A 144,179-nucleotide genomic window follows, 5' to 3' on the forward strand; every position below is an offset into this window, starting at 1 on the left:
CTATTTTAACTTATGATTCATAAAATAATTCTCTATAACTTTTATACTAACAATAGCCTAAAATCACAACCATGAAAACTCCATTAAAATCAATAAATTGTAATGTAGTAGAAGTACATGTACCTTGGCCTAATGCCAAGTTTTGCAATGATGAAAATCTTATACAATAATGACTTAATAATGCTTATGATGTAGGTTGGATTGGGCTATTTTGTCCATGTGTTTTATTTGGCCAAAATGTTGAAGCATTGAGAGAAGAAATTCCTTGGAAAAATGCATGTGTTTGTCATGCTATGTGTGTAGAAGGTGGCATGGCTCTTGCAGCAACAATAGCACTTTTCAATGGTATTGATCCTCAAACATCATTTCTCATTGTTGAAGGTTTATTCTTTACATGGTGGATGTGTGGTATTTACACTGGTTTGTTTAGACAAGCTCTACAGAAGAAGTATCATCTCAAGGTGATTTTATTTCCTTCTAGTTCGGATCGTAATTACTATATTCTCTTATTAACCTTACGTATCATGTAGTCAAATTGTCGTATTCCAAACTCACCTTACAAATATCTTGTAACGATAATATAAAAAGTGACAAATAGCATACCCAAATGTATTGCTCACGTTCCTAGTAATTAGGGTTGGAAATGAGTCAAACTAAGTTGAATCAAAGTTCAGTTCGATAATGATTGGTTTGGCTCGAAACTCAACTCGAGTTCGACACGAGTTATTTTTTTAGCTCGAGTTCGGCTCAATTAAAATTCACGAACAATTCAGCTCAATTTAAATTGGTTCATTTGGACAACTTAAATAATTAATTAGTTTTTAAAAAATACTCCAAAATGTAACATTGTTTATATATATATATATATATATATGATAACAATAAATATAAAAAATAATGCATCAATCATAATAAACATAAACATTAGTTTATATATAGGGAATGAAGTATCTCCCTGTATAAGGAGATAAATTATCTCATTCTGCTAGTGAAATCATGACATGTGTCATGTTTAATCATTTTCTATAAAAATATTTTTAAAAATAAACAAAATAGCACCCATGTCACATTTTTACTGGGCTAGAGGAGATAAATTATCTCATGATATGAAGAGATACATTATATATATATCGAGTCGGCCCATGAACCTAACAAGTCGAACTGTATCTCACTCAAGTTTGACTCGTTTATTTCACGAGCTCAATTTTCAGCTCAAGTTTTGGCTCATTTGGTTCATGAACCAAGTTTATTGAGCTAAATAACAAATCAAATTTCGAACGAATACCGAATTGGTTCGGTTCATTGCCGGACCCTACTAGTAACTATTGGTTGGACTCATTCTATTTCCCTAGAGCAAGGTTGTGCTACTAAAATGATTTTGAACGTGAAATGGAATACACATACACACTAGTTTATAGTTGCAGTACTTCATCACTATTGAAGAAGAATAAAATGTTGCAGGAATACGTTTAGCTTCTATTAACATCATTTTAAAATCTTACAAGGTAGTTCACATGGTGTTGTAACTTTTTTAAGGTTGATAAATGAGGCTATGTTAAAAAAAGTGTATTGATGCCAACAATCAATTTTAGTGTTTGTCAAACTTTGGAAAGAGTGACATTTTCTAAAACAAACTACTGTTGAAAAATCCTAATATTAGGACCGGGAGCCTCGAACCACCGGGTAGTTCCATTGTTACGTGGATATGAGAATAGTGAAGAATCACAAGTAAAACACCACGTCTTGAACCAAAACCTTGAGGCATTAGTTCCATGAGTCTTTCCTTCTTATAAACTCTTTCACTCCTCCCCGTGTATCCAATGTGGGACTACACTTGAATAAACCAAAAGATCCAATAATTTTCCCTGGCCATGGCTATAACTTGAAATTCTGTCCAAAACTCCCATTCATTGGTCTACCTTGCAAAATTTAAAGAATTTTCATAGTTTTATGCTTGATACTTGTTTATTGATTCAGAATTGCGGTGTGACACCGTATCATTATGATGTGAGTGCAATAGATTGCAATATAACTACATCAGACTGTATTTGGGCTATATTAGACTGCATTGGGTCGCATTAGACCACATCAATATTAAAAATATTTTTATACTTGCAAGGCCGCAAACCCCATCGCAATAACAACAAAACACAACCGCAAGTACAACCTCGATTTAAATCACTAATCATAACATACAACATATGACTTATATTTTATGTTTGGTGTAACCCTAAACGAACTAAAAAGTATAATATTTTGGAACAAAAGAGAATAGGAATACATATTGTTTAATTTTGTTCTATTCTATATCCACACACCAATTGCTACCTCATGGTGGAAACTAAATCCTCTCGATACTGAAGGGTCAAGTATTGAAAGAGATTACGACACGTGACTTTAAACGAGTTTTAACGATCTAAGACCCTGTTGGAAAGGATCCGAACCCCTCATGGTACTATTAATGAGTCATTTTGTTAGTTGATTTTCAGGACTCACCATGTGATCCTTGCATGGTTCATTGCTGCTTGCATTGGTGTGCCATATGCCAGGAACATAGGGAGATGAAGAACCATCTATCTGATGATGCTTCCATTGAATCAACCATTGTTAATCCTCCACCAGTTCAAGAGATGATGAACTCTAGTGAGAACAATGAGTCTGCACAAAGTGATGAACATAACAATTTGCAGATCCAACCTGTTTAAAAACATGCATTGATTGTATATAAGAATCATATTCATATATAATAATGTTCTTCATCTTTTCTTACTTTTCTTTGGTATATATAAAGATGAAAATAAATTGCAAATTTTATATTCTTCAATGAGTTTAAAATTCATGCACTGATAGTATAGTGTAAAGTTTTTTACACTGTCGGTCAATTATCCACTATTGATTTCTATTACTTTTGTTTAAGAGTCAATGGTAGTTAACAAATCAATAATGGATTATTGCTAACATTGTAAAAAAATATTCTTACACTGTCATTATACACATATTAAATCCTTTTTTAGATTCTTGTGTGCCTCATATTATAGTGTAACATGAGTTAGGCATTTCTAGTGTAGAGTCCAGTAATGGGAAAATGAAGATAAAATATAATTTCTTTATTTTAAATTTTTGAAGGATACAATTATATAATAATAAAAAAGTGTATATACTAGTAGTGTAAGAGTTTTATAGACTGTCAATACATCGTTCACCATTCATTCTCAGTCATCATAGACTCTTAAAACAATACAAATGAGTAGTGAATAATGTATTGATTGTATATAAATTTTTACACTGACATTTAAATATTATAATCTTATATAATTTAATTAAGGGTAAATTGTACTTTACACCCTTCATTTTTGAATCACTACAAATTAGACTTCAAGGTTAAAGTATATACGAAAGAGGCATGAAGTTCGCACTTTTAAGTTAACTAGAATGGCGACAAATATTTAAGTTTTATGTATTTTATTTTGGTGAATCAGAATATATATTTTTTGTATTGAATATATTTTATATTTTACTTTATATATTATATTTTTTTGTCTTTATTTTAATTGTAAAATGAATGTGAAAGAATGATTAATATGTTTGTGGGGGTTACATATGATTATTTAGTTTTTTTAGAAATTAAAATATTAACGGCAAAATAGAAAATAAAAAATTACACAATTTACATTATATTTTCTCTTTATATATAATATAGATAATTCATGGTCAATAGTGATCGATCATTAATCCTGTAATGTATATTAATTTCTCAAACAATTTGTTAACAAAACAATTATGCAACTTTGTAATCTTGTAAGTGATTGTATAAACACTTGTTATCATATAATGATATCAAGTTTAAGGAAACAAATCATTTTTTTTGGTTTTCTACTGTCTTTGCACTGAATGCAATCCTGCCAAGTCGGGAACATCCATAGGTATATGAGACTAACTCTTCCAACAAGTATTTTTCCGTCCACAATACTCGAACTCGAAATAATGCTTAAAAAAATGAAACATATATATATCACTTGAACCAACACTCATTGGTTAAGGAAACAAATCATATGATAATACTTTTTGTCTACTTTACTGCTTTTTTTTGTTTAACTACGAAAATATATTTTAGTATCTATTTACCCTAGGGAAGAATTATACTTCCTAAGAATATGGAGTATAGTTAGAAAAAATGGAGTCTAAAGAAATCCATCTTATATGAGTTGTTTTGGAAGCATTTATTTTGTTAGATTGTTGTATAAAAAAAATTGTATAATATGTTTCTATGATAATATTATGGTTGTGGTAACCTTTATCACTGTATTACCATGCAATTACATATAATATAACAACAAATTACAATGATATAACTATGTCGAACTATACTATATTTATATTAGATTGTAATTAGTTGAATTAGATCGTATCAAATTATTCCACAAAGTAATTCACATGTCACAAGTAAGTGAACCACTTCCATAATTTAAATTACTTAGTATTATCCGCAATTTTTCATGCATGTAATAAAAACCTTAAAATCAAGGGATAAGCAACTAGATTATTTTGAAGTGGGATGACACAACTTAGCTAATACATGGATTTTTGTATTATTAAAGCTTGTCAAACATCATGGTTGTTAAGGTGTTAGAGTATCCATAGTGGTGAAAAAATTCAGTTGATAGTCAAATAAGAACGTTATTCTTCCAATTTTATTATCGGACAAGAAATGCTCTTGTGCTTATTTTACAACAGTAAACAAAATATGCATTGTTCTTATAGTTTCTTTAGCATTAAAAATGTAAAAAATTGTTAGAAGAGAGAATAAATCAATATTGAATAAAATAAAGTAAAAGTGAAAAACAAGATATAAAATGTGGGGTCCATTTAAGAATGGAAATAGAGTTGCACAATTAGAACTGATTTTGGCTTGAGTTACTTAAGTTGTTAGAATGTGTAAACAAATATAAAATTATCAGTAAAACTCATTTAAAAACAAAAAAATGGTTGTACCATTGTGGATGCCCTTACATGGTTGTAAACATGGATAAGAAGATTAAGAATGTGGCAATTATAGGCTTACTTGTGGCTTAAGAGTTAGTGTTGGCTATATATGAATAAAAATTGTGGCTTTATTTACAGCTTTTTCTTCACAACTTTTAAAGTTTTTTTGTCTTCACATTCATAATTGAGGGGACAAAGTTCTGCAAAAGGAAAAAAGGCATTACATAAGAGTGAGATCCACCACTATCACAAAGATGAATGATTTCAGGACCTAAATTACTTTCACAAGTTTGGTTATACAACTTTGGAGACTCTCCTTATTTGGAACTATGACCACAAGTTAGATTCACTTTCATGGAACATCTTATGCTTTGTCTCATCTTTTTTTATAAAAAGATATATTATCGTAAATTATGTTGTAAAATATGTTTCATATTAATCACGTTGAAGTAAAAATAGAAAGATAAAGAATTTTTAATTTTTTAGTTAACATAATATATTTTCATTGACTCAAGACATGATTTTAAATACGATTTGAGACATGATTTAGAATTTGACTATTTTTTTCTTCCAACTTTCTAGTATTTATGATGTCACCTATTATTCCCTCTTTCCTCCTTAAGAATGATGGGATGTTTGTGGTTTCCTCCTTAAGAATGATGGGATGTTTGTGGTTGATCTCAAGTATAGTTTTTCCTACTAGTGCTTATTCTTCATTGATTATATGCTTAAAAACTTTTTTCATGTCACTTATCATTATCTTTAGCTTTCAAAGCATCTTTGAATAGATAATCTTACATCACTAAGAAAATACTCTTCAAATGTAATTTGTTGAAGTTAGACAAAATGAACATATTTGTACTTTGTTTTTTTATTTATTTTAAGTTGGTTTTTAAGTTATTATTGTTTTAAATAAGTATTATTTTTTTGTAAGTTAGTTCTATATAAATTATTTTTTCTTTAATTTTGTAACTTAAACTTACTTTTTCCATTTCTTAATGTACATAGAAAAACCTTAACAAATAAACCACCCACCATTTTTTACATAAACCAAAACCTTAAGAAATAAACCAACTATCTATTTTTTACACCTACAAAAATCCTCTAATTTATATATATTACACTCAGACCCTGCATGAAAAATAAGTGTGATATTTTAAACAAAAAATGTGATAAGTTAATTTAGTTAAACAAAATATAATATATTGTCGAAATGAGTCCGAATAGTATATGAATCAATACATTTTCATAATTTTTTATTCGTTATAATATAATATAAGAGTGATTTAAACAATATCTCCTTAGAATTATTATGTATTTTGTAATGAACCAAACATAATAAAAATGTATTCACACATATACTATTTGGATTTGTCTCCATGATATATCATATTTTGTTTAATTTAATTACACTTATCATCATTTTTATTTAAAATATCACACTTATTTATCATACATGAATAATCAGTGTAATATATATAAATTAGAGGGTGTTTGTAGGTGTAAAAAATGGAAGGGTGATTTGTATAATTTCACTAAAACTCACGAAAACCTTTCCTAGGTTTTTTTGCGCCTTTGGAAAAGAATTAATCTCATTTAAGATAATGTGGTTATCCCAATGTTATTAAAACCGGTTCAACAATGAATTAAATATTGATCAGTCTGAATCTCTCATCTAATCAGTTTTGCATCAAAATTGGGATGACTCAGTTTGAATCGATTGGTTTAAGCCCAAACCAGTGACTCAGGTGGTCGAACCAGCCAAGGCGATCAAAAAATTATTTGTCAAAAAAAGAACCAAAATGACGACATATTGAGATATAAAAGCAAGTGCTTTCAACTTATTTGTCGTTATGTTTGTCATTTGTTAACTTATAATCTTAGCAAAATTTTATTTTCTTATTACTTATCTGTGCACTTTCCTTGAGGTTAAAGTATAAAAATTATGTTGTTCCAGTATTCTATCAGGACAAACTGTATGTTGTTGTTTCAAGAGTGTAAAACAAAAAGGGATTAAAGATATTGATACATGATAAGTTATAAGGATAATAAACCACTAAAAACAACAACAAATGACGTTTATAAAGAAGTTTTCCAAAATCTGTAACAAATACTCTACAACTTACATTACATTATGTTTTCAGATATTTATTTCTAACTGATACATTATTTTTTTTAAATAACAGATTCAATATTATCTCGTTATACAATATCAATCAAATACAAACAAACCAATTTTTAAAAGTTAATCTTTAATCACATTGTTATTAATAAATTTTCTTATTATTCCTTAACTAAATTAGAGCAATATATATTATCACATGTGCTAATACACAAATCTTCCACCAATTTCTTGAGGAAACAAAGTATAGATTTGTGTTTAAAAGTACAAGATTTAAATTTCAATGCTTTAAATACATATTTTCAGTGAAAATTTCAGTTTTCATTCCTTAACAAATATCTAAAGGCACCATTGACCATTCTCCTTAAAACATGTCATTACCGTGACAAATTTGAATGTGAGAAATGGTCAAGTGGCCATGCTCATAACATCAAATTCAAATTATAAGTTGGCAAAGTTTCTTTAAAAATGATTAATTAATGAGACTAATATCTATGCATTGTTAGTATAAATATTTATATATTGTCAGTACATCATCCATAATTCATTTGTATTAATTTTTTTGAAAAGTTAATAATAATTAAATATAAATTATGTAATGACAATATAAAAACTTTCATATATCATGTTCCTCAATATCAAACATTTGATAATTCTTTGGCATGTGCAAATCCTAGGTAACACACATGATCTATCCAAATGATTTCAAACTTAAAATACTAGGTCCACACCTAAAAATTTTCCTCCAAAATCTACATACTCAGTGAGAAAAGTGAGAAATGAGAATGGGGTCCCATTATTATCTCAATTCCTAGCCACATCCCTTCTATCTTTTATATGTCTCATTAAAAGAAACAAAACCCTCCTATGTCTCAATTTTCCAACTTGGTTGAGTTTTTGTCTATTTGTATCACGTGTGAAATGTTTAAACTACTGAGACTTATAGTCAGAAGCCCATCAAAATTGGAGTTATGTATCCAGATTTGTTGGAGTTGTTGTTTGGCAGTAAGGAAAATTAATAGCTTAACTTCGAGTTGGGTTTCTCGGCAGTACTAAAAAGTTCAATTTTCGGCTCAAATTATGACATGTGGTATGAAAAAAATTAAAGAACCAGATTATTTTTTAAATTAAATTTAAAAATCAATACATTGGTCCCTCCCCTCACATTTCCTTAATGAGGAATTCAGTATAGGTGAGAAACCTATCTCCTTAATTTCCATGCAAATAAAAAGATTAAAAAAAAAACAACTTTGTTACTCACCATGTTACCCTAAAGCTAGAGGTACCTTTCCTACTGCTCTAGTGGGCTCTTCACTATGCTGGGCCATGGCTTCACCCTGAGGAATCTAACTTTTACTCACGGTGGGGTCCAGCATATTTAGTACCTCCAATTATTGTGAATGAGTTGGGATGGGGAAAATTTTGACCACCTAATTATCATTGTAGTATAGGTTTTAAATTATTTATGAAAGTAGTGCAACTCTTAGAGGAATCGTGGATGTCATTTATGAGTTCGGGGAAGTCGTGGACTAGTAATGCGACTCCTAGGGAAGTCGTGCATTACAAGCACGATCCTAAGGAAGTCGTGTTTCCCATGCACGAGTTCCACTTTTTTAGAAGTCGTGTTCCTTAAACACGATTTTCATTGGTGAACCATGGACCTCTAGGTGATCATATAAACTATGAACTACTAGACTAGAGAGTATCTTTGTTATTAATTTATAATGGAAATCATGTTTAAGGAACACGACTTCTAAAAAAGTGGAACTCGTGCATGGGAAGTACAACTTCTCTGAGGAATCACATTGCTGGTCCACGAATTCCCTGAACTTGTGGATGACATCCACAATTCCTCTAAAAGTTGCTTTACTTCCATAAATAATTTAAAACCTACACTACAATGATAATTAGATAGTCAAACTATACCACATGCATAAATTTTATGTTGGGATGGGTTAAACTCATTTCTTATTCCTTTCTATATTAATTGAGTTAAACTTTGGATCAGAACTTCTTCCTAGACCCAAAGAAAAATTGATATGTATAGGTCTAATTAGGACCGAACAAGAATATGTACTGTTTGGTCTGAGACAAAGTTGAAAATTATAAAATTATAGATGCTTTTGGTAAAAATTGTCAAGACTAAATATAACCTTGAAAATTAAGCAAGTGCATCGAGATTAATGTCATTTTACATGAGAATGTTTGTTGACATGCATAATATATAACAACCAAATAAGAAATGATTATCATAAAATGAAATATAGTATTTCAACACAACGATATAGATGGAACAATAACAAGAAAGAGCTAGAATTCATGGGAATATTACTATTCTAGTGGAGGAATATGACGTGAAGAATGAGCTCATAGAACTTTACAGAGTGTAGGACGAGTTGAGATGGGTGTGGGTTTTCTTACTTGTCCCTAAATGATGAAAAAGTCAAATTTTAGATTTATATATATCTATTTGAGAATAAAGTATCTCCTATTATAAGGAGATAAGTTATTTATTTCCGCCAATAAAATTATGACATGTGTCATACTTAATCATGTGCCAATACAATTTATTGCACATATTTGGATGCTCTACTTATGTACATGCACCTATTGATAAACAATATAAACTTGATCCCAATTCAAAGAGATATATCTTCATATGATATACAAAGGTGTTAAAATGTTCAAGTTCTTGGGTCCAGATGGATTATCACATGATGAAGGAGATGAAGTCTTTACATAAGAACTAAACTTGTGAGCTTGTCTCATTTCCCCTAGATAAGCGTGCATCAGGGTGCAAGTGGGTGTGCAAGAAGAAACCAACAATATCATAAAAAGAAGAAGGGATAAATTTAAACTCATCTTGTAGCAAAAAGGTATCCACAAATAGAAGGGGATGAGGTACAATGATATTTTCATCCCAATGGTGAGATACATTTATATTAGGATACTACTTGTCTTTGTAGCCAAATGGGATATGCACTTAGAACATGTGGATGTGAAGATTGTCTTTCTCCATAGTAAATTATAGGAGAAAATTTACATGACATCGCCAGAATTGCTTAGTGCATCTGGTTAAAGTTACTTGATTTGCAAGTTAAAGAAGTCTCTATACAAGTTGAAGCATTTTCCTATATAGTGTTATATGTGGTTTGACACTTATACGTTGAAGCTTGGTTACAAGCATTGTGAGTAATGTTATGTTTATGTGAGAAGTCTTTATGACTGCTCTTTTATTTTTATGCTACTTTATGTTAAAAATTTGTTGATTGATGCTAATCTTTTAAGTGGTATAAATTAGTTGATAGCCATGTTGATTACTGAGTTTAACATGAAAGATTTAGGGGCAACTAAAAAGGTTTTCGGGATGGAGATTCACATGGACAAAGGAGCTAGAAAGCTATGGATTTCCCAACAAGGCTATCTTGAGAAGATTATAGATAGATTTGATATGAGAAATGCTAAACTAGTGAGTACTCTATTTGCAAATCACTTGAAGTTTTCCCTGGACCAAAATCCAAAGATGGATGAAGAGATACATGTCAAAGGTTCAATATGTTAGCGCAGTTGGTTGCTTGATTTATGTTATGGTTTGCACTTAACCAAACTTGTCACTGTGAGTTAGGCAAGTGAACAAGTACATGTCGAAATTGGGGAAGCAACATTGGGTACAATCAAGTGGGTTTTTAGAAATTTGAAGGGGACTACAAGACTCGATATCATGTTTGACAACCAATAGAGTAAGCTTTGATTTTTGGTTATGTTGATTCTACATATGGAACTTAGATGATAGAAAGTCCATAATTGAGGTTGTCTTCACCCTTTCTAGTATATCAATTATATAAAAATCATGATAGTCATAAGATTGTCTGATAGTGAGGATGAAAGCCTTAAAAAATGAAGTGCATGAGGTTGTGGGCTCGAGTCTCACCAACAACAAAAACTGAGTTATAAGGTGGTTTAATGGTTAGAGCGAAGGAGGTTGAAGGTTTGAGTCTCACCGCCTACAACAAAAATACTAACATACTAACAATTGCTGATAACAAAATTATATGAAGATCATCAGTTCAGTCTATTGTTATTGTGTCCCACAACTAAATCAGAGTATATGACATCTGGCGAAGCTTATAAGGAAACCTTGTGGCTTATAGGGCTAATAAATGCATAAGGCATTGAACAAAATGAGTTTTTTTGAATTTTGATACTAATGTGCTATCTTCTTGACAAATAACTAGATGATCATGCTACGACCATATTGATGTGATATTTCATGAAATCAAAGGTTTGATGACTTGTTGGTGGATTTTATTGCATAAGGTTCACCCTTCAAAAAAGTGCAGTTGATATATTAACCAAATTGATTATCATAAGCAAGTATAGACATGCTTGAGCTTGTTGAACATTCATTGATGCTAGACCATGGAGAGTCCAAAATCTAACCACAAAAGAAGATTGAAAATATTCGCAAAGGTGGAGTTTATTGTTCAAGTGACTCATTCAAGTGGACCTTACATTTTTTCATAAGACAACAACTCAATTTATAAGTTTTAAGGTGATACAAATAAGTTTGGGTAGGAGGTTATTATATATTTATATATATTATCTAAACCTAATGATATAGAGCAACAACACATAAATATAAATCATTATTCTCTAATATGTAACGGTAGATACTCAATGCTTCCAATAACATAAAATGATCAAATCATGTTAACAAATTTTTTTGTGTTATTATTTCTTTTCCATATTCTCTTTAATCTTTAATATTTGATTGATGAATTGTTTGGCTATATTTATATACACACCACGTAATCTCTATTGTTTTTGCCTTTTATTACGTGAGACTCCTCAGACCCGCTTGTGTCTTATCAATCCCCTCTCTCTATCTTGCTTTTGTTATGTAATCGTACTATTCTGTCATGTCATCATTTACATAGATTACTTGTCTTTAACGACGTCTCATTATTTGTTATAAGTCGATCATATATTAATACATAGTTAAAATAAAAAATTTAAAGTAAAAATAATAAAATGGAACACTCTAATTAACTGAGTTATGAAGTGAAACATCGTTTAAAATACGTGATCGCCAATCGCTTTCTCTTACATACATATTGCAACTTTGGCATTGGACTTAAACAAAGAAAGAAACCTGTGAAACCCTTCTCATCTATTCCCTTTCCTTTTTCCCCATTCTAATCCACTTTAGTTCAGTTACAATCCTCAAACTAACCATATCATAATCATTTCATCAACCTAGCTACATCATAGGGTTCAGTATAGTTGCAATATTATTACTAATGAAGTAATAATATATTTGTTATAAATAGTAAAGTTGCAATATTTGACACTGTTTTTTCATCCACTTTATATATACCTTGGAAGAGAGAAAGAGAAATAAACCAAAAAAAGAGAGAGAGAGAGAAAAACATGGATTTAAGAGGAAACATGTTTTGTCTAGGTAAAAGAGATCAAAATGGTAACAATAACAGTAACAGCTATGGTTGGGATTCATTTGAAATCACCACTTCTACTAGTTCAAACCTCATCAACGCATTCAACACCACTGCGGAGGAGAACTCCGCCGTCAACAGCCACGAGGCAGGTCTAGCCAACGCTCTCATGTTTCTTCCACAACCCCACTACAACAACAACAACAACAGCAACGGCCGTGTAAACCATAACCACCACCACCACCGCCACCAGCCGCAACTGTATGGCGGAGATGGGTTGCACGTGGACCCACACCTCATGTGCTTGAAGCTTGGGAAGAGGCATTACTTTGAGGACACTAGTGGTGCTGCTTCCACTGTTGGTGTCTTAGCCTCTGCAGATAAGAGAGGAAAAGGTGGTGGTGGTGGCGGCGGTGGTGGGTTGAAGACGGCGTCGTCGCTTCCGAGATGTCAGGTTGAGGAATGCCACGTGGCGTTGTTGAACGCGAAGGATTATCACCGGAGGCATAAGGTTTGTGAGATGCATTCGAAGGCACCCAAAGTTATGGTGTTAGGGTTAGAGCAGAGATTCTGTCAGCAGTGTAGTAGGTGATTCATTCTATCATTTTTCTCATTTTTATCGACAAATATTAGTATTTATTGTGGTCGAAACTCGAACTCACCATCAAACCAAATTATTACTTCATTTTTTTAATTTGTTATGGGTAAGACTCGAATTCATGATCTTCTTCATTGCATTCCTAGAATCTTTCACAATAAGCATGGCACCACCTTATTATTCTCATTTCTATGTGTTCTTTGCTTAATTGATAAATCAAAAAGAGTTTATAAGAGGAGCTTTGGTTTGTGAAATTTATTATCAGAATAGCAGAAGTTATTACATGATTAATGTTGTCAATTAAATATTTACATTAATAATTTAATATTAACGAGTTCATTTTATATGAATGGCTTAGAAGTGGTTAATAAGATTAGTTCCAATAAATTGTAAGAAAAATAATTAATTATTAAATTTATAATTTAAATATGTATTTGTTCGACCAATTATAAACAGTAACATATGGTGGGGTGACACACTTTTTAAGATAACATATGTTCTCCTTAGAGATGGCAACATGGGTATTGCCCGCAGGCGTGTCTGCATAGCTCGTATTTTTTTGCGGGCAGGGCATGCAAATTTTGTCCGTTTGCCCGTTTTGCCCTGTCCATTTCGCCTGCAGGCATTTCCATTGGGCAATATGGGCGGCCTGCGGGCAGCCCACAAACAATATTTAAGGAAAAATTAAGAAAATTTTCAAGATAAAATGTTCTCTTGTTGTCGAAATGTAATGATTTATGGTAAAATAAGGTGTAAAGATTTGATGTAAAATTAATTGAGAAAAGTTTTGGATTATGAACCCTATGAATCTCTTGAATCAAAGTTTTGTTTCCTCATAAAATTAAAACTTCAGAAGTTTTGGTTTAAAAATATGTCAAATCTTCTTCTTCCTAATTTGTAATTTTTTGTTGTTGAATAATTAAGCATACATCTAATTAGTTTTTCCTCCTTCTAATTTTTCGTATCCTAAAAACTAGAGAAAGTGAGAAACTGTACGTTTATAAATTAAATCACCATGCCCTAGTTCCAATGTAATAACATGACTTATCATAGTGGTCCCAGAGATACCAAACATGGAAATGTCATACATTAATTTTCACTTTTGAGTTTAAAATTTATGCACTAACAATATAAACGTTTTTTATACTGTCAGCATATCATCCACCGTTGATTTATATTACTTTTGTTTAAAAGTCAATAGTGGTTAACAAATCAATGATGAATGATTTATTGATAGTGTAAAAATATTAAATCCTTCAAGTTTTAGTCATGTGAAACATGTCATTTTCATGTGATAATTGTTTCAAATTTGAGAGGAAGTTGGAAGGAAAATTTTGCACTGATGAAAAGTTTGAGGATTATTGTTTATTTTCTTAAAGATAAAATTTTATTAAAAGATAGAAAACCAATGATACAATGCATCTACAAAACCACACAATTATTTTCTCAAAGTCTAATAACTGAATTAGATATGATGTCAATGTTAATGATAAATTGAAGTCCCAATTTTTTAATATCTTTTAATTAGATGTTTACTTAATGTTTTTGGACTTACTTACTTACTTCATCTATTTCATATTACAAGATTTTTTTTAACTATGTTATAAGGACCAAAGAAGCTAGGTATTTATTTTTCTTTATTTTTAAAAAGATATTATAACATTGTAATTTTAACATCTTAATTCTTCATGAAAAAATTACAAATTTATTGTTTCTCATTAATGGGCAAAGGACAAATAAGATAAAATAGTCAATAAATATTGTATATAACATACCTTAGAAAAAATATATAAATATAACCATGGTGAAATAGAGTATTTGAGATTGTTAAATTATGAATATGATTGTGAGGATTGGATTTTATATATAGGTTTCATGTGGTGTCAGAGTTTGATGATTCAAAGAGGAGTTGCAGAAGAAGATTGGTAGGTCACAATGAGAGAAGAAGAAAGAACTCACATGATTCTATTGCAAGGAATAATACTTTAGAAGGTAAACAATATTGATTAATTCTTGCAAATCATTAATAACTTTTGCATAAGGTATATATTGAAATTTTATACTAGCTGTATTTTTTTATAGTTCGTTTTTATGCATTGTTTGCTTTGTGCTGATGATTTTCTAAACACATGAATGTTAATTACTCAACCATTTTTTATAAGTGTGATCTTATCTGAAGATTAAAGGATATATGCAATTCACTTTTTAAGTGATCATGTGATTTTTAGCTAATTTTAATCTTAGCAATCAACTTATGTGTGTATGATTCTTACTTATTTTTGTGACAATTTTTATATAAGAAAATTTCTTCTAATACAAATATATATATTTAAAAATATATTTATATTAACATTCTATATATAATGTTAATATAGGGATAGTATAGATTATATACATTAAATTTTGAATACAAATCAATTTTAAAATCTTATTTCTTTTTATATATGTTAGTATATTAATAGTCATCAATTAATATTAATATATTATATATTATATATAATTTCGCCAGTATGCGGTTTAATTAATAAACCATCTGTTGAACCGCTATACCACTATATTAGTACCCTAACCAGTTTGATGACTAATATAATATTAATAATACTGATATATAAATATTTTCCTCAAGAGACCTCTATCAATCCTGAGACATTAAGTAAATCCTAATAGATTACAAATACTATTTGCACTTTGATGAAAACATAAAGAACATAGTAACAATACATAACCTAATTTCTTAATCACCAATTATGATAAAGGGGCCTTAACATTTGTAAAATTTATATATTGTTAGTGATAACACATGCTAATCACATGACTTTATCTAATGGTTTGATTTTTTAGAAAAGTCGGCGGACCATATCTGCTGTCCTACAAAGTGTATCACTTCATGTGCCAATTGCTTGTGATTGGTTAAAAAAATATATTTAAATTAAAATTTCAATAATTAATTATTTTTCTGACCAATCATAAACAGTAGTATATTTCATCACGAATTCGTTATTCCTAAACCTCTGATATGAACTTAAATATAAGATAGCTATTATGTTAATCATTTGGTGCCCCACCTTCATATCTTATGAGTAATAAAGATGTGCACTTCAGATTATATTACATCATGTTTTCCCATAACAGGAGAGGATCATGATCAGTTACTAATACTTTTTCATTGATAATTTTGCATGGTTGTGCTTGAATAATAATTATATGCTTGTGCTTGTAGTTATTCACATTTCACAGAAACTACTCTATAATTTTATAGGATCTTAAATCTATCATTTTCACAATATAAAGTATGGGAAAAAAAACTATTAGTGGGAACTCACCCTAATCAATGCCTCTAGTTTCATGGTAGAAAGAATGATTTTCTCCTTCATTTTTTGTCCTTATCAGTTCTCTAATGGTTGAGAACAGTTTTCTTTTCTGATATTTTTTATCAGAAAGCAACAAAATTTATTAACCATAATGATAGTAAAATGTGAACAATAGTGGTAACGAGAGGAGTAACCTAACATTTCCCTTCCACATAAGCTTACCGGACCAGACGAAGGATTCTTTGTCCCATAACTAAAGGGTATCTTTTGGTCAACAACAACCATAAAGAAGTTGGTCTCTAGCTTATAAACTCTCCCACTCCTTCCTCATATTCAATGTGAGATTTCAAACTTGAATAAACCGAACACATTCTAACTATTAGACCATCTTATGATTTTGTTTTTAAATTTTGTTATGGGTGAGACTCGAATCCTCAACCTCCTTCATTCCATTCCTTAAACTTTTCACCCTAACCATCATACTATCACCCTCTGATGAATTCGTAAGCTCCTAGTGATATATTAGGGGCGAGGTAGTATTCCATGCCATTCATTACTTTTTATATTATTATGATTACAAAGACTTCTTTTATAAGAAACCTAATACATGTAGCCGAATCGAGGATGTGTACTACTCTATGTTAATTTGATGTTTTATTAGTGGGTGCATATAACCTAGTACAATATTTATGATATGTAGGGTGTGCTTTCTCTCTTCTGTCATCTAGGAGTGACTCTTCACATTCTCCTGCTGATATCTCTATAAGATGCAGTAGCAGTGCAGCATTATGTGAATTAATAGCAGAAAACCGTGCTGCATTCATGGCTAAACAGTTTGTTCCTGAAAGAGAAAAGCATTTACACCACCATGAGTATAATTCTTTCCCACAAAAGATGTTTCACCAATAATGGTTTCTTATGGAATATGGCCATAAAGTTAGTGGAACAAGAATTGAGAGTGTAGATAGTTTTTATGGAATGTTTAGTTTGCGAGTCGGTTTTTGGAGAGAAGAAAAGTGCGTGAGAAGACTTTGAAATCATGTAATATCTATGTAAGATGATTCTCAAGCCTTCTATTTTCATTCATTTCCCTCTAAAAATCAACTCGCGAAAAAGGGAGGGTATTGTTTGTCTCAAGTTTTCAATTATTTTATGGAATTAATATTTGTAAATTGACAATGTAAGTGTTTTTACACTCAAATCGTCCACCATTCATATGTTAACTATTATTGATTCTTAAACAAAAGTAATATAAATCAATGGTGGATGATGTGCTGATAATGTAAAAAACTTTACACTGAAAGTGCATAGATTTTACACTAATAGTGGCCAAGTATTTGTGCATTGTTTTTCTTTTTTGAATTCATGTTCAAATACTTCAAAATTGTATTGAATAATTGGGTTTACTAATATGTTTGTTTTGTATTATACAACTTACTCTCTCAAGTTAAAACCCAATATAAATGCAAAGAATAGAGAAAGCACTTTGAGGTAGTACTATGTTGTATTTTTTCATCCATGTTCTAACTCTCATTAATGGATCATTTCATTGGTGAAGTAATTCAATCCATAAAAGACTGAGATTTGAGACCTTTATCATTGCTTGAGAGTGTGATACTTATGGTTGCAAACAATTTCTTGAAAATATGAGGAACTCATAAAGCAAACGAGTATGGATCATCCCCATTAATGGAGAGACAAGTCATTGAAAAACCAAAGAAAATTTAATATGTAATGACATATTTATCCTTTTAAGTATAATAAAATAACATATTTGTCATTCAAAATACAAGTAGATTGAAATATTTGTCTCTCCATTAATGGAGAGGATACTATTCTAAAGCAACATGGATAGGAGTATATATATTTACATTTTTTATCTTGAATGTGGATGATATTTTGCTTATAAGCAGCAATATAGCTAGAGATTAAGAAACTAAGATATTTTCTCTACTCAAGAGTGTTATGATTAGAAATTTTTTGGTGAAGTGGAGTTTTGTATCAATATCTATCTAGATTTGTGTTGATTGTTTGCAGGAAAATATTGTGTTATCACAAAAGAGCTATATCGAAAAGGTACTGTAAATTTTTGCATGCAATGTTGTAGACCCTATAACACCCATTTCTTAAGGATACAATATTAATCTCAAGCAATATCCCAAAAATATATGAAGTCTAAGTTTATGCAATATATACCTTAGGATTTGATAGTAGGGAGTATTATGTATACGCAAATCTTTACCCTACTTTAGCAATTCAGGTAGAAAATATTGGATTGTAAAAGAAAAAAGGTCATTAGATATTTATATAACTTGAAAGACCTTATTATCATATGTAGGATCTCAAACCAACTTAAGATCATAGGAAATTCTAATTCTCAATTCTATCCTTTCTACAAGAGTTCTTTTGAAGCAAATCATATAAAATTGTCGCCATAATATCTTTCCTATAGAAAAGGTTTCTCCTCCATCATACCTTCCACGTCCATTGCTCATTAGTCCAAAAATAACATCCAGCCACTAGAGCCTTGTTATCCGAAACCAACTGAAATAATATTGGGAACATCTCTTTTAGATTATGTTACCCAAACCAACTATAATCCCAAAAAGAGCTTGTCTTACATCTCCTAATTCTCTCCAAATATTTGTCTCAAACCAACCACAATTCAGCTTTCGAGAAGATCTCACGATTCCAAAATCTCTCCACCATCTTAAAGAAGAGTTTGATTCTGTTACAAGAGTTCCAGAACCATATTTTGAGTTTACCACCTTAACCCAAAGAAAGTCAATCTCTTCCATTCTTCTCTATTTCCATTTACCCAAAAGCAAATCATTGAACCAAGACAAGTCCTTCACACCAAAACTACCAAAAGTTGTAGGCTTACACACCTCAGACCAAGACCTACCCATGCTATTTCTTTACCACCACCTTCTTCCCCCAGAAAAGTTCTTTGTAAACTGGTAAGTTTCAAAATAACTTTCTTTGGAGCTCCGTAGAGAGATAATAAATAAGTTGGAATGTTTGACAGCACCGAGTTAGGAATAACTAATCTCCCACCAAAGGAAATATGTTTACTCTTATAAGACGTAAGTCTTTTAGCCACTATATCAATTACATCTTTTCAAGTATCATACCTTATAGGATTAGCCTCAACCAGAATTCTCACATAGATGAAAGGAATAATGCATATCTTAGAGGATAAAAAGGTTGTTGTTGCATTCAAGAAAGAATATGAGACTTTAATCCCAAACAAAGAGCTTTTCTGGAAAATTACCTTCAAACTATAAACTAATTCAAAGCACTGTATGATCACTATTACACATATTAAGACATATAAATCTACATAGTTAATTGTATACTAATTATTGTTATCAAGTATATGACGTGATGGAAATAACCTAACTTAGTGAAATGATCCTAGTCATCTAATTAATTATATAAGTGATGTCTAATATGTGTAGAAATTAAATTTGATGGACTAATTATTATTTAGTGGATAGACCTAATTAGTTTTGACCCAATAAGGTTTTAACCATGGGTTGTATTGGCAACGGGCGTGGGCTGGTGCTGCTGATAGTATTTTCCCGTGCCCAAACTCGCAATATTTGCGGATACTCGTGTGAGTAACAGGTGTTTACAGATACCCACAGGTTTTTAATTTTAATTATATATTTATATAATTTGTAATAATTAATATATAAAAATAATTATTACATGAATAATATGATATTTATATGATAAATTTATGATCAGAGTTAAATATGTGTAATTTATTATGAAATAATAATAAAGTATGTGATATATAATCTTAAAATAATAATAAATATATATAAAAATTTAACTAAAAATTAAATATATAATTTTGCGAGTACCAGCAGAGCGGGTATCACATAACTCGCTCCCACCCATGAGCTATTATTATGGGTATCCGTTGCGGATATTTCTACGGGTCTCCGTTTTTTGCCATCCCAATGCATAATTGATACACTTTTTCTTTTTGAAACCGTAAAAGATAAATGCATTAAAAAACCCCTTTTTTCTCAAACGGTGATAAAACGTTGGATTAATCCTTCATCTCTTCCATTAGATTTAGATATGTTTCCGCTCTTATCTTCTTTTCCATTCTATTTTAGGCTTCAAATGGTTAGTATTTTTTTCATTGGAGAAATTGGTTGAAGTCTTACTCTAACTTCTGATAAGAAAACAATTCTTACTCTAACTTAAAAACAAAGATTAAATTTAATTGTAGAGCTAGGTTAGCACGGGAGCACAATTTTGTCTCACACTTTGTGTCACATGAGTTTGTGATTGGTCAGAAAAATACTTAATAATTAAATTTTAACTTATACCAATCACAAGCTCATTACATATGAAATGACACAAAGTATGGGACATCAAATGTGTCGATTAGCACGGCCAGTGGCGTAATTTAATATTAGCTTTATTATTTAGGTATGAGCCATATTAGCAAACAAGTTACGCTTAGATTTTCACCCATGTTTTTATAACAACTTTTGTAAGTTATGACAATAACCTATTTATTTATCATATATATAATAAAGAACTTATGATATGCATTTGGTTTATAAATTATATATGGGTTTTTGAGGGTTTTTATAATCGTTATCCCAAGGACAATGTTGAACATTTTAATTTTCTAAGATTAACTTTACATTTTGGTTGGGAGTCGTAAGGTGGTCTGATGATGAAGATGAAGTCTCACCCATAACAAAATACTAATATATTAACAATTGTCGATAAAAAAATACTAACCTTAACTTAGTTCCATGCATTTCCACCTCTAATTATGATTATGCAAACAGTTTTCCATGCTATTCCAAGTCTTGATAATAGAGTTCTTGAACCCTTAGATAATGATACACAAAGATTATTATAAAGAATAAGAAAGAGGTGAATTAACCAAAAGTTGTATTTGCAACATCATTCAAACTGGGCTAGTAGTTCTGGTTTTCTTGATCTTGCTGCTGAGTTTTTCTTCTGCGACGATTATGATCTGCTAGTCTTTTTCTACAGCTACGTTTTCCATTATCAAACTCTGAAAGAAGATGGAACCTGCAATTCATTTAAATTAAATTAACATATTTTCAGAAATAATTAGTTTCTTTGGTAAAAAAATATTATCATGCGCAATTCTATTATCGAAAAATCTCATAAGTAACTTCATATTGCAAACAAATAATAGAACTTTATTCACTTTTGTTAATCCATTTACTTGCTCATTTTACACATGCAATATTAATAATATGTTTATAATAAGGATATCACTATTGAAGACTTAATTTTATACAACTAAAATCATCAACACATGGCAGTACTAGTACGTTAACAGAAGAAAGTGAATAGAAGAAGATTTTGGTGTTTGAGGACGCCAATAACCTATTTATTGATAACTGATCTAAGAACAAGAGTTGTCCAGATTGAATAAAAACAAACTTTATAACAAATTATAATTAGGGTGATGAATTTTGAAAGAACAAAAATATGTTCTCTTAACATGAAGATGTTCTGTATAATTATTTATTTCATGCAGAACAAAAAAATCTAAATTTATTCTCAAAGGTTTCAAAATTTAACATAAACTTAAAATCCATGCAGACTATTTATATTTTTAAAAACATGGTTTTATGTAGTTGAAAATCTTGATAGAGAAAATTGGCTGTTCATTTTAATTGATCTTGAATCTTAGAAAAGAATCAAAAGAGATACATACTCTTTAATGTAAAAACTTCTTTAGAAAATAATGAAGGAAACTCAGAATATGTGTTATGTAAACCAATCACCCTTTTGGACATTGTGAAATTTCCCAAGAAATAAATAAATAAATGATGGAAAGTTGGAATTTTAATATATTAAGAGTGAACATTTTAGTTTTCTAACAATCATCCTATGTAAGAAAATGCCAACTATAAAAAGAATAAACCAGTGAAGGAAAATGGTGATTGTGGTCGTGGTTAAGGTTATGAAAATTATAGTTGATGCAGTTGCAATTGTGGTAATCGCAATTATCGTGAAAACTTTGAAACTGGGCAACAACTGTGTAGTTTAAAACACCGGAAACATTAAGATTCGAGTGCAACCTGCTGCACTGTTGGCAAAACCGCTGAGTCAAACCGGCAGCTATGACGGTGGCGGCTTTGGAGTGAAACTCACACACCTTATGGCGGCGGTGGTAGTGTTTTGCATCGGAGAGGTCAGCATTGCAGCCCTGCGCCTGGCACCGCGGCGAGTTAGACATCGATGATGAAGTGGTTAAACCCGGTTCAACTAGATTAGGTCGGTGGTGAACCGGGTTCACAAAATCATTGGAGGAAGAAGGAAAGTATGTTTTTCTACCTAGGTCGAGCCCGAGCCCGGTCGAACCTGAGAAGCGCATGGGCCAATAAACATTGTCGGACTCAGACGCTGTAATTCGCCCGGACTCGGGCTCGGGCTCATAGTTGGTGTGGTTGAGAGGTGGGAATTGGTTAAAGGAGAGCATGGATGGTGGTACGGTTGAGAAAGAAGGTGAGGACGCGCTATGGAAGGCGCGTGGATGAAAGAAAGGGTGATTTTGTTGTTGGTTGAAGTTGAAGAGGTGGTAGTGAGAGAAATTGGTGGTGGTCAATGTGGGACTAGAGAATTGGTTAGGTTCATGTAGAAAAGTGTAGTTTTGATCCAATGTTTGGTGGTGGTTTTGGTCGGGTTTTGTGGTGGCGCCGCCTTCATTTCCGGTGAGCATTGTTGTTGTTGTTGATGGGGTATCCCATTCATACTCCAACATTTCTCTCTATATTATGATATGGAAGCTAAAGTGAGAGTAAGTGAAGAGAAAGAAAACTAAGAGCAAAGTTTATTTATGGTTTGTGTTGGTTTTTGTGTTGTATTGAAGAGTTCAAATCAAGTATATATGGCAGTGTGAAAGTCAGTGAAAGAAGTGAGATTCGGTTTTAAATATACAAAACCCTAATGGATGTGTGTTATAATTCTAAACATGTTACTTAACCATGTATTAAATTGGATCAATGTTTTGTCTCGTACAATTTGTATCATTTCATGTATCATGAGTTATGTTCGGTTAGAAAAAATATTTAATAATTTAACTTTTAATTTAAATAAATTTTTCAATCAATCACAACTACATGAAATGACGCATATTACGAGACAATTGGTGTTCACCTTATTACATAACAAACATATTCTCTATCAAACTTGATTTTGTTTTTTATTTTAAAGAAAAATATATTATCTAATTATAAATAAAAATATAAAAGTGATATATAATGTCATTTTTATTTTTGAAATATTTTTTCTCTCTATTAGTAAAAAGAATATTTGTTCTCCTAAAAGTTGAATCTTGTGTTCTCTTTCTTTCTCTCAACAACTAAAAGTTGTTAACTTAATTATTGTAATTGTAGGGTAGTTGAGTTGTGATAAAACAACTTGGGTAAAAAGTAGGGACTGAATTTATTTGGAGAATCTTAATCCATGAACCAAATTAAATAAACTAGAGTTAAATTGATCTCCTTATATTTAACAAGCTGAAATAGAGTTAAGTATATCTCTATTATTAGTTAGAAATGAAATTAATTGATTATATATTTAGATGCATGCATTTTATAATTACCACATATATTACCTTAATATTATATTAAAATTTTAAATTTTAAAAATCGTTATAAAGTCATCATATATAATTGTCATTCAAAATGATGAGTTACATAAATATGTGTTATTCAACTCACTTACAAGTTCTTGGACTCTAATTTGAATTAACTAAGCTTAGAATATTATTTGTGTTGAACCCAACTCAACTTAACTTAATCCTTATTAAATTAAGATAAATAAATTGATTGAAACTTGACCCGATACGATTTATTTTCACCCAACACGATTTTAAAGTTTTTAATCTCCAACTAAGTTTGAGTTAATAAATAATTTTCAATAAACTCAATTTAAATTCTTATAAAATTTGGTGGAGCAATACTTACTTTTACCCTAGTCAAAGGTGCAGAGAACAATAACGTTTAATTAGAATTATTTGATATTTTGTTGTTATGTTGGGATACATTGCATTGAATATACCATCAGTGGATAAGGCATGCATAGCAGGATATCATGTCACTGTCGGAATGAACCTAATATGGATACGTCAGTAATAAGTATCGTTTTTGGGAATTGAATCATCGATCATAAAATTCAATGAAACCTTACACCATTAGATTAACACTGTGTTGGTTTACGAGAAAATGAGTAGGAATTCAATTATTATTGTAAGATTTTTTTTAAAAATTAAAGTGTGTGCTTGAACGGTTATTCAAGGCATAAAATTAATGCAATTTATCCTTACTTGCAAAGTTTTTTCAATAGATGTTGTAGATATTAAACATCTAACATTATGTCTATCGAACTCAATTATATTATTGTGTTGGATCTTGTTACCAATTACCACTGATGATGAAATCTTGTTTATATATAATTTATAAGATAATACCCGAATAAATGTTCTCAGATTTGTGACACTTATCCTAACTCCAATGAGCCGCATATTCAACTCACGGAAATTTGGTGTTTATTTTTTCATAAAAAATACTGATAACAAGATATTAATAAGTCAGAATCAAATTGTTCAGGTTTGTTCATTACCTCACCCGAAATGTTGATCAGATCATTATTTTGAACTTGAATGTGATTCTAGATCTGAAGCTAACTCGACTCTAAATATTAACCGAGTCAGGCTATGAAACCAAACCTGATTCTAGACTAGATTAAATATAATGCATACATATTTTAGATAAAGTCTTCTAAATATTATTTAATATTATAATTTTACATATAAAATGATAAGTATATATATTGTGTGATTGAAAATTAGGGAGTCAATGACATTTTGACTAAATAAATGTCATTACTATGTACATAATTGAAAAAGGATACATACATGATGAGTGAGTAACTATGAGATAAGTTCGGACTGAGTCATACTTATCTCTTACCTAACCCTAAATATTGACTGGATCTAAATTTTAAACCTGAACATTGACCAATGAGATCCAATCATGATTGGGCAAAGCTGGTAATGGATAGAGTCAAATCCTGCTCACTCATACTACCGACACTACTTTTAAGTTTTGACCCCATGGAAAATATATTATTTTCATACAAAATATTACAATCTCACAGTATGCTTAACTTATTCCTTATTTTTTTTCAAACTTTCTCGCAATATCATATTATTTAAAGCAACATAAACAATATATTACTCCAACTCAATAATTACCCCTACCAACTCAATAAGTTGATCTCACAACTTACCTATATTTTACTTTTTTTTTCTCTTACTTTTTAAGGACCCGGTCCTTTTGAATCAGACAAGAGTTGTGTGTAAAAATAAAGAAAATAAAAATAAAATAATACTTGTATTATTAATTATAAGAACATATTTTTATCCTTATAACTTAAAACATTAACTAACATGGATGAAAAATCCAATATATCTCACTCTGTGTAATTGAGAAACTAAATAGCTAGCTATTTTTATAGGACACAAAAATATACAATGCAAGTTAGTTTTTTTGTGTAGTTATCAATAAGCATATACTAAAAAAATTAATTTCAAGAAAACAACTTAATTTATATGATTGAAGTGATATATGTATATATGAAGGTGGGATAGGTGAAAAAGTTGAAAGTAATAAAATATTTAAAATGTAATATATATGACATCCTACCACTGACACATGCACTTATTGTGATAATAACAATAATCATAGCTGCATTGCCTGCTTCACTAGCTACATTTATAGGTCTCTTCACTTTGTCTCAGTGCCACAAAGATAGACAAAATTATGTAGAATCAGTGTTCAGTACCACCGGTAATCTCACATATATATATAAATAAAGTATTAAAATATAAAACTTTATTTAATAATAATCTATTTATAAGTGAGACACGTTTTTTTATAGTGTAAGAAAATTAAGGGAATATATTATTGCTCAAGAAATAAAAACTATGAAAGAGGTGGAGGGGTGATAAATCTAAGAAGGGTAAATCTCATGGGGAGGACATTAAATTTTTGGACCCACAGTTTCTGTTTTTGGGTTTGTCTACTTTGATCAATGAGCCTGGCCAGAAGATCGACATGATTAATCAATTCATATGTAGATACGTCGATTTTGTGATTGCTTTAAAGTGCGTAAGATCCACTAGCCTATTATGGTTAGTTTGAGAGTTGGATTTTGGAGAGAAATAGAAGACTTATGAGCAATGAAATATACTTGTAAAATGACTCTCAAGCCTTCTATTTCCCTTCATTCTCTTCAGTCCAACTCTCGGACTAATCCTTCAGATTTTCTAAAAGTGAGAATTGATGTATTTTGTTATTTGTTTTTTGCATGGAATGACCAAGTCAAGTGTTGGAAGCCGGGCCAGGTGTAGCCTCAATATGGAAGTGTTTCAATGAGTATCTGAAAACATATTATGATGTTCAAGTTAGTATATGAAGATATGTATGTAGAGAGAATAAGGTATAAGAAAAAATATTAAGTGTTAATTTCCTTATGAGATATATTTTCTATTTATAGAAGAGAATGACATGAAATATTTGCTGATATATATTGTAATTGAATGGGTAGAGTGTCCCATCATGTCGGCCTCCTTCAGACAAGAGGGGATTACTTTCTCCATGTTGGGCGACATATGGCATGTCATATCTAACTAGAGTGATCATCTTGTCGACTTTTCTAGTTGTTATAGGTGTATATTAAGACATGTTCTAGTTGCATGGCAGGAGGTGGTATAGATTTAGATGACATGTTCAGCTCTATAGCAGGAGTCTACGCTATACAAGTAGTGTGTCAACTGTTAACTAAAGTTTTTGATCTCGCATATTGTTGACTAGGCCTTGTCTAATCAACTTTGTCTTTCACCTAGCTTGATCGGCTATCCAGACATAATTAGCAGTTCCATGAATCGTATCTTCTACGCTCGGTATTTGACCATGACCCCAGTGAATTTGGCTGCTCACATGTCAACTATGATGAAATAATATAAGACGTAATGATGGGAAAAAAATTCTAAAAATAATTTATTTTATTAAGATAATTAATCGACTTGGTTCACCTTTTAATTTCTCAAAACAAAATGGTCATAATAAAGCCTTCAGTCAATTAAACAATGCACTTTTCTTGGAAAACATAAACATTAGATACTAAATGAAAAGAAACTTACTCATATAACCAATTATTTGTTGTACAATTTAATTATCCAGTAGTTTAAACATGTATCAAACACAAAGTCATAGATTTCACATGTCTTATCTTTGAAAATATCGGAGAGATATAACATATTGGTTATGTAGAGACAGATAGCATATAACAAAAAAACATTAGACATGTTATTATACAATGAAATACATGTTCAGATAATCTATAAGGAATATAGATATATCTTCTACTTGACCATAGTATTCTTTCTAGGATGTTCTGGAAAATAGTTTATGAAACATTATCTTATACTTTTTTAGCTTTGATTTTATTTTAGTCAAGGGCTTTCTTGAGTAGTGCTACTCATCATGTACTTATATCTCATTTTTTATCGTGGTTGTTAATATATTATTATTTTTATTATGGGCGAGACTCTATCATCAAATCACCTTATAACTTCTTTTTTGTTGATGGTGAGACTCGAATTCACAACCTCCTACACTCCATTTATTACGTCATCCCCTTTCACCATCATATCTCACTAGAATCTTCATCATGAAGAGAGTATGAAACTTATAGAAATTGAGATGTGAAGTATTATATAGATGAAATGGTATTTGTTGAAATCTCTACGACCAAGTGATATACATTAACCTAACTCTAGAAATAATTTTACATCTATATCATTCACATCAATCATTCTTTTCTTTTATGCATTCTTTAATATAGTTGACTCATGACATCTTCAACTGATATTGAAGAGGTAAAACGGATCATCCAAACTAAGATTAATGTAATTAAATAGAAAAATTATAAATAAAAAATTATATTACTCAATATAATTTGATTGGATGAATATTGAGAGGGACATAGTTTTTGGGACAGCTGGTCTAAATTCCTTTTCATATAAGGTCGCTTCATTAAAGAACTCCGATCAAGTTGAAATTTTGTGTTTGAGCTTTGAGCAATACAAGTACATATAGTATATAGAAAAAAAAACTTACATTTAGTTAGGTTTTTTTTTGTAATACCAAAAGGACCCTCTCAACAAGTGTTGCTCATATGAATTGAGTCATTAACCTTTTAGTCTTTTTGAAAATTCAGTAAGACCTTATAACACTAGATCAACATCTTGTTGGTACATTTAGTTAGGATTTAACAGTGATAAATAACTTGGTTTTGCAAATTCTTTTGTAAATTGTTGCAAAAGAAAGAGAGAAACGATAACTATTTATTAACACACCTTATGTTGTAAATGACTTGCGATAATTAAATATGACACCGAAAATATATTATTGGATGAGTCATGACTAAATCGCTATTTTTAAAACATTTCGTAGTACTACTCAAAATGTGTAAACATACTGTCAATCACACAATCCTCAGAATTAAACAACACAGTTCTCTATTTTGAATTCTTACTACACATTAAGAATCGATCTCGAATGTGCCCACATTTTGACTTCTATTGCTAATTCTGACTACGAGTGTTACTTCTTGAAATTTCTATAATTTGGATATTAGTGTCAATTCTAGTACCACGTAGAAAGAAATAGGGAGAAGGGAGTCGGAAATGCTTTGACAGAAAGGGAGGGAAGAAAAGTTAAGAAATACTCTCAACTGATGTGATTTTTCTGAATAGGTACGTGGAGAACCTCAACGACCATGTCAATCCAACAACCTAGAAAAAATATCTTATCTCAAGATCTCACGGGCAAGATGCTATCAATGATCACATTGACCGTATATTCCTCTCTTATCTCAAAGTTGGCAACGACCATGTTGACTTGGTCAACACTTGTGCCAATTGTGTATGGATATGGTCAACACATCCCAAAAAATATATTGAGCCCAAGCCCAACCCGAGCCGACTGGAGGTAATGGATATGGTGGTGCGCACACTCGGTAGGGGTTTTGGTTGTTTGTGTCCTCACGCACCATCAAACCCTTGTCCCCTTGGGGCACACTCCTAAAAGTGTACTAAAGGCTTATAAACACTCTTAAAGTGTTTCCGTCATCTTGTATGAGATATATGTTTTTTTATTTCATATCCAAAAATCCTCATAATTCTAACACTTTATTATATTCTTGAAAGCATGATAGATTTATTTACTATTTAGTATATAATGTGATATAAAATATAAGCTTAGAATATAATAATCATATATAAAGTCATAATATATTTTATTAACTTATAATATCATGCCTTATGCAACATGACAAATAAGCCCTAAGTTTACACAAATGAAAAGATCAAATAATAGAGATTCTATAATTCTTTGGGACTTTTTTTTTTGTAAATCGTAAATAAACAAATAATGCTAGGTTTTATGGGTGAGAATGTGAGGAAAAAAACAATATTTTTAAAAGTCAGTAAAAAGAAAAGAAACAAAATTTTCCTAGAAGTAGAGCATAATTTTCGAAAAAATTGAACATTGTTAAATATGGGTGTATCAATACTATATATAAAGCCAAAACTTGAAATAACTAGCACCACAATTCTGTTTTCCTATTTTGCCTTAATATTTTTTATTTAAAGTAAAACCATATAATCAGATAATTATAATTAATATATCTTATTTTAAGTTATATATTATAATAAATATAAAAATGATAACATAAAGTACATCTAATAAAAAATATTCTTTATATCATAAAAAATATTCTTTATACCCTTATGTTTATTATGATAAGACGAATTTACCCTTCAAACTTAAGGGAAAATTGCACTTGCCTCGAGCCTGACCCACACCACACGTGTTTCATTTTTTCTGGTTTTTCAGATGTTATCAACAGCCAATTCTCTAAACTTCACTCATTTGGACAATGATCTATTGAACCTAAGCCTTTCCTAAAGTCTGTATCAAAATTCAAAACAATCACAATATATCATATTAGTTAAAAAATTTAAATATTAATAATTTTATTTATTTTTTAGTTCAATATAATTGGTTTGAGACATGTTTATTAGATGTTCGAGCATTGAAGTTAATTTCACGAAACCCACATGAAATTCAAAACCATTCAAATTCAATCAACACTCCACTCATGGCTCCAACAACAACACTTTTCTTATCCAATCCCTTCAAATCTCAATTCCCTATCACCACCACACGCTACTCTCACCCAACCTTCACCTACTCCTCCGTCACCGCCCAATCCCATTCCGCCAAACACCACCTCCTCACCCTCATCTCCGACCAAAACCGCGGCATCAAGACTCAATCCAACCCTCAGAAGCGAGCTTCAATTATCGACGCCATCGACGCCGTGGCCGCCGTGGGAGCTGGCTCTGTCACCACCGGCGATTCTCTCTCAGGCACGTGGAGGTTGTTATGGACAACGGAGAAGGAACAGCTTTTTATTGTTGAGAAGGCTTATTTGTTTGGTACTAGTGCTGGTGATGTGTTGCAAGTGATTGATGTTGAGAATAAGACTCTCAATAATGTTATCACTTTTCCTCCGTATGGAGTTTTCTTTGTTCGTTCTGGCATTGAGATTGCTTCGCCTCAGAGAGTCAATTTCAGGTTAATAATAATTCATTCTGCTTTTTTTAGTAATACTTAGGTAGTACTTGATTATAAACTAATGTCTTAAGAGTCAGCTCAATTAGCAGATATGAGTGTTTTAAATCGAGTTTGCGGTCATAATTGTAGTTACTGCAATTGCAATCGTTACGTCAATTGTGATGCACATTGTGGTTGTTTCCTTTTGTGATTAAAAAAATATGTTTGAATTGGATGCAGTCTGATGCATTAAGATGTGATCTGATGTGATAATGCGGTCTAAATGTGGTTTGATGTGTTTGTGCTGCTTAATGCGGTCACATTTAGTGATTTGGTATCACACCACAATTTCAGTAGGACGCGGTTGTGGCGGCCACGACAACTGCAATATTGCGGCTGCGTAACTTGATGGTGTCCGTAATTCTAATCACTGATCATGACATAATGTCAGCAATGTTTAAATTGTACTTTGCAATCGCAATTTAGTCGTAATATTGCGATTTTGGGTTTCTCTATAACAGTATCACGATCATAATTGTGACACAGCATAACCTCAACTGCAATTTAAAACACTTAGTGTGAGCATGTTGGATTATGGGTAACTACTTATTACAAAATAATGTCTCCTAGAGAGTACTAAGTACTTGATTATAAAAAATAATGTTTCCAAGAGAGTGCTATTCTGCAAGTACTTGATTATAAAATAATATCTCCAAGAGAGTTAGCTCAATTAGCAGAGGTACGGGATATACAGTGTGAGCAATTGGGTTCAACCAGAGTCCCCGATACCTACCCAATTCTTACTCTCGGTCAAAAACTGTCTACAAGAAAAGAATGACTACCTTTGTTGTTACTCTTCTTTGAAGGAAAATGCTAGATAAGTAGATTTAGTTTTTTTATAGAGTTCTGGGTAGAGTGAGTTGTCATGACACATGTTAATTGATTCTTGGATGGATAAGTGATCTTGTCTCTTTATATTACGTTATAATTATGTTATAATGCTATAGATACTTTCAGTTTAGGTGAATTTAGTCAAGTTTGTAGTTCATATTTTTATGAATGCATAGCATTATTATTACTAACGTTTAAAATGATAGTGTAAAGATTTTCATATTGAAAATAGATCAAAAGCATACTCAATTTTACACTGTTTTTTCCTTTACTTTTTGGGGTTGGCATCACATTCTTCACTTAAAATGTGGAACTCTGTGTATATCAGTGAAGCAAAATTAAATTCATATCTTCACACTAGAAATATTTATATATACTCGTGAAGACTAATATTTGTTGTTTTAGATTTACTAGTGCTGTATTACGTGGGAAGAACTGGGAAATACCGCTGCCACCATTTGGACAGGGTTGGTAAGTACTTTAAATGTACAATATAATTGAAGTAAAATGTAGTTAGTTATTTGGTTATGTTCATGTTATATATTCCCATATGGTAGCATTGCTTGCTGGTCAACCATTCAAGTGTTCATATAAATATTTACCCATTTTATTTATAATGGTGGCTATATTTATATAGAAGAACTACATGGATGCTCTTTTCTTTGCATGTTTTGTTATTTAGTTGTTGATATCTGATCACTTCTTAAGAATATAAAATGAACCTTAATGGTGAAGGCAACCTAGACCTTGCAATGGTAAAATGAGGCCTTGGTAACTTAAGAGGAAGGTTTAGGGTAAATCCTAAGTCACTAAGGCCTTGATTCCCAAAGATGGATTTGCAGTTTGCTAAGGAAAAATACCCATACGTGACATTAAAGTCACTAAGGCCACATATGGGAAAAATACTCAGACGTGAGCCTAGGGAAGATTAAGTAATATACAAATGATATAGAAACGATGTGATGATAATGTGTTACATGAGACACACTCAATAGTCCTATGTAAACTAACCCTAGAATCATAATTCTAATTAACAAGGTCTCCTAATCCTAAAGAAATACAGAAACAAATAACTTATTAAGGAAAAGACAAAATCCCTAAGTTTAAGTTGAGACATCATTTTCCATTTTCCCCTTACTGTTGAGCTAGCATTGATTAAGAGCCAAACTAACAAGCCAGAGGAAATTTGAGCACATATAGAGATTGGTCTGATGGTGTGATTGCTGACCAGAAGTCCCGCCAAGTGGAACAGACAGTTACTTCTGGAAATATGACACTGTAGGAGAGGTGATTAATCTGAAGTCTAGATTTTTGGGAACTTGGAAGCTAGTAATGGTTCTGCAATACCACTTTGATATGATGTTGAATTTTAATGAGATCAATTAATATTAATTTGTGATGATTATGTAATAGAAAACACAAATCTAACACTCCTATCTAAGTATCTATACTAATAGTAGACTCCTAGTCCTAGTTAAATTAAATATGGAACAAATAAGGGAGTAAAAGTAGGAAATAAATTTTGAGTTCATCTATTGTACTCAGAACTAAGATTTAATAAAGTAATTATGAGATACTTTTCATATCTTCTAACAGGCTATGCAAGGATTCAGTTAGTTATATGGTTTACTCATTGCTGAATATCTTTTTCTGTTCCTTAACTGTTGGTCACTTTTGTTAGAGAGCTTTGATAACAATAAGTTGGAGAGATATATGAATTTATGCTTTCTTGGAATATGAGACAGGGAAGAGTGAATATTGTCATAAAAGAGGCATCAGTAACAAGAAAATAATCTTGACAAAGAAGGAAGGGTTAGAGGAAGAGCAAGTCTGGAAGAGAAATGTTGCATACATCCTATTGAAGTTTCCATGACAGGTCAATCTGTTTAGGATAAGAAGAAAAGGGTTTGTGGAAGAAGTTGGTGTAACTTGTGTGCATGTGTTGTAATAAATTTTCTATCAGAGATTATTTTTTGTGCCTAAAGCCATGTTTGTTCCCAGTGTATCACCTGCCGTAGTGTTTTGCAACTGACTTGGTTCACCCTACTTTTATGTCTTTCACTAATCTAGGAAACTTACATGATGGCTATACTTTGGCATGTATATTCTCCTTTCTATATTAGTTCAGATGATTTTATCTGGCTTCCATTTTTTATAGAAAAGTGAATATCTTCTTTCTTAGCTTTGTGATTTTATTACTCTGCTGCCTTTTCTTTTCAATTTTTGTAATCCTGTACTTGCATCCTGTTTCTGTAGGTTTGAGACTGTGTACCTCGATGATGACCTTCGAGTTGCAAAGGATATCCGTGGAGATTATTTAGTTGTAGATCGTGCTTCGTACAGGTGGAAAGAATGAGTGGAATCTTCATTTTCGTTGTATGTGCATATCCATTAAAGGTTACTTCTAATTTAACTCCCTATTGTTTTAATTCTGTTTGCGTGCTTTATTAGTTTATAACAAGATCTTGTGATTCTTTGAATTTGAAGTATGTATTGGTTAATCTACAATACTTTGATCTTAACATGCTCATAAAATATGATGCAGACAGCCCGTTTTTTACTTTTAGAGATATAATAAACCTATTTATATGCTTCCCTCTAACATGCTAAGCGGTTGGAGAGTTGGTTGATGATATAGTATTAGAGCCTATATGACAAAGTAGTCATGATTCAAGAGTTGAAGTGTTGTAAATTAGGTTTGTGCATTGCCCAGATTTCAATCCCAAGGGACTCTTATATGAGGTGGAGCATGTTACAGATAAAATAAAGCCCACTAATGTTTAAGTTGTTGGTACTTGGTAGAGTTGGATCATGAAGTTAAGTTTGAGGAAGGACAAAATTATAATCTACATCTGTTTAACAGAACATAGAAATGACAAAATTGATTTATTTTTTTAAAAACAAATACTCAATTTTTTACTAGGCGAAGTTTTTGACGGGGTGTGGGACGGGCAAATTGTGCGACTGTCAGGGTTTGAATGCATTTGCTCTCACTTTATGTCTTGTAGCTTTACAAACAGAACTGACTCTTGGGGGACAATTAAGTGCTCAATTAATTTAGTTTTTCGAAGTTCATTTGTTTACATCTAGGTTCACTATTCATGTATCTACCAAGTTAAATTTATCCTTGATTTTGAGATATTTGGATATCATCTGATTTGTAGTGCCTTATTTAATATCAATTTCGTTAGTTGATTATAATCCCTAAACTTTAGGGATTGCTTATGCTATCATTGTGTATATAAACGTTACCAATCATTCATGAAATACAAGTCAATTCATACTTTCACATTCAAGTTGTTATCAGAATGTTTCTGAGTCCAGGAAACCTAGTTTATCAAATTGGACGCTGTTCAGAGGCTGACCAATTTTGCGGCGTTACCAGGTGTTCAAGTTGACACCACCATTTGGTTCAGATGTCGCTGATCTGTCCAAGCCCTGAATCACCCTAGCCATTGTCGATATGACATGCCCACACATCCTCATATTTTGGTTGGAGTTTGCCGTCGCATGGGGCCCACTATGGTTTGTTTGTCTCTTCATTCGCTTCAGTTTCAAGGTTTGGCAAGTTGGTCCAAGTTTTGAGCAGGTTTTATCCTTGCTTTTGGTTTCTTTCCTGTTTGGGTTCACTCTTTTTGTGTTGTTTGGTTCTGCGTCTGCCAGTGCTGTTCAATCTATCTATTGATCTTACCCCTGGTTTGGTGGACTGTTTCTTTTGTCATGGCTAAATCACGCAGTCATTGTGACGAGGAAACCCTAAGGCTGCTACATCTTCTGTCAATGCAAAAAAGGAGTATCTTCAGCTTAAAGTAGCCCAACATGTGTCATCCTTAGCCGTTGTCTCTCTAATACCTTGTCTGTCGAATTTTGGATTTTGAATTCTGGTGCTTCTGATCACATAGGCGGTAATTGTTCTCTTTTATCGAAACTATCACCTCCTGAAAACACCACACCAAATCCAAATCATCCAATGTACAAGTCACTGCAGTTGGCCAAGCCTCACCACTTCCATCCTTTTCCATAACGTCAGCTTTGTTTATGCATGGTTGTCCTGTTAGTTTAATTTCTATCTGTCAATTGACTCGCTCATTAAATTGCACTATAATCTTTAGCTCTGATATCACATTACGGTTCTATCCCAAAATCAATTGATATCGGATTAGAACCCAACTAATTGGTTCTCTATCAAGAGCCAGAAAGAGCCCTTTGCCTATTCCGGCAAACATCTGTGGAGGAGGGTGTTGCCCACATTGCCTGCCTCATTCTCCATGGTAACCAGTTAGGCTATTTCTCCCATTGTTAATTGTTCTTCAGATGGTTGACCTAGAAGATATTCCTTTGAAGGTTAGCTTAAATGAGTCAAATATGGAGAACTATTTTGTGGTGTAGAAAGATTTATAGGAGAGAATTTAGTAGGAGAACATATTATTACTCTATATATAATTAATTAAGTATCTCATCATTTGATAGATAAAGAACTAATTATTTCCAAGTATATGATTATATTTACTAATCAATATTGTTCTTAAGAATTACGTCGGAAAGAGATTACGTGTCTTGCTGTAGTTAATAGCAAATCCATTAAAGTAATTCAGGTTAAGTTCAAGTCTCTTTTCCGTGCTTCTCTCTTGTCTACATCGTTTGGTTTTTCATTGTGAGTTTTTCTTCACATGTTGTTTGTTGGTCTTGTGTTAGTGTAACTTAGCTTACACTATTGTTCATAAGAAGAAAAATAAAATAAATGTTTTGAACGAAATATTGATTTTTTTTTAACATTGTCATCAATATCATTTATACCAGTTTCAATTAAATGAATCATTTCTCTTGCGTTAGCATTTCCTGGTTTCTGCATAGATATTCTACTTTCATCTAAAGCATTAGAACTATTATTTCATAGAGTAATACTTATTGAGGAAGCTTCTTTGCATATTATTCCTTCTCAATAATGAGAGAAACATCCATCTCTATGTTCCCCTTATGTTATCTCTTCCAGCCTTCTACTTTCAAATTTGTGTTTTTGAACATTGTAACATTGGGAAACAACCTCTTCGTTTGTCAGGTAAGGTTGCATACATCCACTTTCCCTGATCTCTACTACGGGGGAGTCGGGCCGCCCTTTTTTAATACTATGACCCCTTAACTTTGTAAATATATTTTGTATTCCCAAATTCCTAAATAGAGAAATTGTGATGTTTTGTCTTTTGAACTCCAAATGATGCAACCATACAAGCACCCTACCATTTTGATGACCGGTACTAGTATTAGTATATACTGGTCTATTATGTTTTATTGTTTATGAGCCATGTCATGATTTGGTTTGTAACTATGGTATTATATTGGTTACATGAATCAACGAGTGTTGGTTCAAGTGGTACATGCTTGATTCCCCATAAGCAAGAACCTAGACTCCTAGTCCTAGTTAAATTAAATATGGAACAAATAAGGGAGTAAAAGTAGGAAATAAATTTTGAGTTCATCTATTGTACTCAGAACTAAGATTTAATAAAGTAATTATGAGATACTTTTCATATCTTCTAACAGGCTATGCAAGGATTCAGTTAGTTATATGGTTTACTCATTGCTGAATATCTTTTTCTGTTCCTTAACTGTTGGTCACTTTTGTTAGAGAGCTTTGATAACAATAAGTTGGAGAGATATATGAATTTATGCTTTCTTGGAATATGAGACAGGGAAGAGTGAATATTGTCATAAAAGAGGCATCAGTAACAAGAAAATAATCTTGACAAAGAAGGAAGGGTTAGAGGAAGAGCAAGTCTGGAAGAGAAATGTTGCATACATCCTATTGAAGTTTCCATGACAGGTCAATCTGTTTAGGATAAGAAGAAAAGGGTTTGTGGAAGAAGTTGGTGTAACTTGTGTGCATGTGTTGTAATAAATTTTCTATCAGAGATTATTTTTTGTGCCTAAAGCCATGTTTGTTCCCAGTGTATCACCTGCCGTAGTGTTTTGCAACTGACTTGGTTCACCCTACTTTTATGTCTTTCACTAATCTAGGAAACTTACATGATGGCTATACTTTGGCATGTATATTCTCCTTTCTATATTAGTTCAGATGATTTTATCTGGCTTCCATTTTTTATAGAAAAGTGAATATCTTCTTTCTTAGCTTTGTGATTTTATTACTCTGCTGCCTTTTCTTTTCAATTTTTGTAATCCTGTACTTGCATCCTGTTTCTGTAGGTTTGAGACTGTGTACCTCGATGATGACCTTCGAGTTGCAAAGGATATCCGTGGAGATTATTTAGTTGTAGATCGTGCTTCGTACAGGTGGAAAGAATGAGTGGAATCTTCATTTTCGTTGTATGTGCATATCCATTAAAGGTTACTTCTAATTTAACTCCCTATTGTTTTAATTCTGTTTGCGTGCTTTATTAGTTTATAACAAGATCTTGTGATTCTTTGAATTTGAAGTATGTATTGGTTAATCTACAATACTTTGATCTTAACATGCTCATAAAATATGATGCAGACAGCCCGTTTTTTACTTTTAGAGATATAATAAACCTATTTATATGCTTCCCTCTAACATGCTAAGCGGTTGGAGAGTTGGTTGATGATATAGTATTAGAGCCTATATGACAAAGTAGTCATGATTCAAGAGTTGAAGTGTTGTAAATTAGGTTTGTGCATTGCCCAGATTTCAATCCCAAGGGACTCTTATATGAGGTGGAGCATGTTACAGATAAAATAAAGCCCACTAATGTTTAAGTTGTTGGTACTTGGTAGAGTTGGATCATGAAGTTAAGTTTGAGGAAGGACAAAATTATAATCTACATCTGTTTAACAGAACATAGAAATGACAAAATTGATTTATTTTTTTAAAAACAAATACTCAATTTTTTACTAGGCGAAGTTTTTGACGGGGTGTGGGACGGGCAAATTGTGCGACTGTCAGGGTTTGAATGCATTTGCTCTCACTTTATGTCTTGTAGCTTTACAAACAGAACTGACTCTTGGGGGACAATTAAGTGCTCAATTAATTTAGTTTTTCGAAGTTCATTTGTTTACATCTAGGTTCACTATTCATGTATCTACCAAGTTAAATTTATCCTTGATTTTGAGATATTTGGATATCATCTGATTTGTAGTGCCTTATTTAATATCAATTTCGTTAGTTGATTATAATCCCTAAACTTTAGGGATTGCTTATGCTATCATTGTGTATATAAACGTTACCAATCATTCATGAAATACAAGTCAATTCATACTTTCACATTCAAGTTGTTATCAGAATGTTTCTGAGTCCAGGAAACCTAGTTTATCAAATTGGACGCTGTTCAGAGGCTGACCAATTTTGCGGCGTTACCAGGTGTTCAAGTTGACACCACCATTTGGTTCAGATGTCGCTGATCTGTCCAAGCCCTGAATCACCCTAGCCATTGTCGATATGACATGCCCACACATCCTCATATTTTGGTTGGAGTTTGCCGTCGCATGGGGCCCACTATGGTTTGTTTGTCTCTTCATTCGCTTCAGTTTCAAGGTTTGGCAAGTTGGTCCAAGTTTTGAGCAGGTTTTATCCTTGCTTTTGGTTTCTTTCCTGTTTGGGTTCACTCTTTTTGTGTTGTTTGGTTCTGCGTCTGCCAGTGCTGTTCAATCTATCTATTGATCTTACCCCTGGTTTGGTGGACTGTTTCTTTTGTCATGGCTAAATCACGCAGTCATTGTGACGAGGAAACCCTAAGGCTGCTACATCTTCTGTCAATGCAAAAAAGGAGTATCTTCAGCTTAAAGTAGCCCAACATGTGTCATCCTTAGCCGTTGTCTCTCTAATACCTTGTCTGTCGAATTTTGGATTTTGAATTCTGGTGCTTCTGATCACATAGGCGGTAATTGTTCTCTTTTATCGAAACTATCACCTCCTGAAAACACCACACCAAATCCAAATCATCCAATGTACAAGTCACTGCAGTTGGCCAAGCCTCACCACTTCCATCCTTTTCCATAACGTCAGCTTTGTTTATGCATGGTTGTCCTGTTAGTTTAATTTCTATCTGTCAATTGACTCGCTCATTAAATTGCACTATAATCTTTAGCTCTGATATCACATTACGGTTCTATCCCAAAATCAATTGATATCGGATTAGAACCCAACTAATTGGTTCTCTATCAAGAGCCAGAAAGAGCCCTTTGCCTATTCCGGCAAACATCTGTGGAGGAGGGTGTTGCCCACATTGCCTGCCTCATTCTCCATGGTAACCAGTTAGGCTATTTCTCCCATTGTTAATTGTTCTTCAGATGGTTGACCTAGAAGATATTCCTTTGAAGGTTAGCTTAAATGAGTCAAATATGGAGAACTATTTTGTGGTGTAGAAAGATTTATAGGAGAGAATTTAGTAGGAGAACATATTATTACTCTATATATAATTAATTAAGTATCTCATCATTTGATAGATAAAGAACTAATTATTTCCAAGTATATGATTATATTTACTAATCAATATTGTTCTTAAGAATTACGTCGGAAAGAGATTACGTGTCTTGCTGTAGTTAATAGCAAATCCATTAAAGTAATTCAGGTTAAGTTCAAGTCTCTTTTCCGTGCTTCTCTCTTGTCTACATCGTTTGGTTTTTCATTGTGAGTTTTTCTTCACATGTTGTTTGTTGGTCTTGTGTTAGTGTAACTTAGCTTACACTATTGTTCATAAGAAGAAAAATAAAATAAATGTTTTGAACGAAATATTGATTTTTTTTTAACATTGTCATCAATATCATTTATACCAGTTTCAATTAAATGAATCATTTCTCTTGCGTTAGCATTTCCTGGTTTCTGCATAGATATTCTACTTTCATCTAAAGCATTAGAACTATTATTTCATAGAGTAATACTTATTGAGGAAGCTTCTTTGCATATTATTCCTTCTCAATAATGAGAGAAACATCCATCTCTATGTTCCCCTTATGTTATCTCTTCCAGCCTTCTACTTTCAAATTTGTGTTTTTGAACATTGTAACATTGGGAAACAACCTCTTCGTTTGTCAGGTAAGGTTGCATACATCCACTTTCCCTGATCTCTACTACGGGGGAGTCGGGCCGCCCTTTTTTAATACTATGACCCCTTAACTTTGTAAATATATTTTGTATTCCCAAATTCCTAAATAGAGAAATTGTGATGTTTTGTCTTTTGAACTCCAAATGATGCAACCATACAAGCACCCTACCATTTTGATGACCGGTACTAGTATTAGTATATACTGGTCTATTATGTTTTATTGTTTATGAGCCATGTCATGATTTGGTTTGTAACTATGGTATTATATTGGTTACATGAATCAACGAGTGTTGGTTCAAGTGGTACATGCTTGATTCCCCATAAGCAAGAACCCGGGTTCGAGTCTTGTGGATGAAAAAATGTCCGCTGGGAGAGTTAGCCCCACGTACCTGTGGATGTCCCCGGCTCGGACAAGATTGCCTCCAATGTGAGGATACCTGTGGAAAACCAAAAAAATATTGGTTACAAGATATCCAAGAGTTTTCATCTGTAACATTATGTGAAAGATTGGAAGTGTCTGAAGATAATGAAAGGTGGTAATTGTAATTGTGTGAATAATCACTTTACACAAGTGTATTTCCGATTGTAAAACAGGTTTTTATTATAGGAAAAATTAACTCTCAAGTTGAAGTTAAGTGATTGTGAGACAGATTTTTTAGGTTCTAGGTATTGCCTTGTAAATCTGGTAGCTAAATGGTTGTATTTGATGTTTTCAGCTGTGGTGGAAGAGGTTCTAGGCAACAACAACATAAAACATTAGATGATGAAGGTTCAGTATGCATTTGTCAGAAGTTCATGAAATTTCTGTGAGGATGTTTCATCCTCTTCTTATCCAATGATACTTCTTTTATTACAGAAAAAAAGATTAATTTCTAGAGTAAATACTCATTTTAGTCCCTAATATTTTTCGACCTTACCAATTTAGTCTTTCAAAAAAGAAAAGACCTAAAAATATGAAGGCCGCGAGGGAGTTTGGAGGGTCACAAAGTACATGGAATCCAATTGGGATTCAGATTGTGAGAATTCTAAACAACTTCTTAGAAAGTTTATAAAAAGAAAGATAATAAACAGATATACTAACCAGAACAAAATTTTGTAAGACTTATCCTACTACCCAAAAGATGAAAAATTACCCTTTCCAACTAGTAAGCCTCTGAATCATAAGGTTATTATCAGAAGTATTTGGTTATTGGTGAAAAATTAATATACTTCTAATGTCGAATTGGGATCAACTAGGACAAAAGTAAAACATTGGGTCGAACTCTTCTTTGGTGTCAAGGTAATAGCTATTTGGTCAAACCCAAATATGAGTCATTCTAAGTAATTTATTATATAGAAAAAATTATTACAATCGATTAGATAATGATGATCTAAATAATAATTAATTAAATAAACATAAATTATAAGCAAATTCAAATAAAATAAAATTAACTAAATCCTAAATAAAAGTATAGTCTTTCATCAAAATATTTCTAATGAAAAAGGGAATAGACCCACATGATAATGAAGAATAACAAAAGGCTACTCAAAAAATGAATCATGCAATGTAGGAGCTTACTTGATTTGTGCCATGTATTACAATCTCGATATACCGAGTATCGGAGAGGATCTAAATTCCCCAAAATCAAATGTTGCATCATAAACTCTAATAAGCTCCATTCACAAAATCAACCTTCAATAACAGTTATGCCGTAACACATTTCTTACCAACCTCATTCAATATTAAAAAGTCGTCAAAATTTTGCCAATCAGATAAAAAATGTAAATTGATTGGTAGATATAAGAGAAATTTTGCCGATACTCACAAGTCACAAGGCCTTTGCGGACTAAGTTTTTGATCTATATATGTTCTTTTAGTGAATTGATTTTGCAAGTGATAAAAATTTACTTCAAAATAATAATAATAATTTACTTCAAACTGTTATCTATCTAATGGTGGTATTTACCTTGAAACTATTTACTTCAAACTATTTCATTTGCATAGTTAATGATTAAACATGAATCATGATATTTACAAAAAAAAAAAACATAAATGATGTTATGGACAATTAGAGATCTAACCCGTAATCACAACGACTTAATAGTAAGAGTGGAGTTCTACCAATTGAGTTATATTCCTTATGTCAAACAAAGTGGAAGATGTATTAATAATATATAAAATTTGTAAACTAGTATATATTTATTTCTCAAAATCTAATACTCAATTATTTATGAAAAAAAAATCAGATTAAAGAATTTTCTTGAAAAAAACTGAAATGTTGGTAGTTTGTATAATCGGAGGCCTTAAAGGGCATTTTAGCTACCTATTTCATAATATATTTTTAAGCAAAAAGGAAGAGTAAAAGAAGATCTGGTCCCACAACAAGCTTATCATCTTCATATTTATGGATGGAGATCTATTGTCTCAAACCATGTCCTCAACCACGTTTCTGACCAATCACAATGAAGCAAAACTGATAAAGTTATAAATATTTAATTTTTTTAACTGAGGTGACATAATATGATTGGTCTGGGATAGGGTTTGAGACAAAGTTTGAGACAACAGAACATTGTCACGTATTTATTACGTAAGACTTCACACAACAATCCACACTGTACATCATAGTTATCCTAACCCATATTCACACATTTTATTCGTTTTTTCTTCATTATTGCCATATTTGCTATGTAGTAATTTGGGTTTTGTTTTATTGTGAAAATGTTGATAGGAGTTTGTTGAATGACGCATGTGTCCCCTATGCATGTAATAATAGCGACAAAGAATGTCTACAAGTACAAGTGCGTTAAGTTTGGGGAGTGAGGTCCTTATTCGTCCTTTTGTGGTTTTTTTTTTCACTTTTACCGTTTTTATTTTACCCTTCTTTAAAGTCTCTCGCATATTTAATCAATCAACTTTGTCTATCAACAAGGCGTTAGCCTATTGGTGTAAGACCCTACTGAATCATCAAAGTTAAAAGTTCGATTCCTAAGAATGATATTTGTTGAGATGAACAACTATATGCCCTATAAGGATTCTTCCCTTACCCAAAAATGAGAAAATACTCATTGGTAATACCAAAAAAATTAACTTTGTGTAAATAATATAAGAAAATGTTATTTTGTGTTTTATAATTTTATTTAATATTTTTTCATTGAGCCGGAACAGAAAATATGGACCAATATTATTTGTCATCACAAGTAATCCATATTTTCACTCAAGAGCCTGTCATAACTAGTCCAAGGGTTTGAAATGGCAATGCCTCTTCTCTTATGGTTCCTAGTTAATGTTGTTTCTAAGAATTTTATTCCGATCTTTGATTTTGTATGATATTTAAAAATCTAACAAAACATTAAGAGTGTTGATCATATTTTACATATTTTAATCTTCTATAATCTTAAAATAATAATGATAAAAATAATTAAACAACTTTTTGAAAAAGATAAAATCCAATTTAGTAGCAAAAAAATAATTTGTGACCGTAGGTCGAGGCACACCTTAATAAACATAAAACACAAATTACTACATTTTTATTTAAATTATATGCCTTAGTCATTAAAAATGACCATTTATAAGATCATAACAATTATTGTTTAAGATTTGAGTAGTAATTTTCAAGTTTATAAACATGGGTTTGTGATTGTTACAAATATCAATATGTTAAAATTTTGAGAATCATAAAAAAAAAACATAGCAATTTTAAATATTATTCAATACATCAACATGTTAAGATTGAAACATAAAGTTTTGAGAATTTCAGAAACCACATCTAGAAACATTGTTTAAAACTTTATTCAATACACCAAATATATCTCATTTTCACGTCACATTCAAGAATAATATTCTCATTTTGCTATTTACTATAATAATATTCTCATTTTTCTATTTACTATAATAAAATTCAAATACGTACATTTGCATGTCATTATACTATTCCTGTATTTGGACTTCAATTAAGCATCACCGTTCTTTTCTTTGCCTTATGAGTCCAACATTGTGATTTAGTCCAAAATTATCATTCATAGAAACATATATATCTTGGAAAATTAATAGTCATTACTGCATTAGTAAAAAAATTAAAAATATATTAAAGTGACTTTAGACTAATGAGTTATAGTATCTTGATTAAGAACACATAATTAAAAGTGATAACAATATAATATTCTCTCTTATATATCTAGTACACAATACAAATAAACTAAAACAAATTAAAGAGAGAAAAGAATTGAACACCTAGCTATAACTAGCATATAGTAAAGGATGTAAACGGCACGTGCATGCTTTAGTATAATTTTTTATCGGCAATTATTAGTGTATTTGTTATAGACGAGACTCAAACTCTCAATCTCCTTCATTTTACCCTAAATCATTAAACCATTTTATAACTCATTTTTAAATTTGTTATGGGTGAAACTCAAACTAATATTCTTCACTACGATATTCCTTAAATGGAAACCAATAGGTGGAGTAACTAAAGATATTCCTTAAATGGAAACTCAAAATGTATTGATTTTGTTAAAGTTGTTAGTTGATTTCAGTTTGTTAATTGTAATATTGTTTTTGTTAATCGATTAAGAGTTTAATTAATCGATTAACTAGTTAGTTATTAGTTAGATATTGTAGTATATTAAAAGGTGATCCCTTATTCCTGGTAACTCAATTCAATATAGAAACTTTTCATTTTCTCATTCATGATACTTTCATACTTCTTGATTCATCAATAAACTTTCTTTTTCAGGACTCTTAGCACATTTTAACATATTTAATGTTTAAAAGAGGAGAGGATATATATGGTCTAGTTTTTAAAGATTTTTTATATGGTCCGTTTTTTGAAGAGTTGAATATCCATGTATCACATTAGTGATTAATATTACATGCATGCATTTTTCATATCAATTTCTACAAAACCTACATTCATACTACATATATAAAGCAAAACCTACATTGTTTATACTACACACAATCTACATACATTATTTATATTACACATAAACTAAGTTGTTCATATTATATGACATTTAACATACAACACAAACAACCTAATCATTTGGTTTTCTTCCCATAGACCAAATAGCATGTGTGTACTTTTTTTGGTTTCCCACATGTATCCTCACACTGGAGGCAATCATGTCCGAGTCGGGAACATCCACAGATACGTGGGGCTAACTCTCTCAGCGGACATTTTTTCCATCCACAAGACTCGAATCCGAGACCTTACTTAAGGAAAATCAAGCATGTACCACTTGAACCAACGCTCGTTGATCATATTTGTACACTTGAACCCACACTATAGCCACCCTAGGTATAACAAGCAAATATATATTATATTTGTAAATAACAAGCAAATATATATTATATTTGTAAATGAGTTTTTGAGATACCCCACAAAACAAGGTCGATACCCTATGTAATAGTTTTTCAGATCTTTCCTAAAGCATGAATATTAATATAATATAGTTGCTTGTTACCTTGGGTGAGACATCCTCGCATCCTTTTGGTGAAGAGCAATTGAGCTATGTGATAAACATTGACCTATCTTGTTTAGCCCAAAAACAACTTTAGATCACTATGATTTTGAATTAAAAAAAATACTAAATTCAAGTATATATCAGTAAACATTAATAAATATATTCGCACCTTTAATTTAAAGAATAAAAATAATTGCAGTAAAAGAGTTGATTGGGAGAATACTAAAATCTAAAAATCTATTATTTTCACATCTTATAAATATGACTCATAATTTGGAGCAATCTTATTAAACTTGGACTGATGAATGATTAGGTTAGAGCATCGAGTCAATGAGTTATTAGTTGGATCGTTGACTCGGTTTACATTAGAAATTCTAACAAATTAATAATATTAGCTAATATTATTTAATAACTCTATATTCTAAATTTAAAAACATTATCATACCTAAATAAATAGTCGACAAAGAATATTTCACTACTATAAAATGACACTAATAAGTGGAAAACATCATCAAACAACCTATGTATTATGCTTTAATTGCAATAAAATTGTACATAAAAATTAATTAAACAACGAAAATTTTACTATAACATAAGTTAACAAATGATAAATATAAGTACAAATAAGTTAAAAATATTTGATTTTTTTTTAATTTCAAAATGACGTCGTTTTGGTTGTTTTTTCAAAAAATATTTTTTGATTGACTTGGCCGATCCAACTGGTCCGACAATTTGATTTACCGATTTTTATACAAAACTAATTAGATGAAAAACTCAAACTAATTAGATATTCGGTTCATGGTTGAACCAGTCAGACTAGCCAATCCAAGCTGAAATATATAATACTAGTTTAAAGTCAAATTCAAGTTGTTTTACCATCATATTAAGGTGTATATTGTTCTATTTGTGTTCTATCTGAATATTGAAGGTGTAGTGTAATAGAAGAGGGTCAAGTAGTGTATCTTAAAAGTTGTGGATAGAAATATTGCATGTTCTCCTAATTACTTTTTATTTAATAAATTTCATTATTAAGAATAAAGGGCAAGTTGATCGTAGAGAACACTTGAAACTAGTGTAGTCACCCTAGTAAGTAGTAAACAAGCAAATGTTATACTTTTATATGAGTTTGACGTACCCAACAAAATTGACAAAACTAGGTGGCCACGTAGGACAAATATCTGTTGTCTCAAAGCATGTCTCAAAGTCTATCTTAAAGTCTATTTTAAATCAATTATATTATGTAATGTCAGTTAAAAAAAAGTAAATATTCATAACTTTATTAATTTTTGTTTCACTGTAATTGGTTAGGGACAGGTTTCAGGACAAGTTTGGAGACAACTAATCCCCATCCGCCACCATATATATAAGTTTTTCATATCTTTCCTAAATCATGAGTACTTATATTTGCTTGTTATGTAGGATAAGGAAAATCAGTAAAAAAAGAAATCAATATATTGGCGCAAAATAGTTTCGAGAATACCAATAAGACGTCATTTTAGTAAGGTAAGATTTACTGAATAATATTAATTGACTCTATTTTATTCGATTCCTGTGAGCAACAGAATAAACAGTCAATTATCGATTATTTACTTATAGGTTGGGAAATATCCTCTGGTATAATTAATTGTTGTGTTTTGTGATTAATATTATTTATGATAGCGGCCATAGAACCTGTGATTTGCGTGTATCATGGTCACAATTTGCGTAGTGATGGCAACAACATGTGACGCTAACTTACCAATTTTAGATGGAAATTCGAAAATAGAAAATTTCTTCTTACTGAATTTGAACTTTTAAAAATAAAATAAAAATTAGTTCAATTCGAATGTGAAAAAATAAACTGTTTCAAAAAACTAGTTCGAGGCAATAATTTCTATATCATTCACTAATAAAAATATTTTAGAAAAATATTCTAAGTTTTTATATTATAAATTTATGTACATATTGCTCCCACAACTTAAATAACCAAATATGAATGAAAACTATCTATTTAAATGGCTGATAGAAAATAAACAAAAGAAGAATAATGAAACAATACATGATAAATGATAATGAAACTAGGTGAAGCATGGGTCACAATTATCTTTTTCACTCTCTCTTTTTCCTTCTAAGATTAACTCTAAAGTAACAAGTGGTATGAACTAATTTCCTAAATATTATATAATGTAAAAGATCAAATGTTCGATTATTAAGAATCATATTTATTATAATCATACATATATTTTAAAAAGATTTAGTTGATTATGCATATAACAAGGAAATTACTCTCTCTTTAGAGTGAGACTTATTTCCAGTAATAGAGAGAAAAATACTTTAAAATAACAAAGAAAAGTCAATATACATTAACATTTGTATCTTTTTTATTTACAGTAAGATTTCACTTTTATCCTTACGATTTAAAAGAAAAATATTTGTTTCTCCATTACTCGAGAGGAGTCTCAATCGTCTCTGAATCTCTTGCCTCAGACAGCAAACAATATGTGGTTTACATGTGTACATATCAGCCACTGTAATTTTATAATAAATGGAAATAAAAAATATTATAGAAGTTTGATACACCGACTCAAACGTCTAATTTCTATAATTTTATTTCAATCTTATTATTATTTCTACTATTTGTGTTTGATTATTCAGGTTGCTTTTATTACTCAATGAAAATTTTCTGGTACGTCTCAAATATTAACTTTAAGCAAGCAAGAATCATTTATTAAGTCACGTTTCTTACAATTATATTTAAGATGAGTTATACTCACTTTAATTTGCTTAACTATATTTAAGATAAAGTAATCACACTTTTATAAAAAATGAAACTAATTATAATTCTTTAAAATAAATTTCAATAGAAAAATTAGAATGCTAATTACCTCATTATAAATTTAGCTCGGACATAATGTATAGTTCACTAATATTTTATATATCATGTGTTAATTATTAATCTCAATATAAAATCTAATAATAATATAAAATAATTAACACACTAACAGCGTCAGCAGAAAGACTTTTTTACAAAATCAATCATTTAATATAAAATTGTTAAAAAAATTGATTTTTATAATAATTATATATAAACATACATGTTGACAATAGACAAAACTTTACAGTCATATATTATATTAAAATCAAACTCCATTAATATTAAAAACTTTAAATTGAATATGATGTGAAATCTAAAATATAAAAAAGTTATTACTTTCTAGTTTCTATATAAACTCTCTATATATCTCATATTTTATGATTTCTCTCTTACCTTATATATCATATTCTTCTTTCTGTGTTTCTGTGGATCTTCTTTCTCTTCTTCTTTCTTTTTCTTCTCATTGCTCTATTTTTGAATAATCTCACACAATAATGGTTGATCTTCAAACCGTTTGTTGCATGTGTGGTGATGTTGGTTTCCCCGACAAGCTTTTTCGATGTAACAAGTGTTGTTATCGCTTCCAACATTCGTATGTTATTTTATTTCTCCTTTTTCTCGATTATTATTATATCATATATCATTTACATACATGTGTAGTTTTATTTGATGGATACTTATCTTTATTTTTTCAATGTAATTAAAACTCTATAGTTTGTATGAGGTTTGATCAATGTTTTAAAGAATGGTCGTAGTTTCGGAAACTCCTGAAATCTTAATGTCGAGGTTGATTTCGGATAAATATGATAAATGCAGCCTCAATTATAGTGTAATACAGTTTCGGCGACGTACAAAATCTTAACTTATCGATGTTTCTAACGATGACTGTTAACTTATATTTAAAACCAAACTTTAATATATGATCAAATACATACATAAATATACCTTTGTAAGACATTATTAAATATGATAAGATGAGCTTTTTATGTTATTATCTTTGGGGTGAATAATTAAGCTTAAATTTTAATTAATCTTTTCAGGTATTGTAGCAACTATTATGGCGAATTACCTGAGATTGAACTATGCGATTGGTGCCAAAGTGAAGAAAAGGGTTCATCAAGACATATTGGTTCTAATTCGAAAAAACCGGTCACCGGAAACACGGCCGGAACCACCACCCGTTCTGAATATTCCGGTGAGAAAATCAAGCAGCATGATCGTGAAGAGGGTGGCTCCGAGAAAGGGAAGAGTCCAACGCCGTCGCCACGAACCACCACACGAAGGTACAAGCTTCTCAAGGATGTAATGTGTTAAAGAAATAAAAAAAGAGCGACCCAATAAAAACTGAAGAGTAAGAAAAGCCAATTTTATATAGCTTATAGGTAACTTTTGTGTCAAAAAAGTTGTTTTGTGTTTAATAGATTGTAGTAAGAGTGTGTGTCTTTGACTCTTCTACTTATTTTCTTGTTTTGAGTGGCTTTTCAGCATGTTGTGAATAAAAGCTATGTAACTTTAATATCTACTAGCCCCAGAGTCTATGGCATAAGTTTCAAGTTCATCTCTATCCACTTCTTTTTCATTTGGCCAATTATAACTTTTTTCTTCATCTAAATTAATTATATAGGTGTAAAATCACTAAAATTAATCAAGTTGATTTTTCATTCCTTATTTTCTTTTTAATTTGTGAGGATAATGCATGGTATATACCTATTTTTAAATTGCATTATACGTCATGTGGCCGCAACATTGCAATCGTGGGTGGGAAATGAAAGTGAAAAATTGAAGAAATAAGGAAGATTTGAATTATGAACTATAGAAACAAAGAGGTACAAGAAGTGAATGAGGCTTTTTGACTAATTTTATTTTAGTAAAGTGGGTATGGGAAAATTTGATACAAGAGGAAATTTTTTGGGAAAGTTAAGATATAGGGGAATTGGATGATGAAAATTAGAGGAAGAAGCTTTGATTTTCTTTTCATTAGAAAATTGTTTTTTATTAACAGTAAAAAAAACTGTACATATTTATCTCCATTATTTTTTTTTACAAATTTATTACATATATATTTTTTTTTTGCAAACCTAACTTAAATTAATCACTAATTGAGATAGTGCAAACTTCCAAAATGAATAAAAATCTATGCAAAAATTACAAATAGAAAAATATATTGAATTAGAATAATTATATTTTTTGCATTTTGTGAACAAAAAATGATTTCACCTTGCACTCCATATCACAATAATTGTAACAATAACAATAATCATAGTATTAATGATTTATTAGTTTCTTGCATAAGATTTGGTTAACATGAAGTCATTGGAAAATATTATTTTATTGGAGTTCAAATCAGAGACGCAAAGGTTAATTTAACTCACACATAAAAGTTGTTAAAAACTATTATACATTTACTAAAGTAAGCTTTTTGCATAGAAATATTACACAAGAATTTCAATTCCTACGTTCTTTCTCTTCGTGGCTTGCTTAGTTGAACCTTGGTGTTAATATCATCTTCATTAATAAAGAGACAAATACATCGAAAACAAGAGAAAAAATGTTATATAATTTAACATTTTTACCCCTATATATAAATGTAAAAGTATTCGGTTGCCTCTCTATTATTCGAGAGAATCCTGACTCAACCTATTGAGGTGAATTGAAGGCCTTTAAGTGTTAGGTCATCTCTATTATTTGTCCATGTCAATGAATCATTGAAGTTTCTTGATTAGAAGTAGGGAAATTTCATCTCTAATTTCATTTCTTTCTATACTATAATTTACCCTTGTGGATCTTAAATCTTCATCACTAAGTTTAAAGAATATTATGTATATGGAAGAATTTATCTTTGGTTTTTTTCTATAGTTCATCATTTATTCTATGTAACACGTATCGAGTTTGGAGTACTGTGTATTACGTACTAAGACATTTATAAAATATACCTTATAATGACAATGTAAAATTTATAAAATATTATGTATCTTTGGTTTCTTGGCCATATATTTATGAGGATAAAGATTCGGGTCTATGTGATAAATTATTTTTTTCAGCCACTAAAATTATGACATATATCTTAATTAATTATTTTCTATATAAATATTCTTAAAACTTAAAAATATGACACATACTATAATTTTAAATGATCGGGGACATAGTTTATTCTTTATATTTAGATAGTGAAATTGTGTTCATATTTTTTCTTAAATGCTTTTACAGTGTTGACCAGTATTTTGTGTAATATCTCCAAGTACATAAGCTGATAAGGCTTCCTTCACTATGCTAGTTCTGACCATTTATTAGAAACCAACCAAATACTTTCTCACTAGGCTTTTGAATGCAATAAATTCATCAACTTCATGTAATCAAATTATGTTTTTTTTCGTATGCTCTTATGCTAAATTAACTAAAAATTAGTGTTTTAAATTGCGATGTTGGTCGTGATTGTTATCATTATGGTTATTGCGAAGCGGATTGCAACCATTGCAGTGTGAATTATTTTGTCAGATCATTAGAAAACTATTTTGGTATTTGATGTAGCTTGATGCAGTCCGACGTAATTGCGTTTCGTCCGCATTATATTAGTGTTTTAAATTGCGATTCGGGCGTAATTGAATTATTCCGTATGCTCTTATGCTAAATTAACTAAAAATTAGTGTTTTAATTGCAATTTTGGTCGTGATTGTCATCATTATGGTTATTGTGAGGCGGATTGCAACCATTGCAGTGTGAATTATTTTGTCAGATCATTAGAAAAATATTTTGGTATTTGATGTAGCTTGATGCAGTCCGACGTAATTACATTTTGGCCACATTATATTTGATGTACGTTACAATATGATGTGATGTCGTTACATCAATCACTACAACCACAATATTGAGTTACATGTTCTCTATGACCATCCTTATTTACAAATCTTGTCTGACCCTTGTGGAAGGTTACTACGTGGTTGGGGACCTTATGAATGACAACAAAAGAAGCAACTTTATGTGTTAGTGACATGTTTCTTTTAAGGAAAATAAGTTTATTGAATAAATAATGTTGTCTAGAAAAACCTCTCAAGTAGGAAATTATCAACAAAAAATAAAAGATAAAAGATAATCCAAATAAAGAAAGGATATATTAAAGAGCAAAGACCCCAATTGCATAAAGCCAAATTTTGCAACCAAGACAAAAACAATTGACAAAGATTTAAAATATTTTTCTTATGTATAACTAGTTTGTACATGTAGGAAAACAAGGTATACAATCATAACATTATTTTTTTATTTAATAATAGCACATAAGAGAATGTAGTTAATGATGGAGAGAAAAATTAAAATAAACAAGTTTATAGATTTTATGATTGGTGTGTATTTATCGAATTTTTTTATTTTTGATGATGAAAAAAACAAAAACCAAATTCAAAATACCGCAATCTAAATGAAATTAAAATATCTCTTGCCTACTTTTTTAAGAGTATAATACTTTTTATTATTGATGTAAAAATTTATATAGAATCAATAAATTATCTACTATTTACTTATGTTATTATTTTTAAAAATTAAATATGAATAATATATATTATAGTAAAACTCATTTTTTAAATTTATCTTCCCAATGACTTTAGAAGTTAAAGTTGCTTATTTCAATGTATGAAATACACACTTTTGTGAGATCCAAGTAGCATAGATTGTAGGGTCATTTATTATGCATAGGACAATAAGAAACAATAGTTACATATCAACACAATATCCAAAGAGTATCATGTTTAGAAGAATTGGACAAATTTTGTTTTTCTTCGAAGGAAAAGAGGGATGTGTAGATCATGTCTATTCCTTCCATTCTACTCTATCTTTTAATTTATTTTTTCTTAGTCTCGATAATAATATTGTGATCGCATCAGCCGTATTTTTTTATAATTGTCGTAAACAGAATCTAATCTCAACCATAATTTAAAATAGTGATTTTATTCATTAACATTATATTAGTCCAACTAAACTATTTTAAAATATTTTATGTATTAACAATTACCAACTATCTCTTTCATATATCAACATCATAATTCTTTTATGTTGTATAGCAAAAAAATTGAGACTAGTAGTGGTGTTCTTCATTTGTCCACACTTTCTTTTTTTGCAATCCATCATCAACATGAGTCACATGCTTCTTCCCCTCTATTCAAATAGAAATAATAGTCAATTTATATCAATTAGAACAATAATTTATCATAAAATTTGATAACTACTTTTTTAATGAAAAATAATTTATTTTCAACAAGTGATTGTTTTCAATATATGTTAAAAAATAATACATATTAGTGAACCATGCATCCACCACCTTTACTTGTCCAATTTACAAGCAACTTTCCTAATGTAGGATCTAACAAAACATATGACACATGCAAGTCTTGAGTCAATTCTCGTTCTTCTATGCAATCATTCAAATCAATACCAACCATACATTTAGATTGCCAACTATTAATTGATAATATTGGGAGACATAAAATTTTAATAAAAGATCATGTGTGGGTCAGAATGGCTTATCATGCGGCTTTCCCAAATGCCCTAGCAAGTTTTCCCAAGCATGCTGGTGCGTTTGTCTATGACGATGTGAGCAATTCGACTGAATCATCTTTCATGTCGAATCATAGTCGTACGTGGCCAGGTGCAGGCTGGTCGTTCGGAAAAATGTGTGCATCATCTTGAACATATCCGATACCTAGAACTCGTTTGGGATGCATCAAGGGCTTGACTTGTGCCTTGTGATCTGATTTGAAATTATTGATGTGTCCGTCTCACTTGTCGAGGTTCCAGTTTGGTAGATATGTAACTTTTATTTTTTTTATATAATATTTATTATATGGACATAAAATTTGAATTGAGATGAAATTGATATTTTATATTCGTTACTTCTTTTTTCAAGCACCAAAGTACATGCATTTGTTTTGTCAAAGCTATTAGTATTATGCATATATTATAGTTTCATTTTAATCTCTGAGCAAAATCTGTAAGTAAATTCTTAGATCCGATGAAATAGGAAATTTTAGTGTGTGGTTTATAAGCTAGCATCTTGTTTTAATGAAATGATAATTAGCACATGATTATGTATTTATGGTGTCTTTAGCACATGATTGTGTGGGAGCTTTTTAATTCATCTTAGAAGGTGTGTCTAGCAATTGATATAAGTGTTTAGGTTCATTCTCAAAACCAATTGACAATGACAGAAATAACTCAACATGTATTTAAATTATTTTTGAGATAAAAGGTATGCGATATGAGACTTATTTTCTAAAATGTGATCTCTACAAGAGCCTACCGATCAAGTGAAAGATTACCTTTGACACATGACTAAAAGACCTTTTTTGGCCAATGAGATATGGAGATAAGTTGGGCTTTGACTTTGATATCATGTTAATGATTTATCTCAAAATCAATTGATAATGAGAGGAATAATCCAACATTATTTAAATCATTTCCAAGACAATGAAGCAACAAGTAATATAAGACTTACTTCTCAATAGATTTCGATAATGAATGCATTTGGTTTGAATGTCATACAACCGATTCTTCCCAATAGATTGATGTCATTTGGGTTGTATGACATTCATTATCGAATAGATTGAATAGATTTCAATAAAATATTTCAATAATGAATTTAATTTTGATATAAGACTTACTTCCTAATAGACCGAATGCATTTGGTTTCAAAAGTTTCTAGTATTTTAACTGGCTATTGAGGTTACCCTAGTTTCCCACGCTTAGGATTTATATTATCATGTTTCTATGACCAAGATATTATCTTCCACTCATCTAGAAGATTTACCAATTATTTAGGAGTTGTAAGATAAGATACAACTTGTTATTTTAGTTTTTATTGCACACAAAAGTTATATTTAGTACCATTAATATAAAAAAGTAGAAGTCTAGATAATTGTATAAAGTTAGTTTTTATTTATTGAAATAAACCCTTTTCTTCTCTTCTTTGAGTTTTATGTGTAAGTCTTATATATTTGTGATATTTTCACCTTAGCTAGTAACGAATCTAATTTGCTTACTTTCATGTTTTATATATATGATAAAGTTTCTTCTTCTTCTTTTTTAGAAAGATGTTAATGAAGGTGAATATTATAATTCCATTAAAGTGGTTTATTATTGCATTTCCTTTTAGAAAATCAAACACTATTATTAGCAAGTTGTCTAAGTGGATATACTTACATATTTTTCTCCTAATATATTCAACATCGATCATACTCAACTAGCTTTTCATTGTTATGAAATGATCTAGGAAATATAAAAATATTACCTTGCTTTTTGGTCTATGTAAAAAGAAATTCCACATCAACTTCCATTTGCTTATGAAGATCTTGGATAATTTAAAATCTCATAAGTTTAGAGTCAGATTTTGCTCCATAGTGATACTATATTTTTAGTATAATATCTATATATTATTAGTTTAAAATTTTATATATTCAGTATATTATTTATTACTCATTTACATCACTTTTATTTAAATATGAATGATAAATAATATAATAATAATATAAAAAATTCTTATAATATAAATACAATCATCTTTCTTTTTCTCTTATATTTTATAAGATAGGTTAGTAAAATACAAAAGTTCTATGAGAAATCTATCAAATCTAAGGGTGAAAATTTTATATTTTAAATCAGCACGAAGAACACGTGGGTAGCCTATGATTGTGACAAATGTATTGCATTATTATAGAAAATGTCAACTCTTACCACTTGTAACTTTTGGTGATTAATTTAATCCATACAATAATTTTTTTATGATTGTACGAAATGAATTCTAATTCTAATAGATAGGAGTAATGGAGCACAAATCAATGTTATCATATTGGAAAAAGGTTATCATAGGAAGTTGGTCAAGTGGTACATGTTTGATTTCCCTTAAGCAAGAATTCGTGTTCGAGTCTTGTGGATAAAAAAAATGTCTGTTGGGAGAGTTAGCCCCACGTATTTGTGGATGTTCCCGGCTCGGACAAGATTGCCTCCAATGTGAGGATAACTGTGAGAAACCAAAAAAAAATTATTGAAAAAAGGTTGCTTAGATTTAGATTTGTGTATAATTAGTCATCTATGTTCATAACAACTATTGTACTATAACAATAGCATTAAATTAAACATATACGGTGGTCAATGTCTTGATTTTATCATTTCCATTTTCCATGTTTATTTTCTTTTGCATGTTCCTAGGTAGTGAGAAGAGATTGAGAAAAATGTAATCCAAATGTAAGGGGATACTAGTACAAAGTCCAATGAGGTGGTTCATAGGTTCTCCTATATTTGTATATGAAATTGATATTTTTCGGTACTATTAATGATATTTTTCACATTTTTGGATAAAGAACCAATCTCTTTTGGGGGTGTGGATGCCCCTCCCAACATGGTGCACATCTGTTATTCCATAATAAGTGTCACTCCATGTGTCATGACCTTATGATTGGTTGAAAAAATATATCTAAGTTAAAATTTAATTTTTAAATATTTTTCTGATAATTCATAGCTTATGATACATGTAGTGACAATCATTATAAGTCAACGAATATGACAAGTGTCCCTCCCAAGAATATAAGAGATAAAATTGATATTATTTTATATTTTACACTTTCTCCAATAGCTTTACTGTTTCAACGTGATGTTAAGGATATGTTTAGAAGGAAATGAAACAGCAAGAGTACTGAAATTCAACTTTTTATTTGTCTTTGAAATAGGATTTACTTATTTTTCATTCCTTGTTGTTAGTTGCACTAGACAAAGTACTTTGTAAAAAAAATTGATGTTATTAAACTCGAATTGAACTGATTGGTTCAACCGATAAACCAATCAACTGATCACTTAAGCAATCAAACCGTTGTCAACTGATTTAACTACATCTGTTTAACAATGATCCATCAATTTGCATTAAATTGGTTAGGTCATACACATTATTTAAAAAAAAAATCATGAAATGAGAAATGGAAGGAGAGAAGATGAGCATAAATGAAGACTTAAGTTATAAGGGAAAAAGGGAGGAAGTGGAAGTTGCAAGTGAAAAAGTGGAAATATGTGTCTTTTTTATTCTAATTTCATTCGAGAGTTTGGAAGTGGATGGTGAGGTGGTGATGGGGTGGGAGGCAGCGGCGGTGAGTGGTGGCCACGTGGTGATAGGGTGGGAGGGAAACAGCGAGCCGTGGTGAAGATCATGGTGGTTGTGCTGTAATTTCAAGAATAAAAACATTATGAATAAGACATGAGAAGTTGACAACACCATTTATCCGGGACCAAGAGCAAGGACGTATGACTACCTCTCCCAACAACCTCTTTCAGAGATCTAGTAGAGCCTTACATTATTAGATACACGTTATTTTAGGTGCTTATTACATTCACTTAAATCTTAAAATAAATAAAGATATAAATAAATAAACAAAGTTTAATAAAGATATGTAGTAAACTTTTTTAACAGGTATACAACCACTATGTTCTTCTTCTATTACATTTCACTCCATAATCCCTACTCTTGTTTTTTAAGGACCCATAATCTCTACTTTGGGGATGGTCCTCCCTCACTTCCACATTTCATAAACCAAAAGGAACTTTTTATATAAAAAAAATGGAGGGTTGTGTTATTCTTCAAGAGAAAGTCAGAAGGATTAACAGTATATGATGGTCCTTATCAGAAAACTCAAAATACATACCCAAATTAGAGAATGTTGAAGCAAATATTGTCAAACTGAGATGCCATAGTTGCTAATTTTAGAAACCTCCTTGGTCAGTGATTTTTTTTCTTGCTTTGCCTCAGAAGCAAGCTTGGAAACCTGCCAGATAAAGAATGTAACATCAGTCTTTTGCATTTGATAAGAAAATATCTAATAAATCAGTATATGGAAAAATCATTAGTCTTGCCAATGTTTTCTCTATTCCATCATAGCTTGTTAAAAGTTGCATATTGAAAAGGATGAAAAGTGATTGATGTGGATGCAGAATAGTTGTTCATTTCTTCAACATTTGTGCACTAAAAAAAATCTAATCATTCAGCAACTTATATGGTGGACCAAAAACAAAAATCAGCAAGCACTAGGCTAGGATAAATGAAACCATGAGATGCACTAATAAACTATATAATTGGCATGAATCTTCAAATTATGCAGCTTGTCATGTTATCATGCACTAAAAGAATGTGTTTCATTCATTGGAGAATTGACTGAGTAGAAGCAAAATGAAGTGGGAATCTAATGTGATTCTGAAAATCTGTATAGAAACACACCACCTCACATATGAGGGTATGTGATTAAGTCAAAGTATAGGCATGTAGAAAACAAAAATAACCCACAGTAATCGAATGGTGAAAACTGTGAAGAAATGAGGTGTGAATTGATGATGTTCTCTTTTACTCATACCATCATTCCACTTCATTTATACTATTAATAGTTTTCTTACCCTTCATAGTTAATCTTCTCTTCTTTTGATAAAATAGTGGAATATTATCAGGTGAGAAGAGAAAAGTTAAAAAGAAAAGGAGCATAAGCTATCCTCACAGACATAACAAAAACGAAAGACATAACCTATGCTACGAAACCATGCAACGGAGCATGTCAATCCCTTTGCATGTCTAACAAAGAAAAACCTCCAAAAAACCCATTGGGGGGAGCAATATAGAGATGCCAAAAGAGTAACCTCACCCCTGAGCAAAAGAGCCTAAGTGTCTAACCATAATCGTGTCCATGAAATATGAGAATACTTTCTTCTCAATTTCAGTTATCTAATTATATCACATCAAACAAAAGACCAAAAAATATATTCTATATTGTAACTTCCACTCCTCCTTTCTCTTCATTTCCACCCTCTTCAATTTGTTACCAAAAGGGCTCCACAAGCACAACTCGATTGAGTTCTATAGTCTGTTTCAATTGGATTATTTTAAGGGTAAGAATTTGTGGGGGAAAGGGTGGGAATTTAATATTTCCTTATTTAGGACACAACGGGAGTAATCATTTAGGGAAAAAATTTATAATAATTTAGCTGTAGCGGACTGCATGCTTGCCTAGACAGGGAGACATTCACAGTTTTAGATTGTTGGTTGACCTTGGTTCTGCATTGTTCCTCGATGGGATGGATGAAGCTAACGACTTTAGGTGCACCACACAAAATACTGTAGGAAGGCATGTTGGGTTGGGTTAAATGAAACCATTACAAGGTAGTACAGTGGCTTGTAGGATGCCAAAGACGTCTGACAGAGCTGGGTAAGCCGACAGTTGAGGGGGCAAAACGGACAAGAGCACATTAGCACTAAGTGGGAGGAACTCGGGTGGCTTAGTGATACCATATACAAACAAGAGAGAATATGAGGAAGTTGCATGAGTGATTGACACTCAGCATTAAAACATGTTATGTTACATTTACAAGATGAATATGTAATGAACTGTTTCCTACACTCTAAATTCCAATGTAAAATTAGATAGAGCTAACTCTAACACGTTCAAACAAGAAATTGAATATTACATTCTATCTTTCTAGTTGAACTTATTCCAATTTGATTCCACTCTTAATTTGTTCCCGAACAAACATTTCATACTGCTTAATGTTACTCATCGCATGTTGTATTAATTGGTATTGAAGACTGTATTCTTCAATGTCCAATCTCAGTAGTTAAAAGAAAGGTAATGACCAAGTCCCCTGCTTGAGCTGAAGCCTAGGCTGGATCCATTACATATACAATTATGCATTAAACTATTGTTGTAATTACCTATCATTCTATATTATGAGGACCAAAGAAAATAACAATGTTTTTACAATGGCATTAACTCTCGAAAACTTTCATGCCAATCTGTCAAATAAGAGGTTGGTCCTGCCAACAGAATAATTACCTGTGACCGGAAGTAAGATGCTTCTCTTCTAGGAAGTTCTCCAAGGATATCTTTTAAACCTAATGCACCAAAAACAAGCCAAATCATCGAAAGCACGAGGCCCCAACACTAGATTATTCATTGACAAGCAGTAACTTATCAAAGCAAACATCATATTTTGTGTACCTCCTGCCTTTTTTTCAATTTTATGTGCAGAGTTAATCACATTTCTGATCTGCTTTCCAGCTTGTCTACAATGAAATAAGAATTGTAAATAACAGGTATGAGTGCAGAAATACAAAGTCAATGTTACAGCTCTACATTTGTGAGTTGCAAACCTGAGTTTTGTCCTTCCACGTAAGAGTTGCTCTTCTGCATGTACTGCACTCTTCTGAAAACAATAAGTAAAATAAAATGCCATCAATAGGTTAGCTCAAGTTTGCAAAAGGTCTATGAAATGGTATGAATGGCAAGTGTAAAACCAAGTTCCTACAATAATCTTAAATGAATGAACATTCGCAAGGGCTAAAGCCAGCTCCCCAGAGGTGGTGTATCAATGGAGGAAACAACATGAACTGGTCCAAACTCAACTACAAATGTCTGAACCGATGGTGAGTACCAGAACACAATGACCTGTGAATTTGATTGATTGCGCTCCTAACACAGATGATGACTTACCTACTGCCTTGAGACAAGGGGAAATATCTTGTGCTGAGTACCCTATTTCTCGGTTTGTTTCCTCTAAACACTTTTTTGCAGCACTGGCAACCATTCATTGGTAGCAGGAGGTTCAAAAAACAGCACAGTGATGGCTGCACTAACTTGAAATATGACAATACTGTTCCACCTTCCTTTTTTCTGTTCTTTAAATGGGTTTCACACTAAGCTGCTAGGAGAGGCCGAGAGGGAAAATAAAACATAAACTAAAAATATACAGTGAAGTTTGATGAATTCAACACAGCGGAAAAGACAAACTCAGTCAAGGTGGCTGGCATCTGTCTACCATGTTGAGGAATTATAGGATTAGGATCGAGGAAAAAAGAAGAGAGAAGGCAGCTAACAAGCATACACTAATCATGAGGAGAAGCTACAATGACGCAGACTCAATTACAAAAGGGGATTACTTTTCAAAAGTATTGTATTGTTGCACCGACATTTTTCCTCTATGCATTTCTTCCATTTTCTTTCTGCTCAAGATAGTTAAGAAGGTCAAGAGTAGACTTATCTTCAGGGATAGAATTTTTTAATAATTAGGATAAGGATTCCTCTCTGAATTGAGGGGGCTTTATGGCTCTGAGCCTCTGACAATAATAAAGGATTACTTCACCAGTTTGTAAATGTGGATTCGGCTTATTTTTTCCTGGTTGTTTAACCAGAGCACCAGCCCTCTACTAAAGATTTTATTATATTGATCCTTTTGTGTTGAAAATTGGAACTTTTAATGCATGAAAAAGCTGAAAATTAAATGATAGAATATATAAAACTACTTCAATGAGAACATATATGAAACATATTTTTTACCTCCAACTTTTCACCTTCAGCTTTTAGAAGATCAATTGATTTCCTCAACTCCTTCAATTCAACACTGGCTCTGGAAATCAAAGACTACACCCAAAAACAAATGCCAAAGCAATAACCCAGGTAATTGAACATTTCACATCAATCATATATGTTCACCAAGTATTCAGAATATATACCGAAATAGGAAAAAACATTTTTAAAGATCTAAACAACATTTCAAAAAAGCAGTAAAAAGGAGAGGAAAAAAACTTCAATTAAGGAAAGAATGCATACTTGAACCAGGGGCAGAAATGTTATATAAAATGTGGTGGTCGCCCCCATGAAAAAACATACTCTCTCAATATATGCTATTAGATGTGATAACTCATTCATAAAACATACATTCTAAATAGTGATGGCAAAGTTGAAACATAGATTTTCACTAGTCTTTGTTGGAAACTTTGATTTTGCTTAACAGGAATAAATTTTCACTAATCTTTGTTGGAAACTTGTAATAAATCTTGTGTCTTTTGTTTAAATGACAAGTATAATTAGGCTACTCACCTCTTCACTAACAAAAAGGCGCAAGGTGTTATAGTATAAGATCCGACGAGGCCCTACAGGGTAAAATTTAAAGAAAAATAATAATAATCTGCTATTAGATAACATGTTGAACATTTAGAAGAATGTCAATAGTGTTGCCTCTGATAACAATAGTAAAATTGAAGCCTGATATGAATATTTTATAAGCAAATTACTGACATTGAAATTTAGGTTCAAGGGTTGGCCATGGCCTTAATATCAATTATCCAGAAAGTTCTATGTACAATTGACAGCTTCATTACAGTACAAGTATAAATTTACATGCAGCATGAACAATGAAATATTAGATTATTTCGTTCTTTTGACTAGAAACTTCTAATTTGAAAAGGGATGAAATAAAAGCATAAACCCTTACTTTTAAGTACTACAAGACCCAAGGCAGCAGTGGCCCCACATGTTATCATAGGATGTGAAGCTGCTACAAGTACACCTTCTGCAATGGAAGATTAAAAGTGAAACTTTAGAAGCTTGAATTCCAAAAGAAGAACCTATCTTCAGCAAATAAAACACCAAGCCACCAAAACGCGAACCTTTGATCTTTCCGATCAAAATACCCTCATAAGCATTGTACTGAGACTTGATATCATCCAAAGAATCCTACAGGCAACAGAAATTAGTCGCATAACATAAGAAACCATTCACACATTTAAAGTATTTTGCAAATGTTAGGGCGACAGTTTGTTATCAAAGTTTTGTTTCCCTTTTTATTTTCAATGGATATGTTTTCACAATGATTACAGAAATGTTATCTTGTTTTCAACAGTCCGTTGATTTTTACATACCCATTTTCTTCCTGATATTTTGAAACAGGGAATACAATGAAAACGAAATAGTATTCAGGTAAGTATTACTTAAAGAAAGCATTCTCACTGAAAATAAAAATAAGAAACAAACTGATCTAGACCGGATTTTAGACCGAGTTGACACCAAGGACCATTGTGGTCCCAACGCCTCACCATCTGTTTTCATTACAAAGTTATAAACTTGCACGGCTTAAGCAAGCCCACGAAACTCAGCTCGCGAGATCAAGAGGGAATCTTATCTAGACCGGATTTTAGACCGAGTTGGCACCAAGGCCCATTATGGTCCCAATGCCACACTAACTGTTTCCATTACAAAGTTATAGACTTGTACAGCTTAAGCAAGCCATTGGCAAGATAAGCCCGCGAAACTCAGCTCGCAAAATTAAGAGGGAATCATACCTCAAACTATATAACAACCCTAATAGTAACAACCTGATATGTATAACTGTATAAGTTAAGTCACTCCAAATCAGGCACAAGGACCCTAATGTCACACTCTAATTGATAAGATCACTGGTGATATCTCCCTACCTCTAGTCACAAATCCGAAACCACGAAACCCGTGAAAATCAAGGGATTAGATCAAAAGACATCAAAATCTAAATGGTTCATTCATTTTTTTTTGGTTTTCCCAATTCTTTTCTGTTTTCCTCTGGAAACTAATACAATAAGGAAAAAACAAAATCTTCACATGAATAATAATACCATTGTTATTATTGAACAAAAAAGCAAAAAAAAAAAACGAAACCAATTGAATTAGGTCATATTATATAACGAATCAAATTCAAAATTTTATTTTTTAATTTTCTGGGGAAACAAATAAAAAATAAAAAATAATAGTTACCAAGGTTTGATTGAAATGAGCAGAAGAAGTTGAACGGATTTGAGAAAAACGGGAAATGGAAGCATCGAGAGCAGATTCAACGGCGTCGTTTAAGGCCTTATGATATAACTGGACCTGTTGAAGAGCGTAATCAAGAAACGGCGCCGTTTCATCTAGGAATCGAGTATTGGTAGTTTTTGTTGAGTTGTTGACCGGAGCTGAGGCTGTCTCCGATTCCGATGATTCCGCCACCGCTGTCATTGCCGTAGAAGAGAGTTTTGTCCCTAATGTTACAAAGTTGAGTAAACTATCTATATCAGCCACTAGCGTGGTGTCTTTCCCTCACCAATTTTATTCCACTTGTACTACCAATGGTATCTCATTGTCATGCCCAATTTTATTCCCTGACCAATAGAGAGAAAATGGCATATTGGATGGGTACATTTTTCATGTCTGGTCCGCCTAGAATGTGTACATTTTTCATGTCTGGTCCGCCCAAAATGTGCGAAGAGCGGTGGGCATGGCCCAAATTACCAATGATAATTTTGACTATTAAAATAAAATTCAATGATTCATATTATTTGTTCTCATGTCTTATAATAATATATTATCCTCACATCAATCACTATATATATATATATGTTGAAGAGAAGAACATGAGGAAACAATAAAGAAGAAAATGGACATGGCAAGTGTTGTGCAGTGGAAACGATCATTGTACAACATTTATCACAAACAATCAAATAAATGACATAAAATAAATAGAAATGAAGAAATAATAGAATTTGGTAACATGAATTAGCTAATTGTATCTACATCCCCAATAACGTTAAGTAGCTACCAAGATATTATTATAGATAAAAGATTACAAGTTTTAACACATCCATGGACCTAAGTGTCCATTGGCTATTTTTAATTTGTGCTTCTATTTGGTGTACATAATAACAAGGGATCTAAGTCCAATATATAACATTGATATTCTACTATATTATAATGTTAGGCAATGTATGGCTAAATATAATAACATATTTCAAATATCCCTAACAATCTCCATCTCAAATGAAATAGACGGACATCTCGCTCCTTATGAAATCTACACAACAATCTCTACCTAAGCGAATATTTGACTTCACCTTGCTTAATGTCTAATTATCTTTAACAACTCCTCCACATAAGAGTCTGCTCTCCTACAACATAAATCTTCTAAGTATTCTTGACGATGTTACTAAAAGTCTAGCTCTCAAACTTATAGTGCAGTTTCCCTTACCGTCATCTAATGGTACACACCACCTAGCCATATATTCTAAGGAAATCTTTTGATATATGGAACATCTACACAAAAGTTCATCAACAATCGTCTTCTTTAATACTCAGTCAAACTGAATCTTGGAGCTTCCTTTGAAAGCCCTTACCGCTGTCATCATTGTCTAGTCCAACAATCAAAATTAAAAGAACTATCATACGTCATCATAAGAAGTATACCCATAAGACATACCTTGTGTCAATGCTAACCAATATTCGTGTCACATACTTACATCTAAGTCAATACTCATGTCACACTCTACATCTCTATCGACGTATGTGCTACATCTTGTATCAAAGTCAATACATATGTTACACTCCACATCAAAGTCGGACAGTGCATCTCTGCTTTTTTGGATTAGCTAGCAATTAATATATTTCCCTATGACGTTGTTAACATGCTATTAGGATATTCTAGTTCTCATCTCACATGAGATCATTCTCTCAATATCTGGAGAGATATTGTCAGCATAAGACTCAACACCTTTATTAATATCTCCACCTTGGTCTCAAATTAATACATGGACTTCTGGGGTTCTGGATCCAACACAAATGTGGCCCCACCCTGTTACATCATGTTTCATTATCCTTCAACTTATATATTTATCCTCGTGCAATACCTTTGACACACCTTGTCTAGTCAACATGCTTTCATCATATTTAGTTGTTATCTGACCCATGGGTTAAGAGTCATCTCTCAATTGGCTATGATACCAATAGTTGGTACAGTAATCGTTGTAGAACATCAGCCACAAACAATTAAATAAAATGCATAGAATAAATAGAAGAGAATAAGACAATAAAATTTGGTAACAGGGTTCAACCAATTATACTCATATCCTTGAGAATATTGAGTGGCTACCAATATATTATTAGAGAATAATGATTACAAGTTTTATCACACTTATATGCCCAAGTGTCTGTTGGGTGTTTTTAATTGGTGCTTCTATTTGGTGCACATAATAACAAGGGATTTGAGTCCAATATATAACATTATATTCTACTTTATTCTAATATTGGACAATGTGAGACCTCATATAATAATATATTTCAAGCATCCTGAATAGCAAGCTTTGGTTTTGGTAAGGTAGATTTAGAAAAGTGAGGAATAAAGGAGAGAGAAGTTGAAGAGAAATGAGAAGTTTCTCACATTTGGTTGAGAGGGAAAAGAAAGAGAGTAAAAAAATGACTTGACTCAAAATTTCTTTCTTTACAATATTCACAACTCATTTATATTACTTTTTATGAAGAATTAATGATGATAAAACATAAATAATGAATAACGCAGTGACAACATATATAATCCATACACTACAACTACATAAAAAAATTCTTAAATAAAAAACTAATAGTTAAAATAATATATTTCATAATATTAAATATGTTATTTTTACTAACTATTAGATATTATTGATATTTAAAAAATTGCATTGTTTCACTCCTTTTCTTTTCTATCCAATCAAATAAACTAAAGAGAGAAGAAAACACATATTTCTATTTTTTTTCTTGTATTAAACAATAGAAAAATTCACTTTATTTCTCAACTCTTTTCTTTCTCACACTTAACCCATTTTCTTCTCTTAACCAAAGAGAGCTTAAGATTGTGTTTGGTACTACTAAAAAGGGAAGGAATGAAAATGGTGGAAGAAAAAAGGAGGAAAATAACTTTTCCTTGTTGGTTGACAAGGGAAAATGGGGGGAGATAAAAGAAATGTGGCCCCTGCTAATTTCCCCCCAAATGTGAGTGGAAAAGTGGAGGAAAAACAATTTTTTTTATGAAAAAGACTATAATACTCTCATTTGTGTAATCAAATTTCATTACTAATGTTTCAAATAGATTAATTGTGTCTTCCTTAGGTGTAATAAAAGATATAATAATTTTATCTCAAGTTAAGATAATTGAAAGTGTATAAAAAGTTGAATAATTGTGATAGTATATACTAAAAACAAAGTAGTAAAAACAACAATGTTTTAAATGTGACATTTTTATTTATGAGTTTTTATATAATTAACACATATTTTTTCTTTCCTTTCACTTTTTACACAACCAAACAAGAGGAGAGAAAAAATTTCTAATTTTCTTTCCTTCATTTTTCCTTTAAACAAAACAAATCACTTTCCATTTCACTTTTTACTTATTTTCATCCTTCAATTTTTTCTTCTTCTTCCCTTCCATTTTCCTTTGCCAATCAAAGAGAGTGTAATAAGAGATGAAAAGGAAGATTGTAGGATCTAGCCGCATGCACGTGTGGTAGTATCTAGATTTTTTGACTTGACAAACATCCACAGGTACGTGGGGCTAGCTTTCCTAACGGACATTTTTTCCATCTACAAAACTCAAACCCAGATTCTTGCTTAAGAGGAATTAAACATGTACCACTTGAACCAACGCCCGTTGGTTGACTTGACAATTGTTTGGTCTTTCTTTGGAGTTTGGACTCTCAAATACCACAAATCCTAAAAGCAAGGGTCAATGCTTAAATGCACTCTAATTTTGTGGGTCCAAATTTCATTCTTACCCTTCACACATTGTCGGCAAGGTCTATCTCAATTTAAAGATTTAATTTTCCAATCACTTTAATTAAATTGTAATCAATCAAAAGTCAACTTGCGAAGATTCATCATAAATTATGAGTGCATGTAAGTTGAAATCTGCTTACTATATTTTGTCCTTTTCTCATTTCATTTCCCATTCTCTTATTGTAAAATTTGCTTTTCCCTAGTTAGGAAAATAAATTGTTATCACTAAATTTGCCAATAAATGTAATCATAACAAATTGTATTTTTAAATATAAAGGGTGCGGTGAGAGCTTTAGAAGAAAAAAGAGGTTAGTATACTTTGTTATCATTATTGATTAAATTAAAGATAAAATATGGAGACGCATATTACACACTATATTTGGAGACAAGTATGTTTTATGACTTTGATATTATCATCTAGAATTAAATTTAATTAGAATAAAATTTTAATATATTATCAGAATCTTATCGATTGTCTCGATATGGTTTCATTTTCACACAAGTGGTGTTAATTATACTTTCCATACTTAAAGAGCAGTGACACTCACAATTTGTTAACATTATTTCTCAATTTCAAGCTTCTTCTACTCACCTTCCAAATGGCCAATACCCAAATCATTTCCTTCTTTCTTTATTATTTACCTCTTCCAACCCAAGTCCCCAATTCCCTCACTTGCCAACTTCACCTATTACTACTAGAGTTAATTTAAAGTTTACCTCTTAGATATTTTTACTAATATCTTCATCTTCTACCAAACTAGACCTTCAATTATCACATATACTTAACTCAACCTAGAATAATTGTTTATCTCATATATATTAGCACAGTTAAAATGAACTTGCTTTTTTATATAAACAAATATATTCCCTCATATTTTATGAGTAATAAAAGACCTTTTAATTATATGTCCTAGATATTTTTTTAGATTGACAATTATATATATATAGAGGAGATTGAGAAAATAAATGAAAAAGGATGAGTGTAACTATATGTCAAATATATTCTTTAACCCATATAATTCGTTGGATTTAAGAAAATAAATGAATGAGATTGAGTATAACTTAACTTATCTGTAAACGAATTTCTCCTCATATATATATATATATCTAAATTAACAAAACCCCACCATTACTTTGTGCTTGACAACAATTCTCTCTAGGATCAATCTCTTTCTACAAGGCCAAAGAAAAAAGAAACTCAACTTTCCCATTTTCTACATGGCTTATTCTTCTTCTCTAACAATTTCCCCAAGAAAGCTTCGTTATGATTTGTATTCCTATTCCTACCAAGAAGATTCCAACACCCCATTAGTGATAAATGTTCTGGCTTCACTTATTGAGAGAAACATGGCCAGAACCGAGAGAATTATCAAGAATTGTTCTTATTCCTTGTCTAAGGCCATTAGCACTAATATCTTTGATTGTAGAGAGATTCCAAACATGACAATACAATCTTATCTAGAGAGAATTTTCAGGTACACTAGAGTAGGACCATCAGTTTATGTTGTTGCTTATGTTTATATTGACAGGTTTTGTCAGAAAAATGATGGGTTTAGAATCAATGCTAGAAATGTGCATAGGCTTCTTATTACAACTATCATGGTGGCTTCTAAGTATGTTGAAGACATGTGAGTTTTTCTTCTCTTTCCTTGTTTCTCTCTGTTTACTTTCTTTGCACAATGTTTACTCTAATCGTCATATAGATAAAGAATTTATCCCTTTCGGGAATGCGTGATTGTTAGCCTATATCTGATTTTAATAAATAGTTCTCTTAAGAATCAATTTTTTGACATTCTAGCTTATATCAGATTCGAAAAGGCCTTGCAGCAGTAAACCAATGTTTTGTTAGTAAATTGATAGTGTTTTTTAATAAAATGTTATTTTTTATTGATTTCTGACTTTAGGACACCAGTTAATAAGAGATTTTATGATTAAATTTTATAACTTATATCTTGAAATCTTTACATTATTTGATAAAGAGATGCACATCTGCTGACTCACACTTAGTGTTACTTCATATGCTTGTGATTAGTTGAAAAAATATATATTTAAGTTAAAATTTAATTTTTAAGTATTTTTCTGACTATTCATAGCTTATAACATATAGAGTAGCACTGATTATAGCATAGTAGATGTGCTCCATTGATAAAGAGGTTTGTTAAGAGGAGAGAAATTTTGCTTATGTTGATCTCAATTATTGACATTTCACATTTGACACTGCTTTTTAACAGCAAAGGAAAGGGACAATTTTTGTTAAAACCACGAAGAATTTTGGTTCATGGTATCTATTCATGTTTGATAATGTGTCAATTTCTCAACTATCCAATTTGCTTTCACATTCAAAGGAAATGATGTATTAACAAAAAAAAAATGGTTTCTTTTGATTGATAGGAACTACAAAAATTCATACTTTGGAAGAGTTGGTGGGTTAACAACTAATGAGTTGAACAAGTTAGAGCTGGAATTCCTTTTCTTGATTGGTTTCAAATTGCATGTGAATTTGAGTGTTTTTGATAGCTATTGCTGCCATTTAGAGAGGGAAGTCGGCATCGGAGGAGGGTACCATATCGAACGAGCCCTGCGATGTGCAGAGGAAATCAAAGCAATGCATAGAGAAGATGTACACAAATTGTTGGTGTGATTTTGTGGTATGGTTAGAGAATTTTGCTTTGATGTGCATAGATTGGTGTAAATCTAAATTCTAAATGTTTGTTGGGGTATTGGGATTTAGAGACAACAAGAAGTTAAGTCAAAGCAAGAGCATTGTACAATTTCTCTAGCAAGTATTTGTATAAATCTTTACATAATGATGCATTCATTATGTAAAGATTTATACATAATGAATGCATCATACACCAAAATCAATAATGGTAAAATATGAATGGTGAATAATATAGTGACAGTATAAAAAATCTCTTATAGTGTCAGTGTATATATCTTTTTCTCTGAGTATTTTGGTATTTTTTAACCCTGAACTTGTCTGTGGTTTATGTCTAAGTCAAAATATCCATGTGAGTGTATTAAGTAGGAGCTACATTATCCCTAAATTATTTATGTACATTATTTTTGCGAGCAAAACATACAAATTTTATTCATTTGCCCATTTGCCCACTACATCTACAGACATTTCTACTGGGCAATGCGGACGATTTGCAGACATAATTAAAGGAAAAAAAGAAAATGTCAAATAAATTACAATGTTATGTGATTTAAATTTTATTGTGTCAAAAAATTGTGATGTAATGCGATTTGTTCAATTTCGTATAAAATATCAAAGTTTTTTTAAAAAAAAAAATATCTCAACTGTTTCATTTAATTTCTTTTTATTTTGTAATATTAATTTGTTTCTTTTTAAATGATTCATCAATACTCGTGGGACGCCCGCATGCCCCTCAGCTCATTTTAAAACGGTTAGGACATTTATTTTTGTCCGTTAACGCAATACGGATATGCCTACACCCGTTTAATTTTTGCGAATATTTACGAACACATACAAAACAATTAGAACGACCCATTTTGTCATCTCTACTCACAATGATGAGTCCCAACCTCAAGAAAATCCAAGAATAGGCAAGGGCAACAAAGGAATCGGGAGTGGAAGATAGTAGGAAAGTAATCAATAAGCAAATAGACATTGGTTAAAGTAGCTAGCTGGAATATAAGTGGTCTAATAACCTTAATAAGCAAGACATGAATCGAACGATGTTATAATAGTCTATCAAATCTATTCTCGATTTACTTTTACGGACCTTAATTAACCTCTTTCCTCTTCCATCTCAATAGAAATGACAGAAGGGGGATCATACACACTGAAAACTCTTGAAGCAGAAATCACAGCTAAAACTAAGAAGCAACAAAAAGTAAACACATGCAAGATTATAGCCAACTTTACTTTGCTGCAAAACCTGCCATAGGAACTGCATGCTTCACTCCATGAAATATTCTTAGCACCATTATAAGCTAGGGAATATATCTCCATTGATGCAGAAACTGATGTTATCATCAAATAAGCTAGAATCTGTAAATAGGATCAATTACAAATAAGCTAAGAAGCAAAAATCAATTTTAGCAAACTTAGTAGATATCCCTAAAATTTTCTATTTTTATTAAATATAAATCTCCACCATATATTAAATACACAAAAGTTTTATAAAGTACTTGATATTATACCATTATCTATATTTTTTTAATCTTTGAGTATATATTTTCCAAAATACTTTAAAAGATATTTTTCATTTTAAATGTTAAGAGTAATAAATAGTCTGAGATCATTGTAACTCAACTAAGAAATCTATATTAAAATTTGGTCTAACATCATTTACTTTACTTTATAAATCTACACTAAAATCATACACTTAACTACATTTTAGAAGAGTCTCATCAAATTTTAGTGTTTACATATTATGAAGGATTATGGGAGAGTATAAAATTTTCAAAAGTTATATATTAAAAGAGTGAAATTGAATTTAAATTTCAAATTAATATATTAAAGCAATATAAAACTAACATAAAAACCCAAGTTTAAGATTAAAAAAGGAGAAATAGAATTAAAAGGTTAGCTTGAGTCATGAGTCATAAGATTCAAATCCTACCCACTGAAAATTAATAACATAATAATATTTGACTATAAAAAAGATTAATGTATGTGAATCATTATTGAGGGACAAAGATCTATTATCTCAAACCAATTATATTATGTCATGTCAGTTAAAGAAATTAAAAAGACTTTTTCAATTGTTGCTTCATTGTGATTGGTTAAGGACGATATTAACGACAAGTTTGAGAACAACAGACCTGATCAGAGACAAAGAAAATCCAAGGTTTGGATACAAGATATCTGACCCATGAGCTAGCTACAGCAACAAGAGCATAAACAGCACAAAGAGCACTTACAAAAACCATGTACCTATCAAAATCAAATTAAACAATTAATCAAAATCAATGGCTCAAAATATGAAAATTAATTATACTAATTCTTACTTGAGACCCAAAATGTTGCTATATTTAAGCATTCCATAGATGCTATTATCTTGCTGATTAGTCACAGTAACCCATATGGTTGCTACAGATAGAGGAACCACACAAAGCCTTAGAGATGAATCAAAAAGCTTAAGCATTGGAAGATGATTTTTTCTTGATGCAATTTCATGAATATTTGTTCTCATATTTTGTATGCAAATTGGTAAAGATTAATATTTTAGTTGGTGGTGTAATATAATGTGAATTGAAATGCATGATAGAGATCTCATCATGAATTTTGTAGGTGGGGGTGGTGAGAATAGTGGGAGTCCTTTTTTCAGAGAATAATCATGGTTCCTTTGGTTGGTTTGGTGGGTGTTCCTTATTATAAGAATGTTGTTCGTAAACGTCTTTTTTTATACTACCAATGATATTTATTTACTCTTTCGGGTTCTTTACAGGATATGTTGTTATTTTTTCCTAACAAGTGTCGGTTCTAGAAATTTAACTTTTGACTTTTTGATCATTCTAGGATTTTGTAGGACCTTATACCACTAGACCAATACTTGTTGGTTGTTGGTAAATGTTTATACACATAAAACTTAACATTTGTAGAATTTTATGTTTTTTTTTAAATTATTTTACCTTTATTTTACATACCAACCCTCCATCCCGTTTTTTAATAATCAATTATATCTCGAACCTATGAGAGAGTAATTAATTTCTTTCGAATGTATGATTGTTGTTCCCCAGAATTATATCGCTTCATAATTATATTTAAAACAAAATTGTGAACATAACATGATTGGTTCCACTACCTCATGTCAATGTGGTCTTTTGCTACTTTTCCTAAAGTGAATATAATCAATTTTAGAATTTGGTTATTCAACTGTGGGTGGGTTCAATCGAAAGAAGATTGAAAACATATTTTTATATCTAAAATAAAACATATTTATATTTACATTTACAAGTAATTCAAAATTACTATGATTTAAATGCACTTTAATTTTTTAAAATCTAATTTATCCAATTATTAATAATTGACGAAATAGAATAATTGAGGATAAATTCCTATTTATTTATAGATACATACAAAATATATATATAGATATAGTACACAAACAACTTTATTTTTAAATTTCATATTAATATATTATTAAATTAATTTAAAAAAATAATGTCTTGATCTTGATGTTTTGTCCTCATTAGATGTTGAACATGGTATTTGAGTTTCCTTATTATTATTCTAACTTTATAAAATTGACTAAGTTTAAGCTTGTTGAAGAATACTTGAACTTTATAAATTAACACTTTTATAGTATTTTTTTTCTATTTTATTGGATTTTAATTATTTCCTTATAATTTTCTGGAAATTAAAAACTTGTGGGACGTTGTAAAGATCCATAATAAAGATTCCTTACTTTTGTGTGTTGTGCATTCACTATATGACCCCATTAAATTGAGCTTTTATGTAACTTCAATTGTGAGAAGCAACTTGTAATAAGTAATCTTGTTAAAAAATATTCTCAAACAAATACATCCATAATAGGTAAAGAAAGACGTATGAGAAAGACTTGTATGAAGACGTATTTATATAAATCTTGAGAACATATTAAAAATTTAGTTCTAATTAAAATTTTGTCGTAAACGATATCACAAAAAAATATGAAATTATTTTTAAATATGACGTATTAAATACATCTTTACACAAGTTTTTCTAGATGTGTAGGTTCGTTTGTATTGTCAAACTTCATTCATGAGGGATTGAAATAGTAAGATTTTAAAACTTACTTCACGTCTTAATCATCAATTTTAGGGAAATCCAATAGTTTAAATTAGTTAATATATCTAAATAATTATATGTCCATAAAATTAATGACTGACGCAGTAGCATTAATATAGTAAGAAAGTCAATGCTTCAACTGAATCCTCTAATTCATGAACATTATATAATGTCTTTCGTTGACTTCATTAAAATCCAATTGAAACAAATAAAACCCAATGGCTTTTTTCCTGTGTTGCACCTAATATGCTACTCTAATACATGCTTTGCACAATCACTTCAATCTCATATTTATTATTTTTTACAAGTTAAAAAAATTATTATTAGATTAACTGAAGAATATAAAATAAAGTAAGTAGAACAATTATTATAAACACAATTACCTAAACATAGGGACAAAAGCCAATCTCTATTGGCACAATCAAGAGTACAAATTAAACTTACTCTATTTACACACATGAATCATATAGTTTAGTAAATTAGCCTAAGGTGAAAGAATTCAAGTAGGTTTTGATGAAGATAAAAAGGAACACATTTATAAGTGTTAATTCTCTTTGGTTTTGATGAATCCAAATTAAATTGATCAAATATGATAATATTGAATCATTTCAACATTCTAATCTATCCAATTTAAGTATATAGAAGACTAGATAAATACAATGAATTACTGAATCTATCAAGTGACTTGTCTATTTATAGTTAATATCTACCTTTTAACATTCGTTGTAGTCTATTTTCATATTCGTCAATAAACTTATCAACGGGTATTAGTTTAAGTGGTACATGTTTGATTCCCCTTTCGAGTCTCGTGAATGGAAAAATGTCTGAATACAATCAAAAGCCATGTCGAGAAAGGATCCTCGATAACAAAACATTAATTCATACTTCAATATTGGAGAAGACTATATCCGGTTGAACGAAAAGATAAAGTGGTTATTGCATTCTAAAAAGAAGCAATCATACAATAAGACTTCTAAAAAGAAGAAGGTAATTATGACAACTTCGAAAAATCTTGATCGAAGCTCCAATGACAATGAAGACAAAACTTGAAACAAATCTATGTCTAGTGGTAGACACTGAGTCTAATTCACACAACTAGGTATAATTTGAACTTGATAAATTAACTAATATATATGATAAATTTTAGAAGAATCAAATTTTGTCTCTAAATCTTAGAAAGATCTCAAGAGAAATCATGTCAAGCTCTCAAATTAGCATACAATAAAATCTCGAGAGTTTGAAAAGTTGTATAAAGAAAATAGAGAACATGAGCCCAAAGTCATGCTACCTTCTATATAAGTAATTAGACTTCAAAAGGGGTATAAAAACTCGCTTATGACTTGTTTATGTTTGTAAAAGGAAGATAAAATTTGCTAAAGTTTTAGTAAGACAAAAAAAGGTCTCTAATTAAAGGATTTGGCTACCATTACAAAATCCAACTAAGGTTATAGTTAAGAAAAAATGACCATTATTGGAAGACTAGGTGAGCCATGCCCAAGGATATATACAAAAAGAGAAAGTTTTTACGAACTTTCTCGCACTAACAAGAAATGACCCAAAAAATGTGGATACCTAAATACTCATATTGGAGACATTCTCAACAAATATAAACATACATCAATTACGATTCCAGGAGAGTGGTTGCTTACAACATATGACCGAAGTAAGTTCTATGTTCCTCGATTTGAAACCTAATTAAAGATGGTGGATATGTTACTTTTGGTGGCAATCAAAAAGGAAAGGTTGAAGTAGTTAAAATTCGCGATAAGCCTCCCTTACCTAGAATATCTAATGTTTTGTATGTAAAATGATTAAATCATACTTTGATGAGCATAAGCCAATTATGTGATATTGATTATTACATTTCATTCTCATATAATGCATGCATGGTAGTAGGTGTTAAAAATGGCAACATCATTTCTACTAGTCTTTGAGAATACAATTTTTACAAGAAAAACATGTTTGGTCATTTTAGAACAATAGGTGTTACTTGTATCTTATATAACAATGATAAGAGATAACTATAACATAGAAAATTAGGACACATGCATCAACATGAAACATATATCCATATTAAAAGGCATAACTTTTAAAAGGATTATTTGATATCTCAATATTCTATATGATGCTTGTTAAAAGGTACACAAAAAAAGGTATATTTTTAGTTCCAAGAACCCTTACAACTTTTGCATATGAATATTTTTGTTCAATCAACACTACTAGTCTATTTTGGTAATCAATGCAATAGAAACAAATTCAAAGAATAATCAATCCTGGAAGTAAATAATAGTATATGAAAAAAAATAAGAAAAAGAATAAACGCCACGAATATACTTAAAAGTTAAAAGTCACTTATGCATGCATGTCAACTCACATTTTTTGCTTATAAGTATCACACATAAAATAAATTTAAAAAAAAAGACTTTTTTATTAAAATTAGATAAATCATTAAATTTATTAAGATTTACGTGTATAAGATTATTATTCAAGTTGCTAATTTTTTAAAACAGTAATAGATAAAAATATTAAAAGGTTGATATATTATCAAGAGATAAATATTTTAAAAGCGGATAATAACATAACTAAATATTAATATTAGGTGATTAATATTCATGATTGGTTTTATCTTTGAATATTAATTATTTTATTGTTAAATGTCAAGGGAACTTATAATTAGTTGGTTAGTTAAAAGTAAGGTGTTTGTATATTTTTTACCATTTAATTTGTATTGAATTATAAGTTGTAGAATCTAATTTGAAAATATAAATTTTAGTATGGATAGAATAGGGGGAAATAAAATTACATAAACTAACTATAAATTCCCTTTATTAATAGACATAGAAGATGTATTAAAAATGATGAAACAAAAAATGCTCAACATATATTTGCAAGTGCATATTTCTCCTCAACAAATGGAAATCAATGAAGAAAGACTATTTTTTTTTTCGTAATATCAAATCAATAAAAAATTATATGAGTTTGTGTGCATGAAGTGCCCTGAAAAGCAAAGAGCTCCAAATTAGGAATGACAATAAAAACTGAATCCGTGGGTTCGAGTTTGAGTTTTACTCGAGTTTAAATTTTGGTTTCAAGTTCGGATTTGGTATAACAAAGACTCTAACTCAAACCTGCCCAAAAGTAAGGTAATTCAATTTAAAATTGAAATTTCTATCATGTGCCCATTGTTTTTAATTTCTAATTTTACTTTACATACTATTAGATCTTCAAACATAAAAGAAAAAGAAATAATACAAGAGAAAATAAAAATGTTAGAAAAAAATTATACAAAAATAATATTATACTTTCCTTAGTACTTTATAATTTTCGAGTTTTTTCGGGTTCATGATGATATTTTTATTTTTAACCCCGTTGAGTTCGGATTCGAGTTTTAAATTCCGAGTTTGGGTTTGGGTATGTGCAAACCCAACCCAGACCCACCTCGTTGCTATTCCTACTCCAAATAGCAAACTTGGTCTAACAAGCCCCAAAAAACGGCATTTACTCCTCATAGAATTAGAATACCCCATACTCAAAGGGAGAAAAATTAGTTTATTGCCCATTTCTCACTCTTCCTTCTCATCACTAAATTTAATCAAAGATCCTAAATTAAAGGGGAACTCATTAATATCAACCTCCAAACCACAATCCCCAATGCTCTTTTTTTCTTTAAAAAAAAAGAGAAACTAATTTCAAACGAAATGAAAATTATTAAGTTTTTCATAATAATATTTTATTTTTTTACTAATTAAATCTAGTTTTAATTATTAATTTCTCAGTTAAATAAAACACAACTCCGAATGATAAATTGATAATCTTTTTTTTATTATACCAATGATATATTTTCATATTTGGCTAATGAATTAATCCATTTTAAAGTGCGTGATTGTCCCTCTTAACAAATGTCGCTCTTAGGAATCGAACATTTTCATAATCTTCCCGGATGATAATCTGCATCAATGCTTCATTATTTTTTTTGAAAAAAAATTGATTTGTTTTTCTTTCTTCGTTTATCAAAGTCAAAATTAGAATAAAGTAACAACCATAATAAAACCATTAGCTACCAGTATCCAGAATAAAATAAAAATTAAAACCATTAGCTAACAAAACGACAAGTGAGTCATAACTTTTTTTTCCTCGAAATTGTCCTTTATCTCTCGTTTGAATATAATATAATTTCCAAGTTGGTTTTGTGTAAAATATTTTTTTGGTAATTTCAAGAATATTCCTTACTATTTTTAGGTTAGAAACAAATTCTTTCAGAGTATATGTGTTACTTACGAATAAGGGTGGAAACAGGCCAGACCGCCTATCAGGGGCCTATTACCTGGCCTATAATAGGTTAGGTCAGACCAGGCTTTTTTCACTAACAGGTCAGGCTCAGGCTTTCTAAAAAGCCTATTTAGCTTAACAGGTCAGGCTTTAGGCCACCTAAAATGCCTATAAAGTCTAACAGGCCGGCCTATTTAGCTATATTATATAAGAATGTTGAAATTTATACTATTTTAATATAAGCAATATTATTATATATGTGTAATATTAATATAAAAATGTATATAAAAATATAATTTAATTATTAGAATTAGATGGACCTAACTAAAAATAAGCCTATAAGCCCATTAAAATGTAGACATGATAGCCTATTTCATAAGAATATAGTACAATATGCCTTTAAATAGGCTAACAGACCAGACCAGGCTTTTAAACAGGTCAGACCTAGACTTTGAATTTTATTTTAAACAGGCTAGGCCCAAGCTCCTATATGCTATATAGGCTGGGCCTGTTTAAGGCAAAGTCTGGCCTGACCTGGCCTGTCTCCACCCTTACTTACGAATGAAGGCATGTAGAGTTTAGACTTTAATAATAGTGTGTGTATTCTGCTTCATAGTCACAGTACTACCTATTTCATTTAGATGGATCGAAATTTCTATATTGCCATTCATCTATATTATTTTTAGTAAATTATAGTTTTTCAATAAAATAAACAATCGAGAGAAAATCATGGCAATTTTCTTTTTTAAGTGAGATTAATATTTATATCATCACTGTTTTACCCATCAATATATTATTTATTGTTATGTATAATATTTTTGCTAAAAATTTAATAACTATTAATACATACCTGAATCATATATGATATATTGATAGTGTATATTACTGTATACACTCTTTTTTTATTTTTTAATGCTCAAAAGGGCATTTTGGCTTACATGCAAAAATTAATTTATTTTGAAACTAATATTTTTGCCACAAAATAAGGTTGAACCCCCAAAAAATGGAAAATAAAAGAAGAGTTTAAAATCTATGTATTGACAGTGTAAAGTTTTTTACACTGTCAGCATATCATCCATCATTGATTTGTAATACTTTTATTTGAAAATCAATGGTAGAGATTTACCGACAGTTTAAAAACATTTATACTGTCGATATATAAATATTAAATGCATAAAAGGATGGAATTTATATATTCTCAATATAAAGGTTTGTATATAATCACCATATATTATCCACCATTCATTTATATTATTTTTTAAACATAATTAATAATAATTAAAAATGATTAATGTGTGATGCATTGACAGTGTATAATCTCTTACATGGTGGATGCAGAGGCGGATGATATAGATGGCAGCTGCCCCCTGATTTTTTTTTATAAATTTTATTAAAATATTTTTTTATATTTTTATCTCAATAACACATATTTTATCTCATAAAATGTGTCACTCTATGTGTCATTTGCTATGATTGGTCATAAAAATACTTCATTATTAAACTCATAAATTATAAAATAAAATTTTCAATAAATAATAACAAGTGACATAACATACGTTTTAGAATAATAAATATACTCTCTTTACCTACACCTAGATGACATGTGTTTTTATGGAGATATTCATTGAAACTCACATATTTCTTTAATTTGTAGCTTGATAAATAAATTATAGTTCAACTTGTGTTATCCTTTTAAAAATTATATATAATGGACCAAATTCTCTTACATATAGATGTTAATGTTGGTCATAATAATATTACTTCACTACTCATAATAATATGAGTTCATAATGATTTTATATTTGACTAAAGAAATTATGTATGTATTAATAATATATCTTAATGATTCTTATAAGTCATTTAATATTTATAATATGTGTATTATTGTCCAAAAGTTATATTATATGGATTTTAGTGAGCAAGAGAAATTAGTTAGAGACAACAATTTCAATATTTTATTCTAGGTGTTGTTAGTCATTCAAGTTTGAAATACATTCACTATATATTGTTAGTTAGTCATATTTTACTTTAACAAGTTATTCGTCTTAGTTTAACTATTGTGTTTCATCTATTGCATAAATAACATTTTCAGCAATAAAGACATACAAAAATTACATAATAAGATAAAAGATGAATTTCTTATAGATAACAGTGATTTACATTGAAAAAGAAATAGCTGAAAATTTTACCAATTATCCAATCATATATGTTTCTTTATATTTTTTGTTACACAATTTAATTTAAATAAATATTGTTGTCTCTCCTAAAGTTTAAGTCAAGATCCGCCACCGAGTGGATGTTATATTTTTTTTTTCTCAAAATAATATATGAGAAAAGAGTGGTTGAGTAGGGAATAAAAAATTGGCATGTGTCTCATGTTAGATGTTCTTTCTCTAGGTGCACCACACACACCTTATTTGTTAATAAAAAACACAAAATGCACTATTTTTTTTACAACTATGATATATAAAATTATGATGCTAAGTTGCCAACAAGTACCTAACAATGTTATCTATGAATTGAACAAATAAAATTATAATAAAGATTTTAAGTTTTAACAGTATGAAATACATCATTTAACATCAAGATTTTATTTTTTTATACGAAAGTCATTTATTAATATCTTCTTTACTTAATATCAATAAATACAATTTTCAATTTATGGAGAGTTTTCTTTATTTGACGTTTTTTGAAAGTTACGTTATCTTAAATATAATCAATGATAGAAAATTCTACTTTCATTTTAATATCCATATATTGCAACTCATTTTTTTATAATGTCATCACTTCATTCAAAAGTCAACAACAAATTAACATATGGATAGTAATATGTTGACATTGTGAAACATTCTTAATTTTACATACTATTTTATGTTAGTAAGTTTCAAAGCAAAATATACTTTATAATAGTCAAACTCTTCTTTATTTGATGCTTTCTTTTTGTCAAATAAAAACAAATAAACAATTAGAAAAGTTCCATTTGTATTTTCACTTTTGACTACTTTTTCTTAAAAATTTATTTGTTTTTATTCATATTTTAGGTTTTTCTTACAAGACAAAATAATAATTTATAAAATAATAAATATAATTTTTGATAATTCTATATAGCAATAAATTCAGTTCAAAACTTTAAATTATTTAGTCAAAATACATTTAATTTTTAATTCATGGACGATTTTTTGTTATTTAGGATTTATATTTCTTAAAAGTAAAAAAACAGCCACACTAATTAAAAAAACAAAACAAATAAATTAATATTTAAAAAATCCTCATTGATTATATTTGAAGTTTAGACTATTTTTTAGTTAACATTATATATTTATTTGACATAACCAATCATATTCTCTCATCAATAAAGGACTAATCCCTTTAGAATGTATCATTACTCCAATAAATATTATTCTTATGATTTAAACTTTTAACCTTTGACTTATTATAAGAAAATTTAAGTATACATTATTAGATAAACACCTTGTATTGTATATTTAATTTAAGGATTTAATATATTCTATTAGTGGAGAGGAATACTGAATGGGGATCAGCTGTCCCAAAACGAGTATGTCCCCATGTCCTTATCTAATGAGATTTCTCCGAGTAAAACAAATATGTTATTTTATGTTTTTAGAATTTTTCTTTTTAATGAAATTTCACTTTTTCATTGGTCTGATACAGGAAAATGGGACAGGAATTGAGACAGGTGATCTCTGTCCGAAGAATGCTTGTCACCTACTCCATTTATAGTTAGTACTCTCTTTCTCTCACACAAGCAACACAACACAACACCAAATAACTTTTGCCTTTGTTTTCTTATTCTTCAATTATTCTAATATTATTATTATTATTATTTTTATTATTTTTATTATTATTTTGTGTTCATGATGGAGAAGCACAAGTGCAAACTTTGCTTGAGAAGCTTCTCCAATGGTAGAGCTTTGGGGGGTCACATGAGGTCTCATATGATGAACTATCCTCTTCCTACAAAGCCACAAGCTTCATCATCACGAACTATTCAACTCAGTTTCGAAGCCGATTCAGCTTCTTCATCATCTTCTGAAGAAAACAGTGACAATAATAATAATAATAATATTGTTAACAATAATGATGACAAGGGTGTTATTTGTTATGGTCTTAGAGAGAATCCAAAGAGAAGTTTTCGCCTTGAAGATCCAGAATTTTCATCTATGATCCTTCAAGATAGAGAGAGTGAAACCGAATCTTATAAGAACAGAAAATGGTATGAGACAAGTAACTATAGATCAAGAATGAGAGATGATTGTAACAATGATGAAGGTGAAGCTATGATGAAGAAGATTAAGTTATTAAACAAGGGTAGTAAGATAGAATCATGGGTTGTTGATCATGAACCTTTGATGAGTTCGGTTTCTGATGTATCAACCGAGGAAGATGTTGCATTTTGTCTCATGATGATGTCTAGGGATAACAGATGGAAGAGACAGAAGGATCAAGAACAAGAACAATTGATGAAGAATGATAGATATTATGATTATGACAAAGAAGAAGATGAAATGGAGAGATTCTCAGATGAACAATTCGAAAGTGATGCATCATCTGAAGAAGAATCTAGGTTTTCCAAGAACAAAGTACGAGGTGGAAGGTACAAATGTGAAACATGTAACAAGGTTTTTAGATCTTATCAAGCATTAGGTGGCCATAGAGCGAGTCATAAAAGGATGAAAGTGAAGATAAGTAGAGTGAATAATGAAGAACAAGAATTGGAGAATGAGAATGGTGGGAGTTTTGCTTTAATGGTTGTGGAAAAGAAAATACATGAACCGGTCTTCCAACCGAAAACCGGATCGCGACAGTGCCCTATTTGTTTAAGAGTTTTTGGTTCAGGTCAAGCACTTGGTGGACACAAAAGAACACATGTTATTGGGTCAACAACAATAATCAAATCAACACAAGTTTCAATTTCAACAAAGCATGGAAACAACTTTATAGATCTTAATCTTCCTGCTCAAGGTGATAATGGTGATGATGATATTAACCCTATTGAGAATTCTGCAGTTTCAGATGCAGATTTTGTGAAAATCCATTGAAGCAACTAAGGGTAATTTTCTAAGTTCAAATTTTGTTTTTGGTTTTCAGGTGACAATTTTTTGATCATTTTTATATTTATTATGCAATTTGATATAAATCTGCTCAAATTCTAACTCTAGTTCAATTCTTATGAATTATACTTTGTTTATGTAACAAATTACCTTGACAGTCCATAAATGATGGAACTGAAGCTTTATGCTTATTCTATTATTCAGATTTATACTTTAAATCACTTTCTTTGTGATTTGATTGTGTTTCTGGCAATAATAAGGTTGTTCTTTAGTAATTACGAGATGATACAGGTTAAAAGCCTTAAAACAATCTCTTCACTTATGTGGTAAGATTGTATACATCTATTTTTCTCATACCTTACTGAGTAGGAGCCTAGTGCACTCGGTACCCTTTTTGTATGGGATTGTGTAGACTAATTGACAAGAATGCTTGGTGGACAAGGATCTGCTCTCTCAAAGCATGTCTCAAAGTCTGTCCCAAACTAATCATATTATGTCATATTAATTAAAAAATTAAATATTCATGATTTTATTAATTTTCGCTTCATTGTGATGGGTTAAAAACATATTTCGGGACAGAAAATCTTCATCCTTTAGTGAAATATGACTTTATGGGACATTTAGTAACTATTTTAAACAAGAAAGACATTTTCACATGAAATTGATCAAACTACATATACTTTATTAATAGAAAATGTAACTTATGACTTCAAGGAGCATTATTGTACATTTGTTCATTTCATGATATATGGAATATAATATGTTCTCTTCATGGTTCTTCAACTACTAAGTTTTTTTATTACTTTTTTGTTCAAGACATTTAAGAAGGTGAATAAGTTACATATTCTTCTTACTTTTCAAACTTTTCATTCAGATCTTAGTACTTGAGATTAGAAGGTGAGTTAGAAATTTTAATGGCTGAAATTACCTATAGACCGGGTAAATCTGATTTATTATTGTCTTTTCTTCTTTCAAAATTTGAGGGAAATATATACAAAATTAATGGCTCCTGAAATCAACTCAATTGATTAAGGCTATGTTTAGAAACGTTTAGCACGGAAACAATAAGTCTCACATCGCCTACCTTATTGTTTCGGTAATGGTTTAAATACATGTTGGGTTACTCCTCTCATTGCCAATTGGTTTTGAGATGGAACCTTAACAAACACTATGATTAAAAATTAAATTTAAGTCTTTTTGTTCTATTTGGTTAGAGGGAATTTTAAGATAAGCTTTGAGGTTTTAAGCCACTATTTGAGAAGCCACTTGAAAAAACTTATAACATAAGTTAGGGGCTATACATTTTTCTTCCAAATTTATACCCATCATTTTTAAAAAATATGACATTTTTACCTATATATTCTCACCTAGTGGAATAAATGTTTGATCATTGTTAGTATTATTAAAATATATAAATGTCTCTTAGAATATCTTAAATTATTAACCATATAATTTTAATGATTATTGTCACATTTTTACTCTCCCCAATCTAAGGAGATTGTAAAACAAACAAGAAATATAATTAAGATGATTTGAAATATTTCTCTTTAATATTTGAAAAGAGCACATATATGTACATATTTACATTACTCTATGAACTTGAATATTTAAAGAATGGATTATATTTTATACATTTTTAAATGTGGCCTATGATATGCCTGTAATATCTTACCGGTTGATACTAAATTATTAAATTATCCTTATTATATTTTAATTACTATTAGTTCTATATCATTATTTTATATTTGTTATTATTAATACTTTAATATTTTCAACTAATTTTCCCAAATATATCCAAACATGTGGCATTTGGCACATTAATTATCACAAATTTCTCATGTTGGAAACCAAATCATCCGATGAAGATGGTGACATATATTCTTAAAAAAAATTAATGATCCAAATTTTAAATTATTTTTAAAGAATTAAGAAAATCACATTTAGATGAACTCTCTCATACTAAAGAGAATTCAACTCATTTAATTTTATTCTCATTTTCTCACTCTTCATTTCCTCCAAGCCTACTACCTTGAATAAAATTAATTAAGAACTATAAGTAAATATCTTATTTTATGAATAAAAACTCAAATTATAACTTATAATTTTTTTTTCATGATCAAATTTACTCTTTACAAAGTAAATAAATTTTAAGAAATTATCTTTATAAAAATTGACTGGATTTAAAAATACAACTTCAATCTCTATAGACTATATTCATATTGCAGCTTTCATACTTTGTTTGGTTGATGAAAGAAAATAAGAAGAGAGAAATATGTGAGTGAAACAATAAAGAGAAAGAAAAATGTAAGAAAATGAGTAGATTTTTTATATTATTTTATACGAGAGAAATAATAAAGAAAGAGAAGATAATATATAATAATATTGTGTTTTAAAAGACAAAATTACCCTAATATTAACCCATTTTTTCTATAATTTCTCTCCTTTTATCTTCTTCCCCCTCTTTCTCTCTTAAAGCAAAGGAGACATAGTAATTTCTTCATGACATTATATAAATTATATAAGGATTCTAAATCATATTTTACTTTTAACCTTCACAATAACCCATAAATTTTCATGTATGAAAACTGGCCTTGATATTTTTGGCCTTGCGACTATTTAATTTATTTTTGCTGACTTTTTATTCGAAATCGAAAATCTGAAAATCAGTCTTGGTAAAATATAATCCAAAAGTAGAAACAAGTTAACATTGAGACTTTTTAATTATTTTTGTTGACTTTTATTCAATATTAAAAATAAATGTACAAATGACACTATATTTATTAGCATCGACCGTCACTCTGTATCAATTGATCCGCATTCTTATTTTTTCTGATATAGAATGTATCGTCTTCATGTTATACTATTTAAGAAAAAACAATTTAAATATAACAAATGTAATATATGAACTCTATAAAGAGTGAATATATAAATAAGAGAATTGGTGGAAGATTAATGATATATTAATATAAAAATGAAAGTAATAGAAGTAATGTGTAGAAATTTATATTATTAATGAGAGATGTTACAAAGAATAAATTTGGAATTTAAAAATCATATCATAGTGGTGATTATTACTTGTTTTGACTATATTAATAGTATAGATAATATTATAGATTAATAGTATAAATATAGATGGTAAGCACAATTTTTTCTAAATTATTAAGTGGACTCTCTAATTCGTATTTAAATTAATAAAAGATTTGAATAGTAAAAAAAAATATGTTTCATAATTTTTTTTCCAAAAATATAATTTCATATACATATTCCTTAACCATATTTTGACTATTATCTGTTTACCATATTTATATTACCGTTCTCCATATATTGAATTGATTCAATTAAGAATAATCCATTACAATAGAAATAATTAGTGTTTCAATAAATAATGAAATTTATTTATAATTATCGTTAGAAATTATTTGTCTATTTAATGTGATTGGGAGGTTAATTGGTTAATGTTTTCAACTTAATTTAATTTTTTCCCTTTTTCTAGTTCGTAAGTCACAAATTAATTACTAACAATTTTAGCTACTTCTTTGATTTTATAATTTTTATTTATTCTTTGATTAAAATAATAAAAAATATAGATTTAGACTTTTAAAAAAAACTTAAACCTTAACATATATAATTATTAACCATATTTTGATTACCACTAATTTTTTACCATATTTATATTTCCTAAATTCTATTTTGAATGTTTCAATATATTGATATTGAAGGTGTTTCTTATCTCATTCAATAAAACTGATTAAATTTTTTAGAATCGGTTCTTTTAATAAGAGTCAATTACAATAAACATAATTCATCTTCTAATAAATGATTAAAGTTATTGAATTAACACTTATTTTTTTGGTACATATTGAATTAACACTTATGAAAAAACTTTCATTGATTAACATAAATGATTTTTCATATTCACTAATCATTGTTTTAAACTTAAATTGAAATGTTTTTCATTAATTGCCGCAGATTAATTAATCGAATAATTTATATTTATATATTTTTCAATAAATTTAGAACACAGTACTTAATTTATTTATTGTATGCTTGAGTAGGAATTAATTCAATTTAATATTTTATTTTGAAAGTTATATATTTCTAGTTTACTTTGATTTGAATATGACATTTAAAGTCACCGAGTTTATTCAAAATTTTAATTTTAATTCTATTAATCATTATAGCGAAAATTGTATATAATATTTAAAAAAATATGACAGCTATAGAGAAAGAATTCTCTCTACTACTAGAGAGGCAAATTATTGCTTTCCCTTATATCCTTAAAAGTAAAAATATCATCATATTATATTTAAAGGATAAAAATGATATATCATATTATTATTTTCATTTTATCATTTTATGCATTTTCGTCTTTAGTACTTGAGAAAATCTTGACCCCTTTTTATATGTTGAAGGGAAATGGAGTATATGGAAAGAAATTTAGGAAGAGATGGGAAAACCTTCTTCAAATGTAAAATATTGGAGATCATGCATATGAGGTTTAAGTCATTTAAGCATTTTGGTTTAGACATACATCAAAATAGAAAAGTTCACAAATATGTAAATCATGAGATTTAAGATGGGTGGATGAAATGGAGGATTATTTTTGAGTGTCGTGTAATAAAAAGATGTCGATTAAGCAAGAGTAAGTTTTATCGTACAACTAAAAGACTTACAATATTATACGAGCTTGAATGTTGAGTTGTAAAATATCAACAAGGGAATAAACTCTATTTATTAGAGATGGGAATGTTACATTAGATTAGTGTACATACTAGACAATATATGATTATAAATGAACGAGTTGGATAGAAAGTTGTAGTAGCTCATATTCTAAAAAAGAACGTGGAATCATGTCTTAGGTGATTAAGACATATGTGGATGAGACTAGTAAAATATCTAATATGGAGAGTAGATCACATGAAGGTTAGTCCAATTTCTAGAGGAAGAGGAATGCCAAGAAAATCATAGGTAAAACGATTAGGAAAGATTTATAGATCAATATTTTGTTGATGAACATAATTTATGATTAAAAAGTCATGAACGATTGATCTATATAATTAATCTCATTTAATGAGGTTAGACTATATTGTTATATTTTCATAGTAAAAAAATATAAGTTTCATATTTTTCCCCCAACTTATATGTGTATAACATTATTGTTCCGGTATAATAAAATGTATCTTTTCACTCTTAGAATATAAATTTCATTAATTATTAAAAATGGTTTTTTTTTCAAGTTGAATGTGGTCTAAAAGTAATTGGTCAATGTTGTAAACTTAATTTGAAATGGTTTTCCATTGTTATTCATTGCCACAAATGAATTAATGGAATAATTTTATACTTTTTTATTAAATTCAGAACGTAATACTTAATTTAATTTTTATGTCTATGTGAATTAGAATTAACTCACTTTAATAATGTATTTTTACTTCAAAATTTAATTTTTTTAGTTTTCTTTTATTGTAATCAAATTGATATCATATCATTTATAGTTATAAAGTAGATATAAATTTTATCGATCATCATAGTGAAAATTACCTTTTTGCCATCATTGATGAGTTAAACTATCGTTTTCTATCAATAATGGTGCATAAAGGTCATTTCTTATATGTAGTTATTATGTTATAGTATGGATCTTTGTAGGGTTTCAATCCTTGTTGTGGTTGATGACGTTCTTATTCGTATTGTTGTTCTAATACTTGAAGTTTTTGTCACATGACTTCAGAACAACACCTCTGAATTTATTTTAGTGTTGTTGTTCGAGACAACTAACACTTCATCTCAATAGTATTGTCTATGTGCTTCTTCCACGATGTGTGGACGAGTTATTAGCTTCTCTAGAGAGAATTCTTTAGTCTTATGCCTTACAAAGTTTTTAAGGTTCTTACACTGGAGGGTAATTTGTCAATGATGACAACTAGTTGAATTTTCTTAGCCAAAGACACTCCCTTGTATGTTATTATTTCATGATCATTTTTTTGTAGCTCATGGGATTGAACATTTACTGTATATCATGGATCATCTTATCACGACTCACGATATATTTCTTAGTATAAATTTCCTCAATATCATATATCTTCTTCTGAAGTGCATCAAACATTTCTTTTGCAGTATTATAAACCTTCTAATAATCACTTATTTTGAAGTATAAGTTTCATCAATATCATTCAAAATGTTGTTTAAATAAAAAATCAAGTTTCTGTCAAAGGGCTAATTTTATAGTCATTTTATTCTTTACTTATTTCTTAGCTTCCTCATGCACCACATGGATATTAGTATTCAGAAAGTTGGATATTTTTCTCATAGTAAGGAAAAACACTAGTTTCTATTGTTAACGTTTGAAATGATATGTTTCAAGCCGAAAAGGTTTATTGATGTCAAAAGTGGGAGAACCAAGACAAATAATTTCTCCGGTAGTCATGTCAATGGAACGTCTTCAAATTTTTAGAAACAAATTAAAATAAAAATAAAAGACTATGTTTACATGCTTAGGAACACAAAATGTTGTTATTGTAGCTTGCAACAATTATAAATGGCACGAAATAATATTTATTAGTTAAAGTCACGACCAAGTCGCTCTCTTTAAGATGTTTTGTGACACTGCCCAAAATGTGCAAGCAGACTATCAACCATGTCGTCCATAGGATAAACAACCCAAATCTTTGTTATCAAATTCTTACTGCATTGTAAAAATTGATCTCGAATACAACAACCACAATATGACTACCAATGTCAATTCCCAAAATACTCACAATATGGCTACACATGCCAATTCTTTTTCCATAATATTGACTACAAGTGTCAGTTCTCGAAATGTCCACAATATGGCTACATGTGCCAATTCTTTTCCCACAATACTGACTACCAGTGTCAGTTCTCGAAATATCCATAATTTGACTACTTGTGTCAATTCTTTTTCCCCAATACTGCCTACCAATGTCAGTTCTTGAAATTCCCACAATATCGGTGTCTGTGCCAATTCTTAGTGTCACAGAAAGAAAGAGGGAGAACTTTGTTGGAATGCATCGGCAAAGAGAAAGAAAAAGTTGAATGAAAGCGCATTCAACTTGGGATGAATTATAATGAGGGGAGAAGACCTATATTTATAACATGAGATTTTTTACATGTTCCTCATCTCTCCGATGTGGGACTTGGGAGTTGTATTTTTTTCAGAACTCTTCTATGTGAGACTTGAAAGTTTTTTAGATTTCACACCCAAAAGTGCTCACTAATGGCTTTAAACAAACCAAGTTCCAATAATCCCCCACTTGAAATAAAAAAACGATTTTCGAGAATTTTTGTGGTCTCAATAAGATTGTGCATAAACAAAGGTGTCATGCGACTTGAACCTTTGCATATTGAGTAAGATCCAGATTTTACTAGAGTGTCTCGTAGTCTTGAACTCTATCTCTGACATCAAACCACACACAACCTTTTCAAATATGTATTCACAACTTGTTATTACCCATTGAACCTATTTCTTGGGATCTCTAGTCAGTTAAGTCGGGTTACTATCATGAGTGATCCTCGTTCTAAGAGCAATAGTCTCATACTCTTAGAAGTATTATGGACTTTTTCTCTAGCTAATCCTTTTGTGAAAGGGTCTGCTAAGTTATTCTTAGTGCGTATATGATCCACTCTAACAACTCATGTAGAGAGTAAATCTCTAATGATGTTGTGCTTACGACATATTTATCATTTTTTACCGTTATAAAAACGGTTCTCAATTTTTGTGCGTCGTCTCCATCATAAAATCGCTCTTCCTCTTAGAGCACACCCTAACTTTTACATATAAATATTCTACAAGTGTTTCTTCTACCCAATGCTAGACTTCTCTTTTTCATTTCACACTCTTAAAATCCAATAAGCCATTTGGATCTGCTACTTATATTATAGATCTAGATCACATTTGTTATATAAAATTAACAACCGGATATAAAACACTACTCTAATGTTTTATTTTACTCCGATTCAATATAAGATGGAGACATATTATTTCAATATATTATACATATTAATTATATAAAATTTTGCTTTTATATATAATTATGTATTTATAGATAGTTATTAATTAAATATGAAATCACTCAGTCTAATTAGATGGTTTAATCAGTTAAATCGAATACATGACCTATTTCGGTTTGATGTCTGGTTCGAGTTTTATAATATTAATATTATCTACTTTATTATTATTTCATGATAAATTTTAGTGATTGGACTATAATCATATACATATTTTATTATTCATGTAATAATTATTTTTATATATTGATTATTACAAGATATTTAATTAAAATTGGTAACTCGTTAAGTACTATTTGTCACCTGCTACGTACACGAGTATCCATAAATAATATTGATATGAGCACGGGTAAGTACTACATACTCTTACCCGACACCGTTACCATTTCTAATCATAGTGTTATTATTCTAGAGAGTGATTGCCTTGAAATAGTCCACATGGTTTATGAGAAAATTCAGACTCGCCTTCACCATCTGGGACAAATACATCATAGTATCTCTGAGTTGCTTAGCAAGAATTGGAAAGTGCGGGTACAATATACATTTAGATAGACAAAGATTGTTTGGCTAAATTTAGTTTGAGTCAGAATGTCCCTTCGATTTCTTGGGACACGTCACTTATAGAAGTTAGGAGCGCTCCACATCCTTCAAACGAACATTATCCCCATCTTTTATTTTTTATTTCTTTTATTTCCGATGTAACAAAAAAAACTCTACCATATATACTTTTATGCCACCATATCAATCTCAACAATCCCTTTATATCTATGCAATTTGATTATTAGTATAAAGTTTCATTCATTATTCATGCCCATTATTCTTATTTTAGAGACAATAATTATTAATATATAAAATTCTTATGCTAATAGAATATCAACGCATATTTATAAAACTTAAATTGGTTATTTATATTTTTCATTAATTGCACCATTTTCATTTATGCAAAAAATATATTGTTTTTGTTAGACTATAAAATTGATTATTAAATTACTAATTAACCAGAGAAGTGAAACTTCAGAAAGTGTCACTCGCCACCACCAACGCCACCGCCAGCGCCACCACGCTGCACTACGAACCACCGTGTTGAAAATAATCAGAAAACACGAACTGGGTCCTCATATTCGAGTGAGATATCAACCTTCACATATTCAAAATTCAATCTTGACTTCATCTTTGTTGAATAGTTCCTTCCCTGCATTCATTTTTGATAAACAGTGATTCTTCTGATTCATAGAAATTTGATATGATTTGATATTTTAATGTTATTCTCTCTTTAATATGAGTCATTTGATTATTTATTATTTATTGAGTTCATGGTTATTAATGCTTACAAATTTTACTTTGGTTTGAACAACATAGAGTTCCTTTGATATCTTGATCTGATTTTGTATGAATTCCAGATTATTGTTTACTTAGTAGTTGTTGGTTCTGCTTATAATTTGATGTTTCCATTTTTCCTATTTGCTGATAGTTCTCATCATTTACCCCGATTGCATAGTGAATTCATCGTACCGCGCGTACCATGTATTGGGTTCGTCATAAAGAAGATCTGATAAAATTATTGTAAAAAGTGAGAAACTGCATATCCAAGGGAACCACGTAGCCGTAACTATGGTTTGCATAGCCATGATTTCTAGAGTATTTGGTCGAAATCTTATGTAGCTTTTAGTGGACTGCATAGCCATGATTTCTAGAGTATTTGGTCGAAATCTTATGTAGCTTTTAGTGGACTGCATAGCCATGATTTCTAGAGTATTTGGTCGAAATCTTATGTAGCTTTCAGTGGACTGCGTAGCCATGATTTCTAGAGTATTTGGTCGAAATCTTATGTAGCTTTCAGTGGACTGCGTAGCCATGATTTCTAGAGTATTTGGTCGAAATCTTATGTAGCTTTCATTGGACTGCGTAGCCATGATTTCTAGAGTATTTGGTCGAAATCTTAGGCAGCTTTCGGTGGAACCGAAGAAAACAGAATGAAACATCCTGTTCAATCTTAATGTCAAACACTACCTAAGGGTTCAAGTTCTATTTTAGATTTTTAGTTAAGACTGTGGGCTTGGTAAGTTGAACACATTTAATTCTGATTAAAGCATAGAAATCAATCTGCTTCTTGTATGTTGTGAGAGTATAACGGATCTTTAGGCTGTTGTTGATGAGTCGGATTTTTTAATGGTTACAACACAAATTATCGGTGTTTATAAAAATTCCAGTATAGTAAACTCCTTCTTTAAGTGGTTACTCTAACTTGGATTTTGCACATTATAAAAGGTTCAGGTTTATAGTCATTTTTACGTTGCATGTGTCAATGGGTAGATTTTTTGGTTTGGTGTGGATTGACTTAGCATTTGTTTAGGAAATGTTTGTGACTATACATGATTCCAGCATAGCTTTTGGAATCTGATGTAGTACTGTTTTGTTTTGACTTTTTTTGAGCCTATGAACTTGAAGCCATGATTTTATTTACCTTGTTAAGTGGGACTTTGGAATACAACGGGTAAAATCAGCATCCTTTTATGGTCAGAGGTGCTTTGTTTCTTATTGTTCAGTTCCGTTTAAAAACATTGTTCTTTGCGTAATGGTTTTACTCGAGTGTGAGCAGTAGAAACAAATGAAGTCCTAAGCCAAGTATTGAATGTCGGATCCTTTAAATGTTTAATCTAATGATCCGGAGGTCAAGAGATTAAAAAGACAGAAGGAAAATTTTGTTACCGATTTCATTTATCAACAACCAGATTGATTGCAAATTACAGTGACTAGAGACAGAGAACAAAATAAAATATGATATAAGTATTTTTTTGCTTTGGAAAATTGAGCTATGCAATTGCACAAACCATCACAGAAAGATTACTGTTGAGGATTTTGGTCATGCTTTTTTTATTTGTTTGACAAGAACTATGCTAAATATTATTTCCTTTGATGAGTTTCAGATCAAGATCTTAGCATGCCATGTAGTGTAGACTAAAAAATGGATGCACTGAAAGCATGTTATGGCGATGGATCTTCCGATTCAGATTCCGAATCTGTCCCTTCAAGTTCAACCTTAGCTCAACCGAAAGTTTTAACCCCCTTGCCGCCACCCCCTATCTCGCTCCTTGATCCTCCAAATTTTATTGGTATGTTTTTTCAAGCTAATTTTATTTACTCATTAAAAAGATAAAAGAGAATGAAATATGTTATTCTTAGATATGTTGAGGATGATCGATGAGAAAAATATAAGAATCGCAAACTGCTGCAACCTAAAATCTAACTTGCTGGTGCAAAATTTTCTGAATTCAATCAAGTTGTTTCTTACACTGAAAAAGTTTCATTGCAATTAAATCTAAATTCTTGTTTATATGCACATTTGTTACATGGCTTTTGATGACAAATATTTCATTGTTTTCATGGTGAAGGGTCTCTAGATCTGCAGATAGGTCAAACAACTAGAGTTCGGAGTTTCCCTCATGTTGATGGTAACTATGCCTTACATGTATACATACCAAGTAAGTTGATTATGATCTGCAAAGAAAGTTATCTTAGTTGAACATCCTATTCAACATTTGTATAGAGTAATTATGCTCACTAGATATTTTATCGAATTTACGATGTATGCATTTGTCTGTGCACATTGCCATGTATTTAGATTTACTTGGCATATATGTATACCTGCATATATGAGTTAGGATAAAGCGACCACCGCAATTGTCTTTAATAATACGCATATCAATACTGTATTCCGTGCTTTCCTTTAAACTTACTATCCTTGTTGATTTTTCCTTCTATCATTCATTTTTGTTCCTTGTTGGTCTTTAATAATATGCATATCAATACTGTATTTCTTGTGTAAGGATATTTTCTGCCAATGGACAACTTTTAAGATTCACTTGAGATGAATTTATCGATAAATTCTTAGTCCAACCCAGATAAGAAGATTTATAGTTGTTACTAGGCTTTAAAGGTTTTGCTCCTGCAAAGTTTTAGGTCAAGTTCCACCATTGAATGCAAAGCCATTCAACTGTTTTCATCTCACCTAAAATTCTATGATTTCTTACTTCACAATACTATTAAATTGGTTTAAAAGCTTTTCATGCTATATTATTATATTAGTTTGACTTTGGACTCAGACTACAGTTGTTTCTTTACAGTTAATATTTCATCTCCGTCAAAGAAAGAACTAGCCACATTCTTGAAGAAAGTCTCATGCCGGGAGCCAACTCTTAATGTTGTAGATGTTGATGTTCCACTTAACATTCTCTGCAAAAACGACGACAAACTTGAACAAGTTGCCTTGGGCAGGGAATTTCACATAAGTTTGGGAAGAACTGTTCCTATACGGGTGCATCAGATTGACTCAGTGGTCTCAATGCTTCGACAGAAGCTTCAAACTCAAAACCAGTCAGTTTTTGTTCTTGTATTGTTAAACTATGAAAAATAGAACAGCGTGTTTGTGTTCAATTTCCTCTTTGTTGCCTTGAACTACTCTTATTTTTAAGCAGTTACTGGATCGACTTTAACAAGTGGGAGATTTTTGTCAATGATGAGCGCACACGCACCTTTGTTTCATTAGAAGTTGTTCAAGGAGGATTAGCACAGGTACGATCCGTGTTCCTTTATCATGCTCCTATGTTGCTTTATTTTTCTATGCCCAAGGCATGGGCAAGTTGGTGGCTATAGTCTGTCATAATGGCTTAGTGTTTATATTTCATTTTAATCTGTATAAACCTCGGCACAAAGTAAGGTTGTTTGCCTTGTAACTTGGAGGTCAGAGATTCAAATCCTGGAAACAACCTATTTTTGCTTGCGAGAATAAGGTTGCATACATCTAGCCTCCATAGACTCTATTAGGTGAAAGTCTCATGCACTGGGCCGCCCTTTTAAAGCTGTTGATGTAGAATATTATCGATGATAAAATCTAGGCTGGGGCAATAGAAATGAGGTCATAGAACTATGGGGAGTTTCTACATTTATTTTAGTTGTCATTCATCATTAGGGTGACATGACAACTCTAATGTAAACTAGGGTTGAAATATTATTTTCAAAAACCTCATGGATTAAAATTTTTTAGGGTATGTTTTTGAGTTTATTTTTAGAGGAGAAAGAACAGAAAGAGAAGGCTTCATGATCATTTCACCAATGTAATTCATAGCTCGAATGCCTTTCATTTCCTTCCTCTCTAAAATTTAACTCGCAAATAGACCCGTAGTAAATCTTTTATTGAGGCATTGAAGCATCCTCCCTTTTTCGTGTTTTTCGCGGAGGGGTTAGGTCCTGCATGCAAATTGGCAGAGGTCTGTGATTAGATATTTTAGATGAGAGACTCTGGTTTGGACAGAGTTATATCATATTCTTTGTGTTAGCTTTTGACTCATTGTTTATTTCCATGTACTAGTTGTACTAATTTTTCCTTGTTTGATGTTAATCAAATTTATTCCCTCTATTTGGTTTCCATATATGAAGTTTGTTACTTCCTTTTACTTTTCAATGAATTCAGATAACAAAGCAAATTGAAGCAGTCAATGCAATATATAAGCTACATAATCTTCCTGAATTTTATAAGGTCAGTTTTACTAAGATTGTTGTCGCAACAACCTTGGTATCAGAAGAAAACACAACTACACTTAGCAGACCACTGTTGAGTGCTGACTGACTCTTTTCCGACTGATAAGTCTGCTGAGTGTTGTGGTTTCCAGAACCAAAAATCGTGTCAAAAGCATTACTTTTATCATCACTTCAGTCGTATTTGTTTTTCTTGAAGTACTTGACTTGAACATGAATTACTCTATTACAGGATCCGCGTCCTCACATATCGTTAGCATGGGCACCCAGCGACATCAGCAATTCCCTAAAGAAAGTCGTCGATGAGGAAATGAAGAAATCTGTTGCCGGGAAACCTTTAAAGAAATGTATCTTCAGCTGTAAATTCAGTGGTATTGAGTGTAAGATTGGCCAGAAAACATATGCAGTATGTAAAATTTCAGATGGAAAATAGTCAAGTTTGAAGAGTAAGGGGATACTAAATCCTTTGAGTTGTAGATCCATGCTTATATGAATTGAATTGAATTGAATATCATGGAAAAATCAATTTTTGAGTCTCAGCTATTAGTTTTCTTGCAGTGTAAGTGGAATAATTATGAATCTGTTTAATCAATCATTCTAAATAGTCCTTGTAGAAAGTATTGGATGCACTTCATAATGGTAAAATGTTTAATGTGTTTCCTTCTTTTTGTTCGATATTCTTTATATATTCACAAGATTATGTAGGAGTGTTTGGAAAGAATATAACAAAATTCTTTGAAGTAATATATTCCAATAGCAAATAATTGGTCCAAGTCATAGTTAATGTTCTTTGCCATGGCCATATTTCCCACATGAAGTACATTCCTTCACACAAATCGGCAACACTATTGTTCTGAAAAGTATGTCACTCCATATACCACTTCATGAGATTTGTTAAAAAAATTATATTCAAGTTTAAAATACAACTTAAAGCAAATTTATCATTTTTGACAATAATTTTCAATTTGATCCCTCTAGATTTGAAGCAGGTTGGTTATTGCACCAAAAGTTTCATCCAAAGTTTTGAAGGAAAAATGGAGTCCTAATTATGGTAAAGTGGATTCCTTTAAAAACCAACTCGCAAATGCCTAAAATGAAAACGAAAACGCAAGCAGCAATCAAATTCAAATGAAGGCGACCGACATGCCAATTCCATCGGGAATTTCAAACGAGCGCGCTCAAGACCACACACACCTTCGCTTGAGGACTCCCAATGCCATCACCAAGACACCAGTGGATAACCATTTTACAAGAACCAAAAATAAGAACAAGCTCATAAATTTCCCTAAGCCAGAAAACAGTCACAAGCTCTAAACTAAAATGAACTATAATCTATATCATAATGATCAATATTAATAAAAGTAACAAATGCATCAGCCAAAGAAACAATCAACCACCTACAATATGAAATCATACCAAAATCTTACATAGTTTCACCAGGTGAACATACAGAAACTGGCCAAAAGATCATAAACCAAACGAGCCCCCATGAAATACTAGCGAGCAAGAAATACAGGAGTGCAAAACTAAAAACATCAATACTCAGATGGGGAAATAACATCATCAATCTTCAGTATCATCTTGACGACTTGCGTTGCGAGCAAGATCTGTTGCTGCTTTCCAATCAAAGTTTCGAAGACATTTTGCTCACGCATGTCATTAGTGCCAACATCATTGCAATCAATGCCAAAGTGAGGATAATTATCCTGAAGGTAGAGCTAAGGTTAGTGCTACTATATAAACAGAAGTAGATTGTAACCAAGTACATATATATAACATGGTGAGAATTCACATGTGCAGTAACTACTAAGTACTAACAAGGCTCAAAGCAGTCACAATAGCATTCAATTTACCTTTATTTGCTGAGACTTCACAGCTGATAATGTTTCAATTGGTTGGAGGCCGCTATTTTCTGCAAGGGCCATAGGGATATACTCTAAAGCATCCGCAAATGCCCGGACAGCATACTGCAGGGGAAATAAAAAACGAATAATAAATAAAGTTCCGGTAATGACCAAACAAAAGTAAATTTATGATGAAACTACATTTGACTCATTATCACTATAAACTCTACGCTGCTAGTAAAGAGCAGTGTTTTTGGCTAGCTTTTTTAAACACGTGGCATCATATGATTGATTGGGGGAAAACTATACTGACAATGAATACAAATTAAACCCACTGAGTTTAAACATACTCATACCTGTTCCACTCCAGGATACCTATCAGCAGCTGCCTCTACGGCAATAGAGCAGGAAATTTCAGCTGAACCACCACCATATACAATAGAGTTGTTGCGGATGAGATTCCTAGCGACACACAAGGCATCGTGTATACTGCGCTTTGTCTCCTCTACGATCATTTTGTTACCTACCAAACAAAAGCATTTACTAATTTGTCAAGATTGCTAAGACATTTATTAGTCTTCAGGTTCAGAGTCTATTTTATAAAGCTCTGCACTATATCCAGTAGTTGACAGTTACAAAGCCATTAATATAGGTAAAATCAAAAGAAATCTAAAATTCACACCATGATGCAATAAATTAGCAAAAAAAATATTGAACCACAGGGCATTTAGAAAATTATCTTTCTCCAACAAGACATGTGGTTACATAAAATGAAAAAAAAAAAACAGTGAAATAAAGGGGGAAATTACAGGTCCTCACCTCCACGAATGAATATTGTTACAGCCCTTGAATTTGCACAATGCTCAATGTACAGCATTCGGTCTTTGGTTGTACCAAAGGATTTCTCTCGAACCAGGCCAGCCTTATTAAATAGATGAAAATTTAAAGTTACTTGCAGTCAAATGTACAAAACAGTGCACATGTGTCCTCAGTAAATTATTGAACCCACAATTGCATGTGAATTAATGGTACCACCACCAACAACAACAACAACAACCCAACCTTTATCCCATTAGGTGGGGTCGGCTATTAATGCTACCACTACTACATGTTCTAAATTATTGAGCCCACAATTTCATGAGAACTAATGCCCAAAAAATAGAAGAAAGAACGGAAAACTATAACAAAGATCCTGAAAACCATCAAAAAATATAAATAGAGTGATAGGATACCTTTCCCAGCTTTTCCGGAGTTAACTCCTGGAACCTAGGAACTATTCTTCCACCTGCATTTACAAATATAATGTCAATTTCCAGACAGCATAGAAAAATATCTTAGCAACAGCCAACAGTCATGACTCCTCACACACACACACACACATTTGTTTTGTAGAAAGGATTACAAACTTACGAAGAATACAAAGTTTAATTGAAATGAACCTGTTGCTATAGCTATCAATTCCAACTCAACACCACCAACCCATCTAACAGCTGGCAAGTTCCTATTCATTAAGAGATGGTTTGCTTCATCATCAAAACCCCATTGGCAGATAACCAAGGTCGCACCAACATCCTGCAAATCAAATATAATTTTAAACAAATTCTAGCAGAAGATAAGGTATATAAGTAGCCCACTGAATAAAAAACCCAATAAGCTTAAACACTAGCGAAAAGTAAGCTAACCAACTAGAAAAAATAAGAGAATCTCAACAAAATCATACCTTGCATTTTTTAACCATGTCATCAAAATATTGTTCTTCTTGTTTCCTTAATGTTTGGAACTTCTCCACTGTATCAATATCAATCTTATGCTTAGTCTTTGGTTTCGGGGGCTCAAAGGGGCAAGTCAAGATAGCAATTTTAGCATCTTCAATTTGCTTTGGCATTTGGGGATGACTCATATCCTTGTCAACAACAATTCCATATATTAACTCGGTATCTTCCAATTTACCACCAACTTTTCCTTCTACTTTAATCAGATCTAAGTTAACATCTTTTCTCTCCAGATCAGCAACAGCAAGAACAGCTTTGACAGCAATCTCAGCCAAGCTACGTTTGCACCGATTCACACTGCAATGTTTAAATGAACAACAGACATAAATTACAAAACTAGAAGCATCTTAAAAATCCAGAAATAAACTCAGTGCGGCAAAGCGAGGTATTGCAACATGCATCATAAATTCATAATAAGGTACATAAATCGGAGATTATATTAAACTGCACTTACATTTTGGAGGACAAAGTAGTCATACAAGTTTGAATCAGAGGCTCCAAATCTGTGACTCCAAATTCAAACTTGTTAGCTACGCGTTCTAGATGTTCAACAGAAATTCTGGATGCTGTTTCATAGCCCTCGGCAACCCTAATTGGATGAATTCCTCGTTCCAAGAGCCTCTCAGCTTGCTCAAGAAGAGCTCCGGCTAGCACAACAACTCCTGTGGTGCCATCACCGATTTCATAATCCTGACTCCTGGACAGCTCAACCATCAGCTTTGCAATTTGATTATCAACATCCATCTGCTCCAAGATTGTTGCTCCATCATTTGCTATAAAACATGAAGGGTTACTAGAAATTAGCAGCAACAACAAAAATGTCAGAGACAACCACTTCAAGATAGATAAGAAATAAAAAATGTCTAAACATAAATCATAAAATGCAATCAAAGGCCAATGTATCCCAATGTGACAATGATGCAGGTGCTAATTCCAAGTACTCATCAAGACACTTAAATCATGTGCTACACTTGTCAAAATAGTAGAACTCTCAGCTCATGGAAACTTCCAAATAATGTGCAGTTTACTTTATTAACATAAGGTTCGCGATTTACTTAGCAAACATAAGCTCTACTCAAATCTAGAAGAACTTAAGCAGTAGGATGCACAGATACAACATAAGACATGAATATAATATAAAACAACTATAAGATTAACATAAAAGCCCAAACCCAAAATTCAAATAGAGAAATAATACATTTAAAGTAAGCACAAGTCACAGCACAAATACTACCATTTACCTAATTATTGTGCCATTTTCATCTACTTTTGGTATAAAAATTAAAAAAAAACTAAACAAAAAATGTAAAATTAATTTAAGAGTCTCTAACACTGTCCATGAAAGCAAGCAACCACCCTTCTTTAATGAAATTAGTGGAACTCACATTTATACAACAACAACAACAAGTCTTCATCCCACTAAGTGGGATCCGGGGACTAAAGGGTATATGTCCGCAAACTTACCCCGCAGATGAAGAGACTATTTCCAGGATTTGAAGTGCTACTTCATTCGTGATCACTAAACAACAACCTTAAAGTTGCGTCGTACTCACCCTTTTTAAGGAACTCACATTTATAATCTTCGAAAAACACTTCCTTATAGTGCATTTTAAGTTAGTGATTTACTTAACCAACACAACCTCTACTCAAATTTAAAATGTCACGAGCCTCCCATTTAATAGGGTTCGCAAATCAGAGGTTGTTTCCGGGATTTGAAACCAATCTACAGTCAAATTTATACGAACTAAACCATTTACTTACACAAATATGCTCACAGAAAACACAAATAACAAAATAAAAACGTAAAATCACAATTTTTTTGTTTCACTTCACATACATTATCGATCTAAATCAGAAAAATAATAGAAAAAACAAAAGCTAGAGATATATATATATAGAGTGATGAACTGACATATGGTAACATCGCCGTCGGGACTAGAAAGCATCTTATCCATTCCTTTAGGGCCAAGAGAAGTTCTGAGGATCTGAGCGACGGCTTTCGCGGCGGAGATATTTGATTTCTGAGCATCAAGACCTCTTAACCTAGTTTTCTGATCTTGTTCCTTTATAATTATGAATGGTCTTCCATATTCATCGAAAGCTAACGCCATTGCTTAACAATATCGATAATATTCAAGATCAACAAGAATAAGAAGAGTGTTATTGAAATGAATGAAGGGATAGTAGTAACTACTATAGTATGATTTTTGAACAGAAAGTTCTCAACATTGAAGCTCTTGTGTTTGTGTTTATGCTTGTTCCAAGTTTTTCTGAATTTTCTATTATGGAAGCCCATACCCGGTATAAATAGGTTATATGTTTGGGTTAATGGGCCGGGCTGGGATGGGTTACACGAAAACTTATTATTAGACATTTCTTTACGATCTAGTAGTGTAATATTCTACCATATATTTATATATATTATGAGTGTAAAAATTTATTACATCATTAATCGTTTATTATTCATTTGTATATTCATGATAATATCAACAATTGTTAATTTAAGTTGTACATGTTTAATTTATCTTAAACAAAGTTTTGGATTGAAATTTTGTGGATGGAAAGAAATAGTCGTTGAGAAAGCTAGTCTGACCTGTGTGTTCCTGACTCATGATAGTGTAAAAAGAGCATACAATTTCTTTATTCTTTTTTTTAATTTGGAATAGGATTTAATATGTATAATACATATCTTTTTTATACTTTCACTAAATTGCTATCATTGAATTATTAAGTACTATAAATAAATAGATGATGTAAGGTAAAAAAACTTTAAACTTTTTCCATTACATATTACAATTTTCCTAATCAAACCCATTTTCAAGAGCAAGGATCCTAACCTATTTGATTGATTTTGCTAGAGTGATAATAGAAGAAGAAGGTGAAGCTCAATGGAGGAGTTACGAAAGCTTGAAAAAGTGCAAAGAATGATAAAATTCATGGATTCAAAGAACCTATTAACCTCTTCATCTTCCAATTCCTCTAACCGTTTTCTCGCTAATCTCTTTCTCTTCCTTGTTAGTCATCATTCTTAACTAACTTCCACTACTTATTTATTTCACTCAATAACAACCTCGTTTCATTTGTTTTTTTGTCTTTCAGTTAGAACCATGTGGTGAAGAACTTCGCATGAACGACAAGTTTTGTTTGGTTTCTAACCTTATGTCTAATGTTAGTTTCATTTCATTTAACTTATATATTTGCGACGAAAATATGTGAATGTATCATCCATCATTCATGTTTAATCGTGTTCAGACAAAAAAAAGTAATACAAATGAATAATAGATCAATAAGTGCTGTTTCAAGTGGTACTGCTTGATTCCCCTTAAGCAAGGTCTCGGATTCGAGTATTGTGGATGAAAAAAATATCAGCTGAGAGAGTTAGCTCACATATCCGTGTATGTCCCCGGTAGAGTTAGCCCACATATCTGTGTATGTCCTCGGTAGAGTTAGCCCACATATCTGTGTATGTCCTCGGTAGAGTTAGCCCACATATCTGTGTATGTCCTCGGTAGAGTTAGCCCACATATCTGTGTATGTCCCCGATTCCGACAGGATTACCTCTAGTGCGAGGATACCTGTGGGAAAAAAATGAATACTCTATATCTGCATTTTCATTTTATTTTCATTTTATTGATTTTCTCTGTTTTTTTTGTGCAGCTTTCAGATTCAGTTCTTGAGGAGGCATCTCTTTGGCTTACTCAGGATCTTCTCACTAAAGAAGAAAATAGTGGTAATCCATCTTATTGGACTAATTATATAGGTTGGAGTTATCCCTTTAGGTTAGGTTTAATATTTGTTTGTATATATTGAATGTTTTTGTGGCGCTGCCAATTTCGAGAATCGAACTCTTTGGTTTTACTGCCAACGAGGGGAAAATGACAGCTTAGTGTATGAGGCTCCTAGTGGAATCTAGGTAGGGTAGATGTAAGCAGACTTAACTTCACAAGAGTAGAGGTTATGTCCAAAACACATGACCGACCTTCAGGTCACAAAGCGAACAACTCTACCATTGTGTCGAGGCTTACCCTCTTATTATTTCAGGGAAAGGAAAAAATGTGCAAGTAGAAGTTGGTAAGTGGTGAGCATTTCAAACCATTTAAGGATATGTATAGATCATAGTTATTATGGTACCTGTTCATTTGTCACTATTTACGTTATCTTTATTATTATAAGCCTTTCTTTGAGGTGAACCTGATATGCGATTATGCGACATACAAAATGGCTAATTCGATAATGAGTGAACCCGATAACTGTTGTTTATATGTTGGGAGGGGAAGGGGAGAGAAACCGAATGATAAAAATGTAGAGATGAGGGAAGTTTACTAATTTTTCTCTTTCCATTTGTTTGGATGTTTAAAATCCTGTTGAACTGGGAGAATTTTGAAATGTTCATAAAATGAATGAAGGGAGGAGTGGCTCGAGGAATGTTATGAAAATCCCTCATTTTCTTTCTTCACCATGGCTTATTGAAAACCTTTACTTCCCCTCCCGTGCCATCAAATAGACATAACTATTGGTGGCATCAACCGGGTTTGTTTTGCTGAGAGATAGTAGTACTGTTCTTTCTCATCTATCATGATTTCCAAAAACTGGAAGGATACTAGGCGGAATTGGAATTTTACAACAAATTTGTTACTATCTGTAATGAGGGATGGAATTGAATGTCTTCCACCACTGTCTTTACCATGATTTTTATTTTATTTTCTGACTAGCAACTTTGAAATGTCTTGTATCAAAAGAAACCTCGAGATATGGAGGACTTTAAAGTTTAAACTAGAGTCTGCATAGTATGCAGCTGCACATTGATATGCTTACAAAACTGTGATTTCTCATGTTTTCCTTCATATGCTTTGTTGCATGTTTTCATTTTATAATATTTTGAGAGTTTTCACTTTCATTTAGGTTTTGAACAAAAAGTTGTCGGAAATGCTTTGCCTTGTTGTGATCAGATTAAAGAATATAGTTTTTCGCAAAGTTGTAATGAAAACATGGCCATGGTTGGGTTGGATTCCATGCAAAGGGCAAATTCTACCCTCGAGGATTTTGTAAGTACATACTCAAAGAATAATGTCATTGCTATCATCGTAGTATTATGTTATAATTCTCAATGATTAATTTGGAAAATGTGCAAATAGTTGCATATCAATTAGCAGTGTGAGTATGACAATTTCACAACTGATAAATGAACTTGATTCTTGTCAGAACTATACCAGGTTTTGCAATCGTTTTGCCATATTCATATATAGAATTATAGATGAATACATTTGTGCGTCCTAAATTTCTTAGTGGCTTTCTATAGACAAATAAGCGTAGCTATCTAGAACTTGTTTTGTCATTCCTTTGTTAACTTGAGCTTATTTTTTCAGTGCAGGTCCTATTTTATGTTTCATGGATTGGATGTAAGCAAGCCACAATCAATTTTTAAATACTTACCTATTCTTTCATTCACAGAGAGTTATATTTATCAGGTATGCACTTGATTCATGTTACTAAATTAAGTCACCCTTTTATTTATTCAAGTTGAATGGCGTCTTAAAAGTGTGGGGTTTCGGGTTCATAAATGGGGTTCTACTGTATGTATGTATCTAATCTATAGGAAGACCTAAAATCAAGGCTTTTGCATGGAGATGGAAGGCATAAGAGGTAGAGTGCCTCAAGCAAGTCGGAAGGCAAGTTCGGCTATGAACTGAATGAGCCTTGCTAAGGAGACGCTCAATATGTTGTAATTGGCCAGGACTCTTCGATGTCTTAGGCTTGGTCTGTATACAGCCATCAGCCTTTAACAGTTTCACAGTTGATTACTTGCCTTTTGAATGTCGAGGCAAGATTTTTGACTTAAATGATGCACATGGCTGAGGCCGAGGTCAGCCCTAGCTGCCACATCGGATTTAGAGACTTGTTCTAGTCAAATAGATACAAAAGGGTGACATGGGCTTTGAGATTGATGCATATACTTTATTTTCTTCAACTAGGAAGCATATGTTTGTTTTTGAGAATTCGTGGCTATAATGATGCAGCTAGATAAATGGAATGAGAATTTACTGCCAACATCGACCAATGCAGAGTCTGTATCCGGAGGAAAAGATGAGGTGATTGATTGCACAGTGGCAATTTGAATCTTCATTTTTAACTTTTAAGTAATAACTTATTTCTTCTTTCTTATATGATTTAATTTTTCATGCAGGAAGCAACTCAATTCTTGGTTTCTTACTCAAATGATCCAATTAAACCACTTGTGACTCTTCTCGAACGTAAAGACCTTTTGACCGAACGGTATATATCTTCTATACAATACATTTCTTGGGGAGAGTAGTTAAGGCTGAGCTTTATTTGGTTCTGTTTCTTTTTCCTTTATGTGCTAAGAATAACCGAAGAACTTAGACATGGAGTAGAGTATTGGGCTCTTGAAAGAAAGCTCTGTTTTGCGTTGATAAATGGAGAGGAGGTATGCATAATTCATGTGCACTTGTTATTCTCTCTAGACAATTTTATCGAGCCGAATTCTTGTCAAAGTTTCCAGTTTCAATTCTAAAAAAATTAATTTGCTACTCAGATTCTTGTTGAAGATGTGATGAAGGCTATTCACTTAAAGTCTTTTGATTATCGAGTGCTGAATCTTCTTCTCTATCAACTACGAGGGGCTATGGTACAATAATAAGCAAAAAATATTTAATGGATCTGCAGTATTCGTTAACTCTTGATTATATCATTATTATTTTTGCACCAAGTTACTATGTTTGTTAGACATATGATGTTCTTCTGAAACATTGGTGCTAACATAAATGTCTGCATGAAGTGAGATAAACATTGTTACGTAAATTTATGTCACTGGATTAATAATCGTGTTCTTTGGAATCTGTTTTGAAGCCTGAGGAGTTGCATATGGAGTTTCTTTCAATTTCAGAGTTCTTAGTGGAAGTTTCTGATGATCTGTAAGTGTTTTTTTTTTGTTTCAGCGGGTCGGGGGAACCATAATTTCCTTTGCATTTGGGCAGAATTTTGTATTTGCTTCTAACACGGTACCCGTTTTTTAAAGATTCTAAGGTTTAAGATTTTAGTTATTCAATAAACTCGTCGGCAATTACTTGTTGAAAATGTTTTTTACTTTCATTTTTTTAAGAATGCATTTAGGTGTGCGGAAATGTTTGAATTATACCAAAGTGCTTTTGTTTTTCATTCTTTTTACTCCAAATTCATGCTTTCTATTCCAAGAGTAATAAATAACTTTACCAAATGACTTTAATAAAGAATATAAATCCAAGTTATATGAAGAAGATTGGGGAAATATAATGAAACCTAACGGGGTCACAATTTTCGGCATGTATGTATCAGACACCATATTTTAACGGTAACTTTTGTGTACACAAAAAATTACAGTTAAAAATCGGTGTCTAATAAATACAAAACTCACTTAATTATGCAGTTTCTTCTTTGTTGTTTTCTTATGTTTCATTTGTGTGACAACCTACACATATTTATTTCAGTGTTATCCTAGTGTGCCTCAATGTTATAATTTTATTCACCGGAATTGCCATGATAATGTTGCAGGTATGACTATGAGGTGAGTTCGACGATCCAAGTTTTGTAACCAGCAGCTAGCACACTGTTTTCTGAACCTTGATTCGACTAAAATCCCTTGTGCAGGATGATGTTTTAGAGAACAATTTTAACATTTTGCGCATGTTTGTCCGAATATACGGAGCTTCAATTGCCCCATCTATGCTAGTGAGTATGTCAAATTGTGTTGCTAATTTATAATATTTCTAGGCTAAATAGGAGGGATTGACAACTTACCCATTTTCGCTGAATCTTCTTCTCTATCAACTACGAGGGGCTATGGTACAATAATAAGCAAAAAATATTTAATGGATCTGCAGTATTCGTTAACTCTTGATTATATCATTATTATTTTTGCACCAAGTTACTATGTTTGTTAGACATATGATGTTCTTCTGAAACATTGGTGCTAACATAAATGTCTGCATGAAGTGAGATAAACATTGTTACGTAAATTTATGTCACTGGATTAATAATCGTGTTCTTTGGAATCTGTTTTGAAGCCTGAGGAGTTGCATATGGAGTTTCTTTCAATTTCAGAGTTCTTAGTGGAAGTTTCTGATGATCTGTAAGTGTTTTTTTTTTGTTTCAGCGGGTCGGGGGAACCATAATTTCCTTTGCATTTGGGCAGAATTTTGTATTTGCTTCTAACACGGTACCCGTTTTTTAAAGATTCTAAGGTTTAAGATTTTAGTTATTCAATAAACTCGTCGGCAATTACTTGTTGAAAATGTTTTTTACTTTCATTTTTTTAAGAATGCATTTAGGTGTGCGGAAATGTTTGAATTATACCAAAGTGCTTTTGTTTTTCATTCTTTTTACTCCAAATTCATGCTTTCTATTCCAAGAGTAATAAATAACTTTACCAAATGACTTTAATAAAGAATATAAATCCAAGTTATATGAAGAAGATTGGGGAAATATAATGAAACCTAACGGGGTCACAATTTTCGGCATGTATGTATCAGACACCATATTTTAACGGTAACTTTTGTGTACACAAAAAATTACAGTTAAAAATCGGTGTCTAATAAATACAAAACTCACTTAATTATGCAGTTTCTTCTTTGTTGTTTTCTTATGTTTCATTTGTGTGACAACCTACACATATTTATTTCAGTGTTATCCTAGTGTGCCTCAATGTTATAATTTTATTCACCGGAATTGCCATGATAATGTTGCAGGTATGACTATGAGGTGAGTTCGACGATCCAAGTTTTGTAACCAGCAGCTAGCACACTGTTTTCTGAACCTTGATTCGACTAAAATCCCTTGTGCAGGATGATGTTTTAGAGAACAATTTTAACATTTTGCGCATGTTTGTCCGAATATACGGAGCTTCAATTGCCCCATCTATGCTAGTGAGTATGTCAAATTGTGTTGCTAATTTATAATATTTCTAGGCTAAATAGGAGGGATTGACAACTTACCCATTTTCGGAACGTTCGGTGTCAAAGTCAGCCATTGAATGGGTAAGTCGTCAATCCCTAAAACGGACTATATGAATCACTTTGTCATATTCCTCTATTAAAATTTGTGTATAATTATATTTGATTATATATATGTTTTATTAACTTTAGGATATTATGATGTCTATTTACCATTAACAGGCAAAGTGCATTAGTGAGGCTGAAGATAAATATAAAACTTTACTCGAATCGTTGGATCCGCAACTGTCTCTGAGCTACCGAAAAAGATGTGAAGAAGCCACTAGAGAAGGTAATTTGCTGGATTCACTCAAGACATTCTGGATTTCCGATAATGATTAAACCAACTATAGTCTAGTATAATTTATAGGCAACCAAATTTTTTAGGTGGACAGGTTTCCGAGCACCCTCTTGGCGCGTGGACTATTCCGACCGTGATTGTGGATGAGGAAATGTATAGATCAAAGGTGAAGTCTGATACTTCATGAATATAAACCTCAACTGTGTCACTGTCAGGCAATGATGCTAGTTTTGTGTTTTCACACATGTATCCTCATCATCTCTCAATAACACAGATCAAGTTGAATCCAGAAATATCAAGAAAGTTAGTACTTTTCGGGTCCCCATTTTTTCGGGTCTAAGATAGATCTAGCACCTAAATTTGCTGCAGTTTATCAATAGTTCAGGAGCATGAGGAAACATAGGTAATGAAACTTGAAGCAGTTATATGATTTTGGTTACATAATTTTCAACCTCTAATCTGCTTCTGAAAATGGATACACATGTTTGTTAGATATCATATACCCATGATTTTGGGGAAGTACATAATTTTTCCCTGCCCTCCAGCCTCAACTGCCAACCTTCACCTTCCCTGTTTCATCTTTCACCGGCAGATCGCGGTGGTGGAGTGATGGCAGGTGGTGGTGAGGTACACATCAACTTCAAAGTCAATTTCAAAGTCCCATATATACACATCAACTTTAGGATTCTATGCTAAAACAATCCATATGAAAGGGTAGAGCTTTGGGAATATATAATTCTATTACACAAATCATTAAATAATGTTTCTTTGTTTCTTACTTTCCAAACTTGAGTTTTTCCATATACTATGTGACATATTAAAGAAATCATTGAAAGCAAAGTTTGCTTGAAAATAATATGTTTATTATTTCTAACAATTGAGCCATGAAATAATATTTTTAATACATTTCACTAAAAAAATTGAAAGGGTTCCATTTCAAAAGAAATAAGCAATATAACACTTGTTGGGAACACTTATTTCCCAACATGTTTCACTACCAAAGTTTATCATTTGAAGATTTACTTTTGACTCAGTACTAAAGGACAATTCTTTCTCAAAATTAATTGGCAATAAAAGAAAGAGTAAATACATATTTTAGTTCTTCATATTTTTCGATTTTAGTAGTTTAGTCCTTCAAAAAAAGAAAAGACCTAAAATAGTCTCCAAAAATTTCAAATGTGGGTCAAATTAGTCTTTTTTGGGTCAAATTAGTTTCTACCAAATGTTGTAAAATATGCTAAAAATACTAATTATACTCACATTTGAAATTTTTTGGAACCATTTTAGGTTTTTTTTTTTGAACGACTAAATTAATAACATCGAAAAATATGAGGGACTAAAATGAATATTTACTCTAAAAGAAATAGTTCAATAAATATTTAAATCATTCATGAGGTAAGGAATATGAAATCTACTTTCAAATAAAAACACTAAAAGATTTTACCAATATTTTGATAAAGACTCTGATTTTAGTGGCTGGAGTTTGAATAAAGGAATTGCAAGTTTCCCATAGTACACCTCAAATACCAACATTGGGATAGGTACAAATAGCAATAAATTAAAGGCCAATGTGTTTGAAATTTGTCACCATGCAGAAAAAAGAGACAAGAGAAAGAAGACAAAATAATTTGAAGAAGAAACCCAATATTTGCTATTCTAGGATTTTCACCATAACATTAGTGGGACACAGGTACCTAGAGTCATTCCTGCTTTATGCTTTTTCCTTATGAATGTGGATCGGCTGTTCCACATTTTGTGTCTTATTGTATCTCAGTTCAATGAAAATTATCATATGTTTGAAAAAATAATTTTTGTATACTATTTGATGTGATATGATTGACTTGAAACATGGGGACAAGTTTGAAGTTTGTGGGACAGTCTGAAGCTCTTGGCCATTACATTTTAAGCTTTAGGATTCTAATGGGTCTTAATCAAGCTGAATGAGTCAAATAATGTCATCATTCAGGTCAAACCACCCCAATAATATTCCAATGCAAAAAAAAATGTCCTTAGAAAATATAATAAAAGTATAATATCAATCGGTACATTATTCAATATTCATATGTATTACTAATAAAATTTTAATAATAACTAAATATGAATAATAGATAAATTGACAATATAGAAAGTTCAAGTACTTTTTAATGAGTGTATTATCTATACATTGTTGATGTAAAAATTTATATACATTCAGTACGTCATTCATCATTGATTTGTATTAGTTTTTTTATGAGTCAATCATGATTGAAAATGAACGATGAATGATACAATGACAATGTATAAAACTCATACACTGTCAATATATATATTTTTCTTCTTTTTATTTGATATAACATGTTTTTATTAGTACATGACAAGATTTGGGACAACAATCTCGTCAGATTAATTTCATTTATTTTGATTGACTTTCAATTCAACTATTAAATTTGTGAAGATAGGTAGAAAAATACCACTACTATATAATATAATCAACCACATTGGATTATATAGCATTATAACTTTTATCAAAAGAAAGATTAGATCATATAATAGCAAAATCCACACAATCTTTTTCATCCGAGTTCGAACCTCGTGTATAGGATCACCCTTTTTTATCTTGCTTTCATGCGGCTAGACAAATTTAATATAGTGGGGCCCTTTGGGGTACCCCTTTCCTCCGGTTTATCAGCCCAGCCGAGATTTCCGACACCGGTGAGCAAGCTGGACAGCACGGTGGCCGGGAGCCGGAGCCACCGGATCTTTTTTTCCTCACAATCTCAGTAGTTGCAGTGCAAGCCAGTGTGGTCATGCAATCTACCCCACCATATCCACCTGAACCGGAAGATGTCTTTGCTGAACCGGCCGGTTCGAGGACCGAGTCGGGAGTCGGGTGTCATCAGACCGTCGTCGAGCCCTGAACCGGACAAGGGCAAGGGCATGTAGTTGCACTCGAATAGGTATCCAGAAAGAGAACCCTTTGTTCCTATGAGGTGGTTGATCTGTGAATTTATAACACAAGGGTCATAAAATGTCAGATAATTGTTGTACTCATAACACACTATCGACCTTTAACTACCCGAGAGTTTCATTGATATTTGGTATATGAAGAGTCGGTCACAAATAAGACATTAATCGTTTGTTTACGAGTTAATTTTAAAATAACAATAAAAAGAAAATGAAATGCTAAATACACTTGTAAAACAGTTCTCAAGTCTTTCTTTTCTCTTCCTTTCCCTCTGAAGAATAATTCGCAAACAAAACATAAGTCTCCGACCAAAACAATAATAATTGTATATTTTTTCAACTTATAAACTCTCTCACTCTACCATATTCATTATGAGACTTTATACTTAATATACTAACAATAAGTAATAATCATTATGCCATAAAAAAGGAAACTTTTGGCACAAGTATGAAAAAGATTAGAAATTTGGAATGAAAAACAACAATTAGAAAAAACCCAGATGAAAAATTAAATAAAATAAAGATTTAGAGTTTAAAAAAAAGAGACCTTGCAAAAAAGAGAGCAAAAATGAAATGGGTGTTGCAGATTTCTATAACAAGTGCTGCAGATATTGCCAGAGCCTCTGAAGTTCCTTGTTTGTGGCCTTTGGTTTAAAAATACCACTTTTGCACTGTTGGTATAATAGGACTATATAGAAAGAGAGAACATTAAAAATATAGTGAGCTCAAATTTTTGAATACCATAGTAAAATAAAACTATAGGTTATATATTTGACTATGGTTTCTTAAAAATAAAGTTTTCATCACTTACTTGAACAGAAGTGCAATCTATTAACTTTGCAGCATCTTCCAACCTTACAACATCATTATACACATATCTTCTAATCTGAATTAAAATGCATGAAATAATAATAATAATTTAATTTAAGACCAAGAATTTAGAAAAATAATAACTTAGTTTATTTACATTATTTGTGCAAAAGAAAAAGAAAAGACAAAAGAGAAGAACCTGTAATAGTCTATGTGAGTTATGAGGGAACAAACATTGAGGGCAAAGACTGATACAACAATCCAAACAATACACATTCTTTTCATTCTTTTTTGCTTCTTCATGAATTATGCAAGCATTGTAGAACTTTTCTGAGAGAAGCACTTGAAGAAAATGTGGAATATTTGAAGAAGAATTCAACTGTGTAAACATGAATATGAATTGAATTAACTTCAACAAAACAAGAAAAAAATACAAGGCAAAAAAAAAAAGAATAATAAAGTTGCAAGCTTAGACCTTATGAGACATATTAAAAAATTAAAAATAAAGATACCCAACATAATTTTCTTTTTTGTAATTTGAACTTTGATAATGTTTATTATATCAGAATTGAAATACAAACATAAAAAATTAAAATAGAAGATAGAAATAACAAACTTGGATGGTGTGAAATTTAAGCAATAATACATGTGAAAGTATATATACTAACCATGATTTTTGTAGTGTAATCTGAATTTTGATGTGTTTATTATGTCAATATCTTTGTGTGTAAAGGAGAAGAAAGAATTGAGGGTAGTGTTAATTTGTCCAATGGAGTAGAACACTGTAAATAAAAATTGGATTTTTAAAATAGAAGAGAGAGAGAGAGAAAGACAAATATTACTGTTACCAATGAAAGAACAGTGATGACAGAAGGAAATGGGGATGTGGTAGGGTGGGGAGGGTAGCCACAATTAAAGAGGATTGTGTCTTACAAAAAAAATCGGAAAAACTTAGTACGGAGATGTATGTAATACGTCATATTTGGAGGCAAGTTTTAATGTGTTGTCAAAATCTTATTAGTTATCTCTACACAGTTTCGTCTTCACACAAGTCTTTATTGTTACTCAACGCATAAATACAATCAGGTCTTACAAAAATAATGACTTTTTTTTAATGTAATAAAAAGTAGTGATTTTTTTAATCATTTGGGTGCATTTGGTTGCTTCTCTCATAGAGTATTACCACCTTAGAGTATTTCCAATAGATTATTTTTAATTCAACTTGTATAGATATATATATATATATAATATGTCATATTTGGAGTCATGTATATTTATATTTTTTGTGTTATCATTAATGACTAAATTTTAATTAAAATTAAATATTTAATATGTTGCTAATATTTTATTAGTTGTATATATTTGTACAAGTCTTTATCTCTCATTTATTAAGAATACTTTTTGCATAAGAGTACTTTTGTGGTAATTTTTATGAGAAAATGTGGACTGAAAAGGAAAAAATGAGAGAAAAATTATGTAGTAGATTGTGTGATAGTTAATGGAAGTCAAATAAGAATAATAATGATGTTCGATATTATAAAAAAGTTATATAGTATTCTTAATTTATGGGGATACGTATTAAATTATAAAATATTATGTGTGACCAAATAATAATAAAATTAATATTCTCTAATGAATATATTTTTAGATCAATGTTTTTTAATATGAAAATTGAAAAACATACTTTATTTTCTTTGATTTGATGGTTTGTTATTTAGTATTTCAATAAGTATTTTAAATATACTTGTTTAGAAATCTATTTATACATGTGTGTACACTTTTTTATTCATGATTTAAATAATAGTCATTTTTAAGTTCTATTTTGTGTGTGAAGAAAAGTATAGATAAGGGTAAATTACCCCTACATGTAAAGTTAGGGAAGATAACCCAAAAGTAAAAATTTATTTATATTAGAAATTATGTAAAGCTTATTATTAGAGAGAATTTAACAATAATATTCAACTCTCAACCACTTTCATAGAAGACTCAACCAAAGATGCCCACACTATTGACTAAAGTTCATTTTTGCTTAAGTTAAAGAAACATAAAAATAACTATATATGAAAAGAAAATAATATTATAGCTAACTTGATTTTCACTTATTTTGAATAATGAAAAGTAAAATGTTATATTGATTCTTTAATGACACAATAAACATTAACTTAGTCCTTAAAGAAAATGATTATCAAATAAGTCATTGAAAACTTAAATGATCACCATATGGGGTAAATTTTAGTTCAATGGAATATTTATGAGGATACCAAATAATAATTTTCAAGAATAACTAATGTGATAAAAAACTTTGTATTACGAATGCACAACTTTGTTTCTCATTTTTATTTCAGTTAAAAAAAACTTAGATTTACTTTAATTTTTTAATTAATATACTTTTTGTTTCATATATCTTTTAATATTTAAAACATACATGTAATTTAATAAATTACTAAATAATATAAAATTCAATACAATTTAACTAAAACAATTTTTTTAATAAAAAATGAAAACTAAATTAAAGAGAAATGAAGAAATAAAATGAAAAACATGAGTAATAAATAAGACATGACTATAAATAGAATATAAATATTGAATTTGAAAAACATAATATTTAAAACATGAAAAGATACATAACGATGGAGTAAATATTTCAGTTTTGAATTTAAAATTAAAAAAATTTCTTGATGTCTTAATTCAGATAATTATAGTCTTTAAACAGGAATTCTGAGTTCGGGAGTTAATAAAATGTATATTTATGTTTAACATGTTTTTTTACCTAAACATTATCTAATTTAGTTAATGTAATTTAATTTTTAGGTTCTAGTTCATTAGTTTTAGTTCTAAGTGATGATGTTAAATGACGACATGTTCAATTGTAGTATTGACACATTGTTATCAAAGATCGATTTGGAAACTAATTTAAAATTCTACTACCATATCAATACTCTTTTACTGGTATAAGATACTATTGAATTTCCAAAATTGAGGGTTCGATTACTAAGAACGACACTTGATAATACCAAAAAGTTAAAAAAATACACTTGAAAGTACCAAAAAAATAGGTTGTAAAGTGTAGGGTAAAATGTAATTTACCATCTTTTATGCTATTCTATCATGCTATAATTTGATATTGTTGTTTGGTTCCAACTGCCGAGGATTAGACACTTGGAACATAATTCACATAACAATCAAATCCTAGAAACAATCTATTCACTTACGAGAGTAACTTTACATATATTTATCTTCCTTACACCATATTAGATGAAAGTCTCGTACACGGAGCCAATGATTAAACATACTAATACCCGGATTAGATTTTACCTAATTCATATGTGGTTTATTAACTGTTTGATTATACCTAATAAACTTGCAATATTTATCATCAGAAATAACTCAGTAACTAAAAAACTTGATAAATTATCACTATGTATATTGATAAATCAACTTTGACATAAGAAGCAATGAAGCAGAAAATCAAAATCTACTCAGAAAAAGCTAAGAGAATCAATCTATATGTATTAAGAGTAGGTTAGAATTTCAAGAAAAATAAAAAAATTAAGTGCTGTGTTTATAGATGCATATTAAGGGTCATAAACAAATGGATTGAAACTAAATCCTTCTATCATTATAGACATGAATATATAAGGTAAAGAAGCATAGAAATTCAATTGATAAAATCACCATTGACTATAATTTCTTTGTTACTTTGAGAGCCAATAAATGATTAGAAACAAGGTACAAGCAGCAATAACAGCTGACAGAATAAGGGTATCCCTTGATCTTTTCCTTCTTATGGAACCTGAAAGAGCAAAGTAATGGACAAAGATGTGAACACATGATTTGAATCTTCTAGAAGAAAATAATGTTTCCATTTTATAAATTACATAAAAAGGGCAGCCCAGTGCACAAAGCTCCCACTTGCAGGATGCGGTATAGAACCATATCCGCGCAAGCGAAGAGACGGTTTTCAGGATTTGAATCCATGACCTCTAGGTTCATAAGGCAAACAACCTTACCATTACTCTAAGGCTCACCCTCTAATTTTATAAAATACATGCACCTGGATAATATATGATGACCATTGTTGATTCCAATTTGATTTTCACATTAAGGGTTACTACTACCTACACTTTATCCTCTAAATTAAACCTCTCACCTTATAGAATATATACAAAGATAAATACTACTTAAGAACATACCAAGCAGGCTACGAATAATGGGGAACTTGTCACTGAGAACCTTTACTTTTCCTTGAACATCACCAAACAATGCCTTCTGAGAACCCAACACAGCTCTTGTTGCCTGAGCCTGACTAATCACATCATCAATCTGGGAAAGGGAAGTGAAATTGAAATCAAGAGTCCTCAAATAATGGGTAATAGATTCATGTTTAATAACACCCGAAAAGATCCAAGTTTCTACATACAATACAATCCATGAAGTTTTGATATAAGCACTAAGCAGAAAAATCTATTAAAGAGAAATCATTAATGTACAGAGCAAATGGAAAAATCAACTTTGGTCTTTCAAAGTTCTTCCATAGATAAACTTTATCAAATTTAGTTCCTAAAACTTAAAATTCAAAAGTTTTAACCCCTCTATCCATTTAAAGAATGTTAATTTGTACCTAAGCAAACTAGTAAATTTACAAATTATCTCTCCCCTTCAATATCCCACTCATCTAATCTAGACATCTTTGACAATTTAGGCTTAGATTTCTTCTTCTCTGCCCAAAAGCTTCATTTAAAACAAATTCAAAAAGTCAGACTAGCCCAAATAAAACATAATTAAAATAGTAAAAAACTTAAGCTAATACAAAAATTAATAACAACGGGTGTTCTCATTGTGTGGCACACTGGACAACAATGAAGAGGTGGTTGGTTTGGCAAGGAGGCTGAAAATTGAATAAAGGCGAGAGTATGTGGGGAATGAAACTGAGTCCTAATCTGGATCGCTTTGATCCTGGGGTGTGGTGGTTCAAAAGGTGGTGAAGAAGTGAGTCATCGGTCATGCAGTGGCTGCATGGTTTTATCAGTGGTTGCAATCAAAAGAAACTTCTACTCTGGTACTAAAAATAACGCAAAATTAATGGTTAAATATGACTTTCTTGATTTCTATAAAGGCCTGAGGTCCTGGGAGTAGTTCCCTTGTGACTCTCTGGGAATGCCAAGGCATAGCACACTTTACTTTGAATGAAGCCCAAGGCCAAAACTTCTTGGTTTTGACTACTTTAGTTGGCAGATCTTCATTTTGGTATTTGTTGAGGGGAAGGCTCTTTTGATGTTTCTTCAATCAGAACCAAATTGTAATGACTTACATGGATACACACATAATTAGCATACAAAAACTATTCAAGACCATCAGTCCTAGCTATACATTCAGGAAAATGAAATCTTGTCTATACAAAATATACTTAAGAACTTAATTAGAACAAATGAAAAAACACGAGTGGAATTTAGACTTACATGAGATATACTTCCATGGATGTTTGCTCTCTCGCGTAATAACTGCATCCTTGGTGACGTAGTACCAGATGTCTGCTAGAAGATGGTAACTTAAATCAGGCAGTTACAAAACAATTATATGATTAAATTCGGGTCATGCACAAGACTCGCCTTATATTCACTAATGTCATCCCTGACTGAAGTCAAAAGCTCTGCATGCTCCCTCATTGAGTTCATGTTCCCCTTTATACGCCTAAATTCCTGAAAAATATTACATTCAAAAGGGAAAGATGTTAAAAATAAACTTATTAGAACAAAAGAAATTTAGATAGCAATCTTCAATTCAATACATCAATGTTCTCATTAGAATTAACACCTGTTCACTGTATCCTCATTGAGCATATTGGTTACATTGTAATCAGCCCTATGATAGGAACATAGAATAGCTGTCCCACTTATTTGCCTTGTAAATTTTTACATGTATTTATCATGCAAGAGGCTTAGTGTCAAATTAATTATTAACTTACTTTAACGAATCTAAATAAAATATCTCATTTCAAATTATTAATTTTCTCTAATTAATGGAGCATTGAATGTAATCTTGTTATATTTTATCATGAAATATTAATTTTAATTTGCATATACATTAACTTAAATATATATAGATAATGTATGTTATATTTTCTCGAAATATGTTGTATCCGTACTCATATCAGGCAAGATACTTATGGGTTGGAAAGAAATGTCTATTGCTTTCAACTATGGTGAAAATTGAAGGGCATGAACCAGAATTGTCTGCTGGTTCAGATCTTCAATGCGGTGATGTGGTGCAGCCAGAAACAATTTTGGGTACCAGAAAATTTGAAAAATTAAGGTGAAACAATACAGTTTTTGGTCCAAGGAAGAGGAATGCCAACTAGAGGAAGATGCAACTTGGGAGGATGAATCTATCCTTCAGAATCTATCAGGGATATATTAGGAAAGTAGTGTTTGAAACTAGTGATATGTGATGTAATATATGAAGCATTGAACTTCAATATCTTTCATGTATCCGTATCCGATATGTATCCGATACTGATACTTCGTTGATACATATCCATAGAGTATCGTATTTTTTTATGAATATAATAAATTATAAATCCGATATTTTCTGAATACTCTTAAAATGTTGTCCCGATACCTCCCACATACTCAGACTACCATACAAGAGCATTTTAAGGAGAAAATAAGAGAAAAGCATAAAACACAATCAATTAAGTAGAAGAGAGAAACATAACATTTAATCTACCAAGTGAACTTGCAGTGAGAGAAAAAAGATAGCATGTGTATTGCACAGAGAAGGAAGAAAAAATCCATATGCATAATGTTGACAATGAATTGAACAGGATCAATATTATTCCTATTTGTGGGCATTGAGCAATAATTTCTTACGATAATATGATTTGCATTTTGTATTTAGCAATTTCATAACAATTTCATTATATTTTCTGAATTTTAGTGCATCAGCATACTCATATCCCAAACGTAAATATATTCTGAATTTTCAAGAATATGTGTATTGGCATACTCATATCGGTATCAGTCCTTCATAGGTTGTAATAACTGCTATGATTGCAGTAATGGGCAATTATGTATACCTATTAGGAATATAGGCTGCAGTGGTGTGACATATGTGTTGTTATTTGTGAGTTCAGGGACAGAGAATACTCTGTATGAAACATAAATCTCTGGGACGGAAAATTATTTTGCTGTATTGTGTGAAATTCCTGTGTGTAATGAATAGTATTAGGGTTGACTATTTGAAGATATCATCCCACCAGAATAGCTTGCTTGTGTGGTATAGTTCTCCCAAGGTTCATATTTCATTGTAGTTACATAATTCTCTCAATTACCATACATCCCACATATATTGAATTCACCTTACCACGTATCAGGTTCATCTTCATCATAAAGAAGGTTTCATAAAATTAATGTGAAAATTGACAAACCACATACCCAAGTGAACCTACCGAGTACTGGCTAACTATGTTCCATTGCATATAAGAAGATATAAAATTAAGAATTTATTAAAATCTGCCCATACATCCATTCGTCTACCAAACAAAGAATTGTGTCGAGCAAAATAAACTATACTTACCACTGTAATAGTTTATCATGATGTTGTTTTCAATGTAGACAATGTCAGAGATTCATTCTTATTTCTGATTGAAACTACATCCATGAAATAGAAGTGAGACACAAAACATACCTGGGTGAACTCATGAAGAATGTCTCTGTGCCTAGCCAACTTTTGATTAACAGAAGTAGCTGGTGCAGCAGATGTAGCACATCTACTCATTGAATCATTTATGTCCAGTAATTTCTCAAGCAAGGATTGGATTTCCATTTCCATAGACTTCCATGACCTACTGGACGCAAGAGGTGGTGACCCGCTATCCACATAACCTGATGAGAAAAGGTACATCAGAATAAATGTCGAGAACTGGCATGTTAAAAGATTTAATCATAAAATGAATTGATATTATTGCTGCAAGCTTGGTTTAGCTTATTTTTTACACAGACAGCTTTTCTGCTAAACATCCTCTCCCAGCATTTTGATTAATTTTTATTAGCACAAAATAATCTAATTCAAAGATGTAATTAAGTTGGAAATCAAACACGTACTCCTTTTAATACTTTGGATACTTAAGCTTATGTATATGTAACAGAACCAAAAAAGTAACTACCAACACCATATATTTAACCAAAATTGTAATATTTATCCTCGCAACTGTTAAACCCAAAGTCAAGATGTGGGCCAGATTTTGGATAGTGTATGCAACAAGCCTAAAATGTTGCTTGTGTACACTAAAATAAATTAGAAAATAACAAACCAGAATAATAATAGGGCATAATTGGTTTAGAAAAGTTATGCAATATCTAACCCCAAAAAACAAACAATTATGTAAGAGCAATTTAATTGTGCAATAGACTAATAGGGCAGTTATATGGTAATACAGTTATGTAGCAGTTATTTAATTGTTTCTGCTATACTTATATGGGGACTGTAACAATTTCTGGTGTATTCTGTTTTATTGTTGTTGTGTAAGGCTGAGAATAGTTTTCTCATAGGAGACATTGGCAAAACATGGAGGAAATGTGTGAATAATGAGTATTAAAAAATAAGGACAAAAAGGACATTTCCCATTAAAATTAGGGTTCAATCATGTTGGAGCGGGTTCTGCAGCGAGTTCTGGAGCACGACTCTGCTGCTAATCAACCCGCGATGGGCTCGACGGCTAACCACACCGCTATACGCTGTTTCGTCACAGGGAAAGCCGACAATGTCCGCAACCACGGTTTGTCGCGTGTGATCGACTACCTAGGAACTCATTAGGATGAAAGTTGGAATAGATTTTATTGTAGAAAAGATTGTCGAATCACGCTTTAGGTGGTTTGATCATGGAGGAGGCCGTTTCTAGACCAATCTTGAGGAATAGGGGCCAAGAAAAGTCGTAGGTGAAACGGTTAATCAAGATTTAGAGATCAATATATTGTCAGACACCACCTAGTGGACTAAGACATGATTGTTGTCGTAAGAAAATATTACAAAACAAATATTTTGGTTGCTTGTCAGACACCACCATAAATACCAGAAATTGGTCTTTTATAAATATGCACCCACACATCCAAAAGGGTAAAATCTATGACTAAATCGCATAGAACTATCGAAGCAGTCAATATCTTATCTACAACTTAAATCGATGCTAAAACTTGATCAGATATAAATAGGTCTCTAAAATATAGCAGGCAAGAAAAAGGTTGCAGCATGCCTGAAGGAGCTAACGAGAAAAAGTGCCTAACCGCAAGTGGAACAATATTGAATTTATTTTCTATCCTATCATGTTACTCATTTAGCAGAAATATCAATGTATAGACATGCTGAAGTCCTCATAAAGATTCCACAGAGTTTTACATTAGTTATCGACTACCTAACAGTCGAGCTTAGGACTGGTTATATATAGACATGTTGAAGTAATTTGGTAACTACGCTTTTGAATATATGTAGTTGCTAACAGTCCCCAGGTATGATCTACACAGTGCAGATCTCATTATCACATCAAAAGCAATTTTATCAACACCCAATCAACCTGTTCTCACATCCAGACGGATGGTTACCATCCGCCTAGCTATCTACAGTGACAGATGAATCATCCGTCTGGCTATCTACCGTGACAGATGAATCATCTGTCTGGCTATCTACGGTGATGGATTATCCATCCAGGTCTGTTGTGATTTTTGGGTGTTTTTAGAATTGCCCCAACAGAGAGTAAGTTTAGCGCAACAGTACGGTTGTTGATTACTGACTACGAGGTCATGAGTTCAAATCCAAACATCTCTGTTTACGAGATAAAACTGTGTACATCTATCTTCCCCGGATCCCACCAGGTGGGAGCCTCGTGAACTAGCACACCCATTCTTATTTAGAATTGCCCCACCATCAATTATATCACTTTCCACTTCTGAACTACAATCTACTAAGAATGAATATGGATCCTATAACTGATCATTCATGAATTCCAATTTGAACTCATATATAAACAAACAAACATCACAAAATCTCAAACACTACAAATTCTTCTAACAATTCACGAGAATCAGACAAACCCAGAAACAAAACAAGGTTAAAAAAAGGGAAATCATAAGAAAACCTCGTTGGGTGAATCGAGTGCCGAGTTTTGCATAGGAAGAGAGTTTAACATCAATGTCACCCTCGATCTTCCTTGCTTCTTTACGCAATTCCTCCCAACCCGATTCCTGAATATCAAGAACAGTATCAGCCATTTAGATTCGGTTGAAAATGTGTCAGATCCTTTGGATTTGGTTATGAAAATGGTTCAGTAGAGAAGAAGAAGAAGAAGAGAGTGGAGTAATGAAGGGGGCATGATCGTGTAAAGGTGCAGTATAGGAGTAAGAAATGAAACCGGATGCAAAACTAATTCATAGTCAACCTATTCGATTTTCCTAGTATTGATAATCAGATTGAAGATTAAGTGGATCTCTTCTCTTTTTTAATTTTCTATTAACCGACAATTTACATTTTTTTATTCCCGTAATTATACATTTTTGTGAGATAACGTGACTATCTCACTTAATAAGTATTATTATAAAAAATCAAACATTTTACATTTGGATTTATTTTATTTTATCTAATACTTAGCCTATACTTCATATATGGTAGTGAAGTTTTACTATGTATAAAAATCTAACCTTTTAACCATCAAAGATATAGTCTAATTATTATTTTGTAAATTTATATTATTTTTATTTATGATCTATTTCCTTCCATATTCAACTATTATTTCTACTATAGTAAAACTAACACTAAAAGATGGAGTAGAAGAAAATGTTTTTACAATAAGGAATACATGTCCATGAAGATAAAAGAACATATCTTTTATCCCAAAAAGTATATCATCTATGTATTATTCATTTGTGATTGGTTAAAAAATATATTTAAATTAAAATTTTAATAATTAAGTATTTTTCTAACTAATCACATATGGTACACACTTTTCAGATAAAACATGTACCAAATAAACAAAGATCACATGTCCAAAAATTTTTTATCTCCATATCTCAACAAAAATCATATTTCCATATCCCTAGTCAATTAGATTACAATGAGTAATCAATTTTTTTTATCTTTTATGATTTTTTTCTTAACTAGTTGACATTTTTTAATAAAACTAGTACACAATGGGACACCAAATCTTGGGACAGGTGATCTCGATTCGTAACAAAAGTGTGTCCATGAGGTTTTTCACTATAGAAAAAATGCTTCAATCAACAAACACCAAAACAAACCATGAACTCTATTCACATTCAACTACACTCTACTCACAGAATCATCTTAACTTTAATAATCTCTTCTCTATTATTTCCTTTTTCTTCATTTCTCAGTATCCATGGTTACCCTACAAGAGCCAATATCTTCATCTATGCAGGGTGCTCTCAAGAAAAATACCAACTTAACTCACCCTTTGAAACCAACCTTAACTCTTTTCTATCTTCACTTATTACTTCATCTTCACAAACTATATATAACACTTTTGCTATTGGAAATGATAGCTCAGCAGCATCAGAAGGGAGCATTTTCGGCTTATACCAATGTCGCGGCGATTTGCAGCCGATTGATTGCTCAAAATGTGTTGCAAGATTGGTTAGCCAAATAGGTTTGGTTTGTCCCTACACACTTGGAGCTTATTTGCAACTTGATGGTTGCTATATAAGATATGAACATTTTGATGATTTCTTAGGCAAAGTTGATACTAGCATTAGGTACAAGAAATGTAGTAATACTGCGAGTACTGATACAGAGTTCTTTAGGCGAAGAGACGATGTTCTAGCCGATTTGGAATCGGCTAATGGATTTAGAGTTAGTAGTTCAGGGTTGGTTCAAGGATTTGCACAATGCTTTGGAGATTTAACAGTATTAGATTGCTCTTCTTGCATTGCAGATGCTGTTGGAAAGCTGAAAAGTTTGTGTGGTTCAGCAGCAGCAGTTGATGTGTTCTTAGGACAATGTTATGCTAGGTATTGGGCTTCTGGCTACTATGATGAATCAGGTTCATTTCATTCTCGATATTTTTTTTCGTAAAAATCTGTTTGTGAGTTGGATTTTGAAAACAAATGAAGGAAAAGTGAAGGCTTGAAGAGCCATCAGATGACTCTCGAGCCTTTCTTTCCATTATTTTTCCTTCAAAACTCAACTCGGAAACAGATTTGAGAACATTTTATTACCCAAAGGCAACAAATTAATCCTTCTTCAAATGTCCTTTCTTCTTTAAAGTGTTGCATATAATTGAAAAAGGATACATATAATTGAGAATTTGAGTATGACACTTGACTAAACAAATTCAATTCTTGGGTGAGAGGAGCAAGTAAAGCAAGAAATGCTAGGATTGTTTTCAGTATAATTAAGCTTGGTTAGTATTTTAATTTGCAGTGTGGTAACAGTTACCGTCATTGCGTCCGTTACGATGTGGTTAGCCGTCGTTGGGGTATGAATTATTTTATAATTAAAAAATATTTTTTGATGTGGCTTGAAGCGACCCAAATACGGTCCAATGTGGCCGAATTATTGTGATTCGGCATCATACAACAATTAATAATTGCAGTGTGATATTATTGCGGTGATCACTGCAACCACAATATTACGGTCACATTAACAGATTCAGTCTGCAATTTGAATCATTGCTTACAGTTATGCCATAAATGACACCCTAAGTAGAAAAATGATAAGAGAAAAAGAATAATGAGCAAATGAAATGTAATGGTACTATAATCTTTTATGTATTAAAGCACTTAGAGCATATATGTTTTTATGCTTTATTTAGGACAATATATTCATTCCTATAACTTAGTATCACATTCTATATTCTCTGCCTATCCATTCAGAAGCATTTTTGGCATAAAGCAACAATTTCTGTTAAAAGATTGAATGGAATATCAGAACAAACTTTTAATCCACAACTATGAAAAGTTCTATATTCTTCACTTAAAGTGCAGACATAGTTTTTCTTGAAAAATTGAATGATTTAAAATGAGTAAGTATATCTAAACCATTAGATTTCTCAAGAATTAGTAATTATGATGTGGATTAAGTTTTTTACACTTACTCTTAGAGTAAGTAGGTCCCCTCCCATAAAAAAATAATAGAATATATAATTTCTTTTACATAATGTCCATTCTCTTAGTTGACAATTAAAAATAGAGTAAATGGTCTAAATTTGGATCCACATCCATAATGGAGATCATAAAGAGTTCGAAATCACCTCACGACATAACTTCTGCAATAGATAGTAAGGTTTTTGGAGTCTTCACAACTACGAGTATACTAATATTTAGAGTAAATTACACTGATATCTCATTAGTTTTAGTGAAATTACACAAATTACCCTCACTTTTTTACACCTACACAAACCTCCCATAATTTTTATACACTTTCATTACAATGATCACCCCTGCATACAAAATAAGTATAATCTTTTAAACAAAAAATATGATAAATGCAATTAAGTTAAACAAAATATTATATATTATGGAGACAAATCCAAATAATATATGAGTCAATATTTCTTTATTTATGATTGCTTTTTCTTCAACTTGGTGTTTTGTGTGTAGGTCCTTCCCATGATGACCAAGTGGGGAAGTCAGTTGCAATTATTGTAGGTGTGTTTGCTGGTCTAGCCATCCTAGTTATCCTTCTCTCAATCTGTAAAAAAACAATGGGTAAGTCATTCTCTCAATCTTTTCAGACAAAAAATGTATCCGATAATAACAAGTTTTATATACTGCCGATTCATCATCTATTATTAATGTCTAATATTCTTTAAAAAAATAATACAAATGAATGTTATACGATTTTTCAGAAAAATGATGGTGCTTATGATCTACATTTCTTTATTGCATGCAGGTTAAGAAGTAATCATTAAAGGTCCCTAAATGTTTGATTAAATTCATTGAAAATGTTGCTTCCACTTTTAATACAATTATTATGTTTTTCAACCAAAGTTAGGTGGATATCATCTTTCATTTATAAAGTAGAATTCTTGTATCCATCAAACAAAAACCAATCATTATTTTCTTTATTTTAAAACTATTTGTTGTGCACATCTTTCTATACTATTACTTTACTTTTGGTTTTTTGCTTTAACTTGTTTCTTAGTCTCTTCCTTATTTATAATATCACTTATTTATTGTAAAAATTGAGTGAGATATTAAATTGAAAGAGGTTTTGTATTAGGTATAAATGGTTAAATCGGTTGGTTGAATTGAGTAATTTTATATATAATTAATAATTTTTATTTATAAATATATAATTTTATATAAATACAAAATATTATATAATTAATAATTATGTATAATTATATTGAAGTAATGTCTCTCCGTCTTTTTTGGATTGAAGTAAAACAAAACATTTGAGCAGTGTTTCATTTTTTATTTTAAGTCATTCGTTCGATTCAATTCCTAGGTTATTCTGGTTTAACACGATCAAACTGGAATTTCTTCAGTTCAAAGCAGTCAAACCTCTCATTCAATTAAGACTGTAAACTATAACCATTTTTAAATATAGTCAGCCATTAGACTGTCTAATCTAGTCTAGTTCTTATAACACTGACTTTTAACAGGTTGATTTTGGTTATTTTTATAGGATTTATTTTTAATTTTATGTATTGACATAACTTTTGATGCAACAGTTTTCTATTTGTGAAAGCAATGTTTACAATGAAATAGATATGAACCATATATCCAAAGAGTTTAAAATCTATGCACTAACAGTATAAAGTTTTTACACTGTTGACGTATCATCACCCATTGATTTGTAATACTTTTGTTTGAAAGTCAATACTAATTAACATATGAATGTTGAGATTTACTAATAGTATAAAAAACATTTACACTGTCAGTATATACATATTAAATCCATATACAAAATACATAACAACCTGAAATCAAAATAACCAAGATAGATACCTTGGTCCATAATTTGATACATTTTAAACCTTGTCATTCAAATCATAGGTTATACACTCTTGAAGAACCCCTCTATGATCCATAACAACCTTCTTTATACTTACATGTATGCTATTTGAAACATAATACCAAAAAAAAATGCTTAATTTTCTAATGAAGACATATTTTCATTAAAATTTAGAAAGTTTATTTATACATTTTACAATATGTAGCCAATATTAATTACTTTATATCAAATATCTATTCATATTAATGTTTTAATTTATATTTATAATTACCTTCACACTTCCATAAACTATTATACTTTTCTATAATAATAGTTGAATCATTATGTTATGATGGTAATAATGATTAATGAAATACTAATTAAATTAGTGATAGAAATTGATAAAAAAAAATTAAATTGTAGTAATTTTAGAATTTTAATATACTTTTCATAAGTTTGAGAATAATCACTCCGTTACATAAATTTTTTAATTATGTCAATTAGTTAATGTAACTTATAAATCCAGGAATATAGTATTTTTCCTGAAAAAGCTTTACTCTAAGTTTTTTTAATGTGTGGATACTCAAAAAAAAATATTAGAAAATAATTTATATATTTTTTACTTTGAAATATGATACTTACTTTTTTTACTAAGCATCTTGTCAATTCCAAAACTTTCAATGTTTAAGATTATGCTTATATTTAGTCAATATAAAATTTAAATACAATTGTATTAAGATAATATCATTTAATACACATCGAAAACCAAATTAAAATAAATAAAGAGATGCAAGGTGAAATAGAATTTAAGTTGGATATGCCTTTTTTGTTTGGAATAATAATTAAGAGTATTCCACCATATAGTTGACATATGAGTGACAAATTGATGACATTTAGATTAATATCCACTAATTCATATAAATTCATGTTTTAAATTATTCAATTCATCCATATCTAAATTTGATAATTAAATTGTAATTTATCTATTAATCCATTTTAATGAATTGAATGAATATCTATTCCAGTTAATATTTTTTTATTAGGATAAAAACATTTTGAAGACTTTCTAATAAAACTTTTTAAAATCACCTTTTAAAAAAAAACACTTTTAAAATTATTTTTTTAAATTCACTTTTCAATAGTTTTTTTAAAGAAACAATGTTAGAAGGATTTTTGAACTTTTAAAATAATCATTTTTTTGCAATATGAAACATTTAAAATTTTACATGTATAGTTATAATATTTATGTTATATTTAAGAACAATATTTTAATATTAATCAATTGTTCACATTCACATCACCTTATAATTAATATCAAGTTAATAAAAATTTAATATAAAAGTAAAATATACAAACAAAATTATGATATTAAAATTATCATATGATGGATTGATAGTGAAGAGGGAATTAAGGAATAAAGTGTATGAGGTTATGCGTTCGAGTCCCACCATTAACAAAAAAAAATTACAAAATTGTTTGATGGTAAGGTTGAAAGAGGTTGAGGGTGGAGTCTCATTTTCAATAAAAAATACTAACATATTAACAACTAACAATTGTCGATAAAAAAATTATCTATTAGATTATATCAATTTAAATCTAATAGCCCGACTTTTAACTCGAAAACATAAAAACATGACCATTATTTCACTCATTCCCTCTCTACCTAACCCCACGTGTTTGTGTCAACACCAATCTCAACAACTCTCTCTTTCTCTCTCTACATTTTAAAACCCATTTTCTCACTCCCCATTTTCTCCACCTTCTCTTATTCTCTCTCTTCAATGGCTTCCACTTCCTCTCTCTCTCTCTCCCAATCTCTCTTCTTCATCAAACCCACCTCCCCCAAACCCTCTTCCTTCTCTCTCTCCATCCCCACCAATCATGGGTTCTCCTCAAAATCCTCTCTTTCTTCCTCCTCCTCCCTCCGCCGCCGCACCATCACAGCCTCCACCGCCGCACCCACCACCGAGGGAACAACAACATTGGTTGATAAGTCAGTGAACTCGATCCGGTTCCTTGCGATTGATGCGGTGGAGAAGGCGAATTCTGGTCACCCTGGTCTTCCAATGGGGTGTGCTCCAATGGGTCATATATTGTATGATGAAGTGATGAAATATAATCCTAAGAACCCTAAATGGTTTAATCGTGATCGATTTGTTTTATCTGCTGGTCATGGTTGTATGCTTCAATATGCTTTGCTTCACCTTGCTGGTTATGATAGTGTTAAAGTTAGTGACGAATTATTGAATTTGTTTCTTTTACATTTTTTTTAATCTGTTTTATGTTCTTTTAACTGTGCTTGAAGTTTATCCGATCCGAAGTTCGGATAAAAGGTGAAGGTTGTGTTAATGTAAAACTTGTCGAATTTATATGGACTATGATATGGCTTTTATGTTATTTATTTACTTTGTGCCTTTGTGTGTGAATTTTGTTTTGATGCATTGTGAATCTAAAAGTTATGTATATTATCAACAAATTATGTATTGCTATATCCTTGAAATTGAAAATATTTGTCTCTCGAGGATCACGTTTACTACATTATGAGTCTAGAGTCACGTCAATTGGTTAAACTATGATACATTGATCTGGACTATTTTGTCCGGGGAATTTCATGATTGATAGTCTGTTTGCACAACTCTGGCTGTGCCACGAAAAGTCTCGAAGAAAGCTACCTAGTCCGCCACTCGGCCAATAATTCTTTGGCGTCATAAATTATTTTTAATTCACTTATAACAAAAAAATATTAAGCTACCTTAAAGTCACATTTATAGTGATGATTGGATGATAATTTAATAAATTAAAGTATACTCTGCACAATGTTACTGTTTAGTTCTGCATCTTTGGTAGTTCATTTTTACTTGTTGTTGTAACATTTTTGCATCACGGACCTTTTGTTTTATTTTTATCTGTGCATGGTCCTGTCCAGAAGTTCATGTGAACTATTACGGAATTATGTATAACGTGTAAAACTTGACCATGGAGTATTACTGAATTGAGTTTTTTGTGTTTTTGTTCTGTTATAGGAAGAAGATTTGAAGGAATTCCGCCAATGGAGTAGCAAAACCCCCGGACACCCGGAGAACTTTGAGACCCCTGGAGTTGAAGTGACAACAGGTCAGTTGTAACTCACGATTATATATACGAAGAAAAAAGCTCTTTTAACTTTCATTAAGCCTTTTCTTTTACTTTTTTTGTTAACCCATCTACTCTTGCTTTCTTTCAGGACCACTTGGTCAGGGTATTGCCAATGCTGTTGGTTTGGCCCTAGCCGAGAAGCACTTAGCTGCTAGATTTAACAAGCCGGACAACGAGATAATTGATCATTACACGTAAATTAACTAAATCTTATGCATCTTTCCTCTCCCTTCTGAAAATTTTGATCATAAACACTTAATCACTTGATGGAAACGCATTTTCGCTAATGGCATTTGTTTTCTCCAGATATGCTATACTTGGTGATGGTTGTCAAATGGAGGGGATTGCAAATGAAGCATGTTCACTTGCCGGGCATTGGGGACTGGGGAAGCTAATAGCTTTTTATGATGACAATCACATTTCAATTGACGGTGACACAGAGATTGCATTTACTGAGAGCGTTGATAGTCGTTTCGAGGGACTAGGGTGGCATGTTATTTGGGTAAAGAATGGAAACAATGGCTATGATGATATTCGTGCTGCCATTAAGGAAGCAAAAGCCGTCAAAGACAAGCCCACACTCATAAAGGTTATATTTTACAGCGAAAATTGATCACAGATTTCTAACATGTGATCGTAATAGTAGCTGAATTTATCATGCACTTTGGATTTGACATTTTAATATTTTAATCGTGAAACATAATGGGATTCTTTTAAGTTAATGCCACTAACTTGATTGCTTTGTTAAAAGACTTGATTATACTCACTTCACCTGTATAGTATTAGTTCATCCAGTGTTAATGCTGGTCAATCGTCTGATGAACTTATTAATTTCACAGGTAACAACAACAATCGGTTATGGTTCTCCGAACAAGTCTAACTCCTACAGTGTGCATGGAAGTGCACTTGGTGCAAAAGAAGTTGATGCCACAAGGAAGAACCTTGGATGGCCACATGAGCCTTTCCAGGTGCCCGAGGAAGTCAAAAAGTATGAATGATGGGATTAGAGATTTCTTTGTTTACTATCCTTATGTTTATATTTATATAATCCTAAAAGCGAATTGCTTTGTTGATCCCCAGGCATTGGAGTCGCCACATTCCCGAGGGTGCTGCACTTGAAACCGAGTGGAATGCTAAGTTTGCGGAATATGAAAAGAAATACGAAGACGATGCTGCAGTTCTGAAGTCCATTATTAGTGGCGAATTACCTGCTGGTTGGGAGAAAGAACTTCCGGTGCGTAACACTCCTACCTTATAGGTTGTTCATGATTTGTCATTGTATGTAACTCCTTCAGATTTTTGTGATGCACTATCCAAAATATATCATGATTCTGATTTCAACAAGTTTCGTGATCTGTATTTATATTTTTTAAAATTTACTACCAAATTTTCACCTACTATCTTACGGATTCAAAAAATTATTCAATTAACAAAGGCAACTTGATTTCAAGGAATTATTTCTGGAACATTGATCATTCTTCCTATTTGATATCAATTTTCAGACATATACTCCAGAGAGCCCAGCCGATGCCACCAGAAATTTGTCTCAGCATAACCTTAATGCCCTTGCAAAGGTTCTTCCTGGTCTGCTTGGAGGCAGTGCGGATCTTGCATCTTCCAACATGACCTTGTTGAAGGCGTTTGGGAACTTCCAAAAGGATACTCCAGAAGAGCGTAATGTTAGATTTGGTGTCAGAGAACATGGAATGGGAGCAATCTGCAATGGCATTGCTCTTCACAGCCCTGGACTGATTCCTTACTGTGCAACTTTCTTTGTTTTCACCGACTACATGAGAGGCGCCATAAGACTTTCTGCCCTTTCCGAGGCTGGAGTTATTTACGTTATGACCCATGATTCAATAGGACTTGGAGAGGATGGTCCAACCCATCAGCCAATAGAGCACTTGGCAAGCTTCCGGGCAATGCCAAATATTTTGATGCTTCGTCCTGCCGATGGTAATGAAACTGCTGGAGCATACAAAGTTGCTGTCCTTAACAGGAAGAGACCCTCTATCCTCGCACTTTCTCGACAAAAATTGCCCAATCTTCCCGGAACTTCTATTGAAGGAGTTGAAAAGGGTGGATACACCATTTCAGACAACTCATCAGGTAACAAGCCTGATGTCATTTTGATTGGAACTGGTTCCGAGTTGGAAATTGCTGCCCAAGCTGCCGACGATCTAAGAAAGGAAGGGAAAGCTGTTAGAGTTGTTTCCTTCGTTTCCTGGGAACTTTTCGATGAGCAATCCGATGCTTACAAGGAGAGTGTTCTACCTGCTTCTGTATCAGCTAGAGTTAGCATCGAGGCAGGATCAACTTTCGGGTGGGCCAAAATTGTTGGAAGCAAGGGAAAAGCAATAGGCATTGATGGTTTTGGAGCTAGTGCTCCAGCTGGAAGAATATACAAAGAATTTGGTATCACTAAAGAAGCTGTTATTGCTGCAGCCAAAGAACTTCTCTAGATTTTTTTAGTTTCTTACTCATTTAGAACTTGTGATTTTGGGTTGTGATTTGCATAGATGGGAATATACAGGGGATCTTTTTCAAGAGAAATCTCCTTTGCTTGAATAAGGAATGATTAAATTGTGGCTTCTTAGCATTCTCATTGAAGCAAACATTGATCAAAGTAAGAGTGATGATTTTTATGAATTTGCAATAACACTTGCCTGTGGAATTTTGTATTGCCACATTGTTAAATTCAATGGTGTTCATGATTATCCATATAGTCCCTATACAAGTCTCTGATAGTTGCAATATTTCTAGTCTTTTAAGTTAAACCAATTACAACAACATACATCAATGTAGATGATGATTGGAAAATTGACATTGACCAACATTGGGAAAGTTCAATTCTCAAAATTTTAATCACAAATAACATCTTAAACCAGAAGGAATGAAACAATGATGCTAGGATCATTATTAAAACTTCTGAGACAAATAATCACTACATATGTGACATTTTCACTTACTACTTACTAGCTACATTTACAAATGCTTGAGACTCAGTTCATTCCTTCATCCAAACAAGCTTTAATTCCTCTACATAAATCAACATTTTATACTAAAAGATCATAGAAAACTAAACCAAAACTTTAAAAGGACACAACTACCTACCTTAGTGAACAACATAGGAGAACTTTTCCTTACTTTTTATTTATTTCCAATGTTGAATCCTAAACAAAATAATTAAGAGTCTCTTTGCAAATCGAGTTTTGGAGAGAAAATGAAGGGAAAGAAAGGCTTGAGAGACATGAAATATACAAATGAAATGACTCTGAAGCCTTCTATTTCCTTTCATTCCCCTCCAAAACTCAACTGACAAACACATCGTAAAAGAAGTTCAAGAGCTGTGTTGTGCCTTTGAACAAATCACTCTTACTCCTTTTCAAGCTCTTGGAAATGCTTCAGTGCACCAATCATATCTCCCTCCAATAACCTTATACGATCAACCACTTTGTTAAAGAATCTCAAATGATTCTTTACATCTCTATTTTCCCTTTCACATCTATTCATTGCAAACTTAATACCCTTCAACAAACTCTTACATTCATCAATCATTTCCAAGTACTCAAGTACACAATCATAATAAGCTTGGTTACAACCATGTTCTTTTTTCTCCAATATTTCTTCAAATCCAACCTTTACCAACTCCAATTCCACACTACAACTAGAAACCTGAGCTTTCAACACTTGCCATGCTTCATCATCATCAGTTTTAGTTTTCTTGAAACTATGCACAATGGGGACTTTCTCCTTGAGCTTCAAGTGTAGAATGGTTTGAATATCATCTGATTTTCTCCCTTGAAACTCTTCAAGGTTGATTTCATCATCATCTTCCAATGCTTGAATTGAAACTATTGACGATAGTGCAGTTAATGACTTGTTGGTAAACCTATTTTGACAAAAACCCAGAAACAGAAACACTGATGCTGCTGTTATAGTTGCAAAGGAGGGGACTTTATTGAAAAACTGAACAGTTTCAGATTCTGGGTCTTCATTATTCTGATCAAAGGTTGAAACTTTGGGAAGAGAGTTAAGAATTTGAGCAGTTTCAGATTCTGGGTCTTGATTATTTTGCTCAAAGGTTGAAACTTTGGGGAGAGAGTTAAGAATTTGAGCAGTTTCAGATTCTGGGTCTTGATTATTTTGCTCAAAGGTTGAAACTTTGGGGAGAGAGTTAAGAATTTGAGCAGTTTCAGATTCTGGGTCTTGATTATTTTGCTCAAAGGTTGAAACTTTGGGGAGAGAGTTAAGAATTTGAGCAGTTTCAGATTCTGGGTCTTCATGATTTTGCTGAAAGGTTGAAACTTTGGGAAGAGGGTTAAGAATCTGAGGAGATTTGGGTTCTGGGTTTTGCATAGGAGGGTCATATGATAAAGGAAGAGAAGGTGAAGGTGAAGCCCTAATGGAGGGTGAGGATTGCAATGAAATAGGTGGTGAGAGAAATAGAGGTGAAGATGAAGATGGTGTTGGAGAAGGGGAATAGTAGTGGAATGAAGAACATGGAAGTTGGTGGTGGTGGTGGTGAAGTGAAGGAAGAGACTCCATAGATGGTGGAGGAGGAGTTGTGGGAATGGTAGTTGAAAATTGTAGTAGTGGTGGCTCTAGTTACTACACTAGATATTATGATTGGGCTTTGAGTTGGGTTTGTGGAAAGGATTTTTATTTTGTATTTTTGTTAAATGTTTTGAAGGAAGAATCCTAAGTCATGTTAAGAATTGGTCCAATTGAAGGAAGTATTAAGTATACAATCAATTAATATGAAAATAATATTTCATCTACAATTAAACTTAAATTATATGTTTAAATAACAAGTTCCACCAACATTTCTATTAAGAGAACCATAAATCAGAAAAAGAAGAAAATGAATGAAAAACAAAACTTTATCAACATGCCCGTTCCCAAAGTTCTAAAACTTTGAAAACCTTTTAATTTTGGATAACAATGAACGTACGACCACAATTATACTTGCTATGCAATTTCAGCTACTCTTAAAATTTCGACATATCAATATCTATCGTGGTTGTAGACCAAAATTTAAAAATATGGTTGCTTCCAAACACATAAAACACTTACCCACACACACATATACATATACATATACATATACATATACATATACATATATATAACCTAACCAATCATTTATTCAACAAAAAGTATAAAATAAAACAAAACAACATTAAGGCAAACAACTGATACATGCAATAACCAATATGACTCAATCTAGTAGAGTAAAGTTCCACTTGTCAGAATCGGCTAACAAGATTGTTACTGTGTTTAGATCGATCATAAACTTTTTCTATGTCCAACTTTGTGATTGGAAATGTTAATTTAAACAACAATGTCAGTTTCATTGACTCTGAACTGTATGATACCTTTGATTTCATTATCTTAGAAAATACTTTGTGGATCCTTATTTGATGGTTTTCTCATTACATGCTTGGTACCTTAAGAACCCTTGGACTACATGTGGAAGAGGATAAAACAACCAAACATGTAACTGTTGGAAGCTATTTCCAGGATTTGAACCTGTGATCTCATAGCCATTAAGCAACAACCTTAGCGTTGTCTTGGTCCGGATTATATATAATTAAGTCATTACGAACTTTGAAGTATAACTTGTGTCGAATACCATATTAAAAACTATGAACCAGAGTAAATTGGCCTTGCTATTTCTTATATTGGAGAATTTGACCTGCTATCATGATTGCTAGTCCAAGTCTCTAAATTGGTCTATTTTATGTTCAACATATTTCAGCTACATAACTGATGGAGTTCCTCCAATGGATTGTTTTCCTTCGAAGACGAAAATCGGCCTTGCATTATCTTTGAGTAGAAGCTTTGTCAAGTTTAAACATGTTGCTTCTATCTTATATTCTTGATTATATTTTTCTACTACACCGGAGTTATCCGTGTCACTTCACACCTGCATGCTGCAGATGAGGTTGCTTTGATCACTTATTAGTCCGTACTCGAAACGCTTCGCTTATGGAAGCTCCTTTGGCTCTCGGTGAAATGGAAATTCCGATTAATGATAACTCAGAAGTTTTCCCTATCTTTTCTTTCCCCTCCAAAACCCAACTTGCAAACAAACCAAACTTTTTGTACTTTGGAGTCGGATAGAGCACTTTGGAGTCTCGGTTGAACATAGTGGTAACTGAGATAGGTTCTTGTTCCGTCGAAATTAAATGTAGTTTTCTATGATTTAGAATTGCATCCCTATATGACTTGTACATGTAGTGTGACTAACAAGCTGTAGTTTCCTATCAAGTTTCCGGGTCCAAAACACTTTTGTTCAAGAATGAAGATGATGCTTCAAGTGCCATATCGGGTATCACGTACTGAGTTCGTCATGATGAATGTCTTATAAAATTAATGTAAAAAGTGACAAACTGTTATCCAACTGAACCACGTACATGCATGATGTATCAGGATTTTTTACACCAATCTTTGCTTTTTGATGTATTGAATCTTGAGAGATGAAATTTCATAAGCTTCAATACATGTGACCATTTCAGTTAAATTTATCAAATCAGCACCCCCATGTGGGAATTTAAAGACATGCATGTGATCATGTGTTAAATATTTTACACAAAGTCCACTAAGGTTAGATGTGAAATTATGACAAAATTTTTTATTTATTTTTTGTTCTCCATGGAAGAAAACCCATAACAGAAGTATCCTTCTTTTTATTGTTTTTTTTTGCATTTTATTTAATACAAATGCACATGGGAAGAGATTGTCTCATAAGGTTTCCATCATAATCATTCATAGGTAAACAAAAGTGTCACTAACCACCTTTTTGTCATTTTTTTGAGTAGTTTGTTTTTGAAGAGATTGTATTACTTTTTTTTTGAAGAGTCAATGTTGATAAAACATAAATGATAGATAATACGATTACAATGTATAAAATTCATACATTATCAGTACATATTTCTTTATCCAGAGTTTAGGTTGTTTAGCAAGTGATTCAAAATATCAATTATTGATGACTATTTAGATGCATGATGGGTTGATATAGTAGTTTTTTAAATGTTAGGAATAATTAGAGTAACAAAGATGATAGTAATAAAACATGTGGGGTACAAATTGATTATGCATTTTTATTTTTGTTGAGTATTTCTATGTTCTTCAATATTTGTCTTGAAATCTCAAAGGTCTTGTGAATGAAGCAATCTTGAGCATTGGAGTTCTACACTAATCTCTACATGTACATGCGCACATGATACTTTTCTCACCTAACTTAAATTATACCATAAGTATTCTTAGGGATATGTTTTTTCCCTTCATTTTCAAGTTTGTTTAATTCAATGCATTTTCTCTCTCTATTTCCCTTTTATATTTCATACTTTTATCCCTTTTTATCTTTTTATATAATATATATAAGGGATTTGAATTCACCCATATCACTTTTTCTCTCTATGTTTTTACATATTCATATGGAAGAAATACACTTCTAAGTTCTAATGTGTGATGCTAAAAAGAATAGCTTATAATGTGTGATGCTAATTGCCAAAGTATATTATGTTCATTGCCTATATATAATAAAAAAATATTGAGGCAAATTGTCATCAACATTAGAAAAGTGGAGGGTTTGTCATAAAGTTGATGGATTTTTGTTATAATGTAATATCTATATATTGATATATTGGTAATGTAAAAGTTTATATACAATTAATACATTATTCACCATTTATTTATATTAATTTTTTAGATGAATCGATGATTAAATATGAATGTGGATAATATAGTGACAGTGTAAAAAGTTGTACATTATCGATGCATATATATTTCTTTTTTTTTCATATGATTGAGGGTCATTATATGGTCTTGTGAATGCAAATTGACAACTAATAAAAATGTGGTGGGTAATGAAGAAATTAAATGAGGCATTTAATGTGGATGATAAGAAAACTCATGATTATAATATAAGATTATATAGATTGTTAGGATTATTTTATGCTTTAAATGTACCTTATTGTTTGATTGTGTCCATTAAAGTATATCATGCGTCTACCATGATCATTAGGGAACATTGCATAAAAGTGAAAGTAAGAGACAATGACAACACAAATGCTACTAGTAGATTCCATAAATTGGATCTATCTTCTATACTTGGAGTGTTTTATGCATCAATCAAAATGGGTTATAATTCAATTTCAACTTCTAGTAACATATCCCAAAGAATGAGCATTATTTTTAACATAATGTAGCCATCTTTCATTTTAATTATCCATGCTAACTTGTCTCTTAAACATTTTACTCCATAATTCTAAATCACTAGTGTCATATTATAAGGGGTACAATATGAGTTAAATAAACGTGAATTCATACCAAAACCTTGTATTAATCACTTTCAGTCGTGTTTGTTCATCCTATCGAGTGTCACTTCCAAGAATTGAACCATTGATATTGAGACCACATCTTCTATCCTACAATATTGTGCCACTCCATGTATCATGCGTTACGATTAATTACAAAAATACTTAAAAATTAAACTTTTAACTTAAATATAATTTTTTTCGACCAATCAAAAATCATACACATGGGGTGAAGAAGATGGGTCCTATGATATTAAATTTGAAGATAAAAAGTTAGGAACAAAGCCACAAAATATCCCTTAATCCAAAGGCCTAAAAATCCTATCCATTGCATAAATGTAGTGAATATGTTCCTCAAATCAGAAACCTTGAACTCTCAACCCCATATGATAACAAATTTTCCCCCACACAAAAATGGGTTATATAAATTCTTGGAACTCCCAAATTTAAGGTCTTCCAACCAATCAAATTAGCATCTTTTTTAGACACTAAGGACAAATAACAGAGTTCTTTTACTCACCAACTTGCAATAACAAAATGAAACACAGTAACATGAAACAAAACATTAGTTCATTAAATTTACCTTAAATTGTTCAAGCCAGTTAAGATTGTGTCTCTCTTTTTTTCATATATCATGATAAAATGTTGAACTATTTTCTGTCTTTGAAACCATAAACCCAAAAAAAGTGGAATAGTACTATTAACACCACCAACCCTTACCTTCAAGAAACAATAAGATCCTCTTATATATATATATATATATATTCATGATAAAGAGGTGAAAAAAGAACATTGCCAACCAAAAATCACTTTTTTTTGCTACCCTTTTACTTTCCTTATCTTCAACATCATTCTATAATGCATTGTTTCTTAAGCTAAAAACCAAAAAAAATAGATATCAAGAAAGTGTTTGAAAGCATGGATAGCATTATTCCTTCTACACCAGGGAAGTTCAAGATGGAGAAAAGTTCTTATATGCATAGGTCACGTTTGCATTCATCTATAGCAAAACTCACATTTTGGTCCTTAGTGTTTATTGGTATTATCTACATATTCTTCTTCAAAGCTCCATCATCATACTCTGCATCTCTTCCTACAGATTTGTCTAGAAGGTCCCTTAGGACTTATACTTATGGTGGTGCAACATGGGAGAAAAGGGTACGTTCCTCTGCAAGGATAAGGTCTCCTAATGGGGTATCTGTGTTGGTAACAGGCGCTGCGGGTTTCGTAGGAACACATGTCTCGGCCGCGCTTAAAAGAAGAGGTGATGGTGTTTTAGGCCTTGATAATTTCAATGACTATTATGATCCTTCGCTTAAACGCGCGCGCCAAGCGCTTTTGGAACGCAGCGGCGTGTTTATTGTTGAAGGGGATATCAATGATGCAGCATTGCTAAGAAAGCTATTTGAGGTTGTGCCTTTTACTCATGTTATGCATTTGGCTGCACAAGCTGGTGTGAGGTATGCTATGGAAAATCCTGGATCATATGTGCATAGTAACATTGCTGGTTTTGTTAATTTGCTTGAGATTTGTAAATCTGTGAATCCTCAACCTGCTATTGTTTGGGCTTCATCTAGTTCAGTTTATGGATTGAACACAAAAGTGCCATTTTCGGAAAGGGATAGGACTGATCAACCTGCTAGTTTGTATGCTGCTACGAAGAAAGCAGGCGAAGAAATCGCGCATACGTATAATCATATATATGGACTTTCATTAACAGGGTTGAGGTTTTTTACTGTCTATGGACCTTGGGGTAGGCCTGATATGGCATACTTTTTCTTCACAAAGGATATTTTGAAAGGGAAATCGATATCTATATTCGAAGCTGCGAATCATGGCACGGTCGCGAGGGACTTTACTTACATTGATGACATTGTGAGGGGGTGTTTGGGAGCATTGGATACTGCAGAGAAGAGTACAGGTAGTGGTGGTAAGAAGCGTGCTCCGGCTCAATTAAGGGTATTCAATTTAGGCAACACTTCGCCCGTGCCAGTTTCCGATCTCGTAACCATTTTGGAAAGGCTTTTGAAGGTTAAGGCCGAGAGGAACATAATGAAGTTACCAAGAAATGGTGATGTGCAATTTACTCATGCAAATATTAGCTATGCTCAAAGAGAACTTGGTTATAAGCCTATAACAGATCTTCAAAGTGGTTTGAAGAAATTTGTGAGATGGTATCTCAATTACTATTCTGTTGGTAAAAAATCAGTTGAGTGATTTAACCTTTTACTATTCCTTTTTATTATGATTCTTGTGTTTTGTTGCATAATCATTATCAGGTTTTGTTATGTGTCAAAGATGCAATATCTGAGGAATGCTTGGGAAAACACCTATGAGCATTGTCAAAGAAACAAGAACATTATTCTTCTACTTTGTTCTTCTTTTTTCTTCTATGAATGTAATTGTTCTAGTTAGTACTTATCACTCATATAAATCATATGCTTATTGGTGGCAGTGTATAAATCTTAAGAAAGTTTAATAAAATAGCATACAATAGTTTAATTTCAAGTTTCTGAATCAATGAATCTTTGTATATATATTGAAGCATTGAGGTTTTTACATATATTTAGCACTTCATTCTTGTTTCATTCTTCTAATATTGTGCATATTTGATTGCAATTAAGATTGAAATATTGAATTCAAGCATGCTTTTTGTGGCCTTAAATGTTGTTATTGCGTCCCAAATAAAATGTCGATCACACGAATCGAATCTTTGATATTTGACTAAAACCTA

The 144,179-nt window shown here is 31.3% G+C and overlaps 17 protein-coding genes, 1 long non-coding RNA gene and 1 pseudogene across 26 annotated transcripts in view; 12 read left to right on the top strand and 7 right to left on the bottom strand.

Annotated features, from left to right (window-relative positions):
- The window catches only part of LOC109360847 (cell number regulator 6-like), a 5,122-nt gene extending 2,354 nt beyond the window's left edge, over positions 1-2,768 (top strand). The window contains exons 4-5 of the mRNA XM_019605999.1: positions 196-461; positions 2,490-2,768. Of these exons, the coding sequence (XP_019461544.1) occupies positions 196-461; positions 2,490-2,705 (482 nt within the window). The 3' untranslated portion in view covers positions 2,706-2,768. The remainder of the gene's footprint in view (positions 1-195; positions 462-2,489) is intronic.
- LOC109359948 (squamosa promoter-binding-like protein 7) lies at positions 12,489-17,455 on the top strand. Its single transcript, XM_019604639.1, has 4 exons — positions 12,489-12,693; positions 12,760-13,146; positions 15,027-15,148; positions 17,168-17,455. The coding sequence occupies exons 1-4, from the start codon at positions 12,536-12,538 to the stop codon at positions 17,374-17,376; spliced, it is 876 nt and encodes a 291-aa protein (XP_019460184.1). The 5' UTR covers positions 12,489-12,535; the 3' UTR covers positions 17,377-17,455.
- On the bottom strand, positions 21,257-23,417 carry LOC109360145 (squamosa promoter-binding-like protein 8). The gene is made up of 2 exons (XM_019604876.1): positions 22,566-23,417; positions 21,257-21,540 (listed from the first exon to the last, which is right to left on the bottom strand). Exons 1-2 carry the CDS (start codon positions 23,246-23,248, stop codon positions 21,423-21,425), a joined length of 801 nt encoding a protein of 266 aa, XP_019460421.1. The 5' UTR covers positions 23,249-23,417; the 3' UTR covers positions 21,257-21,422.
- Positions 30,469-36,448, top strand: LOC109361279 (probable plastid-lipid-associated protein 11). 3 transcript variants are annotated; one of them, XM_019606681.1, is made up of 5 exons: positions 30,473-30,491; positions 30,666-31,196; positions 32,472-32,537; positions 34,323-34,463; positions 36,416-36,448. In XM_019606681.1, the coding sequence occupies exons 2-4, from the start codon at positions 30,718-30,720 to the stop codon at positions 34,420-34,422; spliced, it is 645 nt and encodes a 214-aa protein (XP_019462226.1). In that variant the 5' UTR covers positions 30,473-30,491; positions 30,666-30,717; the 3' UTR covers positions 34,423-34,463; positions 36,416-36,448. The 3 variants fall into 3 exon arrangements, with proteins under 3 accessions (XP_019462229.1, XP_019462226.1, XP_019462227.1); XM_019606682.1 differs by lacking the exon at positions 36,416-36,448 and adding an exon at positions 35,075-35,212; XM_019606684.1 differs by lacking the exon at positions 32,472-32,537 and having other exon boundaries at positions 30,469-30,491.
- LOC109361280 lies at positions 37,613-40,393 on the top strand. The gene is made up of 3 exons (XR_002109286.1): positions 37,613-38,111; positions 38,268-38,408; positions 40,361-40,393. It is a non-coding gene; the product is annotated as an uncharacterized LOC109361280 (long non-coding RNA).
- On the top strand, positions 49,780-50,941 carry LOC109361224. The gene is made up of 2 exons (XM_019606605.1): positions 49,780-49,971; positions 50,420-50,941. Exons 1-2 carry the CDS (start codon positions 49,874-49,876, stop codon positions 50,691-50,693), a joined length of 372 nt encoding a protein of 123 aa, XP_019462150.1. The 5' UTR covers positions 49,780-49,873; the 3' UTR covers positions 50,694-50,941.
- On the bottom strand, positions 58,768-65,274 carry LOC109361223. The gene is made up of 9 exons (XM_019606603.1): positions 64,949-65,274; positions 63,832-63,898; positions 63,657-63,734; positions 63,263-63,315; positions 62,720-62,803; positions 61,537-61,589; positions 61,385-61,449; positions 61,220-61,278; positions 58,768-59,170 (listed from the first exon to the last, which is right to left on the bottom strand). The coding sequence occupies exons 1-9, from the start codon at positions 65,186-65,188 to the stop codon at positions 59,081-59,083; spliced, it is 789 nt and encodes a 262-aa protein (XP_019462148.1). The 5' UTR covers positions 65,189-65,274; the 3' UTR covers positions 58,768-59,080.
- LOC109359246 (cyclin-U2-2-like) lies at positions 69,912-71,533 on the top strand. The gene is made up of 2 exons (XM_019603836.1): positions 69,912-70,377; positions 71,141-71,533. Exons 1-2 carry the CDS (start codon positions 69,968-69,970, stop codon positions 71,388-71,390), a joined length of 660 nt encoding a protein of 219 aa, XP_019459381.1. The 5' UTR covers positions 69,912-69,967; the 3' UTR covers positions 71,391-71,533.
- LOC109359247 (CASP-like protein 2D1) lies at positions 72,497-74,034 on the bottom strand. Its single transcript, XM_019603837.1, has 3 exons — positions 73,730-74,034; positions 73,544-73,655; positions 72,497-72,767 (listed from the first exon to the last, which is right to left on the bottom strand). Exons 1-3 carry the CDS (start codon positions 73,912-73,914, stop codon positions 72,504-72,506), a joined length of 561 nt encoding a protein of 186 aa, XP_019459382.1. The 5' UTR covers positions 73,915-74,034; the 3' UTR covers positions 72,497-72,503.
- LOC109360076 (zinc finger protein ZAT9-like) lies at positions 83,602-85,023 on the top strand. 2 transcript variants are annotated; one of them, XM_019604814.1, is made up of 2 exons: positions 83,602-84,556; positions 84,587-85,023. In XM_019604814.1, exons 1-2 carry the CDS (start codon positions 83,636-83,638, stop codon positions 84,818-84,820), a joined length of 1,155 nt encoding a protein of 384 aa, XP_019460359.1. In that variant the 5' UTR covers positions 83,602-83,635; the 3' UTR covers positions 84,821-85,023. The 2 variants fall into 2 exon arrangements, with proteins under 2 accessions (XP_019460359.1, XP_019460358.1); XM_019604813.1 differs by having other exon boundaries at positions 83,602-85,023.
- Positions 93,840-98,990, top strand: LOC109359213 (U6 snRNA phosphodiesterase). 2 transcript variants are annotated; one of them, XM_019603788.1, is made up of 7 exons: positions 93,840-93,979; positions 95,782-95,967; positions 96,247-96,336; positions 96,979-97,228; positions 97,330-97,426; positions 98,325-98,390; positions 98,622-98,990. In XM_019603788.1, the coding sequence occupies exons 2-7, from the start codon at positions 95,820-95,822 to the stop codon at positions 98,820-98,822; spliced, it is 852 nt and encodes a 283-aa protein (XP_019459333.1). In that variant the 5' UTR covers positions 93,840-93,979; positions 95,782-95,819; the 3' UTR covers positions 98,823-98,990. The 2 variants fall into 2 exon arrangements, with proteins under 2 accessions (XP_019459333.1, XP_019459334.1); XM_019603789.1 differs by having other exon boundaries at positions 96,256-96,336.
- LOC109360950 (T-complex protein 1 subunit epsilon) lies at positions 99,746-104,220 on the bottom strand. The gene is made up of 9 exons (XM_019606190.1): positions 103,918-104,220; positions 102,460-102,778; positions 101,954-102,302; positions 101,673-101,805; positions 101,466-101,518; positions 101,053-101,155; positions 100,590-100,756; positions 100,243-100,356; positions 99,746-100,095 (listed from the first exon to the last, which is right to left on the bottom strand). Exons 1-9 carry the CDS (start codon positions 104,114-104,116, stop codon positions 99,925-99,927), a joined length of 1,608 nt encoding a protein of 535 aa, XP_019461735.1. The 5' UTR covers positions 104,117-104,220; the 3' UTR covers positions 99,746-99,924.
- On the top strand, positions 104,819-111,952 carry LOC109359245. Of its 2 annotated transcripts, XM_019603834.1 has the most exons (14): positions 104,819-105,019; positions 105,105-105,173; positions 105,663-105,735; positions 106,908-107,050; positions 107,372-107,473; positions 108,023-108,094; positions 108,190-108,278; positions 108,369-108,450; positions 108,559-108,651; positions 108,873-108,937; positions 109,554-109,566; positions 109,650-109,730; positions 111,173-111,281; positions 111,377-111,950. In XM_019603834.1, exons 1-14 carry the CDS (start codon positions 104,894-104,896, stop codon positions 111,475-111,477), a joined length of 1,218 nt encoding a protein of 405 aa, XP_019459379.1. In that variant the 5' UTR covers positions 104,819-104,893; the 3' UTR covers positions 111,478-111,950. The 2 variants fall into 2 exon arrangements, with proteins under 2 accessions (XP_019459379.1, XP_019459380.1); XM_019603835.1 differs by lacking the exon at positions 105,105-105,173 and having other exon boundaries at positions 111,377-111,952.
- Positions 113,848-115,822, bottom strand: LOC109360115 (annotated as a pseudogene).
- On the bottom strand, positions 118,435-137,766 carry LOC109360344. Of its 3 annotated transcripts, none has more exons than XR_002109162.1 (2): positions 136,442-137,766; positions 118,435-118,445 (listed from the first exon to the last, which is right to left on the bottom strand). XR_002109162.1 is itself a non-coding variant. In XM_019605156.1 (2 exons), exon 1 carries the CDS (start codon positions 137,667-137,669, stop codon positions 136,497-136,499), a length of 1,173 nt encoding a protein of 390 aa, XP_019460701.1. In that variant the 5' UTR covers positions 137,670-137,765; the 3' UTR covers positions 136,054-136,227; positions 136,453-136,496. The 3 variants fall into 3 exon arrangements, 1 of the variants encoding a protein (XP_019460701.1); XR_002109161.1 differs by lacking the exon at positions 118,435-118,445 and adding an exon at positions 136,054-136,267 and having other exon boundaries at positions 136,442-137,765; XM_019605156.1 differs by lacking the exon at positions 118,435-118,445 and adding an exon at positions 136,054-136,227 and having other exon boundaries at positions 136,453-137,765.
- Positions 118,585-125,459, bottom strand: LOC109360345 (Golgi SNAP receptor complex member 1-2-like). Of its 2 annotated transcripts, none has more exons than XM_019605157.1 (6): positions 125,173-125,459; positions 122,730-122,926; positions 120,653-120,742; positions 120,503-120,577; positions 119,237-119,366; positions 118,585-118,836 (listed from the first exon to the last, which is right to left on the bottom strand). In XM_019605157.1, exons 1-6 carry the CDS (start codon positions 125,303-125,305, stop codon positions 118,739-118,741), a joined length of 723 nt encoding a protein of 240 aa, XP_019460702.1. In that variant the 5' UTR covers positions 125,306-125,459; the 3' UTR covers positions 118,585-118,738. The 2 variants fall into 2 exon arrangements, with proteins under 2 accessions (XP_019460702.1, XP_019460704.1); XM_019605159.1 differs by having other exon boundaries at positions 120,503-120,574; positions 125,173-125,305.
- On the top strand, positions 126,330-128,944 carry LOC109359949 (cysteine-rich repeat secretory protein 15-like). Its single transcript, XM_019604640.1, has 3 exons — positions 126,330-127,089; positions 128,648-128,755; positions 128,940-128,944. Exons 1-3 carry the CDS (start codon positions 126,330-126,332, stop codon positions 128,942-128,944), a joined length of 873 nt encoding a protein of 290 aa, XP_019460185.1.
- On the top strand, positions 131,742-135,846 carry LOC109360342 (transketolase, chloroplastic-like). The gene is made up of 7 exons (XM_019605154.1): positions 131,742-132,214; positions 133,010-133,100; positions 133,210-133,315; positions 133,428-133,710; positions 133,961-134,109; positions 134,202-134,355; positions 134,624-135,846. Exons 1-7 carry the CDS (start codon positions 131,768-131,770, stop codon positions 135,581-135,583), a joined length of 2,190 nt encoding a protein of 729 aa, XP_019460699.1. The 5' UTR covers positions 131,742-131,767; the 3' UTR covers positions 135,584-135,846.
- Positions 142,304-143,953, top strand: LOC109360343 (UDP-glucuronate 4-epimerase 3-like). The gene has a single exon (XM_019605155.1). It carries the CDS (start codon positions 142,364-142,366, stop codon positions 143,660-143,662), a length of 1,299 nt encoding a protein of 432 aa, XP_019460700.1. The 5' UTR covers positions 142,304-142,363; the 3' UTR covers positions 143,663-143,953.

Source organism: Lupinus angustifolius, chromosome LG11 (assembly GCF_001865875.1).
Source record: "Lupinus angustifolius cultivar Tanjil chromosome LG11, LupAngTanjil_v1.0, whole genome shotgun sequence".
Taxonomy (NCBI): Eukaryota; Viridiplantae; Streptophyta; class Magnoliopsida; order Fabales; family Fabaceae; genus Lupinus; species Lupinus angustifolius.

Bases quoted from the DNA above. Each gene is read 5' to 3' on its own strand.
- LOC109360076 (XM_019604813.1), top strand. From the start codon at position 83,636: ATGATGGAGAAGCACAAGTGCAAACTTTGCTTGAGAAGCTTCTCCAAT.
- LOC109360342 (XM_019605154.1), top strand. From the start codon at position 131,768: ATGGCTTCCACTTCCTCTCTCTCTCTCTCCCAATCTCTCTTCTTCATC. The intron at 133,711-133,960 runs GTTATATTTTAC...TTAATTTCACAG, and splicing joins ACAAGCCCACACTCATAAAG to GTAACAACAACAATCGGTTA. The intron at 134,356-134,623 runs GTGCGTAACACT...ATCAATTTTCAG, and splicing joins GTTGGGAGAAAGAACTTCCG to ACATATACTCCAGAGAGCCC.
- LOC109360343 (XM_019605155.1), top strand. From the start codon at position 142,364: ATGGATAGCATTATTCCTTCTACACCAGGGAAGTTCAAGATGGAGAAA.
- LOC109360145 (XM_019604876.1), bottom strand. From the start codon at position 23,248: ATGTTGGAGTATGAATGGGATACCCCATCAACAACAACAACAATGCTC. The intron at 21,541-22,565 runs GTTGCACTCGAA...AATGAATTGCAG, and splicing joins TTTTGCCAACAGTGCAGCAG to GTTCCATCTTCTTTCAGAGT.
- LOC109359949 (XM_019604640.1), top strand. From the start codon at position 126,330: ATGAACTCTATTCACATTCAACTACACTCTACTCACAGAATCATCTTA. The intron at 127,090-128,647 runs GTTCATTTCATT...TTTTGTGTGTAG, and splicing joins TGGCTACTATGATGAATCAG to GTCCTTCCCATGATGACCAA.
- LOC109360950 (XM_019606190.1), bottom strand. From the start codon at position 104,116: ATGGCGTTAGCTTTCGATGAATATGGAAGACCATTCATAATTATAAAG. The intron at 102,303-102,459 runs GTAAGTGCAGTT...TAAACATTGCAG, and splicing joins ACTACTTTGTCCTCCAAAAT to TGTGAATCGGTGCAAACGTA. The intron at 101,806-101,953 runs GTATGATTTTGT...TTTGATTTGCAG, and splicing joins ACATGGTTAAAAAATGCAAG to GATGTTGGTGCGACCTTGGT.
- LOC109359246 (XM_019603836.1), top strand. From the start codon at position 69,968: ATGGCTTATTCTTCTTCTCTAACAATTTCCCCAAGAAAGCTTCGTTAT. The intron at 70,378-71,140 runs GTGAGTTTTTCT...TTTGATTGATAG, and splicing joins TCTAAGTATGTTGAAGACAT to GAACTACAAAAATTCATACT.
- LOC109359245 (XM_019603834.1), top strand. From the start codon at position 104,894: ATGGAGGAGTTACGAAAGCTTGAAAAAGTGCAAAGAATGATAAAATTC. The intron at 105,736-106,907 runs GTAATCCATCTT...ACTTTCATTTAG, and splicing joins CACTAAAGAAGAAAATAGTG to GTTTTGAACAAAAAGTTGTC. The intron at 111,282-111,376 runs GTAATTTGCTGG...CAAATTTTTTAG, and splicing joins TGAAGAAGCCACTAGAGAAG to GTGGACAGGTTTCCGAGCAC.
- LOC109359948 (XM_019604639.1), top strand. From the start codon at position 12,536: ATGGATTTAAGAGGAAACATGTTTTGTCTAGGTAAAAGAGATCAAAAT. The intron at 12,694-12,759 runs CAACAGCCACGA...CTACAACAACAA, and splicing joins GCGGAGGAGAACTCCGCCGT to CAACAACAGCAACGGCCGTG. The intron at 13,147-15,026 runs GTGATTCATTCT...TTTTATATATAG, and splicing joins TTCTGTCAGCAGTGTAGTAG to GTTTCATGTGGTGTCAGAGT.
- LOC109360345 (XM_019605157.1), bottom strand. From the start codon at position 125,305: ATGGCTGATACTGTTCTTGATATTCAGGAATCGGGTTGGGAGGAATTG. The intron at 122,927-125,172 runs GTTTTCTTATGA...TTTTCTCATCAG, and splicing joins CACTCGATTCACCCAACGAG to GTTATGTGGATAGCGGGTCA. The intron at 120,743-122,729 runs GTATGTTTTGTG...AATATTTTTCAG, and splicing joins TTCTTCATGAGTTCACCCAG to GAATTTAGGCGTATAAAGGG.
- LOC109359213 (XM_019603788.1), top strand. From the start codon at position 95,820: ATGGATGCACTGAAAGCATGTTATGGCGATGGATCTTCCGATTCAGAT. The intron at 97,427-98,324 runs GTACGATCCGTG...CAATGAATTCAG, and splicing joins TTCAAGGAGGATTAGCACAG to ATAACAAAGCAAATTGAAGC. The intron at 98,391-98,621 runs GTCAGTTTTACT...ACTCTATTACAG, and splicing joins ATCTTCCTGAATTTTATAAG to GATCCGCGTCCTCACATATC.
- LOC109361223 (XM_019606603.1), bottom strand. From the start codon at position 65,188: ATGACAGCGGTGGCGGAATCATCGGAATCGGAGACAGCCTCAGCTCCG. The intron at 63,899-64,948 runs GTAACTATTATT...TGTTGCCTGTAG, and splicing joins CTCATTTCAATCAAACCTTG to GATTCTTTGGATGATATCAA. The intron at 61,450-61,536 runs GTTTGCAACTCA...ATTTCATTGTAG, and splicing joins CGTGGAAGGACAAAACTCAG to ACAAGCTGGAAAGCAGATCA.
- LOC109360344 (XM_019605156.1), bottom strand. From the start codon at position 137,669: ATGGAGTCTCTTCCTTCACTTCACCACCACCACCACCAACTTCCATGT.
- LOC109361279 (XM_019606681.1), top strand. From the start codon at position 30,718: ATGGCTCCAACAACAACACTTTTCTTATCCAATCCCTTCAAATCTCAA. The intron at 31,197-32,471 runs GTTAATAATAAT...TTGTTGTTTTAG, and splicing joins CCTCAGAGAGTCAATTTCAG to ATTTACTAGTGCTGTATTAC. The intron at 32,538-34,322 runs GTAAGTACTTTA...CTGTTTCTGTAG, and splicing joins CCACCATTTGGACAGGGTTG to GTTTGAGACTGTGTACCTCG.
- LOC109361224 (XM_019606605.1), top strand. From the start codon at position 49,874: ATGGTTGATCTTCAAACCGTTTGTTGCATGTGTGGTGATGTTGGTTTC. The intron at 49,972-50,419 runs GTATGTTATTTT...TAATCTTTTCAG, and splicing joins TGTTATCGCTTCCAACATTC to GTATTGTAGCAACTATTATG.
- LOC109359247 (XM_019603837.1), bottom strand. From the start codon at position 73,914: ATGAGAACAAATATTCATGAAATTGCATCAAGAAAAAATCATCTTCCA. The intron at 73,656-73,729 runs GTAAGAATTAGT...TGATTTTGATAG, and splicing joins AGCAACATTTTGGGTCTCAA to GTACATGGTTTTTGTAAGTG. The intron at 72,768-73,543 runs GTCTGTTGTTCT...TCCTATTTACAG, and splicing joins TTTTCTTTGTCTCTGATCAG to ATTCTAGCTTATTTGATGAT.